This window comes from Rhinolophus sinicus, linkage group LG03, assembly GCF_036562045.2.
Source record: "Rhinolophus sinicus isolate RSC01 linkage group LG03, ASM3656204v1, whole genome shotgun sequence".
NCBI lineage: Eukaryota > Metazoa > Chordata > Mammalia > Chiroptera > Rhinolophidae > Rhinolophus > Rhinolophus sinicus.
The window spans coordinates 57118650-57227792 of NC_133753.1; the positions used below are offsets into that span (position 1 = coordinate 57118650).

At 36.3% G+C, this 109143-nt stretch overlaps 2 protein-coding genes and 1 pseudogene across 4 annotated transcripts; 2 read left to right on the plus strand and 1 right to left on the minus strand.

Moving 5' to 3' along the window:
* Positions 1-4361: 4361 nt before the first annotated feature.
* Positions 4362-35421, plus strand: USP50 (ubiquitin specific peptidase 50). The gene is made up of 7 exons (XM_019730660.2): positions 4362-4414; positions 6027-6221; positions 6495-6690; positions 8290-8499; positions 9804-9946; positions 13336-13468; positions 35230-35421. Exons 1-7 carry the CDS (start codon positions 4362-4364, stop codon positions 35419-35421), a joined length of 1122 nt encoding a protein of 373 aa, XP_019586219.2.
* On the minus strand, positions 34442-86223 carry USP8 (ubiquitin specific peptidase 8). Of its 3 annotated transcripts, XM_019730658.2 has the most exons (21): positions 85654-85800; positions 78622-78704; positions 74631-74799; positions 72126-72270; positions 68328-68413; positions 67344-67506; positions 60745-60787; positions 58854-58998; positions 54891-55053; positions 52594-52738; positions 52064-52290; positions 48493-49074; positions 46455-46532; positions 44704-44781; positions 44038-44300; positions 41769-41981; positions 41150-41360; positions 39821-40057; positions 38957-39099; positions 37377-37509; positions 34442-37204 (listed from the first exon to the last, which is right to left on the minus strand). In XM_019730658.2, the coding sequence occupies exons 3-21, from the start codon at positions 74732-74734 to the stop codon at positions 37019-37021; spliced, it is 3345 nt and encodes a 1114-aa protein (XP_019586217.1). In that variant the 5' UTR covers positions 74735-74799; positions 78622-78704; positions 85654-85800; the 3' UTR covers positions 34442-37018. The 3 variants fall into 3 exon arrangements, with proteins under 3 accessions (XP_019586217.1, XP_019586218.1, XP_019586216.1); XM_019730659.2 differs by lacking the exons at positions 78622-78704; positions 85654-85800 and adding an exon at positions 86012-86223; XM_019730657.2 differs by lacking the exon at positions 78622-78704 and having other exon boundaries at positions 85654-85811.
* Positions 86224-97839: 11616 nt separating this feature from the next.
* Positions 97840-98405, plus strand: LOC141570452 (peptidyl-prolyl cis-trans isomerase A pseudogene; annotated as a pseudogene).
* Positions 98406-109143: the final 10738 nt, after the last annotated feature.

A 109143-nucleotide genomic window follows, 5' to 3' on the forward strand; every position in this document is an offset into this window, starting at 1 on the left:
GTTAAGAAAAAGGAGGAGTTTGAATGCCACGTGATGGCATTCTCAGAAAGCTTGCCATTTTCTTAGAAAACGTTAAAAATGTACCCAAGCAAAAAGATAAGATCCAAACAAGAAGACAGGTAAAAAATAGATGAGCAAAGTGTCATGAAATACGCAAGTTTAAATACTTGCTGACAAATATTAATACATTTTATAATTTTAAAATAAATTAGAATTAAGTTTTTAATATGAAAAGAGGATTCAGGAGGATGTGGCAGTAAAGCATACTAAAGGTCTCATCTATTTGGGTAACAATATAAGTATTAACATTACTTGAAAAGTAATTTTAAGTATGGGTAACCCTTGCTATCCTGACTTGCACTTTGTGACCTCAGGAACTAAATAAAAAATTTCACACTATTACAAGCAATCCAGAGCTTAGAAACCAAACAGGCTGGGATAGTATGATATCCCTGCTATTCAAACCTTGGACCCAAATAGATTAACAAGGGCTATTTGTATATTTGTTAAAATATTTAAAGGAAATGTAAATAGAAAAATATAAAAACAATGAGGAGAGGGGAGGTTCAAAAAGTAATTCACCAAAGAGAGAAGCAAAATATAACAGAGAGATCCAGATTCCTTTCTTCATTCATTCACAATTTAAAGGCCATTAATTGAGACCAATCTGGGTATGGCCCAGATTGCTATGGGGCAGCAGTGACTTGGCATGGGGTGTCAGAGAGGCAAGTGTGGTGTCATGGGGTGGGATGGGGGTGGCAGCAAATGATTAGTTACATGCAGAGGAGCTGATCAAATAGGGAAACACTGAGGAATGGGCAACTGACACTGTAATAGCATGAATACACCTACCTCTCAGATCTTCCTTTCTAAATACTATTCTCTGAAAGGGACCAGGGCTTTTAGAGAAAGACTGACGACCAGGGGTGGGGAAGGTACAAGGTACGCCTGGAAGGTCTTGCTGTGCTAAAAAGTAAGGGAATGCTCAGAGAACGATGGAGATATATTAAATGGATACAGAAAACATCTTGAAGGGGCCCCCTGCTGGCTAATCCCGAGACAATTTGTACATAAAAAATAAAGAATGGTTATAACATTCTAATCCATTGAATAAAGCAGGAACTCATGAGTCCACACCGATTAAAATAAAAGAATAAATGGGGAAAGGAGAAAATTTCTCTTTATAGTACAGTTCCAACTGATGAGTGTAGTCAGAATAATGGCATTGGAAAAAATCACTATTTGGAAACCACCGTAGTGATAGTTAATCCAGCCGAAACATCGATTAATGTTAGGACACATATGTGAAAGCTGTATCAGTTCTCCCTACAAAATACTGATTACAAAAGGGAAAAATAACTACGGTGGAGAAGCCTGGCAGACCTCACTTTATTTTAGTGATTACAGTTAACCACTATTATTGGGACAAATCAGCCTAATACAATACAGTAAGAACACAGCAGCATTTCTGCGTTACTCTTACTACAAAGCATAATGTGAATCTGATCATGAGGAAATATCAAGCAAATCCAAATTGAGGGCTATTCTTCAAAATAACGGTCCAGTAACAGTCAAATGTGTCAAATTCTCGAAATCAAGGAGGTAACAGAGAATTGTTTCAGGTTGGAGAGACTAAAGAGACATGACAACTAAATGCAACCTGTGATCCCAGCTAAGTCATGCCTGGACTCTGACCTACAGAAACTGAGATAATAAATTTGTGTTGTTTTAAACCAGTAGATTTGTGGAATTTATTACACAGTTCAGAACATTAATACATAGGTCATCTTACTCATGACTGTACATACGAAAATCTTGAACAAAAGATTAACAAATAGAATCCAGCAATTATTGAAAATGACACTACATCATACACAAGATAGTTTTATCTGAGGAATAGAAGATTGGTTTAATATATGACCATCATCAATAATTAAGTATGGTAACAGAGTAAAGAAAAAATCTCATGACTATCTCAAAAGAGAAAAACCTGATCACACTCAACTTCCACTCATGATTACAACTCAAAAAAAAAAAAAAAAAAAAAAAAAAAAACTATGTCTTTAGCAAACATCGTACTTAATGGTGAATTATTCAAAACTTTTCCTCTTACGGTAGTTCAGGGATGTGCTAAGAATACCTCCCATCCCCACTTCTAGTCAACATTTTACTGGTGGTGCTAGCTAGTTTAAAAGGGAAGAAATAAAAAACATAAAGATTGGAAAGGGAAAAAAAAGATGGATTTTGTGTAGATGACGAGTATGTTTGTAGAAAATACCAAAAAAAAAAAAAAAACTATACAAAAATTAGACATGTTTAGAAAGGTTCCTAGACATAAGATAAAAATATGAATATTATTTGTATTTTTGTCTACCAGCATCAAACATGAAATTTTAACAAGATTCCATTGAAACTGAAGGACTTGGGAGACCTTCACTGGCAATAGGAGCAGGATGATGGGATTCATGCAGAACCACCACTGAGGTGACTTCAAGAAACACGTCTGTACATAGACCACAGGTGTCAAATATCAAATAGCTGCAAGAGTTGGTACCTCTAGATTCCAGGATCCCTTATCCAGGTGTCTAAGAATGTTTTTCTTAATGTTATTCTCAATGTTGTTATGTAGCCTGAGCATAGCCATATGTTCTTTTTTAAAAACCATTTGGACGTAAATGGGGTGCACACTATAGGCAGACTCTTCAGCACCTTGCTTTTTTGACTTACTAATAATATATGTTGGAGATAAATCCATATTACAAGTATATGTACTACATTCTCTTTTTAAAAACTTTTTAGGTTGAGATAATTTTTTTTCTTTGAGAAGAATTGCAGGAATAGTCAGTCAGTATAAAGAACTCTAGTAAACATTCACCCAGATTCACCAGTTTGCTAACATTTGGCTATATTTGTTTCATATTTGCTTCATCACTCCCCATTCCCTCCTTTCCTCATGTGTATGTGTCTGTGGGTGTTTTCTTGAACCATTAGAGAGCAGGTTGTAGATATCAGGTCACTTTGCCCCTAAATCCATCAGTGTGTATTTCCTAAGAACAAGGACATTCTCTTTCATAAACAGTGCATTTTATAAAATTCAGAAGAATCAACATTGGTATAAAATTATTCATATGTAATCCATATTCAGATTTCATCAATTGTCCCAATAACGTCCTTTTATAGCATTTTTTTTCCTGATCCAGGGTCCCATCCAGGATCGGGTAGAGTATTTAATTGTATTGTTTCTCTAGTTTCTTTTAATCTGGACTGGTTATCAGCCTACTTTATCTTTCCTGACATTGACATTTTTAAGAGTTTTTTTTTCTTTTATTACCCTATTCATTTTACTTGATGCACAGTTGAGAAAAGATAAATTGGATTGGCCCTAACGGCTTTTTTTACCTGCTCCCTACAGATTCTGTTAGCACAAAAGAAGAACACAGGTTGGTACCAGCTTTGACTCTCTGAAGGCTCCCCATTCTAACAAAACCACTTCCTCGACCAGGTTGCTGTTATGCTACATGGTGGCCTGTATTCTCTGACTCCTTTTCATCTAGACAGAGCATTGTTGGGGTGGGGGTAGGCTCCTCCCTACTGAAGAGCTTTCTAAAGCACAGTTCTCTAGGAAGAAAATGAGAGCTAAGGAGATTATGTGTGCTCTACTAATTCTTAGCTTATAAATTGTTTTGTGATAAACCTTTTATTTATATTTGCCCCGCATGGCGCTAGTGGGATTATGTGTGTGTGCTCACGTGCACCCACTTTGCACTACAATTGGCCATGAAGGGAAATGTTTCAATCTATTCCAATGCCATGCATTTTTAGAAGCAGCAAAATCCAACTACCTCCCTCCCCTGGGTGAGAAACAGTCCTTCGTGGTCCTGGGAGTGGAGCCATCATGAGGACAGTGGGTGAGTCCCCAAAGTGGGCAGGGTTACCGTAATATCCACTGATGTGCGTGCGTGCGTGCGTGTGTGTGTGTGTGTAATATATATATATATATATATATATATATATATATATATATATATGAGAAAATGAGTGATGAAGAGATGTTATATATTTAGTTCATTCTTTGTAATCTAATCTAAAAGTTTTTAAGCAACCAAGTAACAGTATCTCATGGCAACAAGCTAGAATATTGAAGGTGAATGGAAAGGATTATGATGCCTGGAAAATCCAAGTTGGAATGTACCTGAAGGACAGATGAAAATCAGTTTGCAGCTACTAAAGGGGAGGCGGGGGACATACAAATTGTTTATTACAAACAAAAAGAGCCAAAGTAACAGGCTCAGAGAATGAAGTTAAAAGGATTAGCTGTAGCTCCTGAATAGAAGTGAGAAGTCCGATGTGGTTTCACTGCAATGACTTCGCAGCGGCCTCTCCCCACGGATGACTTCAGTACCTACTATGTCCTGTGAGCCCCCATCTACTACAGCTTTCTAGATAAGCTCAGGAGGGCGGGGGAAGCCATGCTAAAGGAGTTGGGGGGTACATGCCACATTTGGGAGGTTTCCCCTAGATTTGACCCATTGGAGGTCCCCCAAAAGGAATCGAAGATATTATTTAATACCCAGGCAACTGACAGTCCAGGTCCTCCCATAGCAAAGGTGAATAAAAGTGAAAATGGCCATTCATGTAACAGTGAGCTCTTTTCAAATTGGCAGAATTGTAAATAGAGGTACTGAGGTGAGGTAGCGATCTCATGGAGACTCCATTTTAAATACTTTAGATAGAAAGACAAACAATAAAGGACAAAGATGCTGGGCTGCCTGGTGGAATAGTCAAATTCCAAAAGGAAACTGTGTGGAGCGAGGACTCCTTGGGAGGCCACCGTGTCCCCTCTTCTGCGCAGGTCTGGTTGATTCACATGAGTGCTTTAATTCTATAGCTTGCTGTTAAGGACATTCTAGATGAGTCACTTCTTTAAAAAGATTTGAGGTGACCACTTAACTATGTAATCAGTGCCACGTGCTTGCATCATTTAATCCTCACAACAAAGCGATACGGCAGGCAGCAGTACTCCTATTTTGTAGAAGAGAAACAAGAATTAAGAGTCTCCGATCACGTAAGTAGTATAGTGGCAGAGTCAGGATTTAAGCTAAGATCTATTTTTTACAAAGTCTAGGCTCTTAGGCTTCCTTTTCCAGTGTGTGTGTGTGTGTGTGTCTAATTTGTGTATATATATATATACATATATATAATATGCACATGTATGTGCTCTTAATATATGTACGAGTATATAATATGTGTCCGTATTATGCTCGCTCTCTCTCTCTCTCTCTCTCTCTATATATATATATATATATATATATATATATACATATATATATTTATACACACACACACACTCTTAATATATGATGTATAAATCCAAATAACTTGACAGACAGATGGCCAGTAGGTAGGTAGACATGTAGACAAATATTCCTTCTCTCTACATACCACTGCACATGCCTTAGTACATTGCCATAGGCAGATGACTAAACCACTTAAACATATCTCATCTATTACAGGATTTAAAAATAATTGTACCTACCCCCAAGAATTATTGAAAGAATTAAATGGGAAAATACATGTTAAGTACTTAACATAGTGCCAAGCTCAATACAAGATAGCTATTGTTACTATTAACTACTATCTAATATTGTTACTACTAATAATAATTAAATAACTTGCCCAGCAAAAAAGGGAAATACTTTGGTATTCAGAGGGAAAGTTTGCATTGGTAGCCAAGCAATTCTAAGATTCTGAAAGGCCGATATTTTCTATCCTCGTGCTTTGGCTTTACGAAGAAACTTTTGTCTCTTCGTATTTGGCTGCCGGCCGTGTACCAAGAATTCTGGACTAAGTAATGTAATTTTAGACTCCAAGTTAGACTACTTCTGTCCTTGGTGGGGAATTTATTTGACGGAGGTCTTACTACAAACTCTCCTTTGTGTCATGAGGTTGAGAGCGCCTTATTGTCATGTGTACATATTTCGGTCCCTCAAAATACTGTCCTTTCTTTCCACATGGCACCAACACAGCGCAGACTGCACAGATCACAATGACACCTTTCCAGTTAAGGAGGCTGATGGGAACCAGCCCCATTTCCAGGGTGTGACTGGCCTGCGGAACCTGGGCAACACATGCTACATGAATGCCATCTTACAGTGTCTCTGCAGCATCTCACCGCTGATGGACTACTTTCTCTCCGGAAAGTACATCACTGCTCTTCAAAAGTAAGACCATTTGCGTTCCCCTGCAGACCAGCCCCTTCCCCTTGTTTCCCCATGGTGAGGTTAGGGAAGGAACACTCTGGAATCCCTAGTAAAGGCTAAACAAGTCAGTAGAGGCTGCAGTGCCCCAGATACCATTTCTAGGGTGAGTAAAGCAAGAAGGTCAACCAATAAGTTAATGAAGCTTCATTTGGGGTCTAATGTTCAGATGCTTGAGTTTTTAGGTGCCTTCTTTTCATTAAATCAGCCAGAAACATTCCCCTTCCTTCTTCCAAGGAACTGCAGTGAGGTCGCCACTGCTTTTGCCTATGTGATGACAGACATGTGGCTTGGAGACTCAGACTGCGTCTCACCAGAAATATTTCGGTCAGCTCTTGGTAAACTCTACCCAGCATTTATGAAGAAGACACAGCAAGATGCTCAGGAATTCTTGATTTATGTCCTGAATGAACTTCATGAATCTCTGAAAAAGGTAGGTAGAATGAATGGCCTTGAAATAGGATAGACCTTCAGCTCTATGGGCAACTTTCATTTTTCATTCTTTTGTTTGTTCAATCAATATTGCCTACTCTGCCAAGCATAGGTTCTGGCAGTACTGTGGCGGAACATTCCAGTTAGTATTTGAATAGGTCTGTATTTACTAAACTGTGCTTGAGCATCAAAGTAGGAAGAGTTTTACGATGCAGGTTCTAAGGCCCTCGGTCCGGTGTTACTGAGTTAGAATGTATAGGGCTGTCTTCTGGGAAAGCTCCCCTGGTATTTCTGGGGATCAGCAGGTATTGGGACCATTAATCTAGTTCCCTTTGCACATAACATCTGCATGGATTTTTTTTTAAGTGAAAATCACTTTTTTGTAAAAATACATTCCTCGTGACATATAACACGTAGAACTTTACAACCTAAAATAAATGTTCTTGGTAAGTACAAACCCAAGAAACTATTACACTTGGTGTTAGATTAAAGGACAGATCTATATACTGCAAAGTTTCACCTTCATACCAAACATGCCTAACCTGAATTCTTCATTGAGTACAACATACGTTTAATAAAACATGAAATTGCCCATTACTAAGAGTTTTATCCTTGTTTACAAGTCTCACTTCCTTCAGCCATGGTCGGACACCCTCATTTTCCAAAGATGTGTCCTTGACTTTATGCAGTGTCCTTGTGGGTGTTAGCTTATCTCATAGCTAACATCCAGGAAATATTTAGCATAAAAGATCACAAAGTATATCTGTTAATCATTCTCATCGGCAACCCTCAGCTCCATTTTTCATTTTTACCACTAATAAAATATCCATGGCAGCACTTTTGAACCAGAGGGGCGGGTGGCATTTAGTAAAATCACACAGGGACTCATCGTCAGCCAGTCTGAAATAAATAGCATTCTGGTTCCCAACACCAAACTGGGAATTAGGGGCATTCAGTTTCTGTCAGGGGAGAAGACCTGGGCAGCAGGGTGTGAAGAAAGAAGCAAGCCAACGTGCAACGCTGTGCCTGCTGACAGTGGAGCTAAGGCGTCTCCCACACGTGTATTTGAATCTGGCCGACCAGATTCAAATCAGGCTACAAAGCTAGTTAAATTAGGCTGCCTTGAGAATTTAGGATTTGCTCTTTTTTAAACGGTGTTTTCTAACAATAAAAGGAGAAGAGGCTAGGGAACACAACCTGAAGGGGCAGAGGAGAGATAAGTTCCTTGATTATCCTTTGTATCAGCTTGTGTGACCGAAAGCTGATTTAACAGCTTACTTACCCTCGTCCCAGGAAAAACTTCCAACGGGACTCTGTGTCACATTATTGTAGGCTGTCAGCTGATGGGGCCATGGTCATGTGTGTTACCCAGGTTAGGGTGTCATCATTCCTTAGCTTCACTTGAGGAGGGAAACAACTGAATTATCAGAAATCACACATAAAATATATACTCTTAAGAAGATCTTTATTTATCGTTTGAATGCAAAACATGGTTTCTGGTAGCCATGTGTCATTCTGATAGAACAAAATCAAGTTATTCTATTAAAAAATTTTCTGATAACCAATAATTGATTTAGGGCAAATTTGTTCCTTGATTCAGTACCGCCAAAGAAGATCACATGAGAAAACATCTATTCCAATATGCTGCAGGAAGGTGACTGCCAATGAGTCCTCCATCATCACCCGGCTGTTTGAAGGGCAGCTCAGTTACAGCATCCTGTGTTTGAAGTGTGAGAACCGCACCTACAAGAATGAAGTCTTCACTATCCTCTCCCTCCCCGTTCCATCCGCATACGAGTGCTCTCTTCAGGTAGGGACTCTTACTCTCGGATATTTCTTTTGTCCGGCTCTACCCCAGCCTTGGGTTTTCTCAGGGCTGTTTCCTATGTTCTCTAGTATGAAAGAGGTTGCTTTATAATTTTAAAAACATTGGAAGCCCATGACGACAACGTTTTACAGAAAAGTGACACATAACCAAAAGTTAGTGTGAATTCAGTTGCATTTCTAAGTGCACTCAATAAAAGAGCCTCATTGTAAAATTGAAAAGATAAATGGGGTTTATTTAGTACTGAAATGGCTTGGTACATATAGGGAACTTATACTTTCTTGCAAAAAATGTATGGTCCTTCCTTACCCTAGAGGGGTGAGTAGGTCCAGTTTGGGAATTAGATGTAAAAGATTCTGACTCAGTCTTGAGCTCTTATGTTTTAGACAAAAGCTGTGAAATCTTTTGGGAAGATATTAATAGAGTGAAATCTAGTGCCTTAGTTTCCCTCTGGAATTTTCTTCACCATAATACCAAGAAATCTGTAAACAATGGGGGTGGGTGTGGTGATAGAAAGCAGGGAACAGTTAGGCAGAGAGCAAATACATTTCCTTGCAGAATAATACACATCTGTATTTTTCTTCCTATATTATGAAAGCACACTTATTGCTAAAGGTTTTCACATACCAGAATTGGAGAATAGAATCCTACTAGTTATTCAGAACTGGACTTGTTCTGAGATCAAACTACTAAAGATTGCTGGCAATGAATTCCAGAAACTCTAAGTGAGGTGCTGGCATGTCCACTGCAAACAGAATCTGTGCTCTTCTTCCGCTTTAGGTGAATGGTTTGCAGAGCAGGGGTGGGGGGAGGGGAGGGGAGGCTGGCCACACTGAGAATGACTTCTGTGGGATCGAATTCTCTCTGTTCTGCTGTCTTTATTATGGGCCACCGCAGAACACTGAGATACAGTCGTTATTCAGTCACCAGATCACTTTTGGGATGAGATGAATAATGTAAAACAGCTGCCTGACTTGGTTAGTGGAAACTGCTCAGTCAATATTATTCTGAAATAAACCAGAAACGTTAAAATACTGATTAAGAGCTGAGATGTGAGATGGGCACTTGCATCATTTCAGTAACTAAGTGAGTAGGAAGCACCTCCTTTGTCCGGTGGATTTTACACCCTTCCAGGCTGCCGCTTGAGACACTGGTGTCTCCTGGATGGTTGACTTTGAAAAAAAGCACCAAGGATTCTATATCTACAGATCTTCCAAAGTTCTAATATAAACAAGGAGTCCAAGTTGCAGTTGATCCAATCAGGTCACCAAATGCTTTTTACCCAACAGGACTGTCTCCAGTGTTTTTTCCAACAAGACACACTGACGTGGAACAACCAAATTCACTGTTCCTTTTGTGAAACCAAGCAAGAAACAGCTGTGAGGGCCAGTATTTCCAAAGCACCCAAAATAATGATCTTTCACTTAAAAAGGTATGGATTTTGACATTTTGTGAGCAGATGTTTTTGAACAGTTTTATCAAGATATAATTCACATACCATGTAATTCATTCATTTAAAGTATATAATTCAATAGTATTCAATATATTACACTAAGTTTTAAAAATTTGTGGTAAAACATATGCAACATAAAACTTGCCATTTTAACCATTTTAAGTGTAACACTTCATTGGCTTTAATTACATTCACAATGTTGTACAACAATCACCAAAACTTTTTCATCACCCCAAACAGAAACTCTGTACCCGTTAAGCAATAACTCCCCATTCCTCCTCCCGTAGCCCCTGGTAACCTCTGATCTACTTTCTGTATCTATAAATTTGCCTATTCTAGGTACTTCATATAGGTGGAATCATGTATTTGTCCTTTTTGCTGGCCTATTTCACTTGGCATAATGTTTTCAAGATTCATCCATGTTGTGACATGTACCAGAAGTCCATTCCTTTTTATGGCTGGATAATATTCCATTGTATGTAGATCATATTATGTTTATCTACTCACTTTGGGTGCTTTAAAAAAATAAATTCGCTGACCCCGTCCTTGGGGATTCTAATTCCATGGGGCTGAGGTGGAGTCTAAGCATCACTGTTTTAGTTTTTATAGCCCTCCCTCATAGTTTTTATTTTTAAAAGTTTCAAATCTATAAAAAAGTTGAAAAAATATATACCGAAGACTCACATACCTTAAAATCTTAATTAGTTGGTGACTTTGCCACATGTCCTTTCTCTCTTTCTGTCTTTCTTCCTCCTTCCCTCCCTCCCTGTCCTCCTTCCTCCCTTTCATTTTATTAACGGAACCATCTGAGGTAAGATGCAACCACCATGGCATTTCATGCTTAAGTACTTCAGCATGCATCACCTGAGAATAACAACATTCTCCTACAAAATCACATCATTACCATGCCTAAGAAATTTAACAATAATTTTATATTATTTAAAATACAATCCATATCTAAATTCCCCATCCCGAAAACATCTTTCATAACTTTTTTTTGGATTGCATTTAGCTGTCTCTTTAGTCTCTTTTAACCTAGAAAAAATTACCCCCTTTTTACATATTTAAACATTTTTTTTCTCATATTGAGCCTTGGAGGAGTCCATTGTTTAGATTATGTACCTGTTCTGGATTTATCTAATTGTTTCCCTGTGGTTAGATTGAAGCTAAACTTTTTAAACAAGAATCCGGCGTAGGTAATGTTATATACTTGTCATCATATTACATCTGGAGGCACATAATAAAAGTTTGTCCCACTGTTGGTGATGTTAAGTTTGATCCCATAGTTAAAGTGAATGTAAGATCTCAGCATTTAAAGGTATAGTTTCCCTTCTGTAATTAGTATCTCTCTGGACCCATGGATATTTTTAAACATAGTGTATTTAATATTCATTACTATCATCATTGTTCTTGATGTTCAAATTGTTCAAAATTGGCCAGTGGAAGCACCTTCAAGCATGCTCCTCTGACCCCATTAGTTAGTTAAAGTTTATTAAAGTATGATTTATACTTTAATATAAGTATATTATATATACTCATATACTTATATATAATATATATTTTATATACATGTATATACATTTGTCCTTGTATGAAATTTATCCTTTTTTGATGAATAGTTGCATCAATTTTGACAAATGGCACAGTCATGTAACCATCACAGCCAACATAGAGATTGTTTCCATCACCCAAAAAAATTTTCTCATGCTCCTTTATAATCAATCCTTTCTCCCACACACAGCTTTTAGAAACATCTGATCTGATTTCTATCCTTATAGTTTGGCCTTTTCTGGAATGGTTGGCTTCTTTCACTTAGCATAATGTTTCTGAGATTAATTCATGTTGTGGCATGTAGTAGTGGTTCCTTCCTTTTTATTGTGGTGTAGTGTTCCATTTTATGAATGTACTATAATTGTTTATCCACTCACCAATTGGTGAACATTTTGGGTTGTTTCTAGTTTGGGCAGATACTAATACAGCTGCAATAAACATTAGCATATAGGTTTGTATATGGATATAAGTCTTCATTTCTTTTGAGATGATACCTAGGCATGGGATTGCTGGGTCATATGGTATTCCCTTAGTTTTTGCAAACAAGGTGTCCTGTTTCCTGGCATAAGAATATGTCAAGCTCATCCAGTAATTTCCCAACCCCAGATCTAAATTATCCATTTTTTCCAAAAGGAACATAACTTATTTTTAAAGTAGCTCTACGGTGATACTGATATGAGCTGAGTTGATCTAATAACAACTAGAGAATGTAACAAGAGCTTCACAAAACTTTATCTTAGTACAGATATATTAAAACCTCAGGGCTAGAAAACAGGACGCTGCCGAGACAACGTGTGCTGAAACCAAGATAGGGAAAGCAGCGTCAGCTGGGTTAGAGTGAACAGGATTAGCTGGAGGGAAGTCTCCATGAAGTATCAGTGTGGTTTTTACACCTCTGATGCTGCTTAAGGCTTTATCCCTTTCTCTCTTCTTTTTTCTATTATTAGTTTCAGGTGTACAAAACAGCATAATGATTTAGACATTTACACACCTTACAAAGTGATAACCCCAACAAGTCTACTACCCATCTAACACCATACATAGCTATTATAATACCATTGATTATATCCTCTCTGTTGTGTACTTTATATCCTATGATTGATATATGTATTGTAGTTGACATTCAGTGTTATTAAGTTGGTGCAAACGTAATTGCAGTTTTTGCAATTTTTTTTAACCTTTTAAACCGCAATTACTTTTGCACCAGCCTAATATTTTATATTAGTTTCAGGTGTACACAGCAATGGTTAGGCATTTATATAGCTTAAGAAGTGATCCCCCAATAAATCTAGCACCTATCTGACACCACACATAGTTTATACAACATTATTGACTATATTCCCCATACTGTATTTCTCCATACATCCCCATGACTATTTTGTAACTACTAATTTGTACTTTTTAATCCCTTTCCCTTTCTCACCTATCCCCCCAACACCTCTCCCATCTAGCAAGTATCAGTTTGTTCTCTGTATCTATGAGTCTGTTTCTGTTTTGTTTGTTTGTCTATTCTGTTCTTTAGCCTCCACATATGAGTGAGATCCCTTTCTTTGTCTCCCACCTGATTGACTCTACACTGTCTCACACCCTGACTCAAGCTCCTGGCCCACTCCAGTCTCAGTTTTGTTGAGACCAGTGGATATGGAGACTCTAGATATATGCAGATGACAAAAAAAATTTTATGTATAGGTCTGCACCAAATAATCTTTCCAAGAAGTTATTTTTAACTTTCCTTTCAATTGATTAAAGTATACGGACTTCATTCATGAGTGGTTCACAAACTTACTTTATATTTCACACATTTATTATCTCTCCAGGTTTGACATTTGGGGTGTAATGAAAAGGAAACTGAGAACAGATATTCATTACCCACTCACTAACTTGGATCTTACTCCTTATATTTGTCCAATTTTTCGGAAACATCCTAAATATAATCTCTGTGCAGTGGTGGTGAGTAAAATACAACTATTTAAAATAACACAAATTTAAAGAAAACTGTAGAATTATCTGCTTAAATACCTACTCCTTCTCTTTCTCTGACTTCTCTTAGACGTTCCTTTTCTGTTGTGGTTTTCAAATATTTTTTTTTATTTTTCAATTTTATTATTTTTCAAATACAGTATTATTAGGTTGGTGCAAAAGTAATTGCACTTTTTGCAATTTTTTTAACCTTGTAAACTGCAATTACTTTTGCACCAACCTAACATTAGTTTCAAGTGTACAACATAGTGATTAGACATTTATATACCTTATGAAGTGATCACCCCGATAAATCTAGTACTCATGTAACACTCACTTATTCATTTTATTATTCATCTGACACCACACATAGTTATTACAGCCCTTCCCCTTTTTCATCCATCTCCCCAACCGTCCTCCCATGTGGCAACCATCAAAATGTTCTTTGTATCTATGTGTTTGTTTGGTTGTTCGTTTATTTTGTTTTTAAAATTCCACATGTAAGTGGAATCATGTATTTGTCTTTCTTTGTCTGACTTATTTCACTTAGCACAATACCCTCTAAGTCCATACATGTCATTGCAAATGGTAAGATTTTATTCTCTTTTTGGCTGAATAATGTCCCATTGTATATATGTACCACAATTTCTTTATCTGTTCATCTATTGATGGACACTTAGGTTGTTTCCATATCTTGGCTATTATCAATCATGCTGAAATGAAGATATGAATGCGTATGTCTTTTTGAATTAGTGTTTTCAATTGCTTTGGATAGATATCCAGAAGTAAAATTACTGGGTCCTTCTTTGTCTCTTGTTAGAGTCTTCGGTCTACAGACTATTTTATCTGGTATAAGTATTATTCCCTTGGATTTTTTTGTTTTGTTTTGTTTCCATTTTCATGAAATATCTTTTCCCATCCCTTTACTTTCAGTCTGTGTATTTTTCAATCTGAAGTGAGTCTCTTTCTTGTAGGCAGCATATCTATGAGTCTTGTTTTCTTGTCCATTCAGCCACCCTATGTCTTTTGATTGGAGCATTTAATTAACTTACACTGAAAGTAATTGTTCATAGATAAGTAGTTATTACATTTTATTATTCACATTTTTGACCTTTATTTTTTTTTCTTTTTCTTCTTCTTAAAGATGTCCCTTTAACATTTCTTGTAATACTGGTTTAGTGTTGATGAACTCCTTTAGCTTTTTCTTGTTTGGGAAGCTCTCTTTATCTCTCCTTCAATTCTAAATGATTGCTTTGCTGAGTAATCTTGGTTGTAGATCCTTACTTTTCATCACTTTGAATATTCTTTGCCAGTCCCTTCTGATGTCTTGTGTGGTTTGAAGCTGACCATGGGGTATATTAGTTCTGGGGACTCTTGGGAGGTGCTCTGGTGCAGACCAAGGTCAACCACTGCCTGTGCCCTGACTGGGAGCAATTGGTATGAGCTACAAAGTGACCTACAGATGATTGCCACTTGTCCTGGGCTTGGAAGTGACTGGGAATGGCTAAGGTGCTAACTGAGGTTGGCTGCCACTAATGCCAGGCTTAGGGCTACTTAGCAAGGGATTCAGGGCAGTCTGAGGCCAGATGCTGCTATTTTGAAGTTTGTGAACCTTTGAGAGGTTTTAGGAAAGTACACAATTTGAGCCAAGACCAGCCATTTGTATGGAAAAGCCTCTGGGAGTAACTTGGGTGGGCCTGAAAGTTGAGTGGGGCTGGGTCTCAGGGAATCACGAGGGCAGGGTGAATGGTGTTAGCCAGGTTGATGGAGACTCAGATATGGCACCTGCCTGTATCTGCATACTGGCAGCAAGGAGGGCTCAACAAACAAACAATGGATTCTGCCAGCACTTCTGTCTCGAAGAAAGCTGCCCTCCATCTCTCACCATGAAGCCAGACAACTCAGTTCCTCCCCATATGTCCCTGGTACATTTTCAGCTGCTGCCCCAGGGCTGGAGCTCAGAGACAGTGAGTTCATCAGTGAGTAAGTCCATGCTGGGCCCCTTAAGAGGAACGGCTGGAACTCCAGCCACCCTTTGCTCACTTTGCCACTATCTTTGCTGTTTGCAAATTGTCCTCTAGGGGCAGCAGAAATTGGTTCCAATAATTTTATGTTAAATAATCATGAGACACTCTATGGCCAAAACCCCCAAACACTAGGTACATAATAGTCACAGACTCACTGCCTGTAGACATCCTGTCCTAAGGAAACTCTGGGGGTTCCCTTTGGCTCTATGTGAGCTGTCATCATTGAGGATTCCTGAAGGAAAGCCTGGGGTATAATTCAGACCAAATCATCCAGAACTTCCTACAACATCAATCATCCCAAAGCACCAAGCCATTTTCTGAGTTTCTGTTCTACATCAGTGATCCTTTAGAACACACGATTTCAGCTCAGACCTAGAGGTCCAGTTGTGTCTATGTCAGATGTGCAAGGATCCCACCAGGGCCCTGTATGATTTCACTAGAGTCCTCTGATACATTGAGTTTAATTTGCCTATTCAGCTTATTGCTAAATTAATATATTATAAAATGTTAATCCTATTGGTCTTCCTCTTTAACATCTCTCAGAAGCATACCTTCAAAATTAAAATGATCCCTCTTTACTTTTTCTTTTCCCTTCTTATTTATAATGACTTACTTCTTCTTTCTAATTTTTCTGGCCCTCAAATATAGTTTTCCTTCTCTCACTCCCCTATTTGGAAATCTAGAGTGACATCCTCTTCTATACTGTATCAAATATAGACTCAGGGAACATGTTTATGACCATTACTTTGAACTCTTTGTCAGGTAAATTTCTTATCTCCATTTCAGTAAGGTTTTTTTCTGAGGTTTTATCTTATTTTTTCATTTGGAACATATTCCTTTGTTTCCTCATTTTGCTTGAGTCCCTGTAATGGTATCTATGCATTAGATAAAAAAGTCATCTCTTACACTTTTGAAGGAGTGGCCTTGTGTAGAAGATAAACCTTATCATTCAAGTCTAGTTCTTGGATGTGTTTCAAACTTTTATGATTGTCCAAGCAGGTTATTTTTTAAATGGCTCCCAGTAGTTGAAGGTGTTACAAGACCTGTCAGTGTGCCAAAGGGTAGGAGCTCAGTTAGCACCTAGATTCAGGCTGATCTGATTGGAAGCCACACCACCAGGCGGCAGCTTAAAAGTATGCAAGTATACACATTCCTGTGAGCCTGCAAGCGTAAGCCCTGCTGGCCACCACAGCCAGTGATCTGGAGGTGTCCCCTGGGTGGCAGTCACGAGAATTGGGGCTCCAGACAAGTATATAAGGTCCTTTATGAGAGATACCAGTAACAGTAACAAGGCAGAGGGGAAGAGCAGAGATGGTGTTCACCAGCTTGCATCCCTGAGAGCACCTCTGGCCCCTAGTTGTGTGCCAAACCTGAAACCTGCCCCTTAAGCTGAAGATCCAAGACCAGCAAATAGGCCTCTTTCACAGAAAGGCAGGGTGTGTTTCACTCTGCCTTGGGGGTGGTAGCCTGCAAAGAACTGTCTCTCCACTTGTCACTATCCTGTGAGACCCAAGAACACAAGCTCCCCTGGCCACCAGAGCCAGGCAATGTAGAGGTTTTCCCTGGCAGGAGCTGCAAAAATTGAGGCACCAGACAAAGGTATCATCATCTCCTTTCTGGGAGAAACTGTTGAGCTGGAGCAAGGCAGAGGGAGAGCACAAAGATGGCATCCAGTTGCCTATATTCCCTGAGGGCACCTCCAATGGCCCCCAGTTGTGTGCCAAACTGGAAGCCTGCCCCTCAGGCTGAAACTTCTGGACAAGCAAACAGGTTTCTCTCATAGAAATATTGGGGATGTGTTTCAGACTGTATCTGTGCCATTCCCTGGGGGTGGTAGTCTGCCAAGAGCTGTCTCTCCAATTGTGAAAGTCTTGTGGGACCCAAGAACTCAAGGCCTCATAGCCACCAGAGCCAGACTATCAAGGGGTGTCCCTTGGGTGGCATCCACAAAAATTAGGGCACCATACCCATGTAAAAGCTCCCCTCTGCATTCAAAGAAGATTTAATACCTATCCTTCTCAAGCTCTTCCAAAAAATTGAAGAGGAAACACTTCCTAATTCATTTCACGAGGCCAATATTACCCTGATACCAAAAACCGGACAACACAAACACAGAAAATTATAGGCAAATATCTCTGATGAACACAGATGCAAAAATTCTCAACAAAATATTAGCAAGCTGAATACAACAATACATTAAAAGGATCATAAACCATGATCAAATGGGATTTATTCCAGGGCTGCAAGGATGGTGCAACATACACAAATCAATCAACGTGATATATCACATTAACAAAATGAAGGATAAAAATCTTAATATTTCAATAGATGCACAAAAAGCATTTGAAATGTTTCAATATCCATTTATAATAAAAATTCTCAATAAAATGGACATAGAAGTACCTCAACATAATAAAGGCCATAAAACCCACAGCTAACATACTCAACAGTGAAAAATGAAAGCTTTTTCTCTAAGATCAGGAACAAGATAAGGACGCCCACTCTTGCAACTTTTATCCAACATAGTATTGGAAGTCCTAGGCAAAGCAATCAGGCAATAAAAAGAAATAAAAGGCATCCAAATTGGAAAGAAAGAAGTAAATCTGTCATAATTGTGGATGACATGATTTTATTTATAGACAACCCTAAAGAATCCATCAAAAAACTATTAGAAATAATAAATGAATAAAGTTAAAGGGTACAAAATCAATATACAAAAATCTGTTGTGTTTCTGTACACTAACAACAAACTATCAAAAAGAGAAATTAAGAAAACCATCCCATTTACAACTGCAACAAAAAGAATAAAATACCTAGGAATAAATTTAACTAAGTAGATAAAAGAACTATATAATGAAGACTAAGACATTGATGAAAGAAATTGAAGACACAGAGAAATATTAAGATATTCTGTGCTCATGGATTAAAAGAAATAACATTGTTAAAATGTCCATGTTACCTAAAGCAATCTGCAGATTAAATGCAATCCCTATCAAAATCCCAATGGCAATTTTTACAAGAATAGAACAAAAAGTCCTAAAATTTCCATGCAACCGCAAAAGACCCTGAAAACCAAAGCAATCCTGAGAAAAAGAGAACAAAGCAGGAAGTATCACACTCCCTGATTTCAAACTATATTACAAAGCTATAGTAACCAAAGTAGTGTTATACTGGCAGACAGACACACAGATCAATGGAACAGAAATGAGAGTGCAGAAATAAACCCACATATAGATGGACAACTAATTTACAACAAAGGAGCCAAAAACATACAATGGAGAAAGGAAAGTCTCTTCAATAAATGGTGTTGGGAAAACTGGACAGCCACATGCAAAAGATTGAAACTAGATGTTTATCTTACACCATACACAAGAATTTACTCAAAATAGACTAAAGACTTGAACATAAGACCTAAAACCATAAAATACATAGAAGGGAACGTAAGCAGTAGTAAGATGCTTGACATTAGTCGTAGTGATGTTTTGTGGATTTGAGTAACAGCAAGGGAAACAAAAGCAAAAATAAACAAATGAGACTACATCAAACTAAAAAATGCTTCTGCACAGCAAAGGAAACCATCAGCAAAAGGAAAGGGCTGCCTACTGAATGGGAAAAGATATTTATAAATCATACATTTGATAGGGATTAATATGCAATATATAAAGAATTCATACAACTCAACAACAACAACAAAACAAGGAACCTGATTAAAAAATGGACTGAGGATTTGAATAGACATTTCTCCAAAGAAAACCTACAAATGGCCAATGGGCACATGAAAAGATTTTCAACATTACTAATTATTAGAGAAATGAAAATTAAAACCACAGTGAGATATCACCTCATATGTGCTAAAATGGCTATCATCAAACAGTCAAAAAATAAGTGTTGGATAGGCTACAGAGGAAAGGGAACCCTTGTGCGTTGTTGGTGGGAATGTAAATTAGTACAGCCACAATAGAAAATAGTGTGGATATTCCTCAAAAAATTAAGAATAGAACTGCCGTATGATCCAGCTATTCCACTTCTGGGTATTTATCTGAAGAATATGAAACTCTATTTCAAAAAGATATATGCACCCCTGTGTTCATTGCAGCATTATTTATAATAGCCAAGATATGGAACCAACCTAAGTGTCCATCAATGGATGAATGGATTAAAAAAATGTGAAAAACACACACACGTACACTACTCAGCCAAAAAAAGGAGGAAATCTTGACATTTGTGACAACATGGATGGACCTCGAGGGTATAATACTAAGTGAAATACGTCAGACAGAAAGACAAATACCATATATCACATCACTCATATGTAAAATATAAAAAACAAATGAAACAAAACAAGTGAAACAAAAACAGAATCAAAGAAGACAACAGATTGGTAGTTACCAGAGGGGAAGAGGGTGGAGAGGCGGGAACATGAGTAAAGGGGGTCAATTGTATAGTGACAGGGCCCCAGACTTGGTGGTGAGTACCATGCAGTGCATACGGATGTCGAATGGTAATGCTGCGCACCTGAAACTTATGTAATGTAATGAATCAGTGTTGCCGCAATAAAAACAAAAACTCCCTTCTTCCCCTTTGGGAGATAACTGGTACTCTGGAGCGTGGCAGAAGGAAAGCACTGCAGACGGCACCCATTGGCTGGAATGAAGCACAGGGAGAGTGTGTAAATGGTGCCTAAGCAGAGGTAGGGAGCTGGGAGGTAGGTACCTGCTGGCTACAGCGAGGCAGAGAGAGTGTAAAGATGGCACCCCCCAGCCAGCAAGCCCTTAGATGTGCACTAAATTAGATGCCTTCCGCTCAGGCCAATGCGGTAAATCCGGAAATGAACCTCATTCAAATAATGTCAGTTGCCTTCACGCTGAGCCGTGGGCCAGGTGAGTGGAGCTCACTAGCACTTTAAGAGCCTCATAGCCTTGTGGGTCTCGTGAACGTGAACGCAAACAAGCCCAGTGGGTTTTTCCGTGTTTTCCTGGGAGGACGTGAGCCCAGGATTCGACTAATCACCGTCTTGAGTGAGTACCCTTTTTTTCCCCTTGATTTTAAAGGGAATAATTGAGAATCACACGATGCTTGCTGTAAGGTTTTAGTAGCAACACTTATCAGGTTATGAGTACTTCTATTCTGGTTTTGCTAACAGTTTTTGTGCGTTTTTGTAAAGCTGTTAAATTTTATTAAATCTTTTTTCCCACAATAATTGAGATCTATGGCTCCCTTGAACCCCTTTTAATCTGTTAATATGGTCAATTATATTTATAGATTTTCTAATTTTATTACCCTTGCATTGCTAGGATAATCCGATTTGGTTATTATTTATTATCTTAGATATATTTGGTTGGAGTTGGTTTACTACATTTTAACATTTTTGCTGTCTTCTTGAATTAGAGTGATCTATGCTTTTCTGCCTCATACTGTCTTTATCTACTGAACTCATGAGTTAAAGGAGCTTTTCCTCTTCTACAGAAATTTGTGTCATTTGTTAAGGAAAAGTTTCTTGAAGGATTGATAGGACTCACCTGCAAACCCATCTAAGTCTGCTGTTGCCTTTGGGGGAAGATTTTAAACTACAGGCATACCTCATTTTATTGCACTTCGCTCTCGTGTGCTTCACAGGTGTTGCTTTTTTTTTTACAAATTGAAGGCAAGACCCTCTACCAGCAAAACAATTATGACTTGCTTTATTGTGGTAGTCTGGGTATTTCTCAATTGTGAAAGTTTTCAGTTTGCTGGCAAAACTTTTTCAGTGTATTAAAAATGATTTTAACTTTATGCTGGATCTGTAGCAATAAATAACACTTTATTTTTGTATCTAATTTTATTTACTTACCATTGCCTTGAATCTGTTTTTCTTGACCAGTCATTATTATTAACGTCTGTATTATTTAAGTCTTTTCAAAGGACAACATTTTGGCTTCTTATTCCACTTTATTACCTCTTTGATTTCTGCTTCATTAGTTTTTATTGCCTCTTTCCCTCTACTTTCTTCAGGTTTATTCTCTTATGTTTTAAATTGGGTGCTTAGTGCATTAACATTCAGTCTTTTTCAAATATAAGCATTTAAAACTACAAATGTCTCTCTAGATACCACTTTCACTACCTACCACACTTTGAATTATAAAGCATATCAAACATGTATAAAGTTGAGAAGACAGTATAATGAACCTTCATGCATCCATAGCCCAGCTTTACAGATGAGCTACCAACTCATATGTAATACTAACCCACTCCCTTCCCTGCAATATTATTTTAAAGACAATCTCAGACATGACTGCATCCCATGTTTTGATATAGTATTTTCATTACTGTTTATTTCTAAGTTTTTATAATTTACATTATGATATATTATTTGCTATAAAAATTACTTAGAAGTGTTTTCTTTTTTAAATATCCAAAAGTATGGGAATTTGGGAGAATATCTTTTTGTATCGACTGCCAATTTCATTGTACATATTGTGTTCAAAGATTATTATCTGTATGCAAATAATTCTTTTACATTTGCTGAGACTGGTGTATTTCTATATTAGGAGCTAGGTTCTTTATGTCATTGAAATTAAGCTTGTATTGCTTAAAGCTATCTCTACTATTTTTTCAATTTGACTAACTGATAGTTGATAGAAATGTGTTGAAAATTTTTTTCTTGATTTTAAAGGGAATAAAAATGATGCTTGCTATAAATTTGTAGTAGCTATGCTTTATCAGGTTATGGATACTCCCTTCTATTTTAGCTTGCTAACAGTTTTGTGCATGTTTGTGAAGGTACTGAATTTTATTAAATCTTTTGTTCCACAATAATTGAGATACTATGGCTTCCTGAACCCTTTTTAATCTGTTAATATGCTCAATTACATTTATAGATATTCTAACTTTACTACTCTTGCATTGCTGGGATAAATACAATTTGGTCACTATTTATTATGTTAGATAAATATATTATAATAATGTATCTAATATAATGGCATATACTAAATCTATACCATTATGATGGTAGACTTGTCAAAATTTCCCTGAAGTTGTCAATTTTTTAAACAAATCTATTTTATTAGGTGCATAGCACTTCACAATTATAAACTTTTTGGTGTCTTCAACCCCTTCTTATTATAAAGTGACTCTGTATCATTTATAATGCTTTTGTCTTTAAGTCCATTTTAACTGTTTATATATCTACTCCAGCTTTCTTCTGGTAGTATCTACCTACTGTATCTTTTCCATCCCTTTAAATTCAACCCTTCTGAGTTCTGAATGATAGTATAGAATATAGAACTGGATTTTTAAAATTCTGTCTATCTCTGTCTAGTAAGTGTAGTACACTTCTTTTTTATTTATTTATTTATTTGTTTTTAGTTTAGTACATTTCCCTGTATTTCAACTGGTAATAAATTTGGATTTGTTTCTGTTGTCATCTTCTGTACTTTACGTTAATTTGGTTCTCTAGTCATTTTCCCCTTTTTGTCTTGCCTACTACTAAATTGAGAGTTTTCTTTATTTTCCCTCTACAACTCCTGAGGTTACACATTTTATTTAGATTCTTTTGCAATTACCCTTAAAACCTCAGCTTCCATACTTGATTTAAAGCCTACCCGCTCCTCTCAAAGAAATGGAAGGATCTTAGACACTGTAATTTTGATGACCTAACTACTATTATTATTTTCCAGCATTTTGGTTTTAACATTTTTATATATACAGGTACCTCCAAAGTAGACATGATTTAGCAGGGTTTTATACAGTTCTTGTTGGTTTAGATGTATCAGGATCTTTACCAATTTTTTTAAATTAAAGTTTATTGGGGTGACAATGGTTAGTAACGTTACATGTTTCAGGTGTACAATTCTATAATACATCATCTATATATCACATTGTGTGTTCACCACCCAGAGTCAGTTCCACTTCCATCCCCATATATTTGACCCCCTTTACCCTCATCTCCCACTCCCCTCCCCCCTTACCCTCTGGTAACCACTAAACTGTTGTCTGTGCCTATGAGTTTTTCTTTATTTGTTTGTCTTGTTCCTTTGTTGTTTTCAGTTTTATATCCCATATATCAGTGAAGTCATATGGTTTTCGACTTTTTCTGATTTATTTCGCTTAGCATAATGATCTCAAGATCCATCCATGTTGTCGCAAATGACACTATTTCATCTTTTCTTATGGCAGAATAGTATTCCATTGTGTATATATACCACATCTGCTTTATCCAATCATCTATCAAAGGACACTTTGGTTGTTTCCATGTCTTGGCCACCGTAAATAAAGCTGCAGTGAACAATGGAGCACATACATCTTTACGGATAAATGTTTTCAGATTTTTTTTGGTAGATACCCAGGAGAGGGATTGCTGGGTCATATGGTAATTCTATTCTTAATTTTTTGAGGAACCTCCACCCACCTTCCATGGATTAGAAGAATCAATATAGTTAAAATGGCCATATTACCCAATTTTTTTGTTAACCATTCTGTTTTATGTATCACTTCTTTCGTCTGTATTCAATTTCATTTATTTGTGTGGGACTTATTTCAGTAGACTTTTCAGTGAGGATTTGTTATCTGCACATCTGCCAGTCTTTCTGAAAAAGTCTTTAGTTCACTTTGATTCTTGAATAATTTAGCTAGAAACCAAATTTTTCATTAACAGTTATTTTCTATCATCATTTTGAAGCTGTTTTATTATTTCTGGTTTCTATGGCTGCAATGGAGAAGTACCATCAGGTTGTCATTCTTTTGGGGAAACCTTTTCTTTCTGGTTGCTTTTAAGATTTTCTCTCTCTTTTGTTGTAATATTATTTATATTTGTCCTTGGTTTGTTGAATTTCCTAAATTTGAAGGTTCATATTTTTCATTAATCATTTTCAGTTATTATCACTTTTAGTATTATCTTGGTACTATATTCTTGTTTTCTAGAATGTTTACTAGGGATATACTGAATCTTCTCGTTCAGTTTTCCACACTATTGCATTTAGAGTAATTTCCTCCATTTCATTCTCCAATTCTATGTACATTTAACGCTACACTAAATTTTTATTTTTTGTTTTTTAAAGTATAGTTGGCATACAGTGTTATACTAGTTTCAGGTGTACAACATAGTGATTTGACATTTATATATCTTACCATGTGATCACCACACTAAATCTAGTAACCATTTGTCATCATGCAAAGTTATCACACCATTATTGATTATATATTCCCCTTTACCTTTTCCATCCATCCCTCCAATCCCCTCCCCTCTGACAGCCATCAGTTCTTTTTTTCCATGGATATGTTTTTGTTTTGTTGGTACATTTGTTTTGATATATTTTTGAAATTCCACATGTAGGTGAAATCATGTGGTCTTTGTCTGTCTCTGATTTATTTCATTTAGCATAATACCCTCTAGGTCCATCCATGCTGTCACTAAGTGCAGGATTTCATTATTTTTTACTGCTAAGTAATGTTCCAGTGTGTGTGTGTGTGTGTGTGTGTGTGTGTGTGTGTGTCCCATTTTCTTTATCCATTCATCTGTTGATGGACAACTAGGTGGCTTCCAGTTCTTGGCTATTATAAATAATGCTGCAGTGAACATGGGGACGCATATATGTTTTCAAATTAGTGTTTTCATTTTCTTTGGATAAATACCCAGAAGTGGAATTACGGGGTCGTATGGCATTTCTATTCTTAGTTTTCTGAGGAATAGCCATGCTGTTTTCCATAGTAGTTGCATCAATTTACACTCCCACCAACAGTGCACAAGGGTTCCTTTTCCACGTGTTCACCAACACTTGTTACTTGTTGACATTTTGATAACAGCCATCCTGAATGGTATGAGGTGACATTTCATTGTGGTTTTGATTTGCGCTTCCCTAATGATCAGTGATGTTGAGCATCTTCTCACGTGTCTGTTGGCCACCTAAATGTCTTCTTTGCAGAAATGTCTCTGTGTCCTCTGCTCATTTTTCGGTCAGACTATTTAGTTTTTAAGTATTTGTTTGTATGAGTTCTTTATACATTTTGGATATCAACCCCTTATCAGATACATCATTTGTGAATATCTTCTCCCATTCAGTAGGTGGTCTTTTTGTTTTGTTGTTAGATTACTTCTCTGTGCAGAAGCTCTTTAGTTTGATGGATCTCCTTTGTTCATTTTTGCTTTTGTTTTTCTTGCTCGAGAGGACATATCCAAAAAGATATTAATAAAACTGATGTCAAATAGATTGTTGCCTATGTTTTCTTCTAGGAGTTTTATGATTTCAGGTCTTACATTTAAGTCTTTAATTCATTTTTAGTTTATTTTTGTATATGGTGTAAGAAAGTGGTCTACTTTCATTTTTTTTGTATGTCTGTCCAGTTTCCCCAACAACTTTTAATAAGAGACTGTCTGTCATGCTGGGTTTCATGTGGGGTCTCTGGTCCTGCTCCCCACATAAGAATGCAGGACATGGTGAGGCCAAAAAGGAACACCCACAGAGCCATACATAGGGGAGTCATACCTCTATAGTCTCGCTGGTGGCTGGGTTGGAGGAAGCAGGAGCCACACGATCCGCAATCCACACTCAGCCCTTGCTAGCCCCCATTTGCTGCTAGCGTAGCCACGGCAGTTATATTAGTGGCCAATGACTCACTAGTTACAGCTGACGGCCAACTAGCCACAGCTGATGGCCATCCAAGCACAGTTGATGGCCATTTACTACCTGAGCCAGCACCTTTCCACGTGAGGCCAAGAGCCTGGAAACTGCACTCCTGGCTCGGTCTTTACCCCATTAAATATTTTTTTCCTCCTTTGTCATAGATTAAATGACCATATAGGTGTGAGTTTATTTCTGGTCCATTGATCTATGAGTCTGTTTTTATACCAGTACCATACTGTTTTGATTAGCCTTATAGTATAGTTTAATATCAGGTATCAGATATTTCTTTCAGGGTCGGTCTTTTGTAGTTCCATATAAATTTTAGGGTTATTTGTTCTAGTTTTGTGAAAAATGCCATTGATATTCTGTTAGGAATTGCATTGAATCTATAAATTGCTTTGGGTAGAATGGATATTTTAACAATGTTAATTCTTCCTATTCTTGAGCACTGTATATGCTACCATTTATTTGTATGTTCTCCAGTGTCTTCAGTGTCTTATTGTTTTCTGAGTACAGGTCTTTTACCTCCTTGGTTAAATTTCCTAGGTATTTTATTATTTTTTGATGCAATTTTAAATGGGATTGTTTTCTTAATTTCTCTTCCTGATAGTTCATTATTGGTATATAAAAATGCAACTGATTTCTGAATATTAATTTGGTATCCTGATACTTTACTGAATTCATTTATTAGTTCTAATAGTTTTTTGGTGGAATCTTTGAGTTTCTCTCTATGTAGTATTACATCATTTGCAAATAGTGACGATTTTACTTCCTTCTTTCTAATTTGGATGACTTTTATATATTTTCTTGTCTGATTTCTTATCTGATTGTTAGGACTGCCAATACTACGTTGAATAAAAGTGGTGAGAGTGGACATCCTTGACTGTTCTTGATCTTAAAGAAAAAGCTTTCAGCTTTTCATTGTTGAGTATGATGTTAGCTGTGGGTTTGTCATATATAGCCTTTATTATATTGAGGTATGTTTCCTCTATTTCTACTTTGCTGATTTTTTTTCTTTTTATCATAATGGATGTCGGATTTTGTCAAATGATTTTCTGCATCTATTGATAGGACCATATGATTTTTAACCTTTTTTTTGTTATGTGGTATGTCCCATTGCTTGATTTGGAGATGTTGAACCCACCTTGCATCCCAGGAATAAATCCCACTTTATCCTGGTATATGATCTTTTTAATGTACTGCTGAATTTGGTTTGCTAAGATTTTGATGAAGATTTTTACGTCTATGTTCATCAGGGATATTGGCCTATACTTTTCTTTGTTTTGGAATTTTTTTGGTTTTGGTATCAGGGTAATACTGGCCTTGTAAAATGAGTGTGGGAGCTTTCCCTCTTCCTCAACTTTTTGGAATAGTTTGAGAGAATAGGTATTAATTTTTCTTTTAATATTTGCTAAAATTCATCTGTGTGGCCACCTGGCCTAGGACTTTCGTTTCTTGGTAGGTTTTAGATTACTGATTCTATTTCGTTAGTAGTTATCTGTCTTTTCAGATTTTCTGTTTCTTCCTGATTCAGTCTTGGAGATTATATGTTTCTAGGAATTTATCCATTTCTTCTAGGTTGTCCAATTTGTTGGCACATAATTAATTGTTAGTATTTTCTTATAATCCTTTGTGTTTCTGTAGTGTTGGTTGTTCATTTCTGATTTTGTTTTTTATGGGCCCTCTCTTTTTTTTCTTGATGAGTTTGGCTAAAAGTTTATCAGTATTATTTATGTTTTCAAAGAAACAGCTCTTGGTTTTAGTGATCTTTTCTGTTGTTTTTCTTAGAATCTATTTTGTTTATTTCTGCTCTCATTTTATTATTTCCTTCCTTCTACTCACTTTATGACTAGCTTGTTTCTTTTTCTAGTTCTCTCAGGAAGGTATAAGGTTAAGGTAAGTGTAAGGTTAGATTGTTTATTTGAGATTTTTGTTTCTTGAGGTAGGCCTGTATGGCTATGTACTGTCCTCTTAGAATGGCTTTAGCTGTGTCCCATAGATTTTTGGGTTGTTGTGTTACATGGTCATTTGTCTCAAGGTATCTTTTGATTTCTTCCTTGATTTCACTGTTAACCCATTTATAGTCTAGCCTCCACGTGTTTGTGTTTTTTCACTTTTCTTCATGTAATTGATTTCTAGTTTCATACCACTGTGATCAGAGGAAGTGCTTGATATAATTTCAGTCTTCTTAAATTTATTGAGACTTGTTTTCTGACTTTACATGTAGTCAACCCTGGAAAATGTTCCATGTGCACTTGAAAAGAATGTATGGTCTACTGCTTTTGGGTGAAATGCTCTAAAAATATCAATTAAGTCCCTCTGGTCTAAGGTGTCATTTAACCACTGTTTCCTTGTTGATTTTGTCTGGATGATCTATCCATTGATGACAAGGGGTATTCAAATCCCCTACTATTATTGTCTTACTGTTGATCTCTTCCTTTATGTCCAACAATGATTGCTGTATATATTTAGGTGCCTCTACAATGGGTGCATAAATGTTTAAAAGAGGTATATCCTCTTACTGGATTGATCCTTTTTATATTATGAAATGTTCTTTGTCTCTTATTAAAGCCTTTGTTTTAAAGTCAATTTTGTCTGATATAAGTATTGCTACCCTAGTTTTTTTTTTTTTTTTTTTTCCATTTCTATGAAATATCTTTTTCCAGCCTTTTACTTTCAGTCTGTGTGTGTCTTTTAATATGAAATGGGTCTCTAGTAGGCAGCATACTTATGGATCTTTTTTAATCCACGCAGTCACCCTATGTCTTTTGACTGGAGCATTTAGTCCATTTATATTTAAAGTAGCCATTGATAGGTATATTGTTATTGCCATTTTATGCTTTTCAGATTGTTTTTGTAGTTCTTCACTGTTCCTTTCTTATTCTCTTGTGATCTTATCTTGTATGTTGATGACTTTCTATATGTTTAGATCCCTTTGTCCTTATTGTTTGTATATCTCTTACAGATTTTTGCATTGTGGTTACCAAGTGCTTCAAATACATTAAGCTATGTTTACAGCAGTCTATTTCCAATTGATGGTTGCTTAAGTTTGAACACATTCTGAAATTACTACAATTTTTACTCCCATGTTGTTTTTATTATTTTTTACCTTTTGTTTATTCGTGTGTACCCTTTATTTCATTGTTATAATTACCATAATTTTCCTACTTTTGTCTTTTAACCTTTGTGCTAGCTTTATAGTTGGTTGGTCCACTGCTTTTACTAAGTGTTTGCCTTTGTCAGTGATAACTTTTTTCTATCATACATTATTCATATTTTGGATTTTTCTTTTCTTTTTAAAGAAGTCTAACTTTTTTTTTTTTTTTTTTTTTTTTTTTTTTTTTGGTAATATTGGTTTAGTAGTGGTGAACTCCTGTAGCTTTTTCTGGTCTAGTAAAGTCTTTATCCCTCCTTCAATTCTAAATGACAGCCTTACTGGGTAAAGTGATCTTGATTGTAGGTGTTACCTTAACCACTTTGAATATTTCGTGCCAATCCATTCTGGTCTGCAAAGTTTCTACTGGGAAATCAGCTGACAGTCTATGGGAGTTCCCTTGTAGGTAACTGTTTTTCTCTCCCTGCTTTTAAGATTCTTTGTCTTTAACCTTTGGCATTTTAATTATGATGTGTCTTGGTGTGGACTCCTTTGGGTTCATCTTCTTTGGGACTCTGTGCTTCCTGGGCTTGTATGTCTATTTGCTTTTCCAGGCTACAGAAGTTTTGTCATTATTTCTTTTCTTTTTTCTTTTTTTTTTTTTTTTTAGATTTTATTGGGGAACAGTGTGTACTTCCAGGACTTTTTTCCAAGTCAAGTTGTTGTCCTTTCAGTCTTAGTTGTGGAGGGTGCAGCTCAACTCCCAGTCCAGTTGCCGTTGCTAGTTGCAGGGGGCGCAGCCCACCATCCCTTGCGGGAGAACTAGCAACCATGTGGTTGAGAGGACGCGCTCCAACCAACTGAGCCATTCGGGAGCTCAGCGGCAGCTCAGCTCAAGGTGTCGTGTTCAATCTTAGTTGCAGGGGGCGGAGCCCACCATCCCTTGCGGGACTCGAGGAATTGAACTGGCAACCTTGTGGTTGAGAGCCCACTGGCCCCTGTGGGAATCGAACCAGCAACCTTCAGAGTTAGGAGCATGGAGCTCCAACCGCCTGAGCCATCAGGCCAGCCCCCTTGTCATTATTTCTTCAAATGGGTTTTCAATCCCTTGATCTCTCTCTCTTGTTCTGGTACCATTAAAATGCAAATAATTGTACGCTTGTTGTTGTCCCAGAGACCCCTTAAACTATCCTCATTTTAAAAATTCTTCTTTTTGCTGTTCTGATTAGGTTTTTCCAATACCTTGTCTTCTAAATTGCTGATTCGATCCTCTGCTTCATCTAATCTGCAGTTGACTTCCTTCATTTCATTTACTGTAGTCTTCATTTCTGATTGGTTCTTTTTTATGTTTTCTACCTCTTTTTTTTTTTTTTTACAGGTAAAATTTAGTAATATGTATATTACTTAAATCAGTATATCTAAAATGTTATCACTTAATTTAGTCAACCTAATATTGAGTTATTTCACATTCTTTATCATACTAAGTCTTAGAAATTCAATACTTTACACTTACAGTATATCTCAATTATGAATAGCGACTTTTCAATAATCACAGTAAATGCAGTAAGTAGCTAGTAGCTACTGTATCACATAACACAGGTCTATAGTATTCAGCTAGAAAAATCTTCCATTAGAAAGCAGCTTTTTTTTTTTTTTTAAATTAAACTTATTGGGGTGACAATGGTTAGTAAAATTACATAGGTTTCAAGTGTACAATTCTGTAATGCATCATCTATATATCACATTGTATGCTCACCATCCAGGGTCGGTTTTCCTAAAGCTTTTTTAAAAAAGTATTAAAATATAGCTAACATACAATATTACATTAGTTTCCTAGTTATTCACATTTATATACCTAAAGAAGTGATCATTGTGATAAGTCCAGCAACCATCTGACACCATACTGTTTTCTATCTCTTTGTTGAAGTTTTCACTGAGTTCTATCCTTCCCCTAAGTTCACTGAGCATCCCTATAAACAGTGTTTTGAACTCTGCATCTGGTAGATTGCTTGTCTCCACTTTGTTTAGTTCTTTTTCTGGGGTTTTATTCTGCTCTTTCATTTGGGACATGTTTGTCTCCTCATTTTGGCTGCTCCCCTGTGTTTGTTTCTATGTGTTAGATAGATCTGCTATGTCTCCCAGTCTTGACAGAGTAGCCTTATGTAGATGGTGTCCTGTGTGACCCAGTGGTCACATGGGCCAGGTGTTTGTTGTCCCAGAAGTCTCTTATGCTATCCTCAATTTTTAAAACTTTTTTTATCTTTCTGCTCTGATTAGGTGATCTCCACATTTTCTCTTCTAGGTTGTTAATCTGTCCTGTATTAACTAATCTGCTGTCGATTCCTTCTATTTTTCATTACGGTTATTGTATCCTTCATCTCTGATCGGCCATTATATTTTCTCTTTATTGATGTTCTGTCTGTATTCTTCTATTCTCAAGTTTGTTGAACATCCTTATGACCATTTCTTTGAATTCTTTATCCGGCAAATTATTTATCTTTGTGTCATTTTTTTTCTTGTTCCTTATTTGGGGCATAGTCTGTCTCCCCATTTTATTTGACTTTCTGTGTTTGTTCCTATGAGTTAGATGAAACAGCTATCTCTCCCAATCATGAAAAAGTGGCCTCTTTCTAGACTGTGTGCTGGATGGTTTTGGCAGGCTAGTTGTAATCAGGTCAGGCATGTGTGGTACCTGGCGTGCCTCCTAGCCAGAAGGAATGGGTTCCAAGCAGGGCAGCCTGATGTACACATGATGTGCAGGAGCTTTTTATTGTTCTGGCTCTCCACGGCCAGAACTGAATGGAGGTGGGGCAGCCGCTTAGACCTTTTCTTGCCCTGCGGTTGTGGGAGGGGCTGCCTGTTGTGCTTGGTGTGCCCTTTTGCTGTCTGTCCCAAGCCAGGTCTAGGCAGGGCTGCCCTGAGTGTATATGTTTCAGTACCCTAGTAGTTTGACACTTTCTCTGGACAGGGCAAGTCTGTGTGCGTACACTATACGTTGCTGGCTCTGCACTTTGTCTGGGTGTGGTAGCCCTGCGTGCTCACACAGCAGTGCCCTACCACTTCTGCCCTCTCTCCAGGCAGGTCAGCCCTGCATGAACTTGTAGCAGCACCCAACTCGTTCCGCACCTTCTCTGGATGGGAACTTTCCCTGTGTGCATACCGCAGTACTGTTAGTTCTACACTTTCTCTGGGCAGGGCATCCCTGTGTGCTCATGCAGCAGTGCTCCCTTATCTCTGCACTTTCTCTGGAGGGGGCAGCCCCATGTGTGGGTGCTGCAGCACTTTGCTAGTTCTGCACTATCTCTGGGCAGGGGAGCCCCATATGCACACACAGTTCATGGGTGTGTGTAGCAGTACCCTGCTGAACCTGAGGGATCAACCTCCAGGTGAAGGGGTCTCATGTGTGCGCTGTAGTGCTCTACTTTTCCTGCTGGAGGGTACCTCCAGGAGGGGTGGTTGGGTGGGGATGCATTACAGCAGCCCTGCAGGTTGGCCAGAGCACCAGGATAGGACTCCCGCCCACTATCAAAGTGCAGAGGAACAAACAATGGCGCTCACTGGTGCCTCTGGTCCTGTGGAGTTCTCCCACCTTCTCTATGTGGTTTCTCTCTCGCATTTGTTGTGCAGAAGCTATTCAGTTGGCTCTCAGTTGTCTCTCAAAGGGAATTTCTCTAAATATAGGTGTACATTCTATGTGTTCTTGGGAGGTGGCAAGCTCAGCATCCTATGCTGCTATCTTGGGCCCATCTCTCTACACACAATTTTTAATTTCAAGTAATTTTCATTTTTGGAAGTACTAGTTTTGTTTTTTGAAGTTAGCTTCCTTCTATGTCTATAATAATTTTAAATATGCTTTGCAATCTCTATTTAATAATTCAGTTATCTAAAGTCCTCAGAGTATCTTGCTATTGCCTTCTGACTCTTACTCATGGTGAATTGTTTCCTTGCATGTTCTGTAATTTTGAATTGTGAGCTCAACATTGCTGGGGTTTTATATGTGGGTATCCTGTGAAGCCTGAATTAAGGTGGATGAATCCAGAAAGTAATTCTCTTCCTTCTACCTGCCACCTCAAAAATACTTCACATTAAATTCACAGGATTCTGAAACCTGTGTAAATTTGAATCCCAAACCAATGAGAAGGCAAGTCTGTGGTAAAAAATTTCCAGGAATGACTTTTATTCTCTGCACCCAGAACCTAAACTGAGACAAACACTAGAGGACGTGTTCCCCACCCTCCTCCAGTTTATCCTTTGAGGGTGACTCTCTTTAAGAGTCCTATATGTGTGGATTTCAATTCAATGCTTGAACTTTGCTGGGACCTAAGACTTTACCTCTTGTCCTTGTGTGACCTTAAAAACTCAAGTACCTTGGTTACAAATACCAGGAACTGTCTTTACTCTGAGGCACTCACAGCATTAACCACACACCTGTTACTCTTTTATTTCCTCTGGTTTTGACTCCTGGGGTTTACTCTCACTATACAATCTATACAATATTTACTATGTTCCATCCAGCATTCCTTATAGTTTTGTAACTAAGGCTTTCAGGCTAGCTAATTATCTCCCATAATTGCTGGCAATGGAAGTCTAGAAAGACATTTCACCCTCTTCAAATATGTCAATTTTTTTTTTACATTGTCATTAAAATTGAACATAATATTCCAGCTATGTTCTGTCTAGTCACTTCAGAGCATTATAATTTGGGTACTACTTATCTAGCAGATGCTTTGTTTTTCTCAAATTACATTACACTATTATGGAAACCATTTTATAAATAATCTGAAGCATGTCAACTTAAGGTCACATGGGAAGGACCAGCGCCAGAGCCTGGATCTTCTAATTGTCAGCTTTTGGTTGTTTCTCTGACATGTCAGGGGAGAGGAAAGGAAGGTAAAAGTCAGAGAGAACATTTAATAAGTACCTCCTATGTGCTATCATATGAGATACCTGACAATAGCGATATAAGACAGGTCTTATTACCCCATTTTAATAGATGAGGGAATTAAAGCTCAGAAAGGTTAAGCACGTTCCTTAAGGTCCTTCCTTAGTATCTGAGCTGAGTTCACAGTCAGAATTGACTACAAAAAAAAACGATTTTCTTCCTTCTACAGCAAACTTATTCTATAAAAGACCAGATAGTAAATATTTCATGTTCTGTAGGCCATATGGTCTCTGATGCAACTATTCAACTTTACTGTTGTAGTATGAAAGCAGCCAGTGAAAAACATAAACAAATAAGCATGGCTGTGTTCCCAATAAACTTTATTTAAGGACATTGAAATTTGAATTTCATATAATTTTCACATGTCACAAAATATTCTTTTGATTTTTTTCAACCATATAAAAATATAAAATGCATTCTTATCTCACAAACCCATACAAAAACAGGCAGCAGGCTGATTTGGCCTGTGGACAAATGGTTTGTCAACCCCTGCTTTACACCATACTGCCTCCAAGAAGCGAGGCTCTCCAGTGTCTTTGTTTCAAACGTTCCTCTACTGGGTTAGGCAAGACAAGGGAAAAGAGAATGGAACAGGTTCTTTTTTGGACCCTAAGTGATTGAGGGGTTGTTGCTTCACAAGCCCCTCAAATTGTACGGTAGCAATATGCAGTTGTTTAAATGTCTTGTTCCAATATTAAATGTCTTTTTTCAAGTCTATGGAAGCCTGTTTTCAAAATTTAAACTATAGGCTCATTTAGGAAAGATGACTATCTTCTTACTTACTTTTAAATTTCCTCTGTTTAATAGTCTATGTACAGTAAGTGCTCAGTAAATATTAACTGATTAATATTAGTCAAATACTATCCTATTTCATTAAGTAGTCAAAGGGTCCAATATATACAGTTCAATGAAATGAGAAACAATATAGCAGTCAGGCTATATACATGATTTAACAAAATTATCATTTCCTTTCCTTTTAATTTAGTATAAGGGACAATTATGAAAAATGTTTCTTGGTCCTACCTTTTTTATTCTAGTAGTTAAATGTATTCCCATGTAAATACTAAGTCTGACATTCCTTCCTCCCCCAGAACCACTTTGGTGACCTGGATGGTGGCCACTACACTGCTTTCTGCAAGAACTCAGTGAGCCAAGCCTGGTTTAGCTTTGACGACACACGAGTTAGTGAGATTCCAGATACTTCAGTTCAAACTGCTACAGCCTATCTCCTGTTCTATAGCTGCCAGCCCTTCTCTATACCTATACAGAAACGCAAGAGCTAGGAAAATGAAGCTTGATGAAAGTTACCAAACAAGCAATGAGAAACTGGTACTTACATTTTGCCTTGTCATTAAACTCTTGCAACTTACTTGCATCACTGATACTTTAAAGTCTTTCTGGCATATTATACAACCATATGTAAGTCTACAGCAAAGAACATAGGTCCTGGCACAATGGAAAAGGCAGCATGAAAATAATGCAATGCAACAAATTATTTTACAAAGGTATTTCATAGGGTTAAACCAAAATAATTTTTGTTCAAGTGGCTCTTTGAACTTAAGAATGTTCTTTGAAAATATTTAACTGATCAGTAATTTAGCCAAGAAACTGTAAGTCTCTCAGACTAATTGCCAAACATGAAAAGTTGTTAACTTCACAATTCAAAACACATCCTTTCATCTTGTCCCTGGGAGTCTACTAATGGTGACATCTTTCAGAAGCACCTTTAGAGCCTTATTTTTATATAGAGTGTTTTTATTGACTTCGTGTATAGCAGCTGAGTCCCTGAGGTAAATGATAAATTCTAAGCTCCTCTATCCCTTTTAATACATCACTCTGTAAAGATGTGGTTCATAATGCAGTTCACTTTGCAGTCATGCCTGACTCCTATCCTTTTTGATCTTAATACTAAGAATTCTACGACTCTTGATAGAATAGTCTGGGTATTATTATTTCTTTCTTTGATTTCCTAACTCAAAATCCTAAGTGCTACATGCAATTTGGGTCAAGTTGAAGGAAGAGTGGAATCAAGTCCTGACGCCACCAGGATAAGTGAACTAAATTTTAAGTCAATGTAGTGGCATAAAGTGTGTGCAAAATCTATAGTTCTACTGTCCTATATTTGATAACATAAAATTAAAGACAGAACACTTACAGGATTTTAAATTATTTTTCTCATTAAGTTTTTAATGTAGGTGTAAATGAAAATTCTCATTTTAAAAAATTAAAAGAAAAGTTTCCATTTATTTTTTTAGAGTACAGATTTAGTGCACAAATACAGCCCAAAGCCAACAGAAAAATAGCTTTGCCCTGTCATTTCCCTAAGAAAGCGCTGCAGTTACTCAGAATAGGTCAAAAGAAAAAAACAAAAACAAAAAGCAATACTCTGAGTTCTAGGCTTCACAAAAGGACCACAAATGATACTATGTACATCGATTTGATGTGCAAGTGTGCAATAAATATATACACATACATTCCTATCTGCTTTATATCATTCTAGAGTATTCAGAGATCAAGCTGGGATTTAGAAATGTGACAAGGTCTTAACAGTGAAAAGGAAAATAAAAGATACAATGATTTTTAGACCAGTACAATAACAATGCTTTGCTAGTTAATTATTTTAACTTTGGAGCAAACTAAGAAAGTTGTTTTGAAATAAGTGGTACCTGTAAGGAGTGCTTACTGCAATACTTGTTACATGTTATTAGTCAGTTTTTTGATAATAGCACTGACCTGAAATATATGGTGAAAGTAACACAGTTCCACTGTCCTAGAATTCCTCTAAATGGCTGGCTACCACTATCCAGTATCTTTGTAAGCATTTCAAGAGCTGTGTTGCTCAGCCTTTTAAAAGATAACTAGCTCATAAACTACTTCTCCTTATGTGGCTACATCAGTTGCTCGTGATCCCAAGGAAGTATAAAAGAGGATATAAGCTGCTGAAGATTTCACAGAAGAAACGGAGATATCAGAAACTTCATGATCATCAAATTTAAACCACCGCTGTCTTGCTGCATTTTTACAATAGGCAGTGTAGTGACCTCCATCCAGCCCACCGTAGTGATTCTGTGCCAAACAAAATAGAAAATCAATTCAAGTTGAATTACTTAAACACGTCAATAATTTCAGTTTTGTGTTGTTCTTACTTTTCTATGAGGTATGAAACTACTTGAAACTTTTTTTTTTTTTTTTTTAGTTTGCTTTGAAAGAAAAATATTTAGGTCAATGAGATACTTACTGAAACAGAAAACAAGTTATATTTCTTCAAATTGTTCCTTGGACCAATAACATACTGTGACAAGTCAAGATTTTCTAATGGGAAGTCCACAGATGTCTGTAATTTTTGCTTCCACCTGCCATCATAGGAAAAACTGCAGAGCCAAACATAGCAATTACATGACAGATCAAAGACATCAGAATGAACCCAATTCATGTATTAACAATCTAGATTTTTAGCTAGAACAACAAAATCTGTTTTAATCACACACCCTGAGTTTTAGTAGTGGAGAGACCTGTTCAAGAGTTTTGGTTTCATTTCCATTTTACAAATGAGGAAACTCAGGCATATAGATCTTAAATGACATGCCCAAGGTTAAACAGCTAGAGAGGCAGAGAGAGGACTCGAGTCTCTGAGGCCGAGTCCAGCTACGACTATTAGATGCATCCTCAATAAAGGTAAAAAATTCTGAAAACTGACATTTATTATGCTAATCACTACAAATGTACAGAGGAAAGACTGAGGAGAGCTGCCCAAGATTTAAGCTTGTACTTCTGGGAAAACTAGAGCTAGAAACTGCAAGCATGTAGACCAGTGACTGAGATAATGTCATTCCATTATCCTGGCATACTCTGCTCCTTTAAACACCAAAATACTCTGCTCCTTTAAACACTCTGCTCCTTTAAACACCAAAATACTGGCATTTTGGTTGGTGTAATATGGTTATTGCAGAATTGTTTTTAAACTGAATTCGGAAGCATTTATCTTTTTAGATATTCTCTAAGAATAATATGCAGCATTAAAATTTTAACAGAACAAATGTATAATCCTTTGAGGAATGTTTATACCTCCATAGTCCTCAAGAAGAAAAGGACAACTAATGTAACAAGCTCTTGTTAGAAAATTTACACAAGAGGAATTTGAACATGTCAATGTTTAAATTAACATAAGAAACTGTGTAAGAAGCTCCAGTAATACAAGATGAAACAAAAATTAAAATAGAAATGCTTTCTTTGAAACAAAAATACAGCTCTCAGTAAAAAAATGAAACTTCCTTTAAAAAAAGTTTTTAGAAAAATGACTCAGTTATTAACTCCACAGATGGATTACATAAAGACAAAAGAATCAGAGTAAGACCTGGGACATTTTATTAGGTTGGTGCAAAAGTAACTGAAGTTTTTGCAGTTATTTTTAACCTTTTAAAAGGCAATTACTTTTGCACCAACCTAATACAACTCCCTCATTATTGGCCAGATGTTTTTCATCGGCTGGAAAAATCTCAACAAAACTATGTCTGCACTGAACAGTATCACCGTTAAAATAACACTTTAAAAAATTATGTATTTCATGTTCAGCAGGAGTAAATCTTTTTCATATTTACTGTTTGAATAATAAATTTATCTGCTAATAATCTGTGTTAGAGTTCTAGATTTTCACTTGATGTTTACAAGAGTCTCATCATTTCTGCTTTATTGCCTTAGAGATACCCTAATTGGATAACCTTCCTTGATTATGCATCATTAGCAGGCAGTACAACAAAGTGACTTAGAATTCTTTCATCTAAATTGCCCTATACAGGTAGAAAATTTTCTCCACTTTACCGTTTCAGATGCACTAAAAGAACAGGTGGCAACTTCCAGATTTCTATCTTTTTTAGAGAATCCCTTCGAGTTCTGCAGTGACTACAGTAAAACCTGTTGTTATCTGTGAGTTTTTCTTCTTTGGAAAATAACCTAAGACAATCCTGGAGGGCAAAAAGAAGTTGTCCATACTCATTAAATCATTTCTTCAACAGTGTCACTGAGCATATCTATTCAGTAATTTACTCTGCCTGGCATGAAGGATACAACAGGAAACGAGAACAAAACAGTTCCTGCCCTTGCAAAGTTTATGATCCAGTGAGGAATGCAGACCAGAGAGCTACAATGACAACAGTGTGGCCGCATGCTACCTGTGGTGAGAAGTATTGCTTCTCCTGAAAGCACACAGGGCCCGCTACCAGGTTGCTCAGAGAAGTCTCACTGGAAGAAATGACATTCTCAAGGAAGCTAACTAACACTACAGAGATCAATAAGCTACCTCCATCACATTGCTGTTGGGTGGAAAACAGGAGATTTCTTTTATATCCCCATGTAGAGCAAATTCTTATAAAAAGCAGACCTAAATTAAAGTCAACATACAAATTAACTTTTAAAACTTCAAAATATAAATTTAAAAAAATCTATTATCTGTCAACTCTGAAAGAATATTTAATAGGAAAGTATCTTTAAAAAAGAAATTATTTTGGGGGAAAATTTTTAATTTTTTTCTAACCTACACAGGCCTAATTAAAACAACTTATGTGTGTGTTTTACCTATAAAATGTCTGTGGGGTAAAGAACAGAAATAAATTGCTGGATAAAGTACATTTCTATATGCATATAAACAGCATTTTTATTCAAAAAATCATTCTCTCTCAAACTTACCTGTAATGTACATTTACTTGTGGATGCTAGTGGTAGAGACAAATACATGAAGGCCTCAAATGTCCTAGACTTTTTGTGACATGTGAGGCACTGTACTGTGGATTTAAATTGACCCTGAAAAAGTGCAACAATGATAGATTCATTGAGCTGCTTGTGTTTCTGCCAAGCATGTTCTGCCGCTTTAAAGTCATCAAGGTGATCATTATTTTCTTCTTTATGTCTCTTCCGATTATCAGCCTGGAAATAAGATTATTTAAACTCTATTGATATTTTAAAGTTCAACGTTTAAATATAAAATTCAAAGAATATATTAAATACAAACACTTTGCAAATTTAGAAATACTTCTGACTCTTTTCATAAAGGAGTTCTAATCTCATTAAGTACTACAAAAACATTCTAGTCAAAAGACTCTCCCAAGAAACCAAGAACCCACTTTACCAATAGAATGTGATTTGTTGGAATTGCTTAATAAGCTGAAAAGTCTGGTTCTGAAAAAAGAAGACATGTTACATAAAGCTGGAAGTTAGGGTTACAACTAGACAGATGTCATTTTGTTGTCCTAGTCTTATGAATGGCTACACACACTACATATATATACTCACACATATATACAACATATATATATATACATACATACACACATACACATATGTGAAGATAGTCACGTATGTATATGTATGTGTGTGTATACATGTGTGTGTGTGTGTGTGTGTATATATATTCATTCAGTGGGTGATCCCAAAGGTACCTGAAAGAGGATAGCTTGGTGCTAAAAAGAAGCCATAGTATATAAATAGACTGGTCATTTATGTAGAGATACGTGCCTCAGTAGCTTTTCACATGAGTCATTTGTAGTTACATGGAGGAATTCTTATTTCAGATAAAAGTATAAGAATGAGGATACAGTATAAAAATATATGCATTCTATAGTAAATATGTATAATGTATAATAATATATGACATATAAATATAATAATAAAGGTGTTCAGGCTGTCCATAGCTAATCTTTTATAAAATCATGTTTATAATTTTACTTTCACACAAATGTGGGTCTCAAACACAGTATCTCTAACAACTATTTTAACATTTACAAATTTTTCACAATATATCCTGTTAACATTTTAGTGAATAAATACAAATGGTATATACTTTTCAAATATTAGACCTAGCTGATATTTGTTTTATAGTTCCACACCTATAGAATCACCAGATTTGAATAAATTAGCACTGCACAATCACCAACTGTAAGTGCAGATTACTATAAAAATGATTACAGTGCTGAGTAGCCCTAAAGAGCCTTTGCACCTTAGAAAAATCAAATATCTTACTTTATTTAGATCTTCATGGAGCCCATCCATTAGGAACAGAAGCAGTTCTTGTGAATCTTGCTGGCTGTAACCTGCAAACTGGTCATTGATCTTCCCGATGGTGATTTTAAAGTCTTTCGGACTGATGTACCTGTACTGCCCTGTCCACAGGGCTTTCATGATTATGCCAAATTCTTCCGCCACTTCACCTTTATGCCCCAGCAAATTTGACCTTGGCAAGTAAAGTTACAAAAAAGCAATAAAGGGAATTGTAAAAAGTCAAGGTACAGTGGATCTCTGATGTCAGCATTGAACTATTAACATACTATACCCCTGCACTAACACACTTATTCAGAGGTTTGTTACCAAATACTCGTGTGAACTTACTTTCATTACACCCTCCAACTTGCCTGACTTGGCAGCCAGCCCTGTCTGCCTCTTCCTCCTCGTTCATAGGCCCCTGCTGATGAGTGAGGTTCTCGCCTACTTGTACTGCTCCTTTCCTGTCTCTCCTTTACCGGCCAGAGGAGCCATGCTCCCTTTTCCTAATCTGACTTCTCTGGAATGAGCTGGGCGGTAAGGAAGGGCGGTTAGATCACCCCTTTAATATTACATTGCAAAAAGTAAGAAATCTCTTTACCTGTTAATATCATCCTGATAACAGTTTCGATTGAAATAATCAGCCAAATGTGGAGCATTACATAGGCACTGCAGTATTGAGTTCATGTAACAAGTATTTCCTAAATTACGAAGTCCAGTGAGAGCTGGTCCAGATCCCCCAAACACAGGATTGAGGTTCCGAATTTGAGAAGCAGAAAGCCGTGTGATCTCAGCTTTAGGGTAGCATGTTGGCCTGAGAAAGAAATACCGTACAAGATGTCTTAAAATGCACAGCATCTGAAAATAAGGTTCAAATAACAAATGGCAGCAAACTCCAGTGTGTACCACAGTACACAGTAATCTTGTGAAGGGTTAATAAGTTAACTCATGAGGTATTGGGTCTTACAGGACATTTAGTATCTATATACCTGGTTATATTCTGTGACCTTCCCGTGAAACAAGAAGTACCTTTAACCTCTTATGTGAGTCCATGGTTCTTACAAACACCCTGAGATAGTCCCTGGCTTCTTGTGAGCACATTAGAGTCTTCTGGTAGAGAAGGCTCTTTCAAACTCCTTTAAATGCTCCTGGGAAGTTTAGCATTACCAAATGTTGAACTCAACAGAATGCCAAAAAAGTTTAATTATATTTATATTTTACATGTTTATTTATTACTGTGGAGTAGATCAAAGGAGGCAACGGTTATTTGGGTACTATTACCTAAAGTCTAGAACTGTGCTGACAAACATGGTAGCCACAGGTGGCTATTTCAATTCAAATAAAATGAAAAATTCAGCTCCTCAGTTACACTAGCCACAATCCAAAATAGTCACTACCATACCGGACAGCACAGATACAGAATATTTCTATCGTCACAGATTTAGAATGCTTCCATCAACATGTCTATAGCATAGCACTGGACTAGAGAATACCTCCAAGACTTTCGTTATTCACTATATTTGATTTATATGTGGAACTCCTAGACCTGCTATAGCACTAAGAAAAATCTTAACTTTCTTCTATTACTGATCCTAATCACTAACATTTCTACCCCTGAATGGAATATTGAGAACAGACTGAACTATATTTCAGTCGCTTTTCTTTCCATATGCTCGGGTGTTTGCACACATGTATTCTGCTCTGTTCACTATACCAGGGGTGCCCCCCAAAAATGTATACAAGTAGACTCTTTGGTCAATGTTGCCCAAGCAGTAGTTCACCGTAATCAGAAGTGTCTGGACGCTGATGGTAACCACTTTGAGCACCTCTTATAATTGCAGAAGTCAAACGTGATTTGTATTCATCTTTTGTTGTTGGTATATATTGAGTATTACAATTTTAATAGTTTTTTCCTTTCTTAAAATGTGCATACATTTTTTTGGCACTGTGTGTGTGTGTGTGTGTGTGTGTGTGAACTGCATATGTGATAGTCTTTAAAACTGTCAAATTAACAAAGTTTATTAAGCGGGATGATTCAAGAAGAAATTAGATCTGACCAGTTTTAATAGTGAGCCCTAAAATCTGTAACTAGATTTAGATTAAAAAAAAATCTCCAAGTAAGTCACCACCTGGCAGGGTAAGTTCTCAGAAGGAAAATATATCAACTACATTTTTGGGAAATATTACCAAAGGCACCAAAGAGATAGTCTAGTAGGAATTCCTTAGCATTTAAGAGAGTGTATATTATAAACAGGAAAACAAAGCCATTTACTTATACTTTCATCTAGTCCCTTACCCCAAAAAGCAAAGATTGGAAATGGTAAGAAGACTTGAAAATTACACGAACCTATTGATTACTGGTTGTGAACATCATAGCAGAAATTCAATGAAGGAAAAGGTGACAGAACAAGGATTAAGAGCTGATACACACTACAGTGCTTATTATTTTAATACTATATAAGTTTGCTCCCACATTACTGGCTGACTTTAAAAAAGTTTAGAATTTGAGAGCTGCAACAAGACAAACTCAGCAATCCTATAAATTATGGTCCTCAAAGTGAGATTTAGGGGGTTTATGAAACTTCTAAGTAGTCTATGGCATGCTGCCTTAAAGTATAATAATGTGTGTATCTTTATATCCACATTAATACTTACGTAGTCCTCTCTGACCTATTATTTAAGTTAGCACTTGGGAGAAAAACCAAGGACATTTTAATCCATTCATCCTTTTCCCTCTATGGTAAATAATAATGGCTGGTATAGCCATCCGCAGAAATTTTTGACTCCCTGATATAAATAAGCTTATATGTTCAGAGTACTTCTCAAATATTGCAGGTTCTAGTTCTAGGAGTTAGGTAGGATAAACTTACTTGTTTTCCCGATTAACTGATGGAGTTACTGTTGTCTTTCTCTTCTCTTCCTCTTGAATGGCCTGGGTTATATCTGGGGAGGAGTAGGAGCGCTTCAGTTTGGATGGTTCCCTATCCCGCTCAGCAGGAATCTGTGGCTTGGCTTTATGAGTTGGAGGGGTGGAAGGCGGTGCAGATGAAGGAGCCATTTCCGGTGGATACATATGAACAGTATTGGTGGGTGAATGATAGTAACGAAAAGTTCCAGTGATTGGGTCAAGAAACTTAGATGGAAAAGAAAAAAGAAAGTCAAAAAATGACCATTACAAGAACAACAAAATCAAAATTATCCCATTGCTAAATTTACTTAATAATTTGAATTAAAATAATTTGATTAAAATAATTTGAATGAAATAGTGATAACCACTTCTATAATTAAACTTCCAAAGAACTTTAGGTTTTAAAGTGATACACTGTTTCTAAATGACAAATGCCAGGAATGCTCACATATTATAGCCAGCATCCCAGATTGGATACACAGAAATCCAACTAGATAAATGAGCTATGTCCTCTATAATGAAGAATTGATTTTGCATTAGAAAAGACGTAGAATAAATTAGTTAAAAAAAGCTTTTTTTAAAAAGAACACAGTGACCATGTTGTTTCTGTGTCAGTTCTGAGCTTTACCTTGGCCCAGCCTAAAGGCAGTCCTGGTACGATCCTCCCCATTTCTTCACTTCGTGCTCTTGTCAAAGGCTCTCGAGCCTAGTTTATTAAAAAAACAAAACAAGACAACAAACTGATTTTTCAGTTATATTTTGTCATATATAAACGTATGCTACTAGTACCAAAGAACCAAAAGCCTTGTGTTGGCCACCCTTAATATTTTTAAAGCGAGTTCAAAGATGAAGAACTATAAATATTTTCTCAAAGTCCAAATATTACCATAGCAAGAAGAAGAATGTGTGCACAGACCTATAATATAGTGGTCTTTAAAAATTTCTTTAAAAAAACAGACAATTCCACTTCTAGTTATCAACCCAAAAGAAAACATATTTGTACACAAAAACCTGTACACAAATCTTCACAGTACTATTCATAATAGCCCCAAAGTAGAAGCAATCCAAATGTCCATCAACTGGTGAATGAGTAAAATGTATATCCATACAAGGAAATACTACTTAGCAATACAAAGGAATAAACTACTGATACATGCTCCAACATAGATGAATCTCAAAAAATTAGGCTAGGTGAAAGAATCATATGCAAAAGATTATATATATATCCATATATATCTACATCTATATCTATATCTATCTACCTACCTACCTACCTACCTATCTACCTGCCTACCTACCTACCTATAATTTACAGAATTTCATTTATATGAAATGTCCAGAGGAAGCAAATCTATGGAGACAGAGTACAGAGTTGCCTAGGACTTGAGGGTAGGAGCAGGTAGTGACTACAATTGGGCACAGAGATCTATTTGGTGTGATAGAAATGTTCTAAAATTGGATTGAGTGAATAACTGCACAACTTTGAACTGAAATCACTGACCTATACACTAAATGGGTGAATTTTATGGTATGCATATTATACTTAAATAAATCTCTTAAAACAAAGGCAAAGATGTCTTATAAAAGGCCTAAATATTTTTAAAATTGTGGTGAAATACACATAAGATAAAATTTAGCATCTTAACGATTTTTAAGTGTACAGGTAAGTGGCATAAGTATATTCACATTATTGTGCAACCAATCTCCAGAACTCTTCGTCTTGCAATTCTGAAACTCTATACCCAATTAAACAACTCCCCACTGCCCCCATCCCTGGACGTCTGGAAATCACCACTCTAGCACTTGTCTCCATGAATTTGATTACTCTAGGTACCCCATGTATGAAATCATACAGGATTTGTCCCTTAGAGACTGGCTTATTTTCACTTAACATAATGTCCTCAAGATTTAACCATGTTGCAGCATGTATCAGAATTTTCTTCCTTCTTAGGGAAAATCATATTCCATTGTTTGTACACACCACATTTGATTATACATTCACCTGCTGATGTACACTTGGGTTGCTTCCATCTTTTAACTATTGTGAATAATAGTGCTGTGAAAATGGATGTATAAATCTCTCTCTGCGGCCTTGCTTTCAATTCTTTTGGGTATATATCCAGAAGTAGAATTGCTGGATCATTTGTAAGGCCTCAGTATTTTTTAATTTCATAAAATGAATAGAATACACTGTTGTGCTTTAAATAGGAAGAAGAACAGCAGATAATCAGGTGAAAACAAACAGGAGACGGCTACTAAAGAGAGCAAGGATTCCCTCAGAGAGCAGGCCTTAAGTATGGAGAGTGGTCACCTGGTGATGACAGCCCCAAGGTCATAATCCATGCTTGTCCCCCACCCAGTGAACTAACTACTACTTACTTTATTTCTTTCCGTGTCTTCAGGATTCTCTCTAAAAGTTCCAGTCTTTAGAATTCCACTGTCTGGTTGTCCTTTAATCTTAACAGGTGTAAAATTATTAAAATTTGAGACGTGAAAGAAAACTTTAATTTCCCCCCAATATAAACCTACCTATCACTAGCTAATGCAAACAAATCCATCAGACTGAAAATGTAAAAGGAGAAAAAAAATGAAGCCTGTAAAAAGTATATGCAATTTTACTGGAGAAATATATACTTTTAAACGAAAAGCAGTAGAGTCCGTGTGGGATTTCCTAATACTAAAGATAAAGAACTAAGAAACTATGATGACTCACTAGACTAGGGGTAAAACTAGATGGAAACCACAGTGGGTTGTGAAGCGCTGATTGATAATACATGGCCAAGTACAAGATGCTTGCGTCAGTGTGTTCTCACCATGGTCTCTTGAACACTATCCTTTAATTTAAATCTCACATGATTTTGGTTACCTTGATAAGTGGTCATGCTCCAAAAAAATTAATGTATTAAAGAGAATGAAGAGATTATAGAATTTTATACAGAGCAATATTCAAAAGTACAAAGTTCTGTTTTTATATCCTTGGAATCTATCAGTTTCTTTAAAAAATTCACTTTAATTTTTTGGTTTATTTAAAAAGTAACTATAGTAAAGCAAAAAGTTTTAAAAATTTGTAATAATTTTAATGTAATTTATTCCAGAATAAATTTACGTATTTTGCCCACTTTTTTTCTTTTTAATTTATTGGGGTGACAATTTTGCCCACTTTTAAAAGGATCATACAATGAATGCAATCTTAAGTTTTTTTCAATGTGTTATAAAGTGAAACATCAAAAATGATACGATTATCCCAAACTTGGGGTTGTTTAGAACTGTAGGGATATTTGGCACCTATACTAAATGACCCCAGAAATATGAATGCTTATGAATACCGTGTTTCCCTGAAAATAAGACCTAGACAGACAATCAGCTCTAATGCATCTTTTGGAGCAAAAATTAGTAATAAGATCCGGTTTTATTTTACTACAACTTCTTATAGTAAAATAATACCGGGTCTTATATAATGTAATATAGTATAATATAAGACTGGGTCTTATATTAATTTTTGCTCCAAAAGACACATTAGAGCTGATGGTCCGGCTAGGTCTTATTTTCAGGGAAATATGGTACCTGCCTTTCAGTATATCAAGTTTTGATTCTCCTATGATTAAGTTTTAGTACATAGGCTTCATTTCCCTAACTTTGGGTGTTTAGAAAGGTTTTTGTATGGCAGCTATATTTTTGATGGTGAAGGTTACCAGATAAGTGTTCCCTGATAAGTGAGGCATTAATATGAATTGTTAATTTTGGTATATGCCTGAACTGCTACTTGAGAAGTATAAAAATTGACAATCTGCAATTACGGTGTTTCCCCTTCCATCAAAAGTCATTTTCACACTACCAAAAATGTATTTTCATTTACATGTACGTAAGAAGGGCTCTAACTGTTTCTGCTGTTTTAAAAACTTATTTATTGTTCAAAAGGGAAAGGCATTGTTAATTGCATAATAGAGAAAAAAAGGAAACGCATGCATGGCATTATTTGGTTACAACAGAATGACAAAAAAGGTCCCCAAAAGTTATGGGAATCAATTTTGGGGGATAGCCCAGGGCAGAGAAAGGCAACATTAATGGGCTTATTGCCAAAATTATTGATTACATGAAGCAACAAACAAAATGACAGACCTGACCAAAAAAAACACAACAACATTATACACAAAGACAAATGTTAGGCCATCTAGATGTCACTGATTTGGGACATATTCTAAGCAGATACAAACTTTATCATATATACATTTGGCACCTAATTCCTCCATACTGAAAGGAATAGTGTATTTTACTCTAGTCTTTTGATGATCATATATCAAACATAAAAAAAAACGCATTAAAATGTCTGCCCTGTTTATGCAATGCTACTGGGTCATCTTTTTCTGTATATTCTATTTCACTTAGTTGGCAATCTGTACTGTTTGCTTCTGCTTACCTTGCCTGAACTTGAGTCTCCTGCCACAGAGGCATGCGGCCTATCTCCTGCTGACCTTTTCTGCACCTCAGGGGTTGAACACCTTTCCCCTCTGTCTTCCACAGACTTCTTGGCATCGGTCGTTTCATGATCACTTTTACTTTGTCTTTTTACTCCCGTTATTTCTCTGCCCCTCTTTGCTGGGGTTTCTTTATCTTCTTTCTTGGCCTGTTCACTTTCTCTCTTCTCCATTTCTTCTGCCTTTTGTTGCTTCTCTGGGATTTCATTTTCTTCAGCTTCTTGTTTCTTTCTGCCTTTTTGTTCTTGTTCTTCCCTCCTCAGTTTCTCTTTCTGTTCCTCTTGCTGTCTTTCTCGAAGTTCTTTTTCTTGTTTGTTTTTCTCCATTAGAAGAGCAGTTTCTGCATGAATACGAGCTTTTTCTTCATCTGTTAACATGGCAGTTGGAGGGGGAAATACTGGCTTTGTGGAACGATCAGGAACAACTTTTCCATTCTCAGGAGACTGTTGCTCATGATCTGTACTTTCAGATGCTATTCTATGATCTTCAGGCAATCTGACTGCTGGTTTTTTAGTACGATCAATCTGTATCAACAAAAACAGAACAAAACATACTTTTGTCAAAATCCAGGAACATAACCTCAGTTCTTGAAAGCAAGTTGTGATAAAAGAACCACCGCTTTGTGGAGACAACAGCTGCCATAATATCTATTTGTAAATTACTCAATGTCAAAATTTCTCATAAGGCACTGGCACTTCTTCTTGATTCCACACTGTCAATATAATCTGGTGTGTTCTGTGTATGGAAGAGTTCATTCTGAAGCATAAAACCTAGCCCTGGGAATACCTAGACTTAAGTGCCATTTCCACATATTCAATTGCCTACTCCATGTGAGTGTTTCACATATACAACAAACCTAATATGGCCAAAATTAAATTCATGATTTCCCCCATCCCTTATCTCATGGGTGTAACCACTATCCAAATAGTTGCTCAAACCAGAAAACTGAGTTTCCCATGTTCTCTCCCTGCCCTTCTGCAGTCTGATGATTTTCCTCCTGTATCTGTCCTTGCATCTCCATCAGCACCAAGTCCATGCCCACATTCTCTACATAGCTTCCAACGAGTCACCCCATCTCTTCTCTTGCCTTCCTTCTAATCTATTTCTCCACATTGTAGCCAGAGTAATCATTTTAAAACACAAATCTGACCATGTTCCTCACCTACTTAAAACCCTATTTTAAAATAGCCACTCAGATTACATCTAAAATCCTTACTGTGCCGTGTGGTCTTACCTCTGCCTATTTCTTCAATCTTACCTCACACCATTTTAGATACCAGCCATACTTTTAGTTTTTAAAATTTCCCCAAAGATTTCATGCTCCTTATCAACTCATGCTGTTCATCTAGATGATGCCCACCACAACATTAGATCTCAGTGTGAATATCTCTCCCGTAGAAAAAACTTTGCTGATCCCTAAAACTAGCCAAGTCCCCTGATATATACTCTCCTAATAGTATACTTTTCCTAATGGTACTTATTGGGATTCTGATTAAACAACTTTAATTATCTGTTTAAAATCTTTCTTCCCTCCTGGAGTAAGTTCCAGGAGGGTATAGACTGTGCCTGACATGTAGTAAGTAAACATGTTGCGGAGGGAATGAATAAAATATTCCATAACAACTTTAATAAGAGATAGGATGCTAATTACAAGTTGAGTTGTAAACTATCTAAATTCCTGATTTAACGAGTCAAAAGTTATACTTTAACAGCATAATAACCCTACAAAATTGTTAGAAATGACCCTAACATAATTTCTTGAGAATACAGTTTAGTGAAACAAAAATGAGAACTTACAAGAATATCTGCCATTAACAACATGCATAGTGTTCTTATAAAATGAATTTCATGTTTTCCTACTAGAAAATAATATTATAGGAAGAAAGTGAAGGAGAAATCACTCCTTGGTTCTTCACTTGTTTTAGCCCCTTCACTTAAAAAAAAAAAAGGATCTCCCCGCCCCTCTTGTTTTCTACATTTGAGAATAAAGTAGGAAGAACCACTATACAGATGAGGTTAACTATAAAAGGTTGGATAGGAACCAAAATAAATGTTTACATCCCCATTTTGGTAACCCAATCCATTTTTCCTTCATCTTAAAAGCATACAGCTATGATCATTTTATTTTCAGGTTTAAAATTCTTTAGTGGTTTCCTTGGGCCTATAGGATAAAATTCCAATTTGATCCAAGTCTGTCTTGTCCATCTTTCCAATCTTATCTACTATCAGTTGACTTTCTCTAACAGAGAGCTGTGTCCAAGCATGTCAGAACTACTCTCGGGTCCTTTTAGTCACACAAATTTCTACTGTCGTTTCCATCCTCAAATCCTACTATACTCTCAAAGCCCAGATAAAAACTCCATAAAGAACTCCCTGACACCCTCAGTCAGAATTTCTCTTCTTGCTCTGTTTTCCAGTGATTATCAGAGCAATTATGATATTCTGCCTTATGCTATGGCTGATTTTGTACAAGTCTCTCCTCATAAACATCAGACAGAATCCATGGCTTAATTATACTTGTAAATCTTCATGTTGTATTTCATATAGAAAATCCTCAAAATATCTTTGACAAATTTCTCATATTTCAAAGTCACAAAGGTATTAGGGTTCAAATAACATACTGATTTACACTGATTTACATTGAAAGAAAGTACAATAACATAGCTTTTTAAAACAATTCTTAAATTTACATTTTAAGAAAAGCTGTTTAATCACATACTACTTAGTTCTTAAAATTTAATCTGAAATATTGAAAGCAGAAGACTTTAAAAACATGAATGAACCAACTCATTTTATAACAAAAAAGACTGAATTTTCTATTCTTAGCCTGCCCCACAAATCAAACGTCATCCACTTCAAATGTGAAATACTCTTTTAAATATATCTGAGGGAAAAAAAAATTAAAAATGAATGCTAACAAATCTCACTGGAAAATGTACAGGGAAGAATTAGTCAAACTTCCCTTACATAAAAATCTAATGAAGAAGAAAAAATTGCAATTTTTTTTAATTGTAACATCTTGGTAATTTAAAATCTTTTCAATAATTATTATTAAAACATGCCTGTTATTTATGTGTCAAATTCTAAGGAAATGAAACTAAAGTGCTGTTTCAAAACCAAAATACTGACATCATATATCTATCATCTCTAAGACAAACTATTTGGGAAAATACTATGGGTTAAATAATGAAAAACAAAGAAAAACCAACTTGAAAGTGTTCAAGTTCACTGTTGTAATGCAATCTTTTATTGATACTGCCTGTAGTAAATGGAATGCTAGTTGGGTTAAAAATCCTTCAAATTGTCTGTTTTAATGTTGCTGTGGCAACAGAACTGAAATTATAATGAAAATTTTTTATAGTAAAAAAGATACCAAAATATATAGATTCTTCTCACTGATATTTTTCTTTTTAAAATATTACAGGTTATATATAAAACTTCATTTCTATATTAGATATATAATGTAATATTTTTTAAAAAAGAGACAAAGTTAAAAGAAAATCAAGAACATACCTGTGGAAAATTCTTTACAATAGGCACTGGCTGAATTAGGGGTGAAACATCAGATCTACTAGAAGTAGCTATTGGTTCAACTGGAATTGATATATTCAGTGGTCCCATTCTCTCATCTTGATCATTTATCAATTCTATATTTTCATCTACTTCTATAGGAAGAGGTGGCATCTGTGCAGTAGGTTTAGAAGGAACTGATTCTTCCAGTGAGGGATAAGTAAAATCCACTAAAATTCCCAAAAGAATAATGATAAATTGAGAGAACAGCAAACCCCATAAACAGTACTGATATACCTCAGGCATGTTATATGTAATAGTTAATGTAAACTAAATGAGGCAGCAACAACAGTCTGACAGAATTGAACATTAACTTCCAGGCTGTAGACATCTTGTATATTTTATGCCTGGAAACAAACTGCTATCTAACAGGACAAATGCACATACAACCAAGAACATTACCTTAAAAACATAAATAATTTATTTTAAAGTTTTACTGAAGTAATTGTAAACAAAAATTTTCACATACATACATGAGATAAACACCTCTTCATTCTTGCCTCGTGAGGGTGGAGTGACTTTAGCATTTGTTGTGTACTGGGGAAAACAAAGGAGCCAGTTTTCATAGCCTCCTTCTAAAACCAAAGGCTCATTGCGCAGGACAGTTTTACTTTCCCACTATAAAATAAGGAAAGAGTGTTTTTAATATGGCGGCAGTCTCTTGACAGCTACAAATACAACAAACCTGAATTTTAAAATCGCTCTCTTGACAATTCGTTTTCTAAATAATTAAAAAAAAAAAATGACAGTGAAATTAAAAATCCAACATTAAATGAAACAAATGGCTAGATCAGGTTTTTAAAACCATACAAGTAATCCATGATCTTAGAAGAGAAAAAAAATAAGTTAATATATAATAAAAATCATCCATAATCCCACAACTCAGAGATAACACTTTAACACTTCAGAGTTTATTCTTCATTTTCTACATAGAAATACTTTTTAAACTTCATTTTTACAAAACAATGAAACTTTTATGATGCTGCTTTTCTATTATATGAACATCTTTTATTAATAAAGAGCTATGTATCATTTGTAATGACCACATAATATTCTATTTCATACACACACACACCAATCATTTGAACACTTGTTATTTTTCTCCATTTAAATACAAAATTACAAACAGTGCTGAGATAAACACTGAAGACCCTTCCTTGGACATGAACACACCCAATTAACTCCATTAGAGAGAATCCCCAGAAGTGGAGTTGCTGCAAGACACATGAACATTTTAAGGCTCTAAATATATATTGCTAACCTTTGAAATGATCTTTAAAAAATATATTTGTTATTTCCATAAGATAATTTCCTAGGAGTAAAACTTGGTTTCAAAATCTGGTAGATGCTGCCAAATTGCCCTTCAAAAAGATAATAGCAATTTATACACTTAACCAACAGCGTATAAGCATGCCTATTATAAATCTTTGTAATTCTTACCAAACTGGTGGACATAAAATGTTATCTTGTTTTATTTAACATTTATTAGTGAAGTTGAACATCTTTTAATGTTTATTAGCCATTTATATTCTGTGATTTAACGAATCTATAGAGTTTGCTATTTTCTTAGTAAACAGTGAGTGTACTCTGAATATTTAAGAAAATATATCTTTGTCATATATATTACAAACATCTGTCCTGATTGAGTTTTACTTTATTTATGATTTTTTTTTATGATGTTTTTAACACAAATACACTGATATTCCTTACCGGTGTCCTGATTTAGGATCAAGATAATAAATGTATCTACCAGTATTTTTTTCCTAGTTTATTGTTTCAATAGACATCTTTTTATCTTTGACCCACTTGCAACCTAGTGTGGTCTAAGAAATAGGGCAGGGGTCCCCTTTCTTTTACTTACTGGCTATCCAGCTGTGCCCAAACCATTCATTTCAATCCACTTTTTCCTCACTGATTTGTTATGTCATCTTTATCACACACTAAACTTTCATATATCTTAGTTTGAACTGTATGAAATTGCCACTTTTGTAGGTCAAAATGAGTTGAATATTGGCAGTTTCACATATCGACCTATATTTGGGCATCGATTCCTTATTTTAAAGCATTAATTGTTTTAAAATTGCTCTCCTGGAGGGCAATGTTTCATCAATTCACCCTCCTAACCAGCAGTCAGTGCCAGCACTATTTAATCGTTTAACAAATTAAACTATTATTTTTTAACTTTGCTAATTTGATCAGTAAAAATGGCACTCACTGTTTCAATAGGCATTTCTCTGATTACTAGTAAAGTTGACCATTTTTTATGTTTCTGTCACTTGCATTACCTCTTCTGTTTATGTCTATCTTATTTCCCCATTTTATCTTAAGTAATTTTCTTACTTATTTGTAAAAGCTCTTCAGATTTTAGGTATTCTAAATCACTGCCATATTTGTTGCAAAGTCTTTCCGTTTGTTTTCTGCCTTCTAATCTTTCTAAACTCCACACCTAAGTTTTTGTTTTATGAAGTCAAATCTATCGATTGTTTTTTCCTTAGTGACTTCTTCCTTTGCCTTTTCGTTTCATAATCTAATTCTTAAAACAAAAATAACACTTTTTTCAGACAATTTATATTTCTGAAAATTCTTATATCCTATAGAAAAGTTACTGTTATTTCGTAATTCAAAGCTAGTCTTTTAAATTGAAATTTAAAAAAAATCTACAACCAAAGCATAACGGATCTTCTTGTCCTTAAGATAAGCTAGTCAATATACCTTTCTACAACCAGAGAAGGCTTACAATTTCAGTAAGCTAACAAGGAAACTTGCTAACCTTGAAAAGTGCATCTTTCAGACTCCGTAGAGTTGTTCCAAGTTGTAAATCTTTTGTAGAACTAAACCAGTCAAGAAGTACCACATAATCCACATTCCCCCTCTTCTTCCATGTGTCTTTAGAGTCATCTGGGAGGTTTGTTTCAATCCAACTAGCAGTGACTCTGAAATGTATTAACATTTGTATTGAGGCGAAAGTAGGTGAGAGGTCCTAATATACTCATAGAAGACACTGAGTTTTGTTCTACAGTCTGTATCACACCATAGCAAACTTTTAAGACAGATTCCTTTCTAAGGTCAGACTGTATGGTAAGATATTAAATACCCTAAAATGTTTAACAATTTCACCACTGTATAAATTTGGAATATATTTTAGTATTTATTAGAAACTAAAAGAAGTAGACTCAATTCTGACCTTTTACAAAAACAGGGGCCAAAACTGAAAACAGAGGAAGTCATCTGATCACCTATCTCAGACAAGTATGAACAATTGGGAGATCACCTGGATAACATTATTTATATTTCCATTCTCTTATACCTATGCAGATAATTATTAATTACCCAAATAGCCAAATGTTTATTTAACAAACACAGCATTTACTATGTGCCAGGTACTATGCTAAATGCTTTATTCTCATTGAACCTCACTGAATCCTCACAATGCTATAAAGTAGGCGTTGTTATCCCCTTTGATAGGGAAACTGAGGCACAAAGAGATTAAGTAACCTGTCCAAAGTTATAGCAACCAAGTGAAGCCAGAATTCACTCAGGCAGTCTGGCTCATGGACACGCTCCTAGCTGCTATGCTGTGTTGCCTCTTACATCATAAACTGTGAATTATATCAACTCTATATTAAAGCATGCTATCCACTTCCCCTTTTGCTCACAGAAAAGCTAATGTTCTTACAATGGGCCTGCCTCCTGGCCTCTCCCCCAGATCCTGTTATCTCAATGTACTCATCACTATGTACTCGCCCCCTTACTCCACCGCACTCCACTCCAGCCACTGGCTTCCTTGAAATTTCTGGTTTATCCACGTATACTCCAGCCTAGGTGCCTCTGCTCTTACTGTCTCCCTGGGTCTAAAACCCTCTTCCCTCAGATAACTGCCAACAGTCATTTCCCTCATCTCAAGATATGCTCAGCAGTAACTTCTCCATGAAGCCTTCCTGGATTAAAATTTTAATACCTACTCCAACACACACACTTGACACACCCATCTCCATAGTACTAATCAACAACAGACATACATTTTAAGTTTATTGTCTGTCTCACCTACCCCACCTCCCTGTTAATAAAATATAAGCTCCATGAAGCAAAGATTTTTGTCTGATCAATGGTTTAGCCCAGCTAAATGGTTTAGAACCATAGTAACCCAGCCCATAACAAGTGCTCAGTAAATATCTGCTGAATAATTGAATGAATAATACAGATTTGCTTCTCCTGGTAAGTAACTCTGCATTATTCCTAGCAAAGCACCTAGGCAAGCTGGGCAGGACTGGTAAAACTTTTATTCATAAGTAAAACTAAATGGTTTAGATTATTTGAAAGAAAAAAATCCTGTTCCTATACAATAATATTGGTTACTGCATCTATTAGGCTATAAAGAAAACAGAAGAAATATAAAATATTGTCACATAGTAATTCTGACTTCACATATTGAGATCAAAAGGATGCCTGGTCAACAAAGACTGAGAAAAATTGAAATACGATGTCCTTAAGGACTATTTCTGCTCTAAGGATATATTTGCCTAAATATTCTTTGTCTTAAAAGTCAAGATTAGTATTATGCAGAAAACACTTTGGAAAACAATAGTTATCAACCACTATTTCCCAAACTTCACTCTTTCATGTATCATCTTCACACACAGCTGCATCTTTGCTCGACCTTGTTAATTATTTAATATTTTGAGTTAATTTATTTAATTGAAAGTCATCCTTTACTTAATTTATTTAACAGGAAAACATGTATCTCTATATACATGGAAAAACAGCATCACATCCAATAAAGGATAATCCTAAAAATAAAATAGATCAATAAACTATGCTATATTCACACAACAGATCACTGTATAGTAATAAGAGTAAATGAACTACAATTGCACACAATAATATAGATGAGTCACAAACAAAGTTGAGTACAAAAAGCCAGACATAAAAGACTATAGACTGTATGTTTCCATTTATATAAACTAGAAAAGTGAGTCTATACTGTTAGAAGTTGGTGGTTCCCTTGGGTGAGTGGGGCTATGGGTAGTAACTGACAGGTGGCACATGAGAGACTTCTGGAGTGATGATAACATTGTTTCTTGGTCCAGATGCCAGCTAAATGGGTGCATTCAGTTTTTGAAAATTTACTAGGCCGAATACTTAGGATAGGAATGCTTTTGTATGTATACTACACTGTGCTAAAATTTAAAAACAGACAATGAAAAAATGCGGTCATCATTATCAGCTAGCTGTAGACACTACTGCCTACAGAAAACTCTGATGCCCGCTCTTGAGTAAGAAATGGAGATTAGCAAATATTAAAAAGAAGGCTAGCACCAAACTGAGGCTTCTTTTAACTAATTCAGAAGGACTGAAACAGAAATTAAATGGGAATACTTTTCTTGGCATGCAATTCATTGTTCTTTAATCAGCAACCTAAACAGTAATCTAAATATCACATTTTGGGAAACAATTAAACTCAGTAAAAACTATCAGCTTTCTGTTAGTACAGATTAGACCATCCAAAGATTAATTATAACCTTCTTTGTATTTTCAAAGCATGGGAATAAATGTATTCCCAGCTACTTGATTAGACTAAGCACGCTACTCCCACCTTTAAATAGCATACTTACTAGCTTAGTGGTTCAGGGTAGAAGAATGATAGAGGGAATGGCAGAGCCCACCTTGTTTTGTAAAAAATTAAATCATCAAGCTGAACTGTTCAGTTTTAAAAAATCAGATAAACAAACAAACAAATGGCATATTTATAAAGCACTCTATATTCTCCAGGTCAAACACTTATCAAGCATCTGCAATGTGCCCCAAACTATGCAAATTTTACTACCTAATTTAAAAAATATATCTTCTTAATGTTAAGTTAGTCCTAGAATGGACCATAGATTTTAACAAATCCAGTCCCATAAACTGAGACCCAGAGAGGTTATATAATTTATACAATACTCAACATAGTGAAAATTGCCCTGGATCTGGAGTTTCCGATCTGTCACTGTTGTGACAGTTTCTAATGTACAATATATCCATGGAAGTAACTTTAAATTATTTTATAGGTTAAAGTCCTTGTTATCGAAAAACGGAAAAGAATATTTTTAGTAAAACCTTACTAGTGTGAGGCACTGTGCTAATTGTGTATTTGTATAAAATTTCTCATTTAACTCCCCAAAACCTCTGAGATAGGTACTATTATTACCCCAGTTTTACAGATGGAAACATTGGCTGAAGAGAGGTTAGGTCACTAGCTAGTAGTAAAGCAGCTAATAAGAGACAGAGTTATAACCTGATTACAGTGCCTATGCTCTTTCTTAATCATTTAGCTATACTGCTTCTCCTTCAAAAGTGTTTGTGTACTCTTTTTACCACAGATAAAACTATGGGAAATTTCAAAATAAAAAAGCAATTCAATTAGTTCACAATTTTAGTCAATTTGGTATATATGCTTCAGAAGTTCATAAATAAAAACTAGTATAAGAACTTGGTCAACAAACAGCTGAGGAGAGAGGGCACACAAAGGCAGCTTCGTTTCTTTTCTAGTAAGACTCCAAATGTCACAGACAGGAGAAAACAGTGAAACTGGAAGGTCCTTTACCCTTTGGAAAGGATAAGGTATGCCATTAAAGAGCAAAAAGTGGAAAGGTCAACAGGACAAGGAAACATTATTTTATCACACATAGATGCTAAGGAGTAATATTTACTACTGTCCACAGTTTACCATTTATCTAAAAACACAATGACCCACCCTGGACTGATGGCTTCTTCAGGAACACTGAGAGACTTTAAAATATGGGAATCCTGATAATCCTGACTTCTTCGAGCATCCATTATAATCAAGCTGATTTTCTCATCCATCATCATCGTGTATAGTTCCTTTGCTGTGATTAAGCCTTGAAACAGGGAGATAATATAAGTGAAAAGAAACATGCAGTTCTGTGTGCTATCATATCACTAAACACAGGACAAGCATAGCTTTTTCTAGAATGTGAAGTGTACTGGGTGTCATATACTTGCTATCTCATCATACTATTTATTACCTTTTAAACTAACATGAAATACAGTGTGTTTTGACATTTATCAAAACACTAGTTCAATGCTCTGTTTATAAAGACTTAAGTACCAAAACTTGCTGTTGAGGTTACAATTACATCTGGTGTTGGCATTGTTCTGGTATAAAGGAAATTAATATGTGTAGTTCATGAAAATACTATTTAAAAATTAAGCGATTTGAAAAATGTCAACCAAGAAATATCTATGGCTCAAAAATTCTTGAAAGGTTCTATATTCTTCTTAAAGAGTCTCTGATGGGATCTTAGGGGGCTATTTTAGATTTTCAAGTATCCTCAGAGTAACAAGCCAAAAGCTTATTTGTGTTCCATGCCAGGGGTTGGCAAACCACCTATTTTTATTGGAACAAGGCCACACTAATTTGTTTACATATTATCTGTGGCTGCTTTTATGCTATAATAGCAGAACCACCGGGCCCCCAGGCCTAAAATGTTTACTATGTAGCCCTTTAATGTATAGTCAAAACAAATATTCTCTATGTTGCTATTTTCCTTTTCCAGCTTCTACTACCTGAAGTGAAAGATCAAAATGCATAAGGGAGCTTAATTATGTAAAAAACTATTTCTTCTGCGTGAGCTGTGAGAAAAACATAGTATCTCCTAAGCTAAAATATCCAGCTGCTAATAACAATCCTACTTCCCTTTCTAACCATCAAGATCATTCTGACAACAAAACAGTCTAAACAGGTTCAGAACAAACCACTGAGAAAGGTAATATCTAAGTAGAATGACGTACAAAGGAACATACGGATACAAACAAGTCTCAGAATTGATAACAGATTTCAGGAAAGTACCTTACTAAGTTTATTTTTTAAATTGTATGGCAATATTTTAAATATTTTAGTGTTACACAAAATTAATACATTTAAATTAAAACTTTTCTGAGAGAAAACCTTAGGCAATTGCATAAATCTTATTCTTTAGGTGACACATTTGTGACTCGAGTATCAATACCACCTGTGGATAACATCAAAATTACTGGTTTAGATTTTTTTTGACAGGAGTAAAGAAGCTTTTTAATAATTAAGTCTTCAACCTAGAGTCAAAATAGTAATAGTTAATACTTATATAAAGTTTACTACATGTTCTATGAGTTTCACATGTATTAACTTATTTAATCTTCACAATAACCCTATGAAACAGGTACTATTATTACCCCACTTCACAGATAGAGAAATTAAGTTACAGAGGTTAAGTAACATGCTCAAGGTCACACAGAAATTCAGAGAAGGAGCCAATGTTCAAACCTCGGCAGTTTCACTTCTAAGAGTCCATGCTCTTGACCACTACGCTAAACTACATCTTGTGGGGGGCGGGGGGGGGGGGGAAGCAAACAAATAGAAACTGTGGTTTTGATGCTTTCAAATGCATACTATCATAAATATTCCCTGTGATATATAAATTCAGAATACATTTTCAACATATTTGTACAGGCTAGGAAAAATACTAAAGCTTACATACAGATTAGACACAAAATTAGGAGTCTCACTCTGTAAAGTCTGAAGCTTATTCTGATTAGAAGACCTGAATAATAATCTAAAAGAACTCCCTCTTTCTGTACACACTTACCTTTCTCTGTGGACTCATTTTTTTCATTCTTTTCACCATTTATCTATTTCAGAGAAAAAAAAAGTTTCAACTTTGATAGAAACAAAAATTTTCATAGAAACAAAAAGTTCAAATGTAATACTTCATTGAAACTGAAAGGCTATAGGAAAGAAATAAAGGGTGCAGAGTACTGGCATTTTATAAAAATACAGACGAACAGTAATGGCCTTACCAAGTTACCCTGGCAGTAGTTAACAGCTAAAATAACTAGCAGCGTATCAGAATCATGACATTTCCTCCAAATTTTCTCCAGTTAATGTCCAAATATAATTTAAAAGCCCAGACTGTTCCAGAAAATGTTACTTAATTTAATGAGAGAGTACTTCTTATAATGAACTAAAAATTGGGTTATTCCCGGGCACAAAATATTCAAAGTGGTGATAGGGGGAAAACCTACAACAAAGAATACTCTACCCCCATCAAGGTTATCATTCAGAATGAAGGAGATAATTTCCCAGACAAGCAAAAGCTAAAGTTCAACACCACTAAACCAGCACTACAAAAAATGTTAAATGGACTTCTTTAAGTGGGGGGGAAAAAAACGGCTAAAAGTAAAAATGAGCAGATATGAGAAAGAAAAACATCTTGTTGATAAAGGCAAACATTCAGTAAAAGTAATGGATCAACCAATTATACAGCTAGAATGAAGGTTAAAAAACAAAGTAGTAAGATAACGTGTAACTATAATGAATTAAGGGACATATGCACACACACATACATACACACATACACACACACACAAAAGGAGTAAAATATGTCAAAAACATAAACATGGGCGAGGTTAGTAAAAAATTTAGGGCTTTCCAAATAGTATATGATTCCACTCATATGAGGTACCCAGAGTAGTCAAACGCATACAGACAGAAGGTAGAATGATGGCCCCCAGGAGCTGGGGGGAGGGGGCTTGGGAGTTATTGTTTAATGGATATAGTTTTTGTTTTACAAGATGAAAAGAGTTCAGGAGATGGACAGTAGTGATGGTTGCACAACATTGTGAATATACTTAATACCACTGAAATGTGTACTTAAAAAATAGTTAAGATGCTAAATTTTGTTACGTGTATTTTACCACACACACACACACACACACACACACACACACACACACACACACAAAGTAGGGCCCCTATCTTCCAGTCTCTGTGGGAGGGTAGGAGCCTAATTTCCGTAAGTGACAATTACCAAACATGGATGACCTGTCACACTGACCAACCTCCCCTCCTAAGATACTCCAATACTTTTCCATTTTAGCTAACCAGCATTTAAAAATCCTCCTATATATTGTTTAAGCATTACTGAGCTCAATCTCTCTCCCATATTGCAATAATCTTGAATAGTCTTCCTTAAAATTAAAAAGGGATTTTTGAATGTGATTATAAGTGACCATCAACTTAAAAGAGACCACAATAAACAGTGCTTTTTATATATCAATCTCATGGTAACTACAAACCAAAAATGTATAATAGAATAATAGATACAAAAAAATAAAGGAACAAACACTAAAGAAAGTAATCAATGCGCCAAAGAAAGGAACTATGAAAAACAACCAGAAAACAGTTAATAAAATGGCAATAACTATACAGCTATCAATAATTACTTTGAATATAAATGGACTAAGTGGTCCAATCAAAAGACACAAGGTGGCTTGATGGATAAAAAACAAGACCCAAGCATGTAATACCTACAAAAGACTCACTTCAAATTGAAAGAGACATACACAGACTAAAAGTGAAGGGATAGAAAAAAACATTTCAGACTAACGGAAACAAAATGATAACTGGAGTAGCAAAATTTACATCATACAAAGCAGAGTTTGAAACAAAGACTGTAACAAGAGACAAAGAAGGGCATTACATAGTAATAAAGGGACCAATCCAACAAGAGGATGTAACACTTGTAAACATTTCACACCCAACACAGGACCATCTAATTACATAAAACAAATATTAACAAACATAAAGGGAGAGACAGACAGTAATACAATAATAGTAGGGGGCTTTAATACTCCACTTACAGCAATAAATGGAACATACAGACAGAAATTAACAAGCAAACTATGGCCTTAAACGACCCATTAGACCAGATGGACTTAATAGAAATTTTCAGCATATTCCACTCCAAAAGAGCAGAATACACATTCTTTTCAAGGGCACATGGAACATTTTCCAGGAAAGACCACATTAGGTCACAAAACAAGTCTCAATAAAATTAAGATTGAAATCGTATCAAGCATCTTCTCTGATCACAACAGTATGAAACAGAAATCAGTTACAAAAAGAAAACTAGAGAAAACCAAAAACATGTGGAGGCTTAACAACATGCTACTAAGTAATCATGGGTTAACAAAGAATACAAGAAAATTTAAAAATTACTTAGACAAATGAAAATGGAAACACAATAATCCAAAATCTATGCGACATGGCCAAAGCAGTTCTGAGAGGGAAATTCAGATACAGGCCTACCTCAAAAAACAAGATAAATTTCAAATAAACTGTCTAACCTTACACCTAAAAGAACTAGAAAAAGAAGAATAAACAAAGCCCAAAGTGAGTAGAAGGAAGGAAATAAATAGCAAAGTGGAAATAAACAAAATAGAGACTGAAGAAAAATAAAACATAAAATGAAACTAAGAGCTGGTTCTTTGAAAAGATAAGCAAAATTGATAAAACTTTAGCCAGACTCATCACCAAAAATGAGAAGCCCAAATAAATAAAATTAAAAATTAAAGATGAGAGGCAACAACTGATACCACAGAAATAGAAAGGATTATAAGAGAATACTATAAGCAATTGTAAGTGAACAAACTGGACAACCTAGACAAAACAGATGAATTCCCAGAAACATAATCTTCCCAGACTGACTTAGAAAGATACAGGAAATCTGAGCAGACTGATTACTAGCAATGAAATTGAAGCAGTAATAAAAAAACCTCCCCTAAAACAAAAGCACAGGATCAATGGCTTCATCGGTGAATTCTACCAAATATTTAAGGAAGAATTAATACCTTCTCAAACTATTCCAAAAAAAATCAAAAGGAAGTAATGTTTCCAAACACATCCACAAGGCCAGCATTATGCTGATACCAAAACAAGCTATAGACAACAACAAAATAGAAAATTATAGGCCAATATCACCGATGAATACAGATGCAAAAATTCTTAACAAAATACTAGCAAACTAAACAATACATTAAAAAATTTCTGTACCATGATCAAGTGGGATTTATACCAGAGATGAAAGATGGTACAATATCCACAAAACAATGTGATACATCAACAAATCTAAGGATAAAAATCATATGATCATCTCAATAGATGCAGAAAAAAACATTTGACAAAATTCAATATCCATTTATGATTAAAAAAAACTCTCAACAAAGTGGGAAAAGAAGCAACTTACCTCAAAATGATAGTGCATATGTTAGCCCAGAGCTAACATCATATGCAATGGTGAAAAGCTGAAAGCTTTTCCTCTAAGATCAGGAACAAGACAAGGATGCTCACTCTCACCACTGTTATTCAATATAGTAATGGAAGTCCTAGTCACAGCAATCAGACAACAAAAAGATAGAAAAGGCATCCAAATTGGAAAGAAGTAAAGCCATCACTATTTGCAGATGACATGATACTATACATAGAAAACCCTAATGAATCCCCCAGAAAAATAACAGAATTTACAAAAGAATTCAGTAAAATAGCAGGATACAAAATTAATTTATAGAAACCATTGCGTATACTACATGTTTCCCCAAAAATAAGACCTAGCCAGACAATCAGCTCAAATGTGTCTTTTGGAGCAAATTTTAATATAAGACCCAATCTTATTTTACTACAAGACCGGGTAAAATATAATTTTATAATATAATATGTAATATAATATAACATAATATAATACAATAAATATAATACTGGATCTTATATTATTTTTTGCTCCAAAAGACACATTAGAGGTGATTGTCCTGCTAGGTCTTATTTTCAGGGAAACACGGTAATAACAATCAGAAGGAGAAATTAAGAAAACAATCCCATTTACAACTGCATCAAAAAGAATAAAATACCTAGGAATAAGTTTAACCAAGGAGGTGAAAGACCTATACTTTGAAAACTTTATAAGATATTGAAGAAAGAAATTGAGGACACAAATAAATGGAAGGACATACCATGTTCATAGACCGGAAGAATTAATAGCATTAAAATGACCACACTATTCAAAGCAATCCACAGATCAATGCAATCCCTATCAAAATACCAATGGTATTTTTTACAGGAATAGAACAGTGCTCATATCTATATGAAATCATAAAAGACCACAGATAGTCAAAGCAATCTTGGGAAAGAAGAACAAAGTTGGAGATAGCAAGTACCCAGATTTCAAACTATACTACAAAGCTATAATAATCAAAACGGTATGGTATTGGCACAAAAAAGGACACAGAGATAAATGGAATAGACTGGAGAGCCCAGAAATAAACCTCCACTTATAAGGTCAATTAATCTATCACAAATGAGGCAGGAATATACAATCAAGAAATAACAGTCTCTTAAACAAGTTAGGGTAGGAAAACTAGACAGATAACATGCAAAAAATGAAACTGGACCACTCTCTTAACACCATATACAAAAATAAACTCAAAATGGACTAAAGACTTAAATGTAAGTCCTGAAACCATAAAGCTCCTAAAAGAAAACATAGGTAGTAAACTATTTAACATCAGTTACTAGAATTAGTGCAGTGATCAAATTTAAAGTACCTGAATGTTGAATCACTGTATTGTATACCTGAAACTAATATTGTGTAGCAACTACACTTAAATACATACATATTTTAAAAAGTAGAAATAAATCAAATGGCAAAAAACAACTATTTGACATCTATCTTACTAGTATCTTTTTGGATATGTCCCCTCGAGTAAGGGAAACAAAAGCAAAAATAAACAAATGGGACCTCTCAAACTAAAGAGTTTCTGCACAGCGAAAGAAACCATCAACAAAATAAAGACAACGTACATGGGAAAAGATATTCACAAATGACATATCTGATAAGGGTTGATATCCGAAATGTATAAGGAACTCATATAATTCAATAATGAAAAAACTAAACAATCTGATCAAAAAATGGGCAGAGGACCTGAAGAGACATTTCTCCACAGAAGACATACAGATGGCCAAGAGACATAAAAAGATGCTCAACATCACTACCATCAGGGAAATGCAAATTAAAACTACAATGAGATATCACCTCACATCAGTTAGGATGGCTGTTATCAAAAAGTCAATAAATAACAAGTGTTGGCGAGTATGTGGAGAAAAGGGAACCCTCATGCACTATTGGGGAGAATGTAAATTGGTGCAGCCCCTATGGAAAACAGGATAGAGATTCGTCAAAAAACTAAAAATAGAACTGCCATAGGACCCAGCAATTCTCCTTCTGGTTATTTATCTGAAGAAAACAAAAACACTAATTTGACAAGATGCACGCACCCCTATGTTTATTGCAGCACTGTTTACAATAGATAATGCAAGCAACTTAGTTCTCCATTGACAGATGAATGGATAAAGATGTAGTATGTATTTACAATGAAATATTACCCAGCAACAAAAAAGAATGAAGTCCTGTCACTTGTGACAACATGGATGGACCTAGAGGGCATTATGCTAAATGAAGTAAGTCAGACAGGGAAAGAAAATAGTGCATAATTTCACTTACATGTGGAATTTTTTAAAAAATCAAAAGAAATGAACAAACAAAACAAAAAACAGATTCATGAATTGTATTCATGGAAACAAAGAACAAATGATGGTTGCCAGAGGGAAAGGGGTTGGAGGGATGGGTGAAAACGGTGAAGGGGAATATAGTCACAACTATAGTTTACTTTTTTTAAAAAGTCCTTTTGACATGCATTCTGAAAAATTTTAATGCAAAATGATGTTATCTGGAACTTGCTTTTAAATAATCTAACCAAACAAAAGGGGAGAGATGCAGATCAAAACTATGGCAAATGTTGATTATTGAAGCTGCATAACAGGGCTTAATTGTATTCTCTTTTCAATATAAAAAAGGCTGAACAAAACAAAAAGCAGTTCACCCTGCTGTTGAAATGGCAACAAAATGAAGAGATTTAAAAAGGCCCTTAGACATAGTCTTTTGAAGTCTTGTTATATTTTTTAATCAGCCATTTGACTTATAAGTGAATATCTCTCTAAGGCAGTATTATTTCTTACATGAATTTGTAAAACTCAAAAGACCAGATTTCTTCACATCTTTTTACATATTGCCTAACCCAATGTCACAGCAATTCAACAACTAATTGTCAAAGCAATTCATTAATGAAATCGATGACGATCCACATACCAACATGGATCATTGTAGCTGAAAGCTACAAAATATTTATGAAATACACTAAAGCAGAAATCTTTCCATGAATTTCAACAGTGCAGAAGAAATTATATTTTAGGAAGAATAGATTCTGAGGGGGTAAAGTGTTTTGATATCTCAACTCTTCTTAAGCAAATCATCTGAAAAGAAGAGCCTTTTTACTTCACAGAACAAATTTGAAATACCTTCTGGGTTTTGTCTTTGGAATCCAATACATTTTCCGAAGAACCTTTAGCTGATGTGCCACCATCCTCTCTTCCTGCTTCCTGTCTTTTCTGTTTCTGCCGCTGCTCTTCCTCTTGCCTGTCCTTTTCTTCAAGTTTTTTCCGAACTTCAGCTTCTTCATATCTGGTTGAAAAAAGAAGCCATCTTTTATTGCCATGATCAGGGAAAGTGAAGGAGTCTGGTTACATAACCTTAGTACCCTGCCTTGGACCCACCCTCCAACTGAAATTGGATGCTGCCATGGTTCATTACAAGCCACAACTTGTAAATTTGCCCTCTGTAGATTTATTTCAAATTGCCCACAAATCTTGAAAAGAAACTCTATGCTCTCAAGTTGAAGTTATTTAATGTTCTTGTTGCTCTCTCCCACTAATTTTAACTTTTTAAATGATTCAAATCTACTGCAATTTCCTTTTAAAAGGACTTAACAATCCTAAAATCCTAAAATTAACTATAAAGCTTCATTCACTTATAAAGTGGTTCAAAATATTAAAAACTACTGACAACCAATCAGTGAAGGACCTAAAGCTCAAAAGACATACTAGAATTAGACTTTTTAAAAAAACATATATAACTTCTGCAACCAGGCAGATCAAAACTAATTCCCACAAGACCAGTGTCCATTAACACATTACAACAGAGGCATATGAGGAATTGTATTTTTCTAAAGACTCCTGTCAGAAACTTAGAAAAAAATTGGACCTTGGCTCTAACCTAATACACCATACCTTAACAATGTATCATTCTAAACATTTTATAAAGTCAACAACACATGAATATAACATAACATAGCAAAAGATTTTTATTTTTGTGTACCAGTTAACATAGGACTTATTTCTAGGAATTGTGATTTATATACATGGATCAATATAAATAGACAAATTCTAAATATTATTATCTTCTAAGTTTACATTCTTTTAAACACTTGATAATAATATCTGTACCTGAGTTTAAGGCTTTCAGAGAGTCTTTCAGCTTCTTCAATAGCCTTTTTGATGTTTGCAGGTCCGAGCATTGAATGAAAGTAGTCCTAAAATTATAGGAAAACCATCCTCTACTGTTAGAACTGGCCACTGTACACAGCTCTAATGCTAAAAACATTAAAATCATGGTACTTATGTAAAGGAAAGTTTAGATACATTATTATGATTGAATCATGTAGTTTTTAAAATTTTTTTAACCTACATAAATGTGCAACTTATTCTCTAAATGTTTCAAAAGTATCTCGTCACACCATTAGTACAGGAAAAAAGTTCCAGTAGGTAATAATTTTACTTATTGGTAAGCACCTTTTAAAAAGTGTAAATACTACTCATTGTTTATAAATAAGTGCCAAAAAGTAAAGCTTTCAAAAGCATAATATATTTTGTTATAGTAAATAGGTTACCTAGTTTTTTTCCCCTCTAGTCTCAGAAGCAATAAATTGTGTATCAATCTTCAGCATAGAGTTTGTTTTCTTTTATTTGTTTTAAACTGAGATGTTTTTGTTTCCACCTGTATTTTACAATAGCTACCCACTTTCCAACTGGAGTCGAAACACTTCAGACATAAAACAAGTTTTACATTTGAGGAAACCTTAAAAAGCTAAAAATCAAATGATAGAAAATAAATCATCAATAATACAATCTACCTTAAAAAACACAAAATGTTTGGCACATAATTTACTAATAAGCATTATGAAATTTTTTATTTTTTTTTAATCACTTCTCTAAGAGGTCACTCATTAAATCCTGCAATCAGAGCTATTTTCAAATCAAGACCAGTTAGACATGACAGCAGTGCAGTGAGACTCCGCTACCGAATTATTGGATCTACTCATAATTTGCCACAACTTGTCAGTATGACTTTGCAAACAGAACCCACTAGCACAGTTAATCACAAATGATATAGTAATCAAAATTAAAAGAATGAAAGGCCAAACGGTCAAAAATGTCCACCTCTGGCTCATGGAAAGGCAGTCACTAGAGCTTTGGGTGGAATAAATCTGTTGGTAACAGCTATCATATGTCTATCGATGTAGCCTAAAAGTAGATCATGCTTTGGTTGAGTTTACTCTTCTGGGTTAAAAACTAACTAAATAAAAAGGACCATTCACTATGAATTTCAAAAATAGCATACAATTTGTTTAATATTGTGTCAACTGAAAATTACAATGGAAGCTGTAATTATTTCAGCTAGTACGATGTCCTGATTACTGATATAATACTTTTAAAATAGTAAACAATGTAATCATTATTGTAAGATTTCTCTGATAAAAACATACAAAGAAAAACCAAAAAATGCTATGACTTTTTAATTAATATTTTGACATAAACTATTAAGAAGCTAGCCTGTAAGCTCAGCTTAACTCTATTTAAATGCTGAAAAATGGTTTGAGTTTGGTCATGCCTGTTACAAACTCCCAGAAGATACTCCCTTAATATTAGTGAGGTTTCTTGTGAAAAATACTCTCTGTGCCCTTAAGGGAGCACAGTTAAAGTAAGTATAAATATTTTCAAATTTTTAATAGTACACACATTCGGCAGAATTAAGAAACACTAAATTCTTATACAACCAAAAATGTTTTCTTCTTAGGTTTAACAAGTAGAACTTTCCTATTCCTGAACGAATTCAAACAACTCTCATGATTTTCCAAACAAAAAGGTTTTACCAATAATATTTAGAATTAATTATCAAGAATGCCATGAAGATTTAAAAATATCTCTAATTTTATCTAGACTTCACCTGTACTGATATTTTCAATATATTTGTCTTCTTCCCTTTTCACTAACCCTGAAAAAATTGTTCATAAACTGATTTTTTTCAACGAGCAAACAATAAATATAATGTGTCCTCTACTAGTGAGCTAGCTAAATTAACAAGTTTTATCTAAATCTTAACTATTCCCTGGTATAAAATAAGACTGAAAGATTAAGTTTCTGAAGAAGACTGGTGACATTACATTCTGAGCCTACCTGATTTAAAAGGTAAAAACCAAAAAGCATTTAGTTAGTAAATTTAACACTTCATGTATACTTGAAGCACACTGGAGAAGTCTGGCTAAATAAAACAAAACAAAAACAGTTCTAAAACAGAAGCAAATGTGGTACCCTGGACAGAGCAAATGAAAATAGTCCTTTTACTGAAAACCAGGAACTGAACAACTGTAGCATATGAAGTAACAGGGAGCTTCCTAACCTGAACAATTGTCGCCTTCAACTAGATACTCCTTTTGGAAATGCAATAGATACTCTGTGGAAGCAGAAAAATCTCTTGTTGATTAAAGTTGATTCCCAATATTCTCAGGTTAAAAAAAAACAAAAAACAAAATGTAGCTACAAAAACACTCCCGAACTTGTCAGAGAAAAGTAACTACTAACTTTGAAAAATAAAGCAAAAAACTAAAAAGTACATAAAAAGTTGGCTCCACAATAATAGGCAAAACAGCAAACACCAAAACTACCAAACGTACCCAAATTTGCAAATTTTTCAAACATATTTACTTTAGCAAACATTTTCACACTTCTTTTTAAGCAATTCCACTTTAATAGATACTGTGAAAAACATCAAAGAGAATGCAAAAACCTGTTTGAATTTGGGCAGGCCTCTGTCTCTATCTGCAGATAAGGATGCCCAAGAATGTTCCAAGGACAGGACCAATCTAGCTATTTGTGGACAGGATGAACCTCCAAATGCAAGGAGCCACCCCCCAAAGCTAGATCTAAAACCCCATAACTACTATTAGCATAACCTTGTTGGTTAGAAGAAACACCAGCAATGTTCTATCACCATTAAATAAAACTGAAGTTATATCCCTTAACCAAACACCAAAAGAAACGCATCAGTCTCACTACTGTGGAGAAAAATACGGTTATTTCAAAGAATAAGAGAACTTTAACTTCTATAAGCCAATTTATATGAGGCAAGGCAATTCTACCACCAGTGAACAAAATAAAAAAAAATCTCAATATTAATTCAAGAATGGCTTCTCTACTAGGTATAACATTTATAGACAATATTTTGCTACTATGTATTTATTGTCTGGTAGCAGGATAGTTCCTCAGTAAAAGTGGAACGACCAACCAAAATCTTCCCATTTCTTTAATCTAAACTTTGTGTTCTTTTGTCTGTTTCTGGTGCAATTGAAATGCAACAGTTTTCTGTAGCAACACTTATCCTAGTCATCAGTTCTTTTTTTTCATTTACACCCCCCCTGCCCTCCCTATCCATGGCTTCAGCAAAGTGAAGAAAGGCATCTGCTCAAAGGATTAAAAGCAAAAAATAAATGTAATAATTATAAAAATGGAAGCAATCAGCATTAATTTTGCAAACTAAGATCTTTAATATGGTTACAGTGTAAGTGATAAAAAGCTGTCACATAAAAACAAGTGATTCAACCTTGAATCCTGAGGAAGTAGTCATATTTTTCTTATTTAATGTGAGTAAACTGAATCCTTCCATTTGACCTAGCAACGATTTATCATAACAGAAAACTGATTATGAGTCTGTATGTTGCTATAAACTTGTACTAGTCTAATGCAAATTAAAAATGTGTATACAGTGTGTGTATCCACATATGTACACATATATATTTGCGAGTAATGAAACTAAATCTACAATGTGCCTTTTCTATCAGCATAAGTTTGAACGTGATGCTATGTTACACAATGTGATCTACATTTCAGAATTAGTTAAAACTTTTAAAAATCAATAACTGTTGTACAAAAACAGTTAGCAAATAAAAATGCAGAAATAAAAGGTACCTGCTGTTGCTTGAAATCAGGCCTGTTTTTGATAAGGTTATAAACAGTCACATACTTCATGTATAGTACATAGGCCCTTTCCTCATCACGATCTAATCTGCTTTCTTCTGCTGTCTTGAAGATCTTCAGGGCACTCTGTACATAACTTAAAATTAGAGAAACAATAATTAAAATACTTGACATCTGGGAGAAAAAAGGCACATCTAAAGTCTACAGAGAATCTCCATAAATTTCATAATTTAGGTTGTTCTATTTCAGAATCGATACAAAGTTATATATAAGCTTGGATGCAACCTGAATATTTCCCTTACGCTACAAGTAAACACTTCTGTTTCATAATACTTGCTTATATAACAAACTGTTCAAAGTGCAGATCAGTTTTAAAAGATTTGCTGTAACAGATAATTCTGAGGCAAGTAGTCCTCGGACAGCCTCATTATAGTCCCACTATAAAGAACATACCATTTGTATTGAAGTAGGAAAGCTAAAACTTTTATTATTTTAATGTTAAAACAAATACTTTCAATTATCCTCACTCCTTTCTAACAATTACGTAAAATTCTCCCCACCTAAAAATCCAGGAAACTAGGGAAAAAAACGAGGACATGAGTTCAATCTTTTTACTTGGTTAAAGTTTTCTACAAAATGGCTGAACTGCACTCTGATTCACTGGTCCTGGAAGAAAAAGAAACTTAAAGACCCAAAATATGTCATGTTAAAATTCCACTTCAGTAAAATAATTTGAAGATTCTGTGGCATTCATTCTAAGGACATTTTCCTGATCTGACAGTTTTTAGAAAGCCAATTAATAAAACAGGCCATTTCTGCGAGAGGAATTCATTCACTTAGGATTAAAGTTTTGGCAACCAAGTTATAATGCCAATGCTTACGTACAATATGCTTTTATCAATAGCTTATTTACACAGAGCAGTCCATCTTGTTTTGTTTTTGCAAACTGCGCCCCAAGACTGAGGCATGGATTAATGATGAACTTGGTCAGGCCAAGAAACTAGAACACCACACAAAGAACAAGGCCAAAGGGATATTTAGGACCAAAGATAGTCCTATTCAAGGACCATTTCAGTCACTGTGTATGCCCTGCCCCATGTGGCATTACTGTCCTAGGACAGGGAAATCAAACCAAAGCTAGTAAGGAGATTCTCTAGAAAAGTTTAGGAGTGGGTGCAACAGTCCTTGGGTTTTCCTCCAATTTCTTTTACTCTGATGCATGTACACCTCACGCCTGTTGCAGGTCAAGCTGAGATGGCTTACAGTGCCACTGTGAGTCCAGGGAACCAGTCAAACATCCTCAAAGGATTCTAACAGTCTCTAGCAAGAATATGACTTTGTGGTGGTACATTTAGGAAGTCCTTCCGACATACCACTTCCTATGGGATCAGGCAGTCCTAGAGCAAAACCAGACATTGCTAGAATGGATCAATCTGTCTTAGGGTTAGATGAAGCCCTCTGAGAAAGTTTCAAGGTGGCTTTATCTTTCCCATTGTTTCCTATCTGAATTATTCAACAGGAGTTAAATAGAGCTGCTTTCTGTCATCCCATCAACATTACCAACTTAACTGAAGAAGTAGGCCAAACTCTTATTCTTCCTACCCCCCCCACCCCCGCATGCCCTCCCCACCAAAGATCTCTTTATAAAAAGCCCAGTTTGAGCTTAGTAATGTTTAGGGATATTAGTTCATTCTGGGATTTTCTTTCTTGACCTTCTTTAAAGTTCATGCTATTTTCCTGTCTTCATCCTTAATGTTTTGTTTTCTTCCCATCTTCTGTTTAGTTCCTTTAAAAATTAACTCATAAGGATGTCCCTGTGCAATCATAAGTTTCTTTAGATGCCTCATCACAGGTTCATTTGGAGTCATACCATTTTTTTAAGAGCATCCCATTTATTTCTAGCCATCGAACACCTATCTTCCCCCTGATTTCTAAAATCTGCTTGCCCCAAGTCTGCATATATGGCTGGATAGTCGCACCTTTCTTTCTGAAACTCTCATTTCCAACTCTATAATACATCAAATAAATCAATAGGTAAAAAGTTCATGTCAAATTGCCACAAATTAATACTTTGCTGAATACTAGATAAAAAATACATCTCTCTCCTTTTTTAATCAAAGAAAGACTATGCTAAGACCATCTCTTATATGTGAAATACACAAGGATAAAAATAATCTTTAATTAAGAGGTAATTTTATACTGTTTTATGAAAAGATAGTAACTGTGGCTGAATGAGTTTTGTAGAACCCTTGTAGTTTTTACTTTTAAACTTATGATCTGGTACATTGTCGGAAAACAGGTAATACGCATATTAGCAAAATATAAATGTATTCTTCCAAGATAAAATTACGAACTTCTCTAAGGAGATCTTACTTTATTTGTGAGATGACATCATTGTTCAAGTAAACTTTAAATTGACTATTCACCCAACTCATTTACTAATATGGAAATGAACTCAAAATATATGACTCAGTCAAACTAGCAATGGATACATACTTCTTAGTGCTTATTTTCTCTGGTTTAACTTCTGTTTTCTTATTGAGGTCTTTTAGTGAAGAACTGAGGTAGAGTTCTTTAGGAACTGAAGCCACGGCAGGCATGATGAATAATCTTTACTTTTCCACTTTCAAAATGGATGGTGTACTTCATTAAAAGTAGTTCTTTTCTGAAACAAAATGAATACAAATAATTCCAGTAGGTTTCCTCATTAACAATAAAACAAGTGAGCAGTTAAAAAAATAAAACTCCTAAACTATATCCTTTGCTAACAGAGTAAATTATCTTGAATGTCTATTTTGGGACTACAAGATATCAATAAACATTTTTTTTAATAAATTTTCATTAACTAAATGAATTACTATTTGTATCATTTTGCCTTAAGTATTAGGAATCTTTCCTGTCAAAGGAACTAACAGAATAAATAAGAGCTTTTACATTTTTTTCTGTTAAACCTGCATTAATGTATATAGATAACAAATAGAAGAAAGTTTCATGTAGAAATATTTCTCTTTTTCACTGATGATACCAGTTTATAAAAGGAAACAAGTGGGGGCGGGAGAAGGTAGGACAGGCCACTTTATATGGAGCTGGGGACATATGAACATGTTTCTGGCAGAATATACCCCAGTACTTTGATTTACTCTGTAAAGGTCTTTGAAGTTTCATGACATTCTGTTTCCTCATCTCATCTGGTAAATTCTGATTTTACCAGGTGGAGGAGGTAGTAAACAAAATGAAGACAAGAGCAAGAAAGGCTAGGTATGTATGTACCGATTAAGGTGTAGAGGGGTGTGTGTGTGTGTGTGTGTGTGTGTGTGTGTGTACACATACATGTGCAGGGATGCATGTAGATGAGGGAGATCAGGGGAGCACATCAAGTGGGGAGTCTTGGCAAGATCATAAGTGTCACCAAATGAAAACTTCAGGAATCCAATTAAATTTATAGAAGGTCTTTAGTTATAAAGAACTAATTACAACTTGAATAGTCACTTTAATACATTTAAGAGATTACAACTTTTTTTCCATCACTTATTTCCTATCAGTTCACTATTATTAGATGAATGGTCACTAATGAACATCTAATTCTAAAACACTGATTGAGGTGTAACTTTAGGGGAAAAAGGCTTCTTCTGCTCACCTATGTGAATCTCCAAAAGCACCCAGTCTGCTTTGATTCTAGTCACATTTTGTATTAAACACTAATACTTCCTGATTTCTTGATATGCATCCCTTGTAGCCCTGTGCTGTTAATCCATTGTCTTAGTTACTAAACCTAATTGTCTTTTTCCTCTGAAAGTCACATTTTTATAATTTTCAATTTTGTCCATTTATACCTGGTCCATATATCTATAAACACATATTTAACCAAACACTTTAATAGTAGCTTCAGATCTATGCCTTTAAAAACAATGAGCTCATCTATAAACATTTTCTACACTTTTCCCTCCATCCTGCGTTCTGTATCTAAAGCTATAGCGACAAAGGAGAAAGCCTCTGGACCACACCATGACTTCCAAATAGATCAATTAATGTTAAGAATGTCCTTCTAGTTAGGTATCTAATTCATCAACAATTCATCACCAAAACAGCTAAGAGCGTCTATCAAGGAAAGAGTCTGACAGGGATCCCTTGGATGTCCTCATACTTATAGAGACAAGGGCATCATCTGAGTGTCTTATGTTGCAAAAAACATGATCTAGGTGTTAGAGATACGAAGGGTATATAAGACATGGTCCTTACATCCCAGGATAAACAATGTAGACAAAGCACATACCTTACCCTTCCACACCCACCACCTCCTCACCTGCTGCCTATCCCCCTAATGTTGAGTGAAAAAGCAGGAATACATAACATAACACCGTTTGTATAAAGTTTAAAAACCAATCACATGGAGCAATATATTGCTTTAAGGATACAAATGAGGTAAGCCTGTAAAGAAAAACAGGAAATGTTAAACATGTACGGTTGGTGGAAAATTGCGGTTTAAAAGGTTAAAAACAATGGTAAAAACCGCAATTACTTTTGCACCTAATAAAATTCTATTTTGGGGGAGCAAAGGATGTAATCAGGGAGGCACACACAAGGAATGTCAGTGGTATCAGGAAAGGCAGGTGATCATTTTATAATCATGCTTCTTAGCACATAAAAGAATATATATAATGTAGTTAACATATTTCATAAAACATTTTTAAAGAAAGCAATTATGAGTATAACAATGCAAGTATGAATAAAAATATGAAATTGTATATAAATATGAAAAGAATACCCAGACAGATGTAAACGTTAGGAAGTTATGGGTGAAACAAGGAAACACAAAATAATGTTTTTAAAATATTGATTAAAAAAAACAAAACAGATTTGGAATATTGGAAGAGCCTGATAGATATACAACCCTGTGAAGTACAGCTGCGGTACAGCTGCCATATAGCTTCCATACAGCTGCCAGTGGTGTGAGTAGAAGAGCACGAGCATTAAGAAATAAAGAAATGGAAGTAGACTGTAGACAGCTTAAAAAATTGGCAATAAAAAAGAGAATGATGGAATAGAGTGGAGTGGTGTTCCAGAAACAGGATTTCTACTGAAACATAAGCAGCAATAGTTGAGGAATAATACTTTTGATTAAGAGAAACTAAGGGCAAGAAACTAAGTGTTCAGGAAGGTGATTAAGGAAATCTGAGACCTCAGTGCTACCACAACAGACATCACTGTGACAGGGCAGGGGACACTGGAGCTTGGACTATTAATGAGGGCCAGAAGACAATAAGATAACAACAACAAGAGTTATCCCTGACTTTTCTGCCCCCAACAAGCTCAGCTAGGATCTTAAGCTTACTCAACCACAGAAGGCCATCATATGCTGTCTTGATATAAGCCAGCTCTTGAAATGTAATTCCCAAAAAGCCCAATCATTTTTTTAATCTGTGACACTACTAAATGTACTAAGATAAGGATTAAAGACAGAGTTATGCAGAGTAACCACATGTCAGTGTCATAGTATCTGTTTTCCAGTTCTATCCTCTATCTAGGTCAATAGTACTACTGGTCTAACCACAGAATGTGTGTTCAAAAAGCCAGGTAGACACTACTTTGCTTTGTTGATTCATGACAGTTAGGTTTCTTGGCTGAAAAAAAGAAAGCTATTGATTTGAACTTTCTATAATAAAATGAAGATCTAGTTGAATCTGTTTCTCAAGATTACCTTTGAAGCTTGGATCTTTAAAAGACAAAGGATATAAAAACTACATACGCCTCCTAGGCAACTTAAAATAGTAAATCATTAGCTATTTCAAAGTTAGATTCAATTCAAACTTTCACAGATATTCTGCTGTATGGAAGACATTGTGCTTCTGGGTACTCAAAGATTAGATGTGCTCCATTTCCTCACGGAGTTTAGAAAGCTAATGTGAAAGAGAAAGTTGTAAGCAGTGGTAATACAACATAATATATCAAACTAGAGTTACAAATAATTTACAATAAGGAAAATTAAGAAGGAAGATTAAGTATGACGAGAGGGATCTGGGGAAACATCATGGGAAGAGAGCATTTATTTGAGTTTTGGTGGGAGAAGGCTTTTGACAGAGATGAGAAACAGTATGAGGAAAAAGTTAAGAAAGTAAAGAACATCTTTAGGAACTAGCCAGTACAGACAATGAACAAAGATCCACTAGACACTAAAACCTGAAAAAAACAGTCTAGGAACAGATAATGGAAGACCTTGAATATCACAATAAAGCACTTATTCTTTTGTCTTCTAACATTAACAGAGGGCCCGGGGGAATCACTTTGTGAGTTATATAAATACATGTCTAACCACTATGCTGTTTGTACACCTGAAACTAATATAGCAGTGAATGTCAAATGTAACTGAAAAATTAAAAAATGAAAAAGTAACAGAGCCATAGCAGGGTTCTAAGGAGGGAGTTATACATCCAAAATGAAGACAATACAAAGGCTTTCAAAGAATGGAGATAAGGAAGACACTAGTTACCTATCAGAATGATCCTCAGGAATGATGATGAGGTCAGAACTAGGGGAGCAGAGGTGGATTGAAGGAGGCAGATCCAAGAGACACTGCAAAGGTAGAATCACAAGACTTGGCAAATGATTAGACACATGGAGGGAAAGTACAGGGTTAAGATTATGATGACACCAAAGGTTTTAGTGAGGGTTTTTAGGAGAAAGATTGTGCTTTTTTAAAAGTTGTCTTTTCTGTCCTTATTTGATTTTTGAGAACAGCTGAAATAAGTAACAACTTTCACTGATAATGTCAGAGGACCACAGTTGTTTCCATTTTCATTCACAAAATTATGTAAGTTATACTGTCAAATAAGATGCCCAGTGTTAAAAATACTTCCAACATTGCCTTAATTGCTATTTCAGCATCTACAATCACATATAGTTTTGCAGAAGTCAAAGCACAAGGTAAAGGGTATTTTTTTTCGTAATCATGTGACAAAGCAAAGAAGAATATATAATCAACTTAAAGTTATATGAAATTTAATGTGTTTAATTTTTGATAAGTCATTCTGCTGCATTATGCCATTAAAGTAGTTTCAAAATAGATTGACAGAAAATAAGGCCAGAAAGATTGAATGAATTGTTTCCTTATTTTGGCTGAAACAGTAAAAAGGAAAAGAGCAACAGAGGTTTGTTGATGTTACTACACAGCTAGAACAAACTAAATATAACATACAAACCATTAAAACTGTTAGGCTTCAAAAAGGACTGGCAGTAAAAAACAAAACTAAGTATGTGTAACAAAAAGTAAAGTTCTTCTAAAACAAAAATAAATTTTCTTAAAGATGTGTAAACCTGATAAAGATTAAGAACTCTAGCTTTAGTCAAACAGCCATACTCCGAAAGTGAAATCCAGACAATGCTGAAAATGAGGTAACTATCGGGGAGAAAATGGAAAACCTATGTATCCCTCTCTTTTCGACAGCCTTCTGATCCATCCAAAGAGAAAGAGTAGAAATTAGATGACTTGAATCACAGAGTGAAGACTAAAGAGTAAAAAAGTGAAGACTGAGGTCTATGGTCATTCAAATTGGTCCCGATACCTTAACCAGGACTTCAGAGCCACTGCCCAGGTCCTTGGCAACGCTGAAAGAAAAGCAAAATTCGTCTTCCATTGGCCACTCAACATCTCACCTCACCTCTGCCCTTTAGACAGTAACAGTAGTCATTATATCCTGTCTTAAATGTCATATAATCCATTCTATACTCATTCTAGTAAAATGCCAGACAAGTACATATTGATAAAATAATGTTTTAAAGCAATCCTAAAGGATGACGAAGGATCAACCCTTTCAAGAAATAATCACTGTTAAAACTTCTGGTATTTTGTGAGCATCTACTATGTATGTAGCACTGTGCCAAATGCTTGAGAGCAGTGTTTTTAAAATCCATTTAGGTCACAATCAGCTTGAAAAAAAATAAAACGGAAAATATCAGAGCATGCCACATATAGTAAGGTTAAGTATCGTTTCATGAAACTGTAGTTTGGGTTATGTGTATGTATGTATACTTACATAGAACACTGGGATGAAATGTAAAATGTATTTCTCACTACTATAGGTTACAACCGAAAAAGTGTACAAGTCCTCCAAATATGGTCCACAGACCAATGCAGAATGAGGAACTGTTTGGTACCGTTCTGTGATAAAATACAAGTTTATGACAGAATGTAAATCAATTAAGCACACTAAACTTTTAATAGTAACAAGCCTTTCTCTATGAAGAAAGCAGTACACTGCTTATATTCTAATACAGGCTGCAAGCCTGTAACAGAGACGGGCTACTTGAAGTAACACTGCTCTAAGGGATGAAGAGAATACCATAGGGCTTCTGACACATATCTTAGCCTAGTTACCAAGAGCAAACTTATGCTCATTAAATAATAAGCCAACAATTCATTGTTACACTATATATTAATATGTGATTCCAGAAGCTGGGAAGTCAAAAGAAAGGGAAAATTCGGTGTAGCTTGCGGAGTGTGTGTGTGTGTGGGGGGCGAGTTTCTTCCAGCCCAGACTGCACTCTCCTCTCTTCTTCCTTCTGTGGTCCCTCTTCCTTCAAGGACCAACTTAGGTTCCACGCCTTCCATCCCTGATTGTCCTAGTTCTTGGAGATCATTTCTTGGTCCAAATGCTATAGTACTTGTTATTAGTATTGTTCCCTTAGAACAGCATTTGGACCAAATGATAACTATGACTAGGCTGTAAGACCCTCATACTTCATAAGCACACATGATGCTTATCACTGATGATGATGTGGTAAGATAGAGACAGTAACCGGCCCTAAGGAAAGGATACAGCTATGAATAAATACAGTGAGAAAGGAGGGCATTCCAGAAGAGGAAACCAACACGAACAGATACAAAATGAGGAACTAGTGTGGGAAGGCAATGAGAAAAATAAGGAATACTATCGGGATCACTGGGAAATAATCAATTCTATCAATTGATTGTCTGTACCTGTCACTGATAGATCCCTAGCATCTATCTCAGCAGTCCTTACAGTCAACACTTAATTTCTTGTTGGCTAACAAGAAAGTGTATTAGGTAAGGAGACAGAGTCACATTATGGAGGATTTTTGAAGCCGTCCAGAATTGTTTCTATTTAATTCAGCAGGCAATCAGAGGCCAGTTCTTAAAGGGAAACATGGTATCTCCAGGCAGGTCAAAGTCGGGATATATTAGGTTGGTGCAAAAGGAACTGCGGTTTTTGCAATTATTTTTAACCTTTTAAACCACAATTCCTTTTGCACCAACCTAATACAAGATGGATTTGAAGGAAACAGAAACAAGGGAATGGTACTTTGGAAAAGAATAACTAGCAGGCTACTGCAAAAAAAGAACATAAAAAAGAAGAAACGTGCTTTGATAACAGATTAACTGAAACAGAATATTTTTTGTGTGTACCTTTTCTCTCTCTCCCCCACCCCTGAGAAATGTGAAGAATGGTAGCACTGTTAACAAAAAGTGAATATAGTGCAATAGTTTAAAAAACTGATCAGTTTACAGCAGCGTTTGGACTGAATACAATTTTGTTGTTGGGAGGCTGCCCTGTGTATAGGCTATTTAGTAGCATCGCTGGCCTCTCTACTCACTAGGTGCTAGTAGTATTCACCCCCATCCAGTTGTTACAACCAAAAATGTCTCCAGATATTGCCAGACATCCCCTGGAGGAGCAAAATTACCCCCAATTAAGAACCATCAAGTTACAGGAAATTTTGAACATGTTGAGTGTATGTAAAAGGAACAACAATCAAAAGAAAGATGCTTGATAGAGACGTAAATATGTAATTACAGGTCTACAAAGAGCCTGGACAGGTATGAAATCAACTATTAAGGCATTAATATTAATTTTGATAATTCCTATTGTTTTAGGAGATAAAGTATTGACACTGAAGTGATACGTTATCTAGGATATGATTTAAAATAATCCCATTTTCTTCACTTTTATGTGTATTTTTAAAATTTCTATAATAGTTTTTAAAACATAGACATCATTTACACTAGTAACTAAAATCAGGAACTAGAATCACCTAGGAAATGAGAGCTTGTTTCTCTACAGTTAAGATACTAAAGAGCTCAGAACTTGTGGGGAGGAGAGGTTTCCTTAAGAAGGAAAGAAACACAGAAGGAAGGAAAACTAGGCAAGTGTAATATCATGGAAACCAAAGAAAATGAGAATTCCAAGAACTTTTACAAAGTTCTTAAAATGCTTAAAAAAAAAAAAAAGTAAATAAATAAATAGCCCTCATTGTGAAAAGTATATAAACTGGCTTCAATTGGTAAACATTTAGAATACCTACATCTATTCAAGGTTCTGTGCTGAGAGCTACAGGGGATACAAAGAATATACCCCCAAAAGTTTCTATCTCCTAAGATGAAAGATAAGTACACAATGGTAATACCAAGCGAAGTACCATAAAACAGGTACTAATACACCATGCCAAAATCTGTTGGTTTTACTAAGGACTATTCCTAGAAAAAACTGAAAGGTAACTGTTTCCCAGAATAGGTGTCTACCTATATTTATAACCTTAACCCATTTCCTATCTCCTCTCTCTATCGCCTTAATTTTTTTTACCGTAGGGAATCAGATCATATTTAGTATGTACCAAAAAGAGATATGGTTCTCAATCATAGCTGAGCACTAGAATCATCTACAGAACTTTTAAAATACATATACTGATGCCCAGAACCTACTCTTAAACAGTTAAATCAGAATCCCTGAGGACAGGACTTGCACATCGGCATTTTTATAAAGCTCCTCAGGTGAATTCTAATGTGCAACGAAGACAGAGAACGATGGACGTAATGAACAGATACAAGCGTGCTACTAGAAACAATAAAATAATATAAAAATGACAATTAGTTTCCACCTGAAATCAACATCTAAAGTCATATAATTCCCAATCTACCAAAATTATGAGAAATCATTTTCAAAATTTTGTAATTGAGATATAATTTCATTTCACTGTGTTAGAAAGACATGCAGGTTCACATCATTATTCTTATGTTTCAGAGAATTTAATGATATGAAAAACGAAACTGTCAAAAGACAAGGTTTAGCTATCTTAACAGTGACTTTATTCACTATACATGAGTACTGTTTTACTTAAATTAGTATGGTTATAAATATGGAATTCCAAATGAGTTTAATATAACATTTCATTATTTACTAATAAAAATATTATATTATAAAAGTACTGTAGGTCTTAGACTAATTTTCCATTTATTATATGACTTTGAGCAAATTCCTTAAATCCTCCCAACACCACCACTGCCACTATGCCTCTGTTTACTTTCCTCTGCAAAATGGGAATGATTCATCTGCTTCATAAAGTTTTCATATGTATCAAATTTAAAAAATATATACAGAAAAATGCTCTGAAAATTGTAATATGCCATGAAGATATAAAGCACTTTGGTTAAAGAAATCGGAAGTGTATCTTATTCTGCAACTACTGTTAAATCCAAACATTAGTCTAATACAACTCTGTCAACAAAATTAAGGTAGGCTAACAGCAGCCACGAATTCTTTGACATTCTTCCTTTCAAAAGGCAGAGCTCCATCATAAGTTTGGGGGAGGGCTCTGAATCCTCTAGGCAATAGAGAAGCTCGGAAGTAATGCTGTGCCAATTTCTGGGTCTAGGCTTTAACAGACTTTAAGAGACAGCTTCCACTTCCTGTCTCTTCAAACACTTGCTCTTGGAACTCAGCCTCCATGTTGTGAGAAGCCCAGCCACACAAAGGGTCTACATGCAGGCACTCCAGTTGACATCTCCAGCTGAACTCCCAGCCAACATCAACTGCCATCCATGTGAATGAGCCATCTTGGATGTCCAGTCTAGTTGAGCTTTCAGATGACTCCAACCCTAGCTGTTTATCTGACTACACGTGCATGAAACCCTAAGTGAGAACCAACCAGCTGAGTCAAGGCAGCCCTGAGAAACATAAGAGATAATACATTGTAGTTTTAAGCCATTTAAATGATTTGTTATACAGCAATAGGTAACTGGAACAATAACCAAGATTTAAAAACATTCTTTCTTAATTATTTCTAAGATTAGCAACTCATATTTAATGGACCTCTTTTTCCTTTCATCTCTACAAAAACATGTATATTTTCATGTATAAAAGTTCATAATAAAACATGCTAGAAATTTTATGGAAAAAATCTGATGTGTTGGATTTATTTTCCAACTGTGTTACTTTACAAAACCCTTTTTGGTTCTTTCCCATTATGTTCACATTAACAAATGACCTTAATGATTAACAAAGCCCAAGTAAATATATAAAAAATTAAAGGCTAAAATGACAGCTTTAAACTATTTTTGTCAGTTTTTCTCATGCATTGTTTTCTCAAAGAGTTTCCTTTATGTCATTAATGACATATTGTTATTTTTTATTATTATAAAGTCTTTAGTATCTAATTTTAATGATGCACCTAACGTGTCACAAGAAAAGGAATACACATTTCAAGGCAGCCATATCAATATAGCAGAACCAACATCACCTTTCACATAAACTGGTTCAGTACTGTGGATTATGAGAAACTAAATCCGTCATGAAATACATTCAACAACAATGTATCTTAAACAGAATCTGTTGAAGTGCAAATTCTGCTTACATAGCAAACCGCAGAGCCAGCCGAGAAGAGGAACACATCCTTAACAAGTATCACTTGACATTTTCAATGGTTGCAGCAAAAAAATATACAAAAGTAAGGATGCTTGCAGATTCAGGGAGTAACATCCTTTAGTTCGGCATCCCTTTCATCTGAAATTCTCAGAGCTCTTAACAAATAGTAAATTCCTTCGGCCATGCAACACCTCTGTCTTCAGGTAAATATTTTGTTAGTGATTCAGTGACTTGCTTCAAGGTCACAGAACGAACTGGAGGTATGACAAACCCAGAAGTGTGGTCTGCCGTTTTACATATAAATGATTCAGGGTTCTGATAATTTCCAAGGTGGAGTGGAGGTGAAATTACTTGTCCCACAACTCTAGGAAAGAGGCCAAATTTTAAGAAAGAAAAGCTTTTATTTGGGGAAATCATAGTTTTTAACTCTGATGAGCTTATAGGTCCTTAAACTCATACTTGACACTTAACCAAAAGCAAGTTTGACTGGGACAGAGGAGGGACTGGTTAACACTCTGAGGGGTTGTACGAAGGCCTGCGATTGTAGCTTCTTAGCAAAAAAATGAGAAAACGGAAGCAAGAAGTAGTAGGTCAAAATCAGGTCTGAGTGTCCAAAATGGAATGGTCATCTTCTAGGACCGGAAAATCTTACTCCACACGAAACTCGCTGGGGAACCCTAAGTGGGCAGCGAAAAGACTCGAGGTTGGGCCCTTCCTCCAAAAGCCGATTCTATGTTCGGGGTCGTTCCACCCCTCTCCCTGGTCAGGGCTTGTCTCCCGGGTGACCAGAAACTGGCGGAAGGAAGGGGGGTTCACTGCGGACGGCTTTCCGGGGGACAAAGGCCAGGACCCAGACCCGCACTCACCTTGGCGCCAGGCGCGCTGCACTAACGCCAACCTCCTCGCCAGAGGCCCATCTCCCACCAACCCCAGGAAGAATTAGCTTCGCTATCCCGACGGAAGCCAGCCCAGCTCATCCCCCTTTCCCAATTTGCACTGCGTTGCGACGCGTCGCGCCTCTTACGTCACTGAGGGTGGGGCTGCGCGCGCGCGCCCGTGACTGCGCGTTCCACCCCAGCCCTGTCCCCGCCGTTAGGGGTCGCGCGGGAGGGCGGAGGAGCGCTGAGGGCGTCTGGGGTTGGCGGCCCGAGCCAGGCTGAGCTGCTTCGAGCTCGTCCGCCTGTCCCTTCCCCTCCCCTCGTTTCTCCGGCGCAGCTTTGTCACCTTCGTGTTACTCGCATCCTGGGCCTCGCTGCGGCGGAAGCCAGGCTGCTCTTAGCTACGTATCTTCCTCATCAGCTCGGAGAATTAGGGCTGCCTAGAAAAAAAATTTGAACCCTCTTCAATTGTGGAGAAAAGTTGGTCATTCTCCGAAGCCAAACCTCTGGTCAAAGAAAAAAAGGACATGATCCTGAAGGACAGGATGTATACACACTTAAATGTCAGTGAAAGGCCCAAACTTAGAAAAACAAAGCGAGAAGTCTCAACTTTTCTCGCAAGCTGATCTTTGTACTCTCGTGAAGAAAGGTGATTGGATGCTGCAGTTATCTGTACACATGCAGTTGCCTGGATGGAGTTGTTGTGTGTAGTCACTAAGTTACCAGGGGCAGTCCAGGTGTCTCATGGATGGGAAAACTGGGAAGTGAGGTTTAGTAAATGCCTTAAGTGAATGTGTCTGCCATAGAGGTTGTCAATAAAGTAATGAATAAATGAAAGCAACTAGTCCGACAGTATTTCACATATCATAGTCTTTTCATAAATGTTCCTTTCTACCACAATACCTGCAAAAACACGGTAGCTCTTTTTATGCCTAAGTTATACACTGTTTCCCAAAAGATTTATGACTGATAATATGAAATATATTGTACTGCCTGGAACTACTAACAAGGAGGAAATTTTTCATAATTAAGAGAAAAATGCATCTCTTTTGAGGGTGCATCTTAGAGAAGGAAGTTGGTGGGGTTTTGTTGTTATTATTGCTTATTTGTTATTTTTTTCTGCTGAGTATCTTAATGAATTTGAATATGCAAAGAAAACCCCAGAGCTGAATTTGGGAGTAGGAACCAAACTAATAGAGGAAGAAATACTTGGAGTTCTCTGAAGACAATCTCAGAGAGAAGACACAAGCAAAGTTAGGTAGTACAGAAAGAGAGAGGCCACAGCAACGAATTAACCAATGAAAAGAGTCACCAATAGTAGGGTGGCAGAAAGGTTTTAGTAAATAGTACTCTTTTTCACCTAAAGTTATTTTTGTGGCTCTGATGTAATTGCCCCAATTCACCCCCTCCCCAATAAGTAAAATTCCCCCATTTCCCTAAGGCATCAAATTTGCTAAAACACAAGTATTGGCTTGAGGTTTTTGTTTTGTTTTGTTTTATGAAGAAGTTCCACACATGAGTCAGCAGGTACAGAAGAGAAACCAGGCACAAGATGACAAGATACACTGAACTGAGGTAGTGAAAGCAGAAAAAAAACAAGAGTGTTCCTAGGAAATGAAAAGAAATCTGAGATCCGGGTTTAGACTTTTCAAAATCAGTGGAATCAGAGTTTTTGAGGAGCAGCGTTATCTAGATTAAAATATGCTTGAATTGGTTTATGAATTGGCATCATAAATCCTAGCTCTTTTTCATATATGTGTTGTAACCAACCAGGCAGTAGTATCAATAGTACCTAGAATCTAATGGTACCTGGAATCTAATGGTCACTAGCTGTGTAGAAGGCATGGCCTGTATTTGACCATAGCTTTAATTTTCATGCCGACCAGCATAAGCAGTAGTCTAAAACGTAATGAATCTGGTTTATCCTCCATTCATTCACCAATTATTTCCTGAATGCATGTTCTATGCCAGGCATTGTTTTAGAATTATAACTCCTGCTGCTGCGGGAAAGAATAGTTTGAAGGCAGGCAGGAGGAAATCTGGGAAGATAAGGGGGAGGAAAAAGCATGATGATGCTGAAGACTATACTTGAGCCATTGGGCTGATGATGGAGTCATTCATTAGATGGGGACAGTAGAAGATCAAGTTGGGGGAAGAGAGGAGAGGATTCAGTATTGAACAATTAAAGTGGTTAGGAGACCTCCAAGTGCATTTAGATATTTAGAAAGAGTACATATATGGGTCTGGGGCTTAGCGATAAAATTCAACTTGGTCTGTCTTAAATTCACAGAGTAAGGTGAAAAAGGAAATTCTTATTCAAGTTCAAGTAGACAAGTTAGTGATGGAACAGTGATCAGCAAGTAAGCACATTTGGTAAGAGGGAAAAATTCCGTGGCTATTGATTGAAGCACAAGGGACAATTAGACAGCTTAGGAAGACTGAATTTCAAGCAACGTCTGATAATTGCCAAATAAACAGTTCATCAATTCAAGGACTATTTTTATTTACTTGAAGAAAGGAAGAAAGGGGGGGAGAAATTAGAGAGTTTCTGTGTCTAGTTTTGAAACACTTTTCTGCTGCAGGTCAGAACTATCAACCAAGAACCACTAATCTTTTGCAAACTGAAAACTCTCACAGCCTTAGATTTTAAGTGGGTACTTGAGTTAAGTATATGAGTGCTTTCTGGAGTCTGAAAGGTCTCTATTAATCTTGCTTAAACATTCCATGTTAAATGAGCAGAGGTTTGTATTTGCTACATATACGTAGCTCTAAAGCCAATCTTTTAGAGACGCTCGGGCATTGGACTCTATTAGAGATTTGAAAACAAAGCTCCAGTTATGATGAAAGATATAGATTTATGTTTTAACAAAGAGCAGGCTATAAAAAATACTGTGTCCTTGAGGGTGTCACAAAAGATACTTTCTCAAGCACACAAAAAGTAGAGAGAATAGTACAATAAACACCCATGTATCCATACCCCAGCTACAACTACCATCAATTGTCTGCTTATAAAAAGACACATTTTAGAAATAATTGTTTTTTTCTCCTACAAAAGTAATACTTACTCATTGATGAAAACATAGAAAATACAGATTAGCCAGGAGAAGAAAATACGCACTGGCGATACTTTTAAACAATTCAGAAAAAGGTTCCCTTCCCTTTGGATGTATGCAACTCTGTGCCCAAGGTTCAGGGATAGGCTAGTGAAGTTTGAACTTGACTTCTGCTTACTCTCTTTCAGCTAAACTCCCTTCTGGAGAGCTCAACATGCATTGTAAACATGGTAGTCCTTCCTTCTAGCCTCCTTCTCTGTAGAGGCACACATATGTTTACATAATTGTATTGGACTATATATACTGTTTTTTCATACTCCTTTTCACTTAATGTTTCATGAACACATTTCCTTGTCATTATTGCATAATATTCTTTTATAATCCCCTAATTTATTTAATTTCATCATTGGACATTTAGATTATTGATTTAACAATATTATAAAAAGCATTGAGTATAAAAATATATATTTATCATGACTTTGTAACATAAATATTCTAGTACATCCATGATAAACTCCTTAGAATAAATTTTCAGAAGTGACATTCCTGGAAAAAATGGCATGGCAAAATTCAAGCTTTTATATATGTTACTAAACTACCTTTGAATTAGGTTGAACTAGCTCATAACCTCTTTTCTACTGGTGTATTTTCTGATTTGTGAATTTTTTTGAATAAAAGTTGAATATACATGTTACAATACTTAGACATTACTAGAAGTATAAGAAGTCAATTATTAAGAAGCAATGCATACCATGTTTAAAGAGATATAAGTATTTATTTGATTTATTGGTACTGAATATTTTAGGGAGATGTGTATTAGGTTGAACCATGTACCACTGTCAAACCTGTAAGGTGGTGGTTCTCAACTTGTGATCTGGAGATACCAAGAGGTTCCCCATCGCATTTTGGGGGTCCACAAGGTCAAAAGTATTTTCTTAATAATACTAAGAAATCCTATGCTCTTTCACTTCCATTCTCTTACAAATGTACAGTGGAGTTTTCTAGAGGCTGTGTGACGTATGGTAGTCTAACAAACTGAATGCAGAAGCAGATTCTATTAAACCAGACACTGAAGAGATTGCAAAAGTGTAAAACAACATCATTCTCATTTGGGGGGGGTTCAGAAGATATAACTATTTTTCATAAAAAATATATTATTTATGTTAATGTGTACTAGGTTTATTATTATTTCTAAATGATTTCATAGATATTTATTTTCAGTTTTAATTTAGATTAAAGTGAGTATGAATAGATACTATAACTACATAAACAAAATGTCTTTTGGGCCCTCAGTTTTTAAGAGTGTAAAAGGGTCTTGAGTGGAAAAAATTGAGAACCTCTGCTTTGTGGCATTTGAAAATAGTTGCCATTTGTTTCAAATAGCAAGAGATGTGAAGTGCTTCTTTAGGAACTAAATGAGATGAATGGTGGAAGTAGTTAAAGGTTTCATCTGATCCTAAGTGTCACAGGCACTTCTGTGTTCTTTAAGAATTTGTTTTTTGTGGTTGGGATTATATGGGGTCCTCTACAGCATGGAGCCCACAGAAAAGAGACTTGTTTCCTAGGCCTAATGGCAGTACTATAGAAGAGCAATAATAATGAGAAAATTAGCTGCTAAGAGATAACATATTAAGATTTTTCACACCAACAACAAAAATGATAAAGTACAACCATGAGTTCCTCTTCTTTCTTTTGCCTCAGTGAAAATAAAAATATAGATCTGAGGTCGTATGAATGGGAAGAATCTGTTCCTCCCTGAATTGTACTAGGAGATGCACAATTGAAAGAGAAAAAAGATCCACATTTTGCCCACTTGGGCTCCTTTGGGAGCATGGAATCCCAGGAATCACAGTGATCGCTTGTATTTACTTAGAATTAATTAACCGAACAAGAAATGGGCAAGGCCTAAAGAAGACATCTTTAAAACTTTATATAACAAGAACAGGAGACACATCATGTTCCTAGGTTAGAAAATGGAACATTATTGAAACGGTCTTTTCTCTTCAAATCATATTTGGGGTGAAATGTAGTAACAATCAAAATTTGCATGTACTCCAAACCAGCAATGTATTATTTTTAAAATCAGGAATCCATGATGTTAAACTTATTTTTACTCTTTAAAACTTAGTTCATCTTTCATTTTTTTACCCTTCTCATACCCAGGTGTCCATATTTTAGGTGTTTTTGTACACCGTGTTTCCCTGAAAATAAGACCTAGCCAGACAATCAGCTCTAATGCGTCTTTTGGAGCAAAAATTAATGTAAGACTCGGTCTCATAGTAAAATAAGACCGGGTCTTATATTACAGTAAAATAAAAGCAGGTCTTATAGTAAAATAAGACTGGGTCTTATATTAATTTTTGCTCCAAAAGATGCATTAGAGCTGATTGTCCAGCTAGGTCTTATTTTAGGGGAAACACGGTAGTTGTCTCTCTGGAACGGTGAATAACCTACAAATTACCTGCCAAAAATGAGGAATCCTGATTCTTTCCTCTTGAACTTGAGGTTGATGTCCAAATGTCCTTAAGAGGACCAGAAGGCCAGAATTCGGCAACAAGAAGCACTAAGGCACTGACCAAACTGAGGACGTCCATAGTTATGGTAGTGCTGGACTTCATGGTTGTGAACTCAGAACTAAGTGGATGCTGTTATCCATCTGTTTATTGGAGCAATTTCATTTGTGTTATGGATTTTAAGGATGATAACCTGTGTTCTATAATACAAAAGCACAGACCACAAACCACAGAACTTAGTGTAATATTCTCCTGTGTGGAGAGCACTGAAGTGTTTCAAGATGTAGAGAACTGGGCAGTTAAGAGATTTGGAAGATAGAAACTAATGAGAAGCATGGATAATTTTAATAAATAGGTAAATCAGAGGGAAAATGACAAATTACAATCCTGATCTTGTCTTAACTGAAACCTATGATGAGAATGAGTTTGACAGGCTTGAGACCTCTGACTTAAAAAAAAAAATTCTGAAGTTTAACATGCATACAGAAAAGTGCACAAATCATGAATATACATCTCCAAGAAACTTTCACAAATTGAATGTAACTGTGTAACTTCTGTCAGGTCAAGAAAGATAACATTACCTGTACCCCAGAAATTTCCTGGCTCCACCCTTCTAGTTGCTACATTACACCCCTCTCTCACATATACCAAAGGTAACCACTATCCTCTTTCTTCATGAAATAGATTATATTTGCTTGTTTTTGAGCTCTATATACATGGAATCATACAGTATTAACTCTTTTGTCCCTGGCTTCTTTTGCTCATCATTATGTTGTATATTTCATATTGTATATAGTTGTGGTTCATTCTCACTGTAGAGTAGTATTACATGTATGAATATACTACATTTATTCGTTCAGTCTACTGTAGGATATTTGTGTTGAATCAGTTGTTTCTGTTAAGTATATACCTAGGATTGGAATTGCTGGGTCATAGAATGCACATTTGTTCAGCTTTAGTAGATACAACCAGTTTTCCAAGATGGTTGTACCAATTTGTACTCCCACCAGCGGTGTATGAGAGTTCTAGTTGTGCCAAATCCTTGTAAACACTTGATATTTTCTGTTCTTTTCTTTTTAGCCATTTTGATAACTAAAATGATGTATTTTTGTGGTTTTAATGTATGTTTCTTTGATAACTAAAGAAGCTGAATACCTTTAAAAATGTTTATTGGTCCTTTGGAGAGTCTCTTTCATGAAATGTCTGTTCAAATTATTTGCCCATTTTATGATTGGGCTGCCTTTTTCTTAATTGATTTGTAGAAATTCTTTATATATTCTGGGAATGTATCTTTTTATCTACATGTTGAGAATATCTTGCACTCCATGTCTTGTCTTTTTACTGCCTTATTGGCATCTTTTGGTGAACAAAAATTTATAACCAATAATTCCAATTTATCACATTTTCCCCCTTTCAGGGTTAGTGTTTTCTGTGTCCTGTTTAAGAAATCTTTGCCTATCCTAAGGCCATAAAGGTAGTCTCTTTTCTTCTAGAGGTTTTTTTTGTTTTACTCCTGACTTTTAAAATGTCTGAGTTGGGAATGTTTTGAAAATCAACATCTATACACATTGAAGAGCTATTTTAAAGAGCCAGTCACAGAGGACTGTGATATCAACTCTGAAGTAGTTGAACAGGCAGCTCTCTGCAGCAGGAATACTAGGAAAGCAATTACACAACTCCCATGCTACTTCAGCAAAGTGTCTCTTTTACTAAGTAGGCCATGTTGCAAACCAGTCTGAAATTGGTTTAACTGCCAAGGGACTGGAAAACAAAACAAAACAAAAACAAAAACGAGGGTGAGATTTCCCACACAGTGAAAAAAAAGAGATCATCTGAAGTAAAATCTGAGATTCTTTATCTCTTATGCCTGGAAGTTCTTGTATTGTATTGGGAAGTATTACCTTTCCCTCCAAAGTCATGATACCATGACCTTGTTCCATCAATGTGTCCTCTCCTCGTTCACTTTCAGTTTTTGTCTGCTCTTCATTTTCCTTTTCAACCTACAAATAAGTACGGTCTCCCCAGTTCATCATATAATGGAAACCCTCAACCTCTTTCCTCATACACTCTTTTCCTTCATTGCCAAAGTTCACAAAAATGTAGTTACATTTGCTGCCTCTACTTTCTCACTTCCCATTTCTCCTTAACCACTTGCCCCACCGTGTTTGTTGTTTCTACCAGTCTATGGAAATTACTCTCTTGAAGATTCTCAAAATTAATGTTTCCAAACTAAATTTTTTCACTTCCCCCAAGCCTCATCTTTTAATGCGTATTTCTGTTAATGGTATACCATTCTCTCAGACACTCAGATTGCCAATAACTATACACCCATGTCTGTAAAACTTCTTCCATTTGGTCTCTCCCTTCCATTCCTCCTGCCATTTTCTACATGATCTCATTACCTCTTATCTAGCTATTTTAATGGTATCTTAACTACCCTCCTTGCTCCTAATGTGCCTTTATCCAACCTATTTTGTACAAAACTAGAATATTAATTCTCTTAATTCTAAGTTCTAACCTGATCATGTCCAAGTTTGAAGATCTTTAAGTTTTTCCCATTGTCATTAACCCCACCACAAACTGGATCAAATTCCTGTATTATTTTTATTCACCCATACTACAGTAAGAACTACTTCACTTCGTGCTTTCTTTTGATTTATCTACCTTAGATAATACAATTTCCTACCTTTGTTGATGCAGTTCTAGATTCTCTCTATTTCTGAAGGTCTACATTCTTTCAAGATAAAAGGGCAAGTCCCGAGGAATACCCTTTCCCATCTTCTCTATCTGGTAAAGTCGTCTTCATCCTTCAAGAATCAGCCCAAACATCATTTCTTCGCCATACTGTCTGTAAAGTGAGTTAATTACTCTTTTTTCAAAAACTTTTATTTATTTAAGTGTGTTTTTCCAGGATCCATCAACTCCAAGTCAAGAAGTTGTTTCAATCTAGTTGTGGAGGGCGCAGCTCATTGGCCCACGGGGGGATTGAACCGGCAAACTTGTTGTTAAGAGGTCCCACTCTAACCAACTGAGCTAACAAGCCGCTCCCTCAGTTAATTATTCTTGATCTCTGCTTCCAAAGCCCATTGAAAATAACCACTATAAAAGTCCTTACTACATAGTACTGCAATTATTTTTTCCTGTAACTTTCTCCTTAGTTTCTAAGATCCTCAAGAGCAAGTATAATTTTGATCTTTGCATCCCCAGTGCCTAGCCTAATACCTTACACAGACACATCTCTGATAAATCTCTATTGACTGCAGGAGTGAAACCATTTTTTGATCTTTTCCAGCTGGAAGCAATTTTTCCTTATTAAATTGCCATAACACTTTCTGTATATATTTTCTCTATGCTATATCACTTTCTACCATGGGTAATTGTTATTTGTGTAAATATCTTATATTCTCTGATAGTTATTACATGAAGGCCAGAGACTCCATCTTGTCATATCTGAGGACTTACTTCATGGAGCCTCCTAGTAAGAGGGAAACTCACATACCAACATTATTGGCACAACTAGAGTTGGCCTTGGATTAGAACATACTATGACACACCCCAAAAGCACAATGTTCCAAAGCTAGAGACAGGCCAAGGCAAGCTACTAAGAGATCTGGTTTGCCCGTGTCTTCAGAAAGTGGTAGTACAGGTTTCTGCAAATAAGGTTAAGTATTGCTTCTTGTGAAAACTGTTCATTTGTTTCTTCGTTAATTTATAAACCTCTTTGTGGAATATAAGGCGGATGTGTTTAGAGCAGTTACTATGTGCCAGGGGTTTTCACATGCTTTATCTCTAAATCACCATAACAACATTATGAGATAAAGATTATTATTCTAAATTTACAAATAAGGATAACAATGCTCAGTGCTTTAGTGACTTATTTAATATCATGGAGGTGGTGAGTGACAGAACCAGGATTTAAAAGTAGGTATGTGAGATTTTCAAGCACAAGGTCTTTTCCACCTCATCATGGAATATAAATACTCAGAAGTTTTCTTGACAAACGACTGGAGAAACCCTTGAATCTAGGGGGAGCATAACTTGCCAGGACCAAGGGTCAGGCTTTATGAAACTTTGTATTGAGGAAATCTTTTGAGAAACACAAACTTGACAAGTTTTACCTTGAGTACCAGGGAAGCACTTGCTTCCCAGTAGGCTTAGGATTAGGGAATGTTTCCAGAAAGGATAGAGGAAAGACGACAGTTATGGTCATGGGAAAAGGGAACGGAGGCAACTGGATTTATAGCTGGGAATCAGAAACATTAAAACAGATTGTAAATCAAGTGAAACTCACTCTAGTGGGAAAACACGTTGGAGGGGACATGTTTGGATCTTAAGTATAGTGTATGCATGGCCCTAGACATGTTTAGTTCAGTCAGCTAACATTTCAAGTGTGCTGGGCACTGGAACAGGTGCTGGGAATAGAAGCAAATGGTTTCCGCCTTCGAGACACTGACAACCTGGCATGAGGCACACTGTTGATAGAAATAGGAGATGGTGCCAGGGGAGGCTTTTCTAAAAGGTTCCTGAAAACCCAGAGTGACCCCATCCCCAGAAGTAGGACAGAAGGGAATCTATGGTTATCAACCTCAGGCAGGCTGAAAGTTCTCTGTTTACCTGACAATGGTCTTAATCAGTGGTTGTGTCCACCTACATCCTATACATGAGCAGCAGGATGCATGTCACACGCTGCTGAGGATCGCTCCCAAGAAGAATAATTAATAATTAAGAAATTAACTTTAAATATGGCTTCACATAAGTAGGTGAATGAATTAGAGGCTTTATGGCCTTTATTTCAATGTGTGGAACGAGGATTAAAACTTCTACTTCCACTTCCAGTATTCCAATCGACAGCAGGGTATTCAGGAGACCTCGCAGTATACCTGGCATTTAACGAACATTCAGTAAACTATTCAATAAATGAACAGAGCAGTTTTAAGCCAAATATTGTGTAAAGTGCTATAAAGTGGAATACCTTGGAAGATGTAAATCTTTATGAGAAGAAATTAAGATACATGAATAAACAGCAAACAAGGTAAGAACTCAGTGAGTTAGTCCAAAGGGAGATCGGCATGGACTCTAGAGTAACAGCACTTATCAAGAGACTGAAGAGAAGACCGCTCATCAAGACCTGGGTTCTAGTTCTGTAGCAAACCAGCTATGTTACCTCCTGCAGAGTATTTCTCCCTTATATTCCTTCATTTTCTCACTTTTAAAACGAGAAAACTGTTTTAGGTGATCTCTGAAGTCTTTCCCAACTCTTACTTTTTATGCTTCTATTTATAGATGGGGAAAACCTTTGTATATGTGCATCTATACAGACATGTATATGTATACACACACACATATATATGAAATACATTTAATTCATATGGTTTGAATAACAAAGCAATAACAAAACATGCACACTGAAAAGTCCTGCTCCCATCACTGTCCCCATGGGCTTATCTTTGTGGGTAACCATTTTTATTAGTATCTCAAGGATCCTTATACAAATATAAGGAATTACACACATACATCTCTTCTCCTTTTATTGAAAGATAGCACACCACTTTCTGCACCTTCCTTTTAAAACTTACTGATGTATTAAGTTTATACTAAGCTGTAGATGTTTCCTGATCAGTACTTACGATCCTTTTTTTTTTTAACCCCTATGTTACTCTATAGATGGATATTTGGTGTTATAGACTGTTTATGTCCTCCCCAAATTCCTATGTTGAAACCTAATCCTCAATGTGCTGGTATTTGGAGGTGTTTAGGTCATGAGGGTAGGTTAGTGCCCTCACTGAGGCTTTACAATCTAATATCCAGCAGATGCTGGGTTTTCTTTATCACTCTCTTTGCCAGGGTTTTCTGGCCATTTTTGCTTGTTTATTTATTTTTTCATACGAGTAGTAACATTAGCTTGGCTAGCTCTCCTCTCTCATTTCCTTTACTCTCCAAAAAACCTTGTTAGTATTTTTGACATGTTAAATAAATGATAGTTTTATGACGTTGAATTTCTTAGCCAAGAACAAGGTATGGCTTTCTATTTGTTCATACTTTTGTGACTTTCAAGACTGTTTTAAAATGTGAAGGTAGAATTTGAATTTGTTCATGTTTGATAGATTTGTGGAGAGGCAGAAGATTGGAGTACATGTAAATACATTCTTGAAGGGAGAATGATCTATGATGCAGATATGACCATTGGTAGTCTTTGGCAGTAAAGAAACTAACTTGATAAGAGGACACTGAGCTAACCATGCCTGCTATGTGTCAGGAACTATGCTAGCTGTTTCCAAATACTGTCATCCTTGACTGCAGGACGCCCAAACCCAGGGCTGGACAGGCCAGATCAAGGATGAGACTAGAGGTCTTACCTGGATACCCTGTAGAGTAATGCTCAGAGGAGTCTCAAGATGAAAGCAATATTTGAGGAAGATCACAGTGGTAGTCAGGCAGGATAGTCTGGGGGCAGGAAGGAAAGGTTAAATTCAAATAGGGCAACAAGACTCTGATCTGAAAGCAAACTGATAAAAGCTTATTTAGGGTAGAGTCCTTGCTTGTGGAAATAAATGTGTAAATACAAAAAAGATTTCTTTCCAAGGAGGACAAGCAATTTGGACTAAAGAATGAAGAAAAGTTGGCTTTGCAGACTCTCTTGCTGCCACTAACCAGCCAAGGTCAACTCTCCCCTTTTCTCGGACACACTGCTGTCCACGGCAAGCCTTTGGGCCACATCTCCTTGCAGCTGTTTGCAGACAAATTTCCAAAGACAGCCAGAAAACGTTCATGCTCTGAGTACTGGGGAGGAAAGATTTGGTTATAACGCTTCCTACTTTCATAGAATTATTCCAGGGTTTAACTTCACACACTACAATGGGTGGTGACTTCACACACTATAATGGCCCTGGCAGCAAGTCCACTTTGGGGAGAAATTTAACGATGATTTTCATCCTGAAGAATCCAGGTGATGTCAGCATTTGACATCTTATGCGTGGCAAATGCTGAACCAAGCACAAACGGGCCATCACTTCAGCTACTACACATACTGCACTGCCACCACCAAGTGGTTGGATGGCAAATGTGTGGTCTTTGGCAAGGTGGGAGAGGGCACGAATATTGTGGAAGCCATGGAGCACTTAGGTCCAGGGATGGCAGGACCAAACTCACTATTGCTGGCTGTGGACAACTCTAATGAATTTGACATGCGTTTTATCTTAACCTACAGATCATTCCCTCCGCAGCTCAGGTGCGTGCCCCACCACCCTCATCTGTTCACCATATCCTATAATTGTGCTCTCAAAGCAGTCCTCCAAGACTAGCTGGATTGCAGAATTAAGTTTATGATCATGAAATAAAAACTAAACGAAAAATGAAGAAAGTTTTGAGCCTGGGCTATTGGAGAAGGGTGGTACCTTGGAGAGGGAAAGCAAAACGAGTTTCATTTGAAGAGTTTAAGGGGAAGAGGGAAACCTAAGTACTTTCTTTCAGGTGCTGTATGCACATGTGTGCAAATGGCAGAAAAATCAGTTCTCAGTATATGTGAAAAACTGAAAATCTAAATTTAAACTAAGACTTTGGGCTTAATGTTTTACTAAATAATGCAGTACTCCACCTGTTGTTTGCCTGCTGCCAGAGAGAGGTGGGAAAGCCCTTAGCTTTCCATCCTACTGAAAGCCTTCTCCAGAGGTTGGGCAGGGGCATTTTCAAATTTATGCCCTTAAATAATTTGTAGTTGTTCTCTTACTCTAAATTGAGAGTTTCTAGCATCCAACATGGTATAGCTTCTTCAGTGTTTTTGCCTGATCAAAGGACATCTCTGTGGATAAAACTGAAGTTTGCTCTTACTAACTCTGCCATGTTACCTTTCTCTGGCCTGGAGATGTGGAAATCCAGGGTCAGGGCAAGTGCAGCATGGAGCTGTAAGTCTGTCTCACATGACCCACTCTGTGGGCTAGTCAGCAAGGGATTGTTTTAAACATTGTTGAGTCTATATTTGCCTAAGTATGGGGGTGGGGGTGGGGGACGGGCAATAAAGGAGTATATATACCCAGATCCCACATAAGGCCTCAATGGGTGGACCCTATCTTGGATTCAAGTCTTGTTTTAACCACAAGTGTTTATAAAATCTGGTTTCTTCCATCCACGCACTCCAGGGTGGAACTTTTGCTAAGCTCTGCCATGCTATACATAAGTATTCTTAAAGCTCCACTGTTACAACTGGCTTGGGAGTAGGGGATTGTTCCATGCTCCCTTAAATTGCAAACTTGACATGTCCTCGGGAAGAGAAAGGAGAAAGCATGGCTGGTGGGGCCAGCTGCTCAGTGTTAGTTGGGAGACGTTTCTACCTTGCTCTTACTCTACATCCAGAGCTGCTTTGGCATGGCTCAATTGAGGGGGATGTAAGTTGACAGGGTGAAGGTGGGATGTAGGAGGGAGAGGATAGAAATAAGTGGGTTAGGACTGAGCCTCCCTCCCCCACCCCAGCTTTATTGAGATAATTACAATTGACATGTAACATTGTGTACGTTTAAGGTGTACAACATGATTTGATTTGATATATGTATACCTTGTGAAATGATTATCACAATAAGGTTAGTTAACACATCCATCACTCACAGTTACCATTTTATTTTTGTGTGGTGAGAACTTTTAAGATCTACTCTCAGCAAGTTTCAATTATATAATATTGTTAACTACAGTCACCATGCTGTGCATTAGATCACCAGAACTTATTCATCTTAAACTGCAAGTTTGTACCCTTTCACACCTTCACCCATTTCTCTCATCACCACCACACCTCCTCGCTACACCCCTGGCAACCACCAATCTACCCTGTTTCTACAAGTTTCGCTTTTAGGTTCTCTATATAAGTAAGATCAGGCAATATTTGTCTTTCTCTGACTTATTTCACTTAGCATAATGCACTCAAGGTTGAGCTCTTAATTTATGTTCTGAAAGTGAGAGTATCAGTTCAGGATCTTGAACAGTAACTGACACAAATATATGTAACAATCAAATGAATTCTTGGAGAGCTGAAGCTTGGTGAGTTAGGTCTAGAATTGTATCAGTTCACTGTTCCATGGTTTCCATAAGGTGCAGTATGCCTTTAATTCTTGCTTTGGGACTCTAGCGGCCTAAACAGGAGAGGACAAAGACCCCAGAAATCTTTCACATTTTCATGTGAGTCTGTTCTACCTGTTGTGCCAGGCTTTCACTCCTAAAAGGGAAACAGCATGGAAGAAAAGGGAGTCAGTAGAAATAAAATATAAATTTTGAGAGGCAGACCAAATGGCAAATATATATGGAGACCAAAAGGCAATTCACATGGAGATGGAAAAGCAAATCTTTTGTAAATTAAGTTTCTGCTGGGCCATCTTTAAATGAAATATAGACAGGACTTGGATCAAATGGGTCTTGCTAGGTTCTTCCCTATCACTTACTTCATATTAAACTATAGTCATCTATGATAATAGCTCCTTTCCTGGAGCAGGTCCTCTATCTGAATTCTCTTAAGCAATTAAGGGAAAGATTGAAGGTTTTTCCTGAGTTTTTAATTTCCTGAAAATAATCAGCTTAAAATAATGAATATCCCAAAAGGCATATTTTGGCGTGGAAAACACTCCTCAAAGGATTATAATTCTTTCCCAGTGAGAGTAGATTACACAGTATCATAAATTTTTTTACCTGAAAGCTTTTGACAAATGACAGACTATTGAATGTATTTCACGACAGACTTGCCCATTTTGTCTTCCAGAGTTCCAATTACACTGATGCATATTTATCCTTATAAAATCTACTCTTAAGAATCAGCTAGTGCTTTTTGATAATGACCAAAGGAATCCAAAGGTTAGGACACAACTTTATTTCAGAGATTGGCAAACTATGTGGCCTACAGGCTGAATCCAGCCAAGTTGAAGATTTTTTTATATGTTAAGTTTTGTAGGTATCAGAATCACCCAGAATTATGAAAGATAAGACAAAGAAAGCATAATTGTAATCATTAGTTATATAAATTATTTAAACAATCCTTTTAGTATTGAAATTTTAGTATTGAAAATTTCACATATACAAAAGTAGAATAGAAAAAGAACCCCTACGTATGCATCATTCAGTTTCTACAATTACCATACCGACTACTCTTATTTCCTTGATAATGCCAACAATTTATACCGTTGCGACTCTATATTATTTTGAAACTAATCTCAAATATCGTATCATTTCCACTTAAATATTTCAATGTCTCTCTAAAAGATTCTTGTTTAAAAATCTTAGTCATAACACTATTACCATAACAAAATATCATAGCTCAACAAAATGTGATTCCTTGGTATCATTAAATATCCAATCAATCACCAGTATGTAACACTAACACTAATTAAGTGAATGAATATTCATCTGCTTTTATATACCACTTATTTCCACTCAAGAGACAGAATTCCAAATTCCAGCCACTCCCCAGATGCAAATTAAAATTCACGGATACTAAACAAATTGATGGATTTCCCAATAGTTACCTGCCATGCCTAAAGAAGTCATTGTTTCCAAATTGTGTAGAAACTATACAGATAATATAGTGGTTGCAGTTAATCTGAAGACAGGACATTATTAATATTTATGACAATTTTTTTTTGGAAAGAACTTTATGAATCTGTGGATAACTAGAGATACACTGTCTTAGTCAATTCAGGCTGCCATAATAAACTACCATAATCTGGGAGGTTTAAACAACAGAAATTTATACCTCCTAGTTCTAGGGGCTGGAAAGTGCAAGATCAAGGTGCTGGCAGATTCGGTTCCTGGTGAGAGCTCTCTTCTTGGCTTGCAGATGGCCTCCTCACTGTGTCCTCAGATGGCTTTTCCTCTGTGCTCAAGCTGAGAAATCTCTCTTCCTCTTTTTTTTTTTTTTATTGGGGAAGGGGAACAGGACTTTATTGGGGAACAGTGTGTACTTCTAGGACTTCTTTTTTCCAAGTCAAGTTGTTGTCCTTTCAGTCTTAGTTGTGGAGAGCGCAGCTCAGCTCCAGGTCCAGTTGCCATTGCTAGTTGCAGTTGCAGGGGGTGCAGTCCACCATCCCTTGTGGGAGTCGAGGAATCGAACCGGCAACCTTGTGGTTGAGAGGATGCGCTCCAACCAACTGAGCCATTCAGGAGGCAGCTCAGCTCAAGGTGCCCTGTTCAATCTTAGTTGCAGGGGGCGCAGCCCACCATCCCTTGCGGGACTCGAGGAGTTGAACCGGCAACCTTGTGGTTGAGAGCCCACTGGCCCATGTGGGAATCGAACCGGCAGCCTTTGGTGTTAGGAGCACGGAGCTCTAACCGCCTGAGCCACCGGGCCGGCCCTCTTCCTCTTCTTAGAAGGCCGCTAACACCATCATGAGGTATTAGGCTCCACACGCATGACCTAATTTAAGCCGAATCACCCCCGCAAAGACTCCACTCCAAATACCATCACATTAGGAGTTTTAGGGGGACACAAACATTCAGTTCATAACAAACCTATAAATTTATAAAATGACTAAAAAGTCTGAAAAGCCAGTAAGTTAGCATGCTACATTTAATTCTTTACCTGTCCCTAAATTACTTTGGCTCCAAGTAATCTGAGATCATCATTCCTGGAAATCTTTCTTCACACATTAATATAACCCCAGTGCAGATGGAACTCATAACCTAATATCCCTATTTCTTCTCTCCATGCCACCTGAACACCAAAGCAAAATTATATAAAAATAATTTTCAGCTCCTATCATGTTAGGGGAATTTTTCATGAAATGAATAATTTCTTCCCTCTTACCAGGTTGATTCTCTGCAATTCAAACAAAGGCTGAAGGATCGTTTTAGATTTTGCTAAGCTTGCAAATTTGCCCAAAAAAAAAAAAAAAAAAGTGTAGGTGGAGCTGTTTGTACTCATCCTTGGCCCCCTTCCAGGTTTGCTGGCTGCTTCCACTGTATAAGTGACCATGTTTTCACTAGTTGTGGGTGTGTAACTACAGGCACTGCAGCAAAGAATTTCTGTATCCTGAACAAATTCTGTTAACTGAACCCCATTTCTACCAATTTAACCAAATGATTTTGTTATTGGTCCTAAAAATATTAGGTACGACTTGAAATAATCTGCTCTTCAAAAACTGGCAGGGAAAAATCCAAAAATTTGGTAACTCTATCAGCAATGCAATGGAGAAACATTTGGTACATGGAGGGCAATATGGCAGTACCTAGCAAAATTAAAAATACACATCTGCCCTTTTGCAGAGCAATTCCACTCTGGGAATTGAAATGAGATATATTTAAAAGATGTATGTACAAGCAGTAATTAGATTACAAAAGATTAGAAACTCGCTGTCCCTCGATTGGATAATGACTGGTTAAATAAACTGTCCAGGTAAGAAAAAAAATGCCTTTTATGCATTTACAGGGAAAAGCCCAAGATGTCGTAAGTGCAAAGTACAGGAGAGAATATATGGCATCCTTCCTGTTATATAAAAATGGAGAAAAATAATTATTATTCTTATTTACATGTACAGGCATGAAAAAACACAAGAAAGTAAAAGCAAAGGTTACTTTGGGAGTGGGAACTGTGTGGATGGAAGACAGTTGATGATGTTTAAAAAGTTTTTGTACCTGTGGATAGATTACCTATTCAAATAATTTTTTAAAAATCTGGCTGGGAGCCATAACCAACCAACAATTATTAAATGCTCAGCATCTTAAAACAGACTAAGAAAAATACGGTTGTCCAAATGCAACCTTAATGGTTGGGTGTAAAATACAGGTTGAGTAGAGTGGCTGTGCCTAACCAGTTCTTGGAAATCAAAGTTTTCAGTGCCCATGGGGAATTCTGAAATCAGTAACTTTGCCAAAGAATTCCACTTGCTCCCTGGAGGTCTTCTCTAGAACTCGGAGGGGGTAGACAAAGACGACATCATGCTCCTGCAATCAATTTAAAATTCTTCAGTGGTACATCTGCCAAAAATGCACACATTACTCATCTGTAAATCTAAAAAACCATGCCGGAAGAAGCCAGTAATTGTATTGTGGTGGAACATTTTTCTTTTACTTCTCTTTAATGTTAAAATGCTATTCTAATTGTAAATAAACAGTTTCAATAAACCTAGTAGAGAAAAATCTTCCTTATCAGTTACAGTGGATTATTCTAAATTTTGAGAAGATATGCCTGTTTTCCAAAAGGCATGTATTCATCATCAGCAGCAATTATCTTTCATTCCACGTTTTAATGACCTTGGCTGGCAAAGGCATCTTGATTTTTTTCACTCAGAATTTCAGGTGACCAGGGGCCGGCCCGGTGGCTCAGGCGGTTAGAGATCCATGTTCCTAACTCCGAAGGCTGCCGGTTCGATTCCCACATGGGCCAGTGGGCTCTCAACCACAAGGTTGCCGGTTCAACTCCTTGAGTCCCGCAAGGGATGGTGGGTTCCGCCCCCTACAACTAGGGTTGAACACGACACCTTGAGCTGAGCTGCCTCCCGGATGGCTCAGTTGGTTGGAGCGCGGGCTCTCAACCACAAGGTTGCCGGTTCTGAGCTCCCAGGTGGCTCAGTTGGTTGGAGCGCATCCTCTCAACCACAAGGTTGCCAGTTCGACTCCCGCAAGGGATGGTGGGCTGTGCCCCCTGCAACTAGCAACGGCAACTGGAGCTGGAGCTGAGCTATGCCCTCCACAACTAAGACTGAAAGAACAACAACTTGAAGCTGAACAGCACCCTCCACAACTGAGATTGAAAGGACAACAACTTGACTTGGAAAAAAAGGCCTGGAAGTACACACTGTTCCCCAATAAAGTCCTGTTCCCCTTCCCCAATAAAATCTTTAAAAAAAAAAAAAAAATCCTGTTTTAAAAAAAAAAAAATTCAGGTGACTGAAAAAAACTGCACTATAAACAATGAACATTATTATGTATCATTCCAGTGTTTCCAATGTAGAGGACCCATATTACTGGTGATACTCAGCATGGTTCTAGGCAGTACACGAATAAAGCAGCAAACATCAAATCATATAGTGAATTACTCCTTTCTTCAAGCTTTCAAGATTCAAAGCACATGGCTGGCAAGAGTATCTAGTTAGGCTTTAACAACTTCCTTTGTTTTCATTACACTATTTTGTACTGTTGCCATCTTGACTTCCTTCTTATTGCCAGAGGTCTAGAACACACATTTGTCGTGGGTTACCCACACTCATCCAAGCACAACAAACAGGAGCGCAGGCTCTGCTGCACGTATTCCAGGAACTCCTTGCTCACAAATCACAAAAATCCAATGTTTTTTTCTCAGGGCTTATCTTTCCTTGACTCCAATTCTTCCCCTGGGCTTCTGCAAGAGATACCTGGTTCTCTAGGAATGGTGTGGTACAAAGTCAAGCTGGTTTTAAATGCTAGCTCTGTGTTGCTGTGAGTCTACCAAGTCAGTCAGCCAAATAAGCCTAAAAATTAGCTGCCTTGGAATTTAAGGGGAAGAAATGAGGTGACAAAAGTAGAGCAGCTGGCACACAATTTAATAGGTGTTCAATTAATGCAGATTTCCTCCCCTTATTCCTTTATTTTTCTCTGTCCTCGGTACTCTATTTTTCTATATTCTCTCCCAATGATCTCATTCACTGCCATGGCTTTAATTATTGCCTATATTGTGGATAACTTCTAATTTTCTATCACCAATTTTGCTCTTTTTTTCAGAGTACCAAACGTGACATTCTGTATCTGTTTAATAATTCATCCTTCATGTTGTGGAATGAGCTTAAACTCAACGTGTAGAAAATAGAATGTCATCTTTCTCCAAATATGCTTCTCCTTCTCTGTTTTCTCATTTTGTTCATGCTATCGCTATCACCTCCATCACTCAGGCTCAAAATCTCAACCATCCTTAACTCCTTCCCTCTTTCCTATCACATTGCATCAGACATAAATTTTATATGCCATTTTAATAGCTTAAAAAGGTTATAAATGAAAAAATATGTCCGTTTTATTAAATACCCCACCACAGGTGAAAAAAATGAAATTACGGCAAATTAGGAGATATGCCCACGTCATATGCCTAGAGTGGTTAGAACCTAGACTAAAAACCAGTTAAGCCTTAAGTTTGAGGCTCTTCACTTCAACTGCAGTGCTCTTTCACCTTCCCATACAACCTCCAATTCAGCAGTTTTTGCAAGTCTCTCCTCTCCTTCACCACGGCCACCCCTAGAATTCAGGTGTACCTTATCTTTCTCATTTGTAGTGCATAGAAAGACTGGCTCAGTGAGCAAGTTGACAGTTGGTAGCATGTATCCACGTTTGCCCAGAAAATTTTTTTCTAACTTAAGCAAATTTTTTTAAACCTTGAAATATATAATATAGATACTGAAAAATACACCCACAACCCAAACCTACAGCTCAGTGAATCACAAGCACCCACGTAACTCCCACTCAGGTCAAGAAACAGAACATTGGTGTACCCCAGAAGCCCCAAGCATTACTCCCTGCTCTGCCCCAAGCTAACCATTTCTTTTTAATTTTTCACTACCTAAACATATATTTCTAAATCTAGTTTGGTTTTGCTTGTTTTCTGAACTTTGAATTTCCCAAAGTGGCTATACCAGTACGAGTTCCACCAGCAATGTAATTTCAATTGTTCCAGTTCTTGGCCAGCACTTGGCATTTTGTTTTCCATTTTAGCCATTTTTATGAGTGTGCAGCAGTATCTCATTGTAGTTTTCTTTGGGGTGGGGGATGGGTGAGGAAGGTGAACAGGACTTTATTGGGGAACAGTGTGTACTTCTGGGACTTTTTCCAACTTGTCTTTTCAATCTCAGTTGTGAAGGGCGCAGCTCAGCTCCAGGTCCAGTTGCCATTGTTAGTTGCAGGGGGCGCAGCCCACCATCCTTTGCTGGAGTTGAGGAGTCGATGTGGCAACCTTGTGGTTGAGAGGACGCGCTCCAACTGAACCATCCGGGAGCTCAGCTGCAGCTCAGCTCAAGGTGCCCTGTTCAATCTTAGTTGCAGGAGGTGGAGCCCACCATCCCTTGCAGGAGTTGAGTAGTCGAACTGGCAACCTGTGGTTGAGAGCCTGCCACTCCAACCAACTGAGCCATGTGGCACTGGCCCATGTGGGAATCCAACCAGCAGCCTTTGGTGTTAGGAGCACGGAGCTCCAACCACCTGAGCCACCGGACCAGCCAAATTATGGTTTTAATTTGCATTTCCCTAATGATTCAAAAAGTTGAGCAACTTTACATGTTTATTGGCCATTCAGATATCCTCTTTTGTGAAGTCTCTTACCCATTTTACATTGGGTTTTTACTTTTGGGAGTTTATAAATTCTAGATAGGAGCAAAGCAGACATATTTCTATTGTAAAAATGAATGCATTTGTCTGATGCTGTTACTAAATCCCCTTACTTTGGTCCCAAATTCATCAATGAATCCTGTGGGAGCAATGTATAGACATACCTTGGAGATACTGCAGGTTCAATTCCATACCACTGCAATAAAGCAAGAATTGCAATAAAGCCAGTTGTAATCTTTTTTTGCTGGTGGAGGGTCTTGCCTTTAATTTGTAAAATACGCAACACCAGTCAAGTAAAATAAAATGAGGTATGCTTGTAGTTAACTTCATGTGTTCTCTCTAAAACAATGTAGAATCGTTGTGCCAGGAAATTTCCTAGCTACTAGGGATCTAATGGCAAAAGAAAAAAAAAAAAGTGAATAGGAAAAATAGCTTCGGAATGAGACCTATATTGGAATCTTGTCTCTAACATTCACTAACTTGGTGACTTAGGTAAGTCATTTACCTATTTCAGCCTCAGTTTCCTTGTTGGAAAAATGGGGCTAATAATATCTATTTTATAGAGTTGTTGTGAGGATTAAATGAGATAATGTATGTAACAGGTTTTGCACAGTGGCTAGCACACAGTAAACATTCATTAAATGGTAGCTATTACAAACTTGGTTATTTCGATGTAGCCTTCCACTTCTATATGGAAGGAGAAACTAAGCAGATGTCCATTCCTCTCTTAGCTGTTATAGTTCTATCAAGTAAAAGATGGCATTTGAATTTAGATTAGTATTCCGAAAACCTGGTCCTTCTGACTACCTTCGTCTTGAGTACCTCTACAGCAATGCTTCAAATATTATCTGTACTGAAAGGTCATAGACAATTTCTTAAAATATAAAAATAACTAGAAAAGGGAAATAAAAAAGAAAACAAAGACATACACAAGACCAAAATTTTTATTATACAGACAAAATTAGTGTTCTATTGCTATAAAAGTTTATAAATTCTTACTCTCAATTTCCATAAATGCCTTATAATGGACCAATAACAAAAGATTTGTAGACTGGCACTGGCCTGTGAACCATACTTTTAGTGGTACTGCTCTAGAAAACCAACAAAAATCTGAAGGGCTGAGGTCAGGGGCTGAAATGTGGGGACTCAACAGAAGGGTTGCTCTTAGTCCTGAGTCACTAGTGGGCTACCTAGTGGCCTTTTTATAGCCTCAAACACAACATCGTCACTCCCTAGCTCAAAAACCATCCACTCTTCCCTTGTCTTTATGGTAAAATCCCAATCCTTTAACATGGCATCCAAGGCCTTCTAGACTGGTTCTACACAACTTTTTAAATCTGATTTTACACCACTGTCTAATCCACTAGAATCCACTGTCCAATACAGCAGCAACTAGTCACACAAGTGGCTACTGAGCACTTGAAATGTGCCTGATCTAGAAATTTAAATCTTAATTTTAAAATTATGTTTAAAAATCTGATATATAAGTCAATTACTGCAAGCGTGTTAGGAACGACTTGGGTATGTGAATCTACTTTTTCAACTGTAAATCTTACGCAATCAACTATTGAAATATGCTGTCAGTGTAAAATACACACGATTTCAAACTTAGTAATAAGAAAAAGAATGTAAAACATTTAAAAATATTTAGTAGTTTTCAG

Excerpts from the sequence above, each read along its gene's own strand:
- USP50 (XM_019730660.2), top strand. The coding sequence starts at position 4,362 with ATGACTTCGCAGCGGCCTCTCCCCACGGATGACTTCAGTACCTACTAT. Across the intron at positions 4,415-6,026 it reads TTCAGTACCTACTATGTCCT|CGCAGACTGCACAGATCACA; the intron begins GTGAGCCCCCAT and ends GCACCAACACAG. Across the intron at positions 6,222-6,494 it reads TACATCACTGCTCTTCAAAA|GAACTGCAGTGAGGTCGCCA; the intron begins GTAAGACCATTT and ends CCTTCTTCCAAG.
- USP8 (XM_019730659.2), bottom strand. The coding sequence starts at position 74,734 with ATGCCTGCCGTGGCTTCAGTTCCTAAAGAACTCTACCTCAGTTCTTCA. Across the intron at positions 55,054-58,853 it reads GAAGAAGCCATCAGTCCAGG|AGTCACTGCTAGTTGGATTG; the intron begins GTGGGTCATTGT and ends AATACATTTCAG. Across the intron at positions 44,782-46,454 it reads AAGACACGGAAAGAAATAAA|GCTCGAGAGCCTTTGACAAG; the intron begins GTAAGTAGTAGT and ends TTAATAAACTAG.